We start from the raw sequence: 121,579 nt of genomic DNA on the forward strand, positions 1-121,579 counted from the left end.
CACTCAATGCCCCATAACAACCCTCGTCGCCAACCGCTTTCATGCCAATGAGTCATACCTCAGTGACGTAACCCGAATTTATACAAAAATTGGAATGCGCCATTGCCCCACTACTTAAGTCATAACTGTCGTACATATTTCTGGAGAATATAATTCTAGGTCATAAATATTTAAATAATCTAACAGGAAGTACTGCCATTACTTGAGTATGCCGTCATAAGTCATGTGATTAGTCTATATATTCATTATATATCATTCTTAGTCTATATATATATATATATATATATATCCATCCATCCATCCATTTTCCGAACCGCTTTATCCTTACTAGGGTCGCGGGGGTGCAGGAGCCTATCCCAGCTGTCTTCGGGCAGTAGGCTGGGGACACCCCGAAATGGTTGCCAGCCAATCGCAGGGCACACAGAGACGAACAACCATACACGCCCTCACTCACACCTAGGGACAATTTAGAGTGATCAATCAGCCTGCCATGCATGTTTTTGTAACGTGGGAGGAAACCGGAGTACCCGGAGAAAACCCACGCAGGCCCGGAGCCGGAATTGAACCCGGTACCTCTGCACTGTGAAGTCGACGTGCTAACCACTGGACTACCAGGCCGCCCATATATATACAGTATATATATATACTGTATATATATTATATATATATATATATAGAACTGTATATATATTATATATACAGTATATATATTAGAGCTGTCAAACGATTAAAATATTTAATCTAATTAAAAATGCAACTGTCATAATTAACTCAAATGAACAAAAAAATTAATCGTGAATACTCACGCATTTTTTATCGTTTCTGAATTTCCTTTTATTTTTTTTCTCCTATTTTTCCCCATTTTAATGCTCTCATCAACATGGAATCATGAATCAGTTTTCTATGTGCAAAATGCAAATATTTGCTGAAATAACCATTTCAATTTTCAATGAACATTTTTCATTTGGAGCAGTTATTCACACATAATCGCTCACACAATATTACTGTCCATCAACAACAGTGAAAAAAATATTTTGTCACACAACAGCTGCTTTAACAGCTCTTTTTATGGAATCAAAACAGAGCAATATAACATTATAAAGTGCATATCTAAGGTAAACTAGTACTCAGCCTATAGTGGATTTAAGCCATGGTTGCATACTTCGTTTTTCTCAAATTTGCTTTGAACACAGCAGTCAGGCTATGTTGATTCTGTTGGTCCTTCTTGCGCGGAAGTCTCTCTACGGTTTTGTGTAGACATGATTTCGGATGACTACACTTGGTTCGATGACAACACTGGAGACGTTTTATTTTCGCTAGGTTGGTACCACTGCACCGCTGAACTTTCATTGTCAAGTCACCTCCTCAGCGCACTGTCACTGTCAGACGAACACAGAGAAGCTCCACCCGCTCTATTTATACGGACACGGAACACTGTAACCTTCCACACAAAATACTTCCAAACAAGTAACAATCGCGTCAGTGACATACATCGTATACCTGTATGATACAGGTAACTTTGGTCTTGTCAGTGGAACAATCTGGCAACTTTTTAAAAGTAAACTTTCCATTCATAAACTCTTTAAGTATCCGTTTTTGGTGTCTCGCGCTGCAGTGGCTGGCAAAACAAACGTGCGTGGACCTGTGCAGCGCGCTTGTTGTTTTGTTTCTGGTTTATTTATAGAGCAATGTAACATCCGCTGTGACGTGTGCCGCGTTCATCTCGCGAGAAAAAATTTAATCCCGTTAAAATTTATTTAAATTAATGCCAATAAAAACGCGCTAAACTGACAGCTCTAATGTACTGTATATATATATATACTGTATATATAGTGATGTGAGAATCACTCAATATAATGATCACATATAATTACAATGTCATTCAATAGAACCCAGACCGATGACCAATTTCCTTGTTTATGAGTGGGGAGTACCATTTCGAGTGTTGACGCGGATGCTTCAATGTTTCGATTTCATTCATCCCGCGAGGGAAATTAGATGTTGCCACCAAACAGTGAAAACTACATTCCTATGCCTGCACCCTTTATCCAGTTCCTCACCAAAAATTAGTTTTTTTCTTGACCAATGCACCAACCCACTACATCTAATTTAGTTTTTTTGTTAGTATGTAATGTAGTAATCCAAATCATTCAGTATTCAGTGAATAAAAACGACTCAAGTATTGAGTACTTGATGGGTAAACTTCCAATTCATTTTTTGAAATAGACAAAAATATAAAATCGGAAATGTACACATTCGAATCTCGCCAAACAATATCACTTTAAAACAATATTTTTTTAAGTAAAATGACAAACCAAGGGAAATTGGGACACACTAAACGGTCTTTAATGAACTTTCTGGTTTTACACGTGAAACAGCAAAATAGGCTCACCGGAGACTCCAAAATATATAATTTAATTCTATTGAACTTTGAAACTTTGGATTCACCCATATTTATCGACAACGCTTTGAATTACTTCAAAACAGTCTGTGTTCTACCAACTCATGTTGTTTCTCAAGTTCCATGTGGATTTTTTTTAGTTCCTGAAATGCCATCATTTGGACATGACATAGCTGTAGTTCAATCCATCCATTTCTTCACTAAGGTTGAGGGTGAGTGTGAGCCAATCTGAGAGGCAAATTTTGATTTTGCCATGTTTCATGTAAGTGAGTCTGTCATGTGACCACCTCGCTCAGTTTGAACGGTCAAATAGAGTCAGCATCAGCAGTTGTTACAAGGTATGTTGGAATGGTGAAACATAGTCATGGGAAACAAGTCTCGGACAAACCAAAATAGACGCAATAATAAATACCTGTAGATACAGTATACACACAAACTGTGAGCGGGAAGCGGCGTTTCTTCTTACCAAAAATACTCAAAGAAAAGTAAAACGTGCTTTGCATTAAACTCGTTACTTCCCACCTCTGCTGCTCACTGTACGTGTACTAAGTACTATTTATTCACTGTTTAAAATGATGAATTAATCCAAGATGACATTTTTGAGTACTGTACCTCCTTTTTTTGTTGTTCACTCTATTGGTGTAACAGCAGGCGGGTGGTAAGATGACATCACATGTAATGTCACAAACAAGTGCCGTATGTACATTCATTGTGGTTCTAGTGGTCTCCGACATTTGCTTGAACGGTCATTGCGATGCTATTGGAAACACGCCATCATCTCTCCTTCTCATACACAAACTCACAAGAAACACATTACACTATGTACAGTCTCGGTGTTTTTGTATCGTGTTGATGAGTTGAGCTGAAGTGAACTCGCGTGATTTTAAAGGGAAGGGGGGCTAAAGGCGACCAAGACTCACCCCTTAGTGTATGTTTATTCAGTATACGCTGTCTTGCTAAAACCAGTGGACTGAGACGGTGATCCCCCACAAAGTTGAATTATCTTTTGAGACGTATGTATAGAGGTGCAAATAATCGGTGAATAAATTAGACATCAAATCAATCCATTATTATATTTGACAATCGAGTGATACTTTGTAGACTTTGTAAAAAGTAAAATTCTCAGAATTTCATCCTCTCCAGAGTAAATATTCTCACACTGATTATATTTGTGGTCAGTTAAAACAAAACATTTCCAATAATCTGCTTTTACTTTGAATACAACAAAAAACATGTAAGCCTACTTTCTGACATGTTTATCGACCAAACCAGTAACTGACTCAAAAGGAATTTGTTTGTGTGTTTTCAGCATCGCCAATTTGAAACGATGTCCTGTTTTTGAAAATGAAAAAGGATGGAAATGAAAACGTCTTTTCAATCCGATTCCTCGATTAATCGGCAAACTAATTGACAGATTAATCGATTATTATAAGAATCCTTAGTTGCAGCCCTACTTATGAGACAACTAAACATTCAAAAAAAAAAAAAAAACAGAGGCTTGAGGCGCAATTGCAATGCAACTCACATCCATGACACCCGATTTATTTGTTTTGGTCTCATTTGAACACATGTCCAACCATCCTGAATGTTAAAATTACACAGAAAGATTTCTTGGCGACAGTTTGATTTATGAGAACTTCTACGATGGGAAAAACGGTGTCGAATTCCGAACAGCTGACCGGCGTTTCTGTCTGTAGTTAAACCGGGGACTTCCCATATGTCACACTCATAACTTTGTAAGAGATAATTTGTTCATTTCGACATTTTAAAACTCTAAAATGATTTCCAAAATGCTGAATTTAAAAAAAAAGGATGCAAATTCGACTTTGGGGGGAAAACCTCAAAACTCACTGATCATGGCAAACACCGCTAACATGACGTGCTGAGCTAACGATGACGAGGATAGTGTAAAACACATTTGTATGTGCAGTACATGTGATCTAATCCTACTTTTGTGATATATATATATATATATATATACACACACACACACACACACACACACACACACACACACACACACACACACACACACACACACACACACACACACACACACACACACACACACACACACACAAATACTATATGTGTCTCGTAGAATTGTACATACTTTCCCTCTCAACTTTTGACAGTTGGGACACATGCAAGCCCGGAGCCGCCGTTCATCATCAGGCTTCATGTTTCGCTGGAGGTGAATTAAACCCTTCCCGAAATAGCGCGATGCATTTTAGAAAGGGAGGCTTGCAGTTTTAGCTTTGGTACATTAAAAAAAAAAAACTGCGGTGGTCTGGCTGCTAGTCCCTGAGGGGGATGTACAGTAATTGGACCACTCGAATATTAACTTTCAACTTGAAAGTTGCTCGGAAAGGTACATTTAGAAGGATGCAAAAATCCTGACATGTTTGGCCCCATTCTGGACGCCCCGCTGCCATCCAGCCCTGAACAAAAGGGATCAATAATGGATGAAGCCGCTTCGCTCTCTGAATTAGCTGAATTATACATGGCGTTTTCTTAACGCCGGTTGTTCTTAGCGGGCCTCGTACGGCAACTTCCTGTTGTCGTCTTTGCATCCCTTCCTTTGCAGTTGTTTTCATGTATGGCAGGCGTTTGGCTTGTGTTGGCAGTTGACTGGAGGGATCACTGCAAGTCTTCCAGATCTGGTTAGAGCTGCCTGTACAGTATACTCTGTGTGTGTGTGTGTTTCTTTTTATATCACGATTGTGTTTTTAGTCAACTTTGGATGTGTACACACGCATGTTCTAGTCCTGACTGCGGTTGCGCTTCTTGAAAAAAAAGAAGGGTGTCTTCTGGGGTGGACCCAGCAGCATGGGAACCTGGTTCTTGTGGGTGATCCTGATCTGTAACAAACAAACAACAAGTCAAGAACGTATTGAGGTCACATGTGCTCAAGTCTTTTGTGCTGCAAAAGATAGCTTGGGAACAACACCAAAATACCTTTTTTGGTCAAGGAAAAGCTACAAACGTGTATTTCAACCAAAAGTACTGTACTTTCCGTACGATAAGGCGCACCTAAAATCATTCAATTTTCCCAAAAATTGACAGTGAGCTTTATAATCCAATGCGCCTTATATATGATGTTTCAGTCTCTTTATATTCCCCATGGAGTTGTTTCCCTGCCAGTGTTCCGATGTCATCCAGTGATTATTAACAGGAACCAATTGTAACCTAAAAGGGTTTTGCCCGGCACTAATTGACATGTGCATTCGCCACTCAGACAGACAACAACTTTGTGAGCTCTGCGTAGCCATAGTGAAAAAAAGCATAGTTAACTACTGGCTAAACGAAGGAAGAAGGAGACAAGCAAGACTCGTTAGGACATTTAGCCCCTAGCAGATGTGAGCCCACGAGGAGTGACCAGTTCTGCATGGCTTTGCTCTATATAAATAAAGCTGGATTGTATTGTATTCCCTTTAGCTCCATCCATTGGATGCAACTGCAGCCATTATTGTAGCTTCTATTTGGTGCGCCTTATAATGCAGTGCGCCCTATATATGAAAACAGTTTTGAAATAGGCCATTCAATGACGGTGCGCCTTATAATCTGAAGGACCTTATGTTTTTTAACTGTGTTAATCTCAATTTTAGTCTCTAACTTTATTGTTTTTTTCTGTGTGCTGCCTTTTTCTAATAGCCCTTTTCATTTGTTGGCTTCCTGTGTTCGAGTAGTTGAGGGTGGGGAAACAACTGTCAGTCACAGCCTGAAGCGGACATTGATTGTCTGTCATTATGTTTGGGCTTGTTTAGCATAAGATGATTGGCTCCCATCGGAGTTGGGCGGGCTAAGTAAGCAGCGGTGAGGAGAGGAGAGGTGAAAATGGAGGAGCATGTGAGAGTTCTCGGCACAATGAATGGAAAATGTACTTTTCAAAAACGCCCTGATGGCACTATTGATAAAAGTAGAGTGTTGTGCCTAATTTGTAAGAAGGAGTTTGCTGACCACCAAAGCAGCTCAAGTTTAGCCTCCCACATTAATGCAAAGCACCCAGTCGCGAGTGCATCCACAGCTAACGTTAGCACCGAAAGTGTTAGCAATATAGCGAGATAAAGCAAAACTCTTTGCCAAACTAAACTCGATGAGAACACCCCGTGTACGAGGCATGAAGTCAGCATAGTTGCCTCAGTAGCCTACCAGAAGTGAAATTCCAAGATGCATTTTCTGGTCCTGCCATGTAAATAATGCATCAGAGACTCGAGTTCTTAGGAAGATTGTTCTCACGTACGTTCTTAGGAAGCCATTCTTCTTGGTGGCAACCGTATAAGTTCAAAGCCCTAACGAGTGCCTAAATAGCGATAGACTTCGCTTACCCAGTCAGATTGCAGATCAGATTCAAAACTGAAGTGCAATGCAGTTGTCATCGAACCTCAAGTACATTTTCTGAAGGGAGTTCTCATAAAGCAGTCTCAGAGGGATGGGAGGGATCAAAACTGTACTCCTATTTCTGGTCTTGCGATCAACTGCGTGTTGTTTGAAAAACAAAATCTCAGCACACACAAAATACAACAAAAGGATGTGGCTCTTCCGCCCCCGTGAAGAACCGCTGTGGTAAAATAAAATGCTTGACTGCGTGAGGATTCCAGAAAATAGCTGACGTTCTTCTTTTTTCGTTTAATGCAAACAGCAGTCGGGCTTGCCTGCGATATCAGTCGGCGTGACTGCATTCTATGTGAAAGTCTGGGGATGTGCGGAGAAATGTGCCAACAAGCGCAAGCAAAAGCAAATGAGTCGAGGCTACAATATGCCCAAAAAAAAAAATCAACATAAAATCAAGGATGAGAGATGGCTCAGGATGATTTATGACTTTCGTTATCCATCTGGACAAGCCACGTACACTAAAATAAAATTGTGAGACTGTGTTCAAGGTCTTTGATGATTAAATGAATTCCCGATGCAATTCAATAGAAAAAAAATAACAAAATAAAAATAAAAATATCAATGAGAACATCTGGATTTTATTTGATGATCATCGGAGGCACTTCGAATGGTGGAAGGCGCCAGCTGCCTCACATTGAACAGGAATTTGAATTTGAATGGTTAATTCTGAACACAGCCGCATCCCCGGTTGGGCGTGCAATTTTGTAATGGCGAAGGTTTTGATATCTTTTGTCTCTTTTTTTCTTTTTCGTTTTTGTCCTTCAGAAATCTGCCTCAAGCAAAAGTCCAATTCTGCCTCTTGAGGTGCAACGTAGGGTTAATTATTGCCATCGACACACCGTGTCTGCTCAGAATGTTCCAGTCTGTACTCAACTGCTAACAAAACTTCGTGGAATCGTGGCCCAAGTTCTTTGTACTGTTACCAGAGTCAAAAGGTGAATAATTAGACTCCGAAAGCGACAACCCTGTACATTTTTGTGAACACCATGTTGACTTAGTTCTCATTCAGTACAACTCAGCATGGTTAGTCGTGTACTTGTTCTCTGAGAGTGTCAACTTTGCAGGCCTACGTTTGCTTTTGTCCGGCACAAGCCAGCACTGTTTACCCCATTAGCTGCCATTGCAAATGTTCTACAGGCCGGGAAGTAGCCCAATATCACGTCAAAAGTAGTTGCTCTCACCGTGCATGGTGGCTGCATCCAGGGCTCGCCGTCAATCTGCATGGGCAGCCTACGGGATGTCCTGTACAGATGAAGATAGTGAATTGATTGGGAGGGCGCCCACGCACTGGATAAATTTGAAAACTTTTCCCCAAAACATTATACACACACACACACACACACACACACACATATACCATGCATATCCTAAATTTGAAGACTTTCATGCAATGGCCACTGTGACTGGCTGCTGACCAGTTCAGGGTGTACCCTGGCCAAAGGCAACTGTCATTTGGCTCCATCTCACCCACGAGCGCGACAGAAAACGGACGCATGCATGGATTCAATGTCCCTTCATGCACATCAAAGTATCAGTATTATGATGTATGTGCCGTTAATCCAACACCAAGAACGAACGTCTCACACTGGTTCACTGTGGGGCCGAACAAATGTGACAAGAAAAATCGTAAAGAAGAGGATAAAATGGGTTACAACCAGAAGTGTTCTACGGCAAAAATTTCCCAAAATTCAGTCAGGTTAACATTGAGGACCCGCAGGAACATTTGTCCGCAAGGAACTTTAACCCTTTCATGCACCCCGTAACCTGATAACATGATAAGCTGTCCACTGTCGTAAGTGCTGTCCCTGAAAGGGTTAAGTTGCACATCTGGTTCTTTCGTTACTCTCCTGTCACCAGATGTCTTCACTCTTGATGTTGATAGTTATTATCTAAAACCGTCGAGAGTAATATTCGACAATTTTTGAGCTGGTCTGTTGTGGAGGAACAAGAATACAAGATGAGTTGTCACGGTAATTTCAACATGAGCTATTCAAATAACAGTCATGAGTGTGTTCACAGCCCCGTAGCGAAGATGATCCAAGGCTGCTCTTACGTCTACTCTGGTTGTACTCAGGACGCAACACAATTCCACGGGATTTCTTCAGATAAAATAGATATATGATGTCATTTAAACCCTAACGTTTCCTTACAATAAGATGTTCTATGCATCCCCGTTAGTCTTAACATGCTATTTTGACTAATGTTGCGTTTATGGAACACAAATTCAGCAGTAAAATCCAGCCGTTGTTGTCATCTTGCGAACGTCACATGAACGAACTCAGAAAACAGAGGAGTCGTGATTGCCATGAGCAACTGTGAGGTCATTTTCAGTCGGCAGCAAGGAGCAAAATGGCCGCCCCTCGATGGGACAAAAATGGGTATGCCGTGTTTTGACTAACGGGGGCGCATGGAACAAATTATTGTGAAGAACATTTTGGGGTTGACTTCCCCTTTAACATTTATTTTGGGAGGCTTACTGACAATGCTAAATTTTCCCTGATCGACTTTAATGTCATTATTTGCGCAATCTATCAATGACATCATTGATTGGATCGGTGAAATAACAGATTACAGCAAATGCAACTTTGTTGACTCTGTGGTATAAGGTGCACCTCAATGAATGGCCTATTTTAAAACTGTTTTCATATATATTGGGCACACTACATGAAAGGCGAATAGAATAGAAGCGTGGATGGGGTTGAGTTATGCATCCACGAGATTGAGCTACGCTAAAGGGAATACAATACAATACAGCTTTATTTATAATCACGCTTTCACAACCGCTGCAGCTGTAACAAAATGCTTTACAGACCATTTAAAATACTATGTTCAAGAAATCAGAATCTTGATATATATATATATATATAAGGCGCATCGGATTATAAGGCGCACTGTCGGCTTTTGAGAAAATGGAATGCCTTATAATGCGGAAAATACGGTATGTAAACTTTTGGCCACGCACATTCAGCCAACCACAGATGTGACGAGCAGGCAGGCGTGTTGTTTGAACAAACACGAAAATAGCTCCGTTGTTGACAAGATGCACTAAACATTTGCTAAACACAGCTACGTGATATACTGCAGTCATACTGAACGTGAGTTGAGCTATTTTCACGACACGATTACAAATCAAGTCCATATAGTTTGCGTGGATCGGGCTGAATCTTTACAGCTACACTGGGGACAAACAGCTTGGAGAATGTGCTTTTCTGTCACATACAGGACACATACAGGCCAGGTAAAAAGTGGACAGACAATGTAGGACAAAACAATCAACACAGTCTAAGGGCACAGGGACTCATGCAACAAAGCCAATTCAAGCTAAAAAGGAGCAGGTGTAGGCTACTTGGCAAAGCTGTCCCATTTATGTCAAAGAAGGCAGCGTTGCCAACCTACAAATATAACAGTTTATATTTCATGCTATCGGAGCTTTTTTGATGAATAATTGGGGGTTTCAATACAGATTTTTTTGAATGCATTTTCGCAATGGTGGTGGTCAACTCTAGAGTAAATATGCAAGATGTCGAGATATATCGCTCCATCTTATGATTGAATTGGCGATTGAGTATCTATTTTTTTTTTTCCAAACCCTTTGACTGCTGATCAACGCCAAAATCCCTGATCGGGGTAAGAGGAAGCTAAACTGTATATAAACTTACTTCCAGCTAAAGGCAGGGTACACCATTTATACTCACATTCACAGACAATTTAGTCTTCAATGAACCCATCAATGAACCCAACATGCATGTTAGTGGAAGGCGGGAGGACGCCAGGGTAGCGGGCAAACAAGTAAACGCCACTCAAGGAAGTTCTGAGCCAAGATTCGAACTCAGAACCTTTCGACTGTGAGATAGACATGAAAACTCCTACTCCATCGTAAAGACACTGATCGACTTGTGAAGATTTTTTTTTCCTGCTTCGGTCAATGAGATATTTTTCCAACATGGTGGTTTTCTGGGGGCAGTCATGTAAAGCCAGACGAGTCAAAATGTCTTCAGCAACTCCCTTCGTGGACATTTATAATTTATCATGTGCAGAGGTGCCATCGTTTGGAAACCCTCCAATGTGAAAAAGAATGATCAACATGGTACAGAATTACAATTTTGATGAGGCTCATTCCAGTTGTGGGTTAACGATGGGCACGGGTGGGGCTGGGGAGGAGACATGAGACAGTTGAAGTGGGATGGAGGAGAAATGGGTCAACCCCGATATAGGAAACGAGAGGTAGTTAGCGACCTGATGATGACGTTGGCACACTGAGCAAGGCGGCGCCCGGCGCTCTTCAGCCCCGTGTAGATTTGACCCATCTCGATGGCGCCCTCCAGGCCGACCACCTCCAGCAGCTGGTCGCTAAAGTCTGCACATATGACACATGCTAACACTTAGCTCACTTTCTTTGCACAGATGTAAGGCAAGAACCGGGTTGATTTGGAATCATTAAAACATTATTCACAGGTGTTGTATTCCTTGAAAACATTTTCTTCAAACTTTGATGGTTTTGGTCATATATCAGAGCAATAATCTCGTGTATTTGAAAAGACATCAAACCTGTGATGTTGTTGAGATCAAGATTGGAATGAAAAATACTGAAGTTTGTTCACATTTTTTAAACAACTTTCTTCAAAACTTTGGGTGACATTTTTTCTTTTCGCAGCAAAACCCAGACTCCTTCTGAGTGATAGACAATGCACATTATTTGACATTACTTTTGACTTCAAAGGCTAGAGCCGCTAGACCGATCTTGGGTACTTTGGTTTAGAAGTGATTTTATTCAAACTCTGGGAGACTAGTTCAAAGTAAGAATCCCACTGATTTTGATTGATCTTCACCCAGTGATGTGAGGAAGTGGAGAATGGTACCCCTCCATCCATTTTCTGATCCGCTTTATCCTCACAAGGGTCACGGGGCGTGCTGGAGCCTATCCCAGCTTTTCTTTGGGCAGTAGGCGGGGTACACCCTGAACCGATTGCCAGCCAATCGCAGGGCACACACAGACAGAGAACTATCCACGCTCACATTCACACCTAGGGACAATTCAAAGTGTTCCATTAGCCTGCCAAGCATGTTTTTGGAATGTGGAAGGAAACCGGAGTACCTGCAGAAAACCTACACAGGCACGGGGAGAACATGCAAATTACACATAGGAAGGCCGCAGCTGGAATCTAACCCTGCATCTCTACACTGTGAGGCTGACCCGCGAACCAGTTGAAAACCGGGATGCCAGGAGAATGGTATGCAAAAAAAACATTTTCTTCAGGTGATATTTTTGTCATTTCATTACAATCTTGAAGGGCGTTCAGTGTGGAATTGTCAAGAATATTTTTATTCAAATTTCAATCAAATTTCTATGTTTGTAGGGTCCGATTCTGTCTGGCACCTTCTGGACGCCCGACAGTAATACTGTCTGTGTTTTGGTTTTAAATTTTCATTTTCATCAAACTCTAAATTTGAGTTCAGAGCAAGAACCCCATTGAATTTGATTGATATCCAATGCAAGCCTTGGCAGAACATATAAAGTACAAACTAAATTTGAAGCCTGAAACTCAGAATTGTGAGGCGGTCTTGCGAATCTGTTGGTCTACTATTCAGTGGTCCTGTAGTCTACTACAACTCGGACACACCGTATTTAGGGCCCACAACACAGTTTCAGTTTTTTGCAAATAATTTATGACATGAATTATGAACGATACAACTATTTCATTTGCACAGCCGGTGTGCTAATTTGTGAGCTGCGACAGCACAACCAACTCTCAGTAACAAATTTATGACTTATTTCACTTTCTCACATTAACTGTGCACACATGCAAAAAAGCCTTCTGTGCTTGCTGGGGTGCAGGCCAAAGCGAATAAAAGCCATGTATTTTGTGGTAGGAGCATGGCCTGAGGGTCGGCGCCCAGACACGTCCAGACTGGCAGCCTGCTGTGACTGCAGTGCAAACAACATCAATAATTCCCCAACGTGGTTCGAGCTCACTCATCCTGTTGCTGCCTTTGTGTGTCTAAATGCAAACAGGACACTGTTGCGTGCCTCGTTCAGTGCTGCACTGTAAATATTTATCTTTTTTTAAGTCAATAGTTTACAAATCTATCCCTCAAACTCACTTTTTTATTGTAAATTATTTAACGGAAGGAGGTCAACGGCATGCAATAATACACAGAATAGATTGTTAAATTAATATCTACAGTACTTTATAGTGATTTGTTATTATTATGATTAAAAAGGTGGAATTTGGTGGATGTGGTGTGTGTGTGGTTTTTGCTCATTGCCAAAACGTTTAGTTAATAAGCAGCTAATGTCTAACTTCTTGTTTTTGTGCACTGGAGGTTCTATAAGCTGAGTCAGCACTGCAGGCCAAGAGAAACAATGCATCAAGTTGTGTTTTCATTTCGTCTGACTCATTGTTAACACACTTAAGTGTAAAATAACTAAAATCCAACAAAGAGGCACAAAATTGACCTTTACAATTTAAACGCTCCATAGCAAAGTGAACAGGGAAATGGTGCGCAACAAATCAAGATTGAAACGAACGCAGCGAGCGTTCATTGCTAATGCATCGTTGAAAGATGGAGACAAAGATCCTTTGGAGCAAGACTATATTTACTATCAGAATCGTTGAATAAATAAATAAAACACACACACACACACACACACACACACAAACAATAGGTTGCTACAAAAGCTACAGAGCTAGCCTGGTTAGCTTAGCTCACTAAACGCTCTGTTAGGTTACCTTAATGTTAGGATTTTGCTGAACGAGCAAACAACAATATGCACAAAAAAGAAACAAGAATCCAAGTGCAGCTACACTACAAGTTTAATTTGTTCCGTGACCTAGCTTGTATCTCAACAAATCAAATCAATTGTCCCACTTTAAATGAACTGAAATTCCGTTAATCCATTTCAGCCCCCGAAACCAGCAAAAATCTTTGATGTGTTTTTATGAAAGAACAATAGCGCTATATTGTTTTAAAACATAATAAAATGAAATAAAAAAGAATGGCAGTAAACTGGTTTATTTGCTGTAAATTGGGAAGAGATGAAAGTCACTGCTCACGAGTGTTCACGTTTTATTTGTGTGTTTGTCTATTTGTCCTGTTCAACCGGGGAGCATTAACGATCACCACAAAACAAACTCGGAGGCGTTTGGGAATTGTTTTGATTTTGCAGTGAAGAATGCAAGAATGACGAATGCAAGCAAGGATCGACACCCAAATTGAAACCGTAATTTGAAATCCCAACCCTCCCTTAAAAAATTGTTGAATTTTATATTGTTCCAGAATGATGAGGCTATAGACACTCTTACAAAACTTTTTTCCCCACCTTTGGTATAAGACATTCATTCAACTCAAGTACCGAGCACGATGACTTTTGTCACCTCACCTGAATGTACTGCGTGAGGAATTCTGAAGGAGGAAAGTTGAAGCGGATTACGTGGGACAGGAGATGTGAGCCAATCTCTTTTCGTCAATGGACGCTACAGCTTCGTGTTTGCTTTCAAAACTGAGCTTGTAGCAGACGTGTGCACATTTTCAGCATGACGTCTCTGATCCACTGGTGAAAGGACACTTTGATCCTCTCCTCTTTCATTCATCTATAACTTCTTCAAACAACAAAGTTTTTGCAGGAAAAGTGATCAAGATTGCACGACTGTCTGTCTCATGTGTTGTGTTGTGTTATTTTGTTATTTTGACTTCAAGATGGCGCCGCAAGAGTGGCTGCCTTTCCAGCAGCTCCTATATTTTGTTCTTCTACATCTTCTTTTCATAACTTTGCTGCTGTGAATTGGGAATTTCTCCATTGCGAGACTAATAAAGGGTTTCTTATCTTATTTTATCTTATCTTATTTCAGTGCACAAAATAAAACAACAAACACATGCAAGATTTGGCTGCTGTGTTTGAGATGTTAAACACCATTCATAGATGATATCATTGTTTGTTCATGTAGTGTTTAATATAGTCCCCCCTTGCTTCTTGAGTGCACGCCTACATGCACTTGCACTCCTCCGCTTCCTACCAGCGCCAAACATGGGCACACCGACCTGCCCTTGCCCCGCTGCGTTGAGGCACGATGGCGGAGTAGCCCCACCGTGCTCTGTGTTCTCACATCGGCTGCGCTTTGGAAGCGACCATCAAACGGCATCAGCGAGGTAGGGCTAAGAATAGATGAGAACAGCCTCTTACATAATGCCAGCATGCAGCAATGCATCCTGGGATGGGATGGCATTTGCTTTGCCAAGTCACTGAGAATTGGCGGCTCTTTGTTTTGTCTCATTGCAGCCTGATGCCAGTGAATCATTCTTGACATGAAACATATACTGTAAGACATACAAGTAGATTGTAGATTGCCTGACATTTCTTTACACTTTCCACGGGTTAAACCAGGGGTCAGCAACCCAAAATGTTGAAAGAGCCATATTGGACGAAAAAAACCAAAAAACAAATATGTCTGGAGTCGCAAAAAATTAAAAGCCTTATAATGAAGGAAACACTTGTTGTATGTAGCTATATTAGCCTACAATCAAAATGATTAAGTTGGCTACAAATACACAATGAGCCTTCATGATTAAATGTTTTCCCCCCTGCAGTGCATCCTGTAGACCCCTGCCCAACCTTTTTTGACCAAAGATCTACTTTTCAATCAACCAGTCTCCCGAGATCGACCCGTTATCACATGCGCACCTACGCACCCACTTACACACGCATGCCGAGGCAGGGTACACACTTTTGCAGCGTGTTAACTATTATTGCTCACGTGCACCGTTTAAAAATGCTCCTCTCTGCCCTCCAGATTCCCATTCTCTGCCAGTACCCTCGGTGAATTGTACATGAAACGCCGTTTTTAAAAAAAATAGCAGCCACCTGTCTGGTACCCCACCCTGGTAATAGAAACATGTGTCGCAGGCTGTGACGCAAATCTTCGTTGACAGAAATGTTGAAATTTAATATTTATTCTACATATTTTTACAGCATTGGAAAACATTAAGAATGTTTGTGTCATGTTTGTCCGCCTACAGAAACCATATTAAAATATTTTTTCCTCTCCCATCTTTTTCCATTTTCAAACATTTTTGAAAAAGCTTCAGGGAGCCACTAGGGCGGCGCTAAAGAGCCGCATGCGGCTCCGGAGCCACAGGGTGCCGACCCCCAGGTTAAACCGAAGGAAAAATTAGCATTTTGTTTGAATGTCTGATCTCATGATACTGAAACACAAAAATTCAGTTATTATTGTGAACAATTTTCAAGTAAGGGGAAGGATTTCAAACATGGGTTCAGGTTTTAAATTAGGCTTTCAACCAATGGTTAGTAGTTCAATTTAGAGGTTTAAGCTCAGGTACGGATTGAAAACAAGGGTGAAGGTTTTAAATTAGGGTTTTACACATGGGTTATGGTTTTAAGGTGGAGTTGGGGTTTAAAATCAAACAAGCCTTATAGGTTATAAAAACAAGATAAGATAAGATAAGAAAATCTTTATTTGTCCCACACTGGGGAAATTTGCAATCTACAGCAGCAGAATTGAAGGGGGGGGGGGGTAGAAAAGAAAAAAAAAGTATTGCATGCACAAAATAAGTGTTTCAGGAAAAAAAAAGATTTTAAATGAGGGTTTCAAGACTAACCATTATATCGAGCAATTTAGAGTCAGATTTCAGTTTTGGGGTATGGCTTGTGTTATTGTTAATCATATAATCAAGCAACAGAAAATATTGAAGTAGAAAGTAAAAAAAAAAAAACCACATGGTTTAAAATAAGAAAAGCACATAAATAGTCATCGTTAAACACAGCCTACATGTTCAAGATAAGAGTAGGATGTAGGAAGAAACTTATCTAGTCCTACCCTTGTTCTTTCTATATTGGACTTATTCATAGTAACCCTTTTGGGGACAGCAGTGACTACATTGGACAGCTTATCATGTTATCAGGTTACAGGGCGCATGAAAGGGTTAATGCCATTACATGTGCGTACATATGACGAGCCCTGATGGAACAGTACCCCCCCCCCCCTGCTCCCCCCCGAATATTACCCTTTTCTCCATGACACAGTAAGAAGATTGCTAACTAACAAATGAATGAACAAACTACAATTACACCCCCGTTTTTTTTTTTTACAGGTTACACGTTTAAAATGGTTCTTTTCTCATTAGACTGTCTGGTGGGTGTCCATTTAAGAGACTCTGAGAAATATTTCCAGCTTTTGTCGTAAGTCATCTACATTTTACAGGATATAACAATTTGAGGCAAACATATTTGTGTTTTCTTCCCACTGGCTGAGCCGCCTGTTATTGTCTTGGGGTGGTCCGAGTGGTGGCAGATGGTCAAGAGGAACTACAGTAGATCACCTCTGAGGGAGGTAAAAGTCGGGGGAGAGCACTTGGCTTTGCGACAAAGAACGTCTTGTTACTATGATACCGTCCAAAAATAAAATGAGCCTCATGTCAGCGGATTCTAGAAGATGGAGCGCAAACAGTCTGATGTCTTTGCAGATATTTTCGCACCAGAAAAACAAACAAATAAATAAATAAATCAAGAAAGAAAATTGCATCGGCGGTATCAGTACAAAAGAGGCGTTACCCCCCCCCCCCCCACCCCCAAAAAGTTACATCTATGTCAATGATTTTTGCTTTTTCCAAAAGTTTCAGGTAGCTACAGTGGACAATGTCAAAATGGTTCTCATTGGATCTGGCTTGGAAAAGAAAATTAAAAATCGTGCTGGTTGGATAAACCACGCATGTGCTTAAGATCGGAACACACATACCGATTTTTAATGGTTACACTTGCTGGTGTACTCAGGATGACCAACGTAGTACAACTCGCACATAACCATATCTCCACTGACGATCGTGAGTTTCCTCCTCCGAACCAGATGTCTGTCGTAGTAGCAAGGTCGATGGGAAAGGCAGCATGGTGCCACGGGGAATCCAGAGTGCCGGAAAATGCAACAAAAACGTGATAGGATAATAAATACAAGAGGCTTGGCTCACTGTTGGATTATCAAGCAACTGCAATGCACCTAAAAACTTCTCCTCGTCATTTGTGGACAATAACCTATGAGACACACTCCAGGACAAGTCACCATGACAACACATGTTCCTCCAGATTACCAAGGCCAAAGGGTTTTCCATTGGTGTGAAGAGTAAACAAAGTTGTCTGTCTTTTGTCAGAGAAAACTGGATAAATGACTTGAATGAATAATTTTCTTCCAGTGAGGTGCTACAGTCCACTTCTTTACATTAATGCGTAAAGTGTCAGTAGAAAAGAAGACGCTACGTGAGGCTAACTTCTTGGAAGAGAGAACCAAGGTTTGCCATCGTTTACAATTCAGCGAATAACTTGATTAAAAAATTCACGTGGTGGAAATTCAAACATAGATAGCATGACCATTGAAGGACTGGCTAATTCAAGGGTGCCCATTACGCTTGCACGATCGCAATCGACCGGTAGATTGCGACTGGTCCCAAGTCGATCGCAAGGGGTGTACAAGAGAAAACAAACAAACAACCATTTGTGTGTCTTTGTGCATGTTAGTAATATATTTTTTGTGGTAATGTACACTAATCATCCTATCAGTCTCATTTTCACAAAATGTATTCAAAAAATAAAATAAAATAAAGCAGGTAAATGTTTAACCTACGGTGGCGCGTGACCTGCGTTGTAACACTGGAAATTGTTAGCGCTCGGCAGTCTGCAATTGCAGCTTGTGATCAGAGCTGTTGCGCTATATCTTTTATCGTTATCATTATTCTCATTCAGAGTTTGTTTCGTGTACAATTCATCAAGGGCATGGGCAAAGAATGGGAATCTAGAGGGCCAAGGGAAGCACTTAAAAACGGTATGTGTGAGCTACGATAGTTAACAGGCTGCAAAAGTGTGTCGCATGCCTCCATGTCAGGGTGTTGCTCATCAGGGCGTGCGTGTGTATGTGCGTGCGTGTGTGTGGTAACGGGTCGATCGCGGGAGGTTGGTTGATTGAAAAGTCGATCTTCGGTCCAAAACGTTTGGGCACCCATTGGCTAAAACATTCTGATCATAGCAATAATGAAACGTCTTAACTTTGGTCAAAGTGGATGTAGCCGCAAGGCTAGCATATTAGCATATTACCATGAATTGTAAATAGGTGTAGCCTACCATAAATTGGTTCTTTTGGTGAATGATGATGTTTTACTTAGAAGCTGTAAATGGATGGTGCGCTGTTGTAGATTCATTATTTTATTTTTTTTAATGGGGGGGGGGGGGGGGGGTCTAACCAATTCTAGACCAAGTCTGAAAAGAAGAAAACGTCTTTGGGAGTGAATGAGTTAATCAACGTTTTAGTTCAGGTCAGCGATAGACACTGGCATTCTGCCACGTAGCAGTATCCTGGCGGCTACACAAGTTGCTCATCTATTTTGACCCGGCAACAACACGGGCTTCCTTTCACTTCCTAATTGGATATTGTTCTGTTGCATGTCACAATCAGAGAGTCGGTGGCTCCGATGACCTCGGTGTTGGCCGCGAACAGAAACAGTGGGATTGCAAACACTACAGAGGTTGCAAATTTATGATTGTCGGCCTGATAGTTTTTCAACCAGATTGAGGAGTAAAAAAAAACTTGTTTTAACAATCCCGAGGATAATCTTTGAAAAGACATGCGCAAATCAGGCCTTTACTTACTTTGATCAGAAGGAAGTAGGTGGGGGAAATTTTGAGCAATTTTCCCGCCCTTCTGATTTCAACTCAGTTACCTGCTGAAGAGGCTAAGTAGTCGTCCTGCATTATCGCGTCAGTGGAAGATCAGCCACTTTTCCCACCAGCCACTCAACAGTTCAGTGACTTCCGACAGGAAATATTTCTAGCCTCGCAAATCGGTTGGTGTGGGAGTCGACTGGCAGCAGCATCGGGGTAATTATAGTCTGTTGTTTTTGTTCGGTGAGAACAAAAAACAATTTGTCGTCTCTGGATGCGATAGACCTAAAATAGCCACAGATGTGGCGGCTCCCGGCTTGAGCGTTGTCAGCCACTATAGGTGGGAGCACACCATGACAAATACAAAAATATATTCTCGATACAGTATCGCCAATTGTCTGGAGTTTTTCTTTTCAAGAAAAGGGGGGTGGGGGGTTCAGAAGAAAATGTTCAAAATGTGTGGAGAAACTTTTTTTTTGTTGGAGATAACAAATTTGGGAGAAAATGCATGTTTTTTTTTTAACAGCAGCAAAACAAAAATTCACACGGTCATGTTGTGCTCTGTCTTTGTTTTTATTTTCAGCAGCAGCTGGAGTGAGGGCGTGCCTCTTCAGCAGCGATCCTGTTTCTCGGTAACAATCAAGCCTGGCCGTCGGACCGTCAACTTTCTAAATCTTCGGATTATTGACCTTGCTCGCCGTTAACTCAAGAGGCCACGTTCATGTCGATGGCGACACGTCTTACAAGCCTTTACAAGCACTTACGACTGTTTTGCAAACCCCTGCCACTGTTAGAGGAAGAATGGATGGAACAAAACCTGTTTGCCACAAGCAAAACTGTTTGCGAACAAGTTTTATAACTTGTATGAACCCTGACGAAACCTCACATTTGCTCTGGTCACAACCATTCACCGCTCAGTAAGTTACAAGCTTTAGCAACTAATTCCAAAACGCCACTCGGCATGCTGGGTTCTGTTGTCCACTCCCCAAGGATAAAACCATTCCTCCTGAGCGTCCCTGATCATGTGCTCTACCTAATTTTATCATAGTATTCATTGTTCACTCGTTCTAGTGGGCATACACCCAGTTTGTCCATAAACCGGACCAAATTTGCAAATCACTCATCATTCTCAATCAATGCGGCTTTACAGGGGACAGGAGAAGTCTCCTGGTTTTGCATTGCCAGGGCTTTCTGTTTACACTTTGTCGGCCCTTCGTTTTTCTGTAAGTAAATATTTTTTGAACCGTCATTTGTCTGAGTCGACGTTTGTGGGACGTGCTTACCACCTGGTCCTTTATCGGATCGTGTCACACACCAATTGGAGATGCCTGCTTTTCATTGTATATGACACTCAGGGGAAAAGCATGTCAAAATCCTCTTGTCACTGTCAAATATTTTCCATAAGTGATTTTCTTTAGTTTTTCGAAGAAACCAAACAAAAAAAGAAAAAGACATCAGGGGACCCTATTTTCATTCACAAGTCTAGCACAAGTCGAGCGCAAAGCAAAGTCGAACTGTGCGCATGGCTTGAGTTTTCTTTATTTTTATATTTTGTTAGACTTCGGACAGGTAGAATTTGGAAAGATTTGCACTGTTGTATGCCCTTGTAGAATGGAACGTAACCGAGTCCCAGCCAATCGTGGCACCATCTCACATTTGCATTAAAATCAGGGCGGTTGGAGCGCACGCCATACTCCAACTTGCAATAGTTGTGCTGCACGGTCAGGGCGGTGCTATTCGATGATAATGATTACACTTCCTTCAATGATTTTCTTTTTCTACAGTGATTCAGAGGGATTGTCCCACGTTGTCATATTTACACATGAAATATGTTGACGTCCACCGCAATGCCGAGTCTGTCTGCCTGCGCCTTGATCAAATCGACCACACATTCGATCTGTTTTTAGGTCATCTAAAGTTTGGTCTGCTTTTTGTTACCCGAACGGTCCTCTCCTAATTTGGGGTTTTCTTCCCAAAATTATTCTCAGACATACAGTGAAAATTTGGCACTACATGCTCTTCAGTCAAAGCGACATCATTCGGCAGATTGTCACTTTATAGCTATGACGACGTAATGTCAAGTAGCCATCCACATATTAACAGTGACAATTGTATGAACTAGGGTTCAAGTAATTGTAATGTAATTCCTAAAACCTTCATCAGCCAAAAGCCTCCCTATTTAGAACATTAACTCACACAACACAGCAAATACCAAGTTCTTATGTCAACTAAAAACAGCAGCTTGCTCTCCCACCCTCTTCCTCGTACCCCCTTTTTATGTTCATCAATTGGCTGCAGGAAGTTGAGGAAATTTGATCTGGGCGCAGAGAGGAAGTAAACAAGGGAGGCAGCGATGGACCACTGATAAACGGTGACGAGGGAACGAACCACGCCGGGAAGAATTTGCACGTAAATCCTTTTTCTGTCATCGCCATGTTCCTCTGACTGTCATCTGTCTTCAGCCCAGTGACAAGACTGGTGTGGACGTTTGTGGCCCCTGAACTTTAGCGACAAATTGACTTATGGTGGCCTGTTTTTTTTTAAGTTTGGTAACAAATATATATATATTATATTTATGGTGGCTGGATAGCTCAGTTGGTAAGGCACAGGTATGGCATGTGGGAGACGGGGGTTCGAATCCCGCTTGGGGCAAAAAAATGAGCACATAACACCATCCAGTGTGGGTCCTTGGGCAAGACCCTTCACGCTAATGCCTACCTCATACAATGATGAGAGACAATAAAACGAATGACATGCCGGCTCAGACGTTGCCCGGCCAAACAAGGTCTGCGTCAGGTGCTGGGGAACCAGAGCACCTTGATGAAAAATGGGCTACTGGAGCAAAGCGGAGATGGGCGAGATGCGATAACATGGCTCTGTTGGAATGCTACGACTCAAGCAACCCTAGTCAGAGGGGTTACATGCAGAGAAGGTGGGCTAAATGGTTACTTCGAAACCCACAGTCACGGTTGACCATGTCACGTAGCAAGGTGGTGATGGACCCCAAAAAGCAGGCAGGAGGGGAGGAGCAGGGTGAACTTTACAAATTATATTTAATAAAACAGAGAAAACTGAATCCAAAACAAACAAAGTGTTAACAACCAAAACTAATCCAAAGTAGCAAAACAAAACCATGACAGTGGCAAAAAAACGAACCAGGAACAGAACCATGACAGAAACAAACATGACAGTTGCAAGCAAACAAACAAAACGCAACAAACAAACATGACAGTAGCCAAGAGCAACACTGCAACAATGACCCGACACCGAGTGTTCGGGCAGGAGTCCTTTTATACACTAATTACCTAATGACCAACAGGTGTGCAGCTGCCGGGGGAGCCCTACAGTGCCACCTGTTGGTCCCAAACCGAATCATGACAGTACCCCTCCCTCAAGGGACGGATCCCAGACATCCCAAAGTTGTCCAAAAGGCTTGCCTCGCCGGAGAACAGGAACAAAAGCGACGGCGACCTTCGCCTCGCCGGAGAACAGGAACAAAAGCGACGGTGACCTTCACCTCACCAGGGACCAGGAACAAAAGCGACGGCGACCTTCGCCTCGCCGGAGAACAGGAACAAAAGCGACGGTGACCTTCACCTCGCCAGGGAACAGGAACAAAAGCGACGGCAATCCTTTGGCTGGGCGTGGCCTGACGTGGACGGAGCTCGACGTAATGGGAGACATGGGACAGCCGGACGTGAACAGGGGCTCGGCCTGACGTGGGCGTGGACGTGGCATGGCTCGTCGTCGACGTGAATGTGACTCAGCTCGAACAGACACGTGACGAGCCTCGGCTCAACGTGGATGCGGACGGGGCTCGGCCCACCGTAGACGCGGCTTGACGAGACGAAAACAGGACAGCCGCATCACCAGCGCTGCCTGAAAAGGAAAAGGGTGTCGGCTGCAGACGCGCTCCGCCAGGCACATGGTGGAACAGGCACCAGTCCTTCGTACCTGCGGGGTCCAGGGTGATGGGACCCCAAAAAGCAGGCAGGAGGGAGGAGCAGGGTGTACTTGACAAATTGTATTTAAAACAAAGAAAACTAAATCCAAAACTAAGTCCAAAGTAACAAACAAAAACCATGACTTAAACAAAAACTATCAATAACCAAAACACTACTAGAACAAACATGACAGCAGCAAAGGAACAGCAAACAAACAAACATGACAGTAGCAAGAGCAAACAATGACCCGCCACTGAGTGTTCGGGCTGGGAGTCCTTTTAAAGCCCTAATTACCTATGAGGACCAACAGGTGGCACCTACAGTGCCACCTGTTGGTCCCTAAGCCGAATCATGACAATAACCTGTCTCTCCACAACATGGAAGCTCATGTCAGGCATCATTGCAGCTAAGATAAGTGGACACATGGATCAATACATGAGCGAAGCACAGAAGGGCATTGGTAGAGATACCAGAGGAGCCAAACATCAGCTCCTGGTTGACAGGACAGTCGCACAAGACTGCAGGTCCCGACATACCAACCTGTGCACAGCCTGGATTGATTACAAGAAAGCCTATGACTCGATGCCACATACATGGATCACTGAATGCTTGGAGTTGTATAAGGTGAACAGGACCCTAAGAGCCTTCGTTGCGAACTCGATGAGGATGTGGAAAACCACACTTGAAGCCAATGGCAAGCCACTTACCCAAGTGTCCATTAAATGTGGCATATACCAAGGTGATGCACTCTCCCCACTGCTGTTCTGCATAGGACTGAACCCCCTAAGCCAAGTAATCACCAAGACAGGCTATGGATACCGCCTCAGAAATGGAGCTACGATCAGTCACCTCCTCTACATGGATGACATAAAGCTGTATGCTAAGAGCGAAAGGGACATAGACTCCCTGATCCACACAACCAGGATCTACATCAGCGACATCGGGATGTCATTCGGGCTTGAGAAATGTAGTCGGATGGTGACGAAGAGAGGAAAGGTAGTCCGCACTAAAGGGGTCTCACTCCCTGAAGGAACAATAGCAGACATTGAGGACAGCTACAAGTACCTCGGTATACCACAAGCCAATGGCAACCTCGAACTGGCAACAAGGAAAGCGGTTACGGCCAAATACCTCCAGTGAGTGAAGCAAGTCCTAAGAAGCCAGCTCAATGGCAAGAATAAGACCTGGGCAATAAACAGCTATGCCCTCCCAGTGATCAGATACCCTGCAGGAATAATAAGGTGGCCAAAGGAAGAGATTCAGACCACGGACGTTAAGACCCGAAAGCTCCTAACCATGCATGGAGGGTTCCATCCCAAATCCAGCCCCCTGAGACTGTACGCAAGCCGAAAGGAAGGAGGCCGGGGACTAGTGAGTGTGAGAGCCACTGTCCAGGATGAAACATCCAAGCTCCATGAATACATCAAGGAGAAGGCTCCAGTGGATGACGTACTCAGAGAATGTCTCAGACAATGGGGAACAGAGGATGAGGTGCTGGAAGAGGGAGCATCATGGGAGGACAAGCCCCTACACGGGATGTACCACCGGACCATAACTGAAGTGGCCCATCTCAAGAAGTCCTATCAGTGGCTAGAGAGGGCTGGCCTGAAGGACAGCACAGAGGCACTCATCCTGGCTGCTCAGGAGCAGGCCCTGAGCACCAGAGCCATTGAGGCCCAGATATACCACACCAGACAAGACCCAAGGTGTAGGTTGTGCAAAGAGGCACCTGAGACGATCCAACACATAACTGCAGGGTGTAAGATGCTGGCAGGGAAAGCCTACATGGAACGCCATAAACAGGTGGCTGGCATAGTCTACCGAAACATCTGTGCGGAGTATGGACTGGAAACCCCAAGGTCAAAATTGGAAACACCTCCGAAGGTGGTGGAGAATGACAGAGCGAAGATCCTGTGGGACTTCCAGATCCAGACTGACAAGATGGTTATGGCGAACCAACCAGATATCGTGATCATAGATAAAGGGCAGAGGAAAGCCGTTGTAGTGGATGTAGCCCAAGTGATGGGATCATCAGAAAGAAGGAACACGAGAAACTCGAGAAATACCAAGGGCTCAGAGAGGAGCTGGAGAGAGCCTGGAAGGTAAAGGTGACAGTCGTGCCTGTGGTGGTCGGAGCACTCGGGGCAGTGACCCCCAAACTAGATGAGTGGTTGCAACAGATCCCGGGAACAACATCGGACATCTCAGTCCAGAAAAGTGCAGTGCTGGGAACAGCAAGGATACTGTGCAGAACCCTCAAGCTTCCTGGCCTCTGGTAGAGGACCCGAGCTGAATGGGGGACGGACACCATCCGAGGGGTGAGACGAGGATTTTAAAAATGTTATATACACACATATATTATGTTTTGTGTAGCCCTTGAAAACAAGTCAAGCGTACTTGTTAAATGGATTTTTGGATGGATTAGCAGAAAACCTGCCCCAAATTTTCAAATTGTTTTCCATTTTAATTCCATTTTTAGATATTACAAGCATTTTTTTCACAACATCCCTTCTTAACATCAGTTGAATAATCATGTATTCGCTTAGCAATATTTTTCGTGACGTTGTGTATATATGATTTTAACAATCAAAACTTTTAAGGGAACCTTAACTACAAGGTGGGGCATGAAATGAGTGAGTCTGACAATCGTGTGATACACAATGAATTTCATGCCGACTGATCATTATTCAATGTGGCATTTAGCCCGTTTTACAAAAAAGTGCTTCAAATATCACAATACAAATATTTAAATAAGTAAATATTGATAAATGATGAAATCCAACAGTTCGTTGAACAAGTTCTTCAGGAAGGTCAGTTAAAATTGGTCACGTCGGGGGGGGGGGGTTGGCATAATATTACTAACGACCAAACAAGTGTTAATATTTGACATGGTCGCGCAAAGTCCAACTGGTTAATAGTTGGACAAATGCAAAAAAGTATTTTCTTCATTTGCACACCCAGGTTTTTGAGATTGGAGTGGGTCATTTGCCCGTGCAACCAGTCCAGGGTTCAGTCCGCCTTTTGCTCAAAGTCGGGTGACAGACTTCAGATCTCCGTGACCCTCATGAGGACAAACACTGTCAAAATTGGATGATGTGAAAGTCGCTTGCTCCTTCTTGGTTAATAGAGGATGATTTTTAATCGACCAATTATACCACTTAGAGTCAGGGGTGGCCCATTCCATTCACGCTATCTTTTGAGTTCTTCCTTGCCTGTACCCTGCCCCTTTAATGTAATTTGGTTAAGTTGTTCTGCTAATTAGCTAACAGACAGCAAAGAAAAGCTAATCTCCCTTGAAGGGATGGCGTGACATTCCCTCCAGCAGTGCTAACCCGCCGTTTTAAACGTCAATACACCTCAAATTACCTGAGGCATTTCGGTAAATATGCACAGGAGATTATTCGCTTCGTTTTCGATCAAATGAGAGATTTTTAAGGGACACGAATGACGCCATCATCCAGCGTACCTGAGTCCCATCTCAGCTGTGTGCTGGCATAACATGACAAGATGAAAGTGGTGAAGACACGTACGCGCCGCAGGCTTTTTCGCAAAGCACTGGAAGATTACATTAACTCCAGCAAATGGATTTAAAAGCTTCACTTTACTGCACCAGACAATGCGACTGCCATAAGCAATTAGGTGCGTGATAAAGAGACACACACACACAAGAATGTGCACACAGGCCTGCACATAGAGCCACACTATGAGACCTGTTCCCAAATAGCTTTGACAACAGAAGCTCATAAAATGAATTGCGATTTTAAGATTCTGTCACGTGCTTTACTGTCCATTATAAAACATACAAATATTCAAGCAGTGAGCCATCAGGGCTACAAAGATCTATCTACATGTACAACCTTACTCTGTTTCTTCCATGGGATTGTATTAATTTATTCCCAACACTGTATAGGGAAGAAGGATTTTTTTTTTTGTAGATCAGATTGCAGAACCTGCCCAGGCCCCTCAGAATCAGAAGCAATGTGACTGTTTCTTTCACCAATCAGATTTCAAATTCGCCTCAGACGGCCAGCCAGCTGGCCTACAATAAAGTGCATTTATCCATCCTCTGATTGGGTGGTCAGAACAAGCCAAGTTCAACAAGTACGAACGTCTGTGACGATCTGCACAATAATCGATTTGAGTACATTTGAGTAGGTATGATGTATTTGATTTGAATGTATTTGACCCTCTTTTACCCAGCGCAAGTCTAGCGCAAAACCCCGTCTAACTGTGCGCATGAGTGGAGTTTTCTTCCTGTTGGTATTTTAGTGGAAATGCAGGTAGAAATGGTGGTGTGTGCTGTTCTGGGAATGAACATAGCGGACTTGACTTACGACCAAACGAAGCGGCTCCTCTCACTCCCTTTGAATTCAGTGCTGAGGTGTGCTGTCTACATGAGAGGGTGACACGGGACTGTGTTTTCCCTCCAGTCTCATCCCAATCACACAGAAAAGATCCCGTCCTGTCCCAGTCCCGAATCATGGTAAATTACAAAAAAAATCCTGCCCCGTCCCGCCCCAGTGAAAATGATTCCCACTCCCGGACGGCTCCCATGTTATTAAAATTAAAACACAAACAAACAAACAACTATGGTTTTATTTTACTGATCTATTGAACAGTTTGTGGCCCCTTTCTCCTCATGGACTCTTACTATTTTGCGGAGCATTTTTTTTCTGAATGCAGGGCGCACATATCAGTGGATCACGAAATTTGTCTGTCTGTACCTCAATCAAAATCAGCAAAATCACCACCTGTGCCACAACTCAGACCTGGTTTTGTCTGGTCTTAGGTCGAGTCTACTTTCTGTTACCAAATTATCAGGTGTGCCAGAAGCCTGGAATATAAAATGCCCGAGACCCACTGGAATGCTCATCATACCCCAGCAAGGTCTGCCAAATTTCCAAACACAGTAAACTAGACTGACATTTTATCATGTTTTTAAATAAATGTCAATTCTAAACCTCTCCAGATGATGTGCGTGGCATAGTTGCATGTAGTATCATATTGACGGATTGCATCGTAATAGTGGTGGTATGAAGAGGTGGATTAAGTCAGATGAAGCCCAGATACCAAAAGCCTGGCCTGTCACTCTAATATTCACATACTCAAAGAGGTGGGGTTACATTATACTTTTAAAAAGTATTGGTAATTTGTGGTTACTTTTTCTTTATATATATATTTTTATTTTAAAGAAGAATCAGCCCAGGAAGTTGCGTGAAATAAGCAGACTACATTTAGACTTGAGCGTCACCATCGATGTTGTCACTTGTCAAATTTAGCTGAACTGTTTGTGTTTTGTGGCTGTTCGGTCCCTATACTGCCGATGTCAGAGTTTGGTTCGCATTGCCGGCAATAAGTCGGAATCGTTTCCAGTGAGGGTTGGACTCCGCCAAGGCTGCCCTTTGTCGCCGATTCTGTTCATCACCTTTATGGACAGAATTTCTAGGCGCAGCCGAAGCGTTGAGGGGGTCCGTTTTGGGGGCCTCAGTATTGCATCTCTGCTTTTTGCAGATGATGTGGTACTGTTGGCTCCTTCAAGCAGGACTCTCCAACTCTCACTGGAGCGTTTCGCAGCCGAGTGTGAAGCGGTTGGGATGAGGATCAGCACCTCCAAATCTGAAACCATGGTCCTCAGTCGGAAAAGGGTGGAGTGCCCTCTCCGGGTCGGGGAGGAGATCTTGCCCCAAGTGGAGGAGTTTAAGTATCTTGGGGTCTTGTTCACGAGTGGGGGCAGGAGGGAGCGAGAGATCGACAGGCGCAGCGTCTGCTGTGATGCGGACGTTGTATCAGTCTGTCGTGGTAAAGAAGGAGCTGAGCGAAAGGGCGAAGCTCTTAATTTACCGGTCGATCTACGTCCCAACCCTCATCTATGGTCATGAGCTATGGGTCGTGACCGAAAGAACGAGATCCCGGATACAAGCGCCCGAAATGAGTTTTCTCTGTAGGGTGTCCGGGCTCTCCCTCAGAGATAAGGTGAGAAGCTCGGTCATCCGGGAGAGGCTCAGAGTAGAGCCGCTTCTCCTCCACATCGAGAGGAGCCAGATGAGGTGGCTCGGGCATCTAATTAGGATGCCTCCTGGAGGCCTCCCTGGTGAGGTGTTCCGGGCATGTCCCACTGGCAGGAGACCCCGAGGACGACCCAGGACACGCTGGAGAGACAATGTCACCCAGCTGGCATGGGAACGCCTCGGGATCCGCCAGGAAGAGCTCGAAGAAGTGGCTGGGGAGAGGGAAGTCTGGGCTTCCCTCCTAAAGCTGCTGCCCCCGCGACCCGACCCCGGATAAGCGGTGGAAAATGGATGGATGGATGGATGTTTGTGTTTATGTTTCACCAAAGTTCATTTCTTTTTACACGCCTGACAATTGTTAATGTCAAGATATGAATCACCTTTACACTTTGTCACTCAAGTTTACTTTTTCATTGTTTTTATGTGTATATATTAACAATGGTTACTTTATTTTTTACACTTGTGTGGCAGCTAAGAATGTAGAACTGTTACTTAAAACAGTTAATGAAGATTTTATGATTGCCACAGTTTGCATGTGCAACAGTTTATTTCCTGTGGGGAAATCGAAATCCCTTAACACTTGGAAGTTGACCAGCATTCCAGAAGAGATTGCATTACACCCACGGTTCTGCGATTTGGCATGCATAGTCTTGAAGTATGAATTTGGTTTTTGAAGTTATTGTTTGCTCATCGTAATTTAGTAGGCCAAACCAAAACTCACCAATCCCCCTAAACATTAGCAAACAAAGTACTGTAATGTACACAACAAACCTAAGTAGCATGTCCTAACTCTTCACATTGAAAAACATTTAACTTGTACAACTGTTTGGAGCTATTACCTAAGAAATCAATTCATCTACAGGACACCGCGTGAAAAACGTAAAGTAGAGTATGAGGCTAGTGGAGTTATGTTGGAATTACAGCGTTGTATTTTTGGTCAGCCGGCATGAAGAGATAAGGATACAACTGGGAGTGAGTACAGCGTGTGTTTCTTTAAGAGGATACTTGAAGGACCGAGTGGGAGAATCAGGTCAGCGCTTAAACAGAGGCCAGGAAAGGCTGCAAAGGCTCTCACAGCTACTCACAACATGACGTTTTGTGTGTCTGTGTGTGTGTGTGTGTGTGTGTTTGTGCGTGCATGTGTGTATACACTTCAGTGTAAGTGTACACTCCTGTACACTGGCCTAGTTTCTCTCTCAGGCCAAATTTCATTGGGCATTTTCATAGCATTTAGAAAGGGGCATTTGTGCCGTTGTGGGAGTGAACCCATCCGACTTGCTTCCTGGCCAATGGAAGCGGCTCCTTTCATTCCCTTTAAATTCAGTCCAGTAGAGGCACCCGCTCTACATGACGGAAGGATAAACTTACCCAGTCCATTATATAGAGCTTTCACAACCGCTGCAGTTGTAACAAGGCGCTTTACAGAACATTTGAAATACTATTTCCAAGAAATCTGAATATTGAGCCTTGCGGAAGGCGCATTGGATTATAAAGCGCACATTGTCGGCTTTTAAGGAAATGGAATGCTTTTTGGTGCGCCTTATAGTGCGGAAAACACGGTAGCCTCAAATTAAACCTGAACGTCTTGTTTGTTTTATTTCAAATCCATTGTGGTGGCATTAAGAGTCAAAAAGATAACAATTGAGTGTCCATGTGCCACGGATGAAGAGGTGAAGAAGATCTTTTTCAAATGAGCTGAGCTCATTTACGTATGATTATCATCAGGTTGGTCGTTACAATGTGCATAATACTCCCTCCTCTGTCCTTGTTGCAACTGAATCATGACACATCTTAATCTAAGACAAATTTAAGTTGAGCATTTTATTGAGTGTCATGATTCGATCATTGGCATCCATACAAAGTAGTTGAACATAAAGCTGATATATTTGGAGGGAGGCCATGACTTTCACCGGTTGATTATACCTAATGGCATCCAACTGATGAGCATTTATTTGCTATGCCTGCCGCTATATGACGCTGGCATAGATAGAAAATAAAATAATAGTAATGAATAAAATAGTTATACAATAACAAAAATAAAAAATAAATACGGCGGCCCTGTGGTTCAGTGGTTAGCGCATCGACCTCACAGTGCAAAGGTACAGGGTTCGATTCAGACTCCAGCCTCCCTGTGTGGAGTTTGCATGTTCTCCTTGGGCCTGCGTGGGTTTTCTCCAGGTACTTCGGTTTCCTCCCACATTCCAAAAACATGCATGCCAAGTTAATGGAACACACTAAATTGTCTGTAGGTGTGAGTGTGAGCGTGGATGGTTGTTTGTCTGTGTGTGCCCTGCGATTGGCTGGCAATCGGTTCAGGGTGTACCCCACCTACTGCCCGAAGACAGCTGAGATAGGCTGCAGCATCCGCGACCCTTGTGAGGATAGAGCGGATTGGAAAATGAATGAAAAAATAAATAAGAATAGTATGAACACGTACTTTCACTTTTTACCAAACTATACACATACTTGATTAAAGAGTCAATGCGTGCTTTGTTTTTATATGTAGAAAATAGATTACTACATGCTTCAGATTCAAACTGTATCCATCATAAAACCATGTGATTACGAATTATACCATCTGATGTGCATTGCACTCCAGAGGTCGCACCGTTAATTTTTTTTCCACCCTCGTTTTGTTCATGAACTTTTGAAAGAACTGATTTGAATGTTTCATAATTTTGTGGAACGTGGTGCAACAAAAGCGCCTCTTGCATAAAAAAGACTCATTGGGCCAGGGGAGCAATACATTGTGTTTCCATGTCATACTTTTCACAATAACAGTTGACTTTACTGTACAAATACAGGCGTGCTATGCTAATGGGGCTGAATAAGTGTTCAGTGCTTGAGGCTAATGGCTGCACACAAACAAAAAACGGATTAAAATGAGTCATTGAGGCGTTCTCGTGATGTTCTTTTGAGTGTACCCTCGCTGTCTCCATGGCAACGTGGCAGGGAAAGAGACCGAACGCCGTTGCTGTCCTTCGCTCAGGACAGTAAACTCACCGACTTGCACTCACCTTGCATGCAAAACTTGAGCCCTTTGGGGTCGGTGACGGTATTGCTTGGGATCCTTTCAGGAACCTTCTTGCTCATACGGTTGTAATTCCGCCGCCTCTTGGTCTCACCCCAGAGGTTGGAGCCGCCGTGCATGCTGGGAATGTTGAGCACGGCGATGCCCTCCAAGGAGGTGTTGCTCAGGTCCAATATGATGCCGTCGCACTGCAGCACAGAAAGTTAGCAGAAGTATGACTGAGCAGTCATTTTTAGACAGCATCCATAAAAATAAAGCCTACTACCATGCAAAATGTAGCAGAGGCTTTTTTTCCCTTCATATTACACTCTTTGCGATTTGAAATGCGCATTCTGCTACATTGCAATGTCGATTTGCATTCGATTCATGCTTCAGCCCTACTTACGAGTGGCCCAGAACATTTTTCTTCTCACAATTGAAAACAAAAATTTGGCCCTTATACTGTATTCGATACCCTTAGTAGCCATGTTTTTTGTTTTTTTTTTGTAATCCACCACAATTATCAAACAACAAGCCTTAATGTTGATACACTTTGTATTCACGAAAAACAAAAACCCACCGTTAGTCATTTAATCCACAACCGCAATAATCAATATGATGCTTAATTAATACCTTTCCAATGGCAATATTATCTTTGCAAAGATAGAGTGTTTTTCCACCTCCTATATCGAATCCCATAGTTGTATTTGCTTAAGAGTTCGAGGTTTAGAAGGCTTTCAAAATGGAAGACCTTCTTTTATTCCCATACGCTCAGCACTCTTTCGCAGCGTTGACTCACCTCAACCTCAATGCACTCGTTGAGCTTCTTGCAGGTCGCTGCAATGGTCTCGGTGGTGCCAAACTCAAAGTACCATAGCTTGTTCTTCATTCTGACCAGCAAAACAAAAAACGTGATCGATCAAGGACACATGAAGGAACAATTGGAATCCTGACATCACGTATTTTTGTTGTTGTTGACATAGTGAAGCTGTCCGCTGCCGTGAGTCATGTCAACAGACTTTCATTACAGCTCGGGGTAATGTGACCCGGCAGGCCAAAATGGCCCAAAAGCAACTTAAAGCTACACGAATCCAACTACACTGTTCATTTTTCATCCAAACTGTGCGCATACGATGTCCTCAGTGAGTTCACGGGGATACTGTGCATACAACTTTGCCAAAGGTGGGGTGTGGGCTGACACACTGCCGGTGGACACCGTAAATCGGGGCAAATACCAACCTGTCAGTCAAAGCAACCAAGAGGCCAGTCAAAAGCGCCTAGCGGACAGACATGCCGTGATGGATGCGGTCATTTTTGTCTTCATTCTCTGATGAATTGGAACAGTTTTGGGAACAAAACGTGAACACTCTTGCCTAATGTTGAGAACAAAGAGCTTGCTGCTCTTCCAAAAAAGACAATTTGATCCAAACTTTGACACACTGGGTGCGAAACGATTCACGGGTGATTCATTTTAAAGTGTATAGCTGGATTCACTGGGATTATTAGTCGAGTCACTGTGGTTTGCCTCAGTTCGAGAGGGTATGATGCAATGAGTTTCTTGTCATTTTAAAATATGAATCATCTTGTCAGTACTGTAACTTTGGTGGTTTAAAATATGAATCAACTTGTCAGTACTGTAACTGTGGCCTTTAACCACCACAGCAGCAAATTCTGCTTGGTGGTTGCAAATCAGAACTGACCTCTTTGTCCCCATTGCGGTAGTTCCCTGTCTTCTTCCGATATGATTGTGTGTGTGCGGCATTGTGTTTGAAGGGCTTCAAACAGACGTCAAGGCATATTCCCCAAGGCAAGCTTTCATTCACAACCACAGGCAACAGCAACCTTCCTTGGCATCACTTGCATAAACATACTGTAGCTGGTAAAGTCAGGCCTTCAAAAATAGCAACCCCCAAAAATGTCAAGAAAATTCTGCTCATACCTGGCTTTTTCCTCTTTTACTGGTTCTCCATCAGTTATAAAAGCTGCACATTCAGAAAAAGAAGACAATTTGTATGTGTATTGTATGTGGTATGGATCGCCCAATGCATGGTGCAGCACAGAGGGACTGTCCTCCGAGGCAAGTTTCTCCTACGGGAGACCAAATAAAAGTAAAAAAAAATAATAATCCAAAAAAACAAAAAAATTCTCATCAATTACCAGTAAATTGATGGAATATTTTTTTTTCGTCAGTGCGCTTTTCTGTTGTGGTAAACAGCTTCTCCTCAAGCTAAAAAACAACTATGAGTGACTCATTGTCATGAAGCGCTAAATGTAAGCATGGAGCAGTAAAGTCGACTATTGGACTTAGCTATACAACCTAAAATGCAGTGTGGTACAACCTAAGGTACCAATGCTCAGGGAGAAACCACGAGTTATGTGAACCAACGTAACGTTGACCAGGAGAAGCCAACTTTGTGAAGGCTACCCGACTTATGGTTAGGGGCAAGCAACAGTGTCATTGATTTGTGATTTCCAGTACTACGCTACCAATGGCCAAATAGTAGCCAAGAGCTTTGTGAACTACTCTGCTAAAAATGACATAGAATGAACCCACAGCTGTGTGAACCACTACACCACCAATAGCCAGAAATAATTTCTTTATTGGTTTGTTTTGGAGCGATACTAAAACAAGAACCCATTATAATTCGACAAATCATTGATATTAAAAGATGGAGCTGAACAGGAACAACCATCCATCCATTTTCTGATCCGCTTTATCAGCACAAGGGTCGCAAGGGGGTAGCTGGAGCCTATCCCAGCTGTCTCCAGGCAGTAGGCGGGGGACACCCTGAACCTGTTGCCAGCCAATCGCAGGTCACACAGAGACGAAAAACCATCCACGCTCACACTCACACCTAGGGACAATTTTGAGTGTTCAATCAGCGTGCCATGCATGTTTTTGGAATGTGGGAGCAAACCAGAATACCCGGAGAAAACCCACACAGGCCCGGGGAGAACATGCAAACTCCACACAGGGAGGCCGCAGCTGGAATTGAACCTCTGCACTGTGAGGTCGACGCGCTAACCACTCGACCACCGGGCCGCCTGAACAGGAACATAAACAAGTAAAAGAGAGATCATTTAGGCGGACAATATTTTGACGCCAAGTTGGAAACCTCAAAGATTTTGTTTTTACTCTTGGAGTTTTACACGTTGGTATGATTGACTGGCATCTATGTTGTGTCCTCCCACCCACAGCCAGGTGCGATCGGTACCTAGAGTCCTCCCTGGACAAGTAGTATTGAAAATGGATAGATGATAGGTTCATCCTCACACCTTTATAGGGACGGTAGTTCACCCAAGAATCCAATAATTGAGTGTATGGTTGAGAAGATTGTACCTTTTGGGACACAAATCTCCTCCTTTCAAGCTACCTCTATCATCTTGTCTTCTACCCTATACCACTGATTGAGATTTCTGGCTGATACAGGTCTGACCATAGCTGCATTTCCACCAAACAACTTCCTGGACCGCTCAAAAAGTACAACCCAACTAATATGGTCTTCTTTTGGCCACCGGACTAGTCGCCATGATCCAAACCTGCAATGGTTCTACAAATGTTCTTCGGGGTAAAGTTCCTGTGTCGGAAACGTGGTATATTTCATAAGTGTTTATCATGTGTCTTTGAGTTTCAGAATGTTGGTGTATCTACGTCATTCTGATGATTATGATTTTCCCCGCCTGAGTCTGAAACATCTCACCCTCCATTGGTCGCCAAGTGACATACTGTGCATCTCACCATATATAACACTAATTAGCGCAAAGGCACGCATGACATCATACAGTATCACTGTATTGATGCAACAGCTCAGTGTGAGAAGGGCATGTCAGAGCCTGCCACCATGTTCATCACAGAACTTTATCATTCCAAAAATGACGGTATATTCCTTAGCCCTATTTTATTTTCAATTCCAGCCAATTTGGAGTTTAGTCTGATGTTCTTCTACTGTCTAAAACCACACTGATACCAAATGGTACAATTCAATTGATCTTGCTTCCACACCGTTTGGAATGGCAAATCTTGATTTGGCCTGCATTTTCAGTGTGGGGTGTGCATGTTGTCAGCTACGTAACTAGCGTGAGATAATCTGACGACATCGTGTAAATGAATTCAACAGAGGAAGTTGACAATGTAAATGACAACGGAGGTCTTCTTGAAACAAGCTTTTTGTTTTCTTTTGTTTTTGTTTTTTTTAAATCTAGACCATCCTGTCTACCACAACACAACATGACAAAACAGTGACTCAAAAATATATCCTACTGCACTGTTCTACGCATTCAGATGATTCAACAACATCTGCTGTGACATATTCTACAGTCAGACCAAACACAAGTTGAGCATTTCTCGCAGGACGATTACATATAAAGTTAATTCAGTTCGTGCAGGTATTTGTGAATCAGTGCCAGGCGGCATTGATAAGGTGACGAGAATCAGAGCAACCACCCACAAAGTCAAACTCTCGCCCTTTCACTCACATTTGAAAATAAACGAGTGTAATAATTATATCGATCCGTGGGCGCAACACAGCCAACAACACAGCCACATTCCAATACTGGCAGGAGCCAAGCCAAAGAGGAGGAGACTTGGGCAGCAAGGAAAATAGGCAACAAGGAAGTTGACGTACCTGGTGAGTATATTTAATTACCTGTTTCCAGCTGTTGAAATGTGAACCAAGACAGCATTTAAAATTAGCAGTTACAGCACAACCAGCTGCCAATCGATTGACTACCAATATTCTTTTTTGTTGTTGTTGTTGTTTCTTTTTGTTTTTATGAAAAGGAAAAGGAGGACACTGCATCTTCTCCATGTGGTAGCCCCCCCCCCCCCCCCCCCCCCCACTGTAGTTCCTCCACGAAAAAAGGCACACGAGACATGCAGGTCAAAGTGATGTTTTGCATTCAGTCCGAACGTAGCAATATACTAATATACTATACTTGTCATTTAGCTGTCAGCACAACAGGCTTTCAACAGAATGGCCACCCAAGCCATGAAAATTTCAGGTCGACTTCATCTTTCCCCCCACAACAGGCAGGAAATTCCCAGCCTTAATCAGCAATGTGAAAGGAGCTAAAAGAGCCTCACCTCCCCCAGGAAGCTTAGTCAAAAGGAGTGATTGGGAGCTAACGTGACAACACAATTAGGAACAGTTGCATTGCTCCATGAGGAAAAGTGTCCTAGCTCATTAAACAATGTCCACTGGAGACGGCCTGAAAAGATGTAATTAACTCTCATTCCACAAGCCACTCATTTCTTCATCTCATCACCATTTATCCTCTAGTAGTCTGTGCCAGGTGTTGCTTGCTCCCAGTAACAGCAGTTACTGTAGATGTTTGACTCCCTAACAAAGATTGGGACAGATAACACAAGTAAAGGAAACGGATCTCTTTACATCTACAACCTAAGGAGTTACCTGACCTCAGTGCAGGGACATAATGGTTGGAAGCATGTTGTTGTGAAAACACAAATCAGGGGCTGGAGCAGAGCTATGCCCCCCCACCCCATGACTCCCCTTCTCTCCTGATAAACCTCTCCTTTAATCCTCGACATGAGCAGTGACCCCTTGACCACTCTAATTCTCCCCCTCCTCCATCTACTCAGCACTGAAAATAGTATTAACTGATTGGTTGATATATATATATATATATATATATTTATATATATATATATTTATATATATATATATGTGTGTGTGTGTGTGTGTGTGTGTGTGTGTATGCTATCGTCTTTGCGGCTCTCAGTGTTGTCTTTTCTGTGGAAACCGGGTCGAAATGGCTCTGAGCGTAAAATGTTGCCAACAACAGGTATAGACTGACAGCAAGTGTCTTCTGTTATTACTTATTACAAAAAAAACCCCCTCCTGAGCTACTTCATGCAGTAACAACATTTTGGGACGAAGGTAAAGAAGGTGGTGACGTCTGACCCCTGCTAATCAGCTAATGACTTAATTTTCTTGACAGCACACACGAAACAGACTTAATGATGATCAAGCGGTCAACGGTCAACTAACTTGCAGGTCAGTGTTTTTGGCCATTTGTGGAAGTGAGGTCACTTGTCAAGTCGGACAAAAAATAACAATGAATCAATTTAATAAGACTACACAAAAACAAACATCAGCTTTGAGAGTGAGGGCAAAGTAGGGTCCACCGACCGGCTAAGCTAACACTAGCATGTGTGATAATGGTCATTTCTAGCATGTGTTCTCAAATGTTACAATGACAAGTCTGCTACAATATGAGTGCCATTAAACACTCCGATCGCTACAGTTCTCAATGCATCATTTTTTTAGATACATGGTTAGAAATTACAAACAAATGCAAACACACTTTAGGTTTGCTCATTTCGGTGTCCTAAACGCTGCAGTCGTGACAGGGGGTGTTTTGTGTCAGTGATGGGAGAGTTTTGTGCTTTGCTCTGTGGCATTATGATAGTGCTTATCGTAATTTTTTGGTAATAATATACACTTGTGTATGAAAATCATCCTTCAAAAGTAGATTTTTCTTTGTACTATTATACGCTCCATTGATTTACTGGAATCCACATTCAAAATTTGAAGTATGATCTGCAAAGTAAATTAATAGATTTTGGATTTCTTGTGTGCACACATTTTTGTGTGTGTGTGAAGTGAAGTTCTCTAACCATGCTAACAGTTTCTGCTGTCAAAACTCTAGCCTCTGTCAGAGCAGCCATTATTTCCTTGTGTGGCACTTGAAGCCGTCTTGTGTCATCACATGTCATCTCACAAACCGAAGAATGTCAGAATGTCCCAGATATGCACCAGTGTTTACCCAGTGGCAAGAGTGTTATGAAATGGTGATGAGGCAAAAAAGCCTTGCGTTGGGAAATATTATTTGCCATCTGGCTTACCCACTTTTCAACAAAACCACTACGACATTTTTATTTTTATTTTTGGACGTGTCTTTGTTCCTTGACCCGTTTCAGGATAAACGCACTAGCAAGGCCGTAAGGCTTTTCGGTGAGCAGGTAAAATGATGTTATTAGTCTACATTTGTAATACTGTATTAGAAATTCCAAATCATATTGGAATGAAATGACACCTTTTTTACAACCCCAAATTATGTGAACGGATATACGTGTATGATAGCAGATATTTATGATTGGTTTTAATTGTTTACAACTGGATTTTAGCCATCAGCTCTTCGTTCCCAGAGCCTCATCATTATGGACTGAGCAGGGACCGCTTCCATTCATGTCATGCTGACGTCATTCCCTTCATGTGAATGCTTAATTTGTCAACCTTGTTAGCTTGTGTGAAAAGTCCCCGGCACCTGGGCTTACACCACATACACAGCCTCTGTTCTAACAGGCCCTGGATGGCAAGGTGATGCTGAAGGTTAGGAGCGGTTAGTGTGTGTGTGTGTGTGTGTGTGTGTGTGTGTGTGTGTGTGTGTGTGTGTGTGTGTGTGTGTGTGTGTGTGAGACATCCATGAAAAGACAGAAGTGGGAATGTGTGTGAGTGGGAAAGAGGACAAAAACAGCAGCCAGCTAATAGCACTGTGGGCCTTCTGGCTGGGTCAAAGGCGATCGATCTTCTTGTCACCCACGGAGACAAAAAAAAAGCATATTTTCTAGTCAAACAGCTACGAACGAAAGGGATGCAAAGTGCCAAGTCATCTCCACAATGGAACAGTTGCCGCTGTCAATCAGCTGTCTGTAGCTCTGCGGAGGATCATTCACAGATGAACAATAGCCTTCAGTGTTGGCTTACTGTAAATAGTGTTGATTAGCGTGTCGGTAAAGTGTCACTTTAGTGCTCTCGCTGGGGGCTCAATGTGACGGTGGCCATAAGGATCTCATTTGTCACTCAAATAGTTTATTAACATTATACTGCAAGACTGTCATTTGTCATTGTTTTTCTAGGGTATGGGAAAACTTTTCTACTGGGATTTTGAAAGATTTGCATTAAGTTGTTGCAAGTTATAAACAACTACAATATGCATGTCAAGCCAAAAGTCGCCAATCTCACTAGTAATGAAACACTACGATCAAGCAGACTGACTGCTTGTCCTTATCCAAAAGCAAATTTTGAAATATACTTTGACCGTGCATATAAGTGAATGCACTTTAGACTTCAATAAATGTTTTTGGCTCCCAGAAACGCAGGCTCAGAAAAAAGGCAATCACAAAAAGATTACAGAAAAGCGCATGGACAAAGTACAAACAAAAATCACTGATCACAAAGAGACGGGATAAAACAACGAAGAAACAAACAGCGCTTGCAAAAGTCAGGGTTCAAACAGAATATACAAACGAAATACCAAGAGTCCAATTACACGAAAATGATCAAGAGCAATAATAAAATAACGGAAATACTGACAAACAACTATGCATGGACAAAATCAGAGTGACTGAATAGTATCAAGGGTTCTAGAAAATAACACTTGAAGCACAACATTGAGCGAGGTCAATAAGCAGACAAAATCCGTGGCAACTTGGCAGTCATTAAATACTAAGACAGGCTTGATTGGAATTACGGAACAAATGCACCTGCTACTGGGAAACGTCCTTCACTCCAGCTGGAGCCCAAACACAAACAAGCACACAGAACATGATAGTTCCGGAACAGAATCGGACTCTCTAAACGTAGACTCAGATAAATATCTACAAAAATATTTATTTTTACAGAGGAGTAGCGCGAAGCCAAAGTACAAATAATGACACAGGCAGGCACACCAGGAGAGAAAAGAGAGAAACCAAAAGCACTAGCAAAAGGCCAGGAAAAAAGTACAAATGAAAATAACTTGTTAACAAAAGAACAAGATGATCCAATCGCATAAATATTCTAAACGGCCCTAATAGGAAACTAAAGAAAACTACTCACTGCAAAACAGAGATCAAAAGCAAAGAAGGAGAATACGAAGGAGAATACAGAGCAACATCAAACATGTCGAGAAAACCTCACATGAACAATGAGCAAGAAGAATTATCCAACAGTCACTTGTCACCTGGGCTGTCCTTAAACAGTCCATGATCCCAATAAGTAACAGGTGGGCAGCATGCGCCATCTCACCATCAATCTCGAATTGTCGGTGTGCCTGCGACTCCTGGTCAGCAGGGCCAGGATTTGTCGGAGTCAAGCGTTCACCCAGATTTGGGTGATTTGTGGAGGAAGTAGTGTCTGAATTATAGTTGCCAAAAGGATGTAGAAGGTCTAGATGGGCGTGAAGGACGTATAGGGCAGGAGGCGATACGATGACCTGGTGGCAATCAGGCCCCGGATTGGAATCAACTTCGTCTCTCCTCAAAGTCCAGATGACCTCCTCCCAGCTGCATGGGCTCCTCCTCAGGCACCTCAGGCAGAGGTACATGCACTGGTCGACGCTCGGGCATGGTGGCTTGTACTCCCTCCTGGGTTTCTGGTCCACGTAGCACAAGTGTCGTCATGGACAGCCAGTTCGTCTTTGAGGGAGGAACTCCATCCGCAGCGGAAAATGGTACGTAAAGCACAGTCCTCAAAAACACTTTCTGCCACTATTATACGAAAGTTATCAGCGAGCGACTGATTACCCTGAACACAATCCATTAAACGACATCCGGCCTCCTTCTTACAGACGGGTGGTGGAACACTCGACGGAATTCGGTAATGAAATCCGGGAAGGAGGACCCAAGTTTGGATTGTGCGTTGCTCACTGCCATAGCTCACAAACACATTGAGCCATCTCTGATTTGCTTGGCCAGTCAACAGACTCATAATGAAGGGAATACTAATACTATCAAGTGCAAATATAGATGGCTGCTGGAATTGATTGCAAGCACCCGGTTCGCCACTATAACGAGTCGGGCGAGGTAAGTTAAGCTCACGACTAGCGGGAGGAGTTGCAACAACAGGCGACAGGCAATACTTGGGAACCTAGTTGGTCAATACGAGACCCTAAAGCCTCGAATCGATGTGCAAGCTGGGCAACTGCACCGCGGAGGTCCGCGAGCGCAGAGCCCTGTTGTCCCACCAGTCGTCCTTGGCTGGCCAACGTGTGCAAAACTTTATCTGGGTCGACAGAGAGTCCCTTGTTGGATAATTCTGTAAGGGTCCCAAAAGGTTCCGGACTCTACAAACATACACTCAGATTTGATCCATTTCCAGTATACATGGCAATGATTTAATAAAATGGAACATTTTGCATCTTTGTTCCACTTACGATGATCCCCATTCACACGGAGAGACAAAAATGCCTGAAGACACATACCCCTTTTTAGAAAATATGCATATTTGCATTGCTTAGTCAGACACCATAAATGCACTTTATTTTAAAAAAAAATCCCCCTTTCCATCTCCTCAACATCATTGGATTGCAAAGCTAGAACCACACCATATTTATCCATTTCTAGTTTGAAACGCCGTCCTGGAAGCCTTTCCTTAATGTTTGAGAACAATTCTCCAACGGAGAACTGGGGGATCGTTTTTGTCGCCCACTTCCATCAGACATCGAAGTTGCAAATTCTGTACATGCAGAACATTAGATGGAAGACCTCTGCATCAATTATTCAAATTCAAAGAATAAACACGATGTCTCAATAACACTCTCATACTCGCATTTCCTAGTCGGAGTAGTTGGAGACGGCTGAATTCATGCTGTTATGCAAACAAGCCCGGTTCCCACTGGGATGGCGGAACAAGCTTTTATACTTAACTGCCTTGTCAGCAGGGAGGAGCCAATAGGCGAATGTTTGGAGGTCTGGAAAGAATTTGATGAGCCGACACTGGGACTTCAATCCTATGATTGTAATATTTAATATATTGGCTCTTAAAATTTTCTTCAGAACTACAATATAGAGTTTAGTGTATTTGTTCAAACCAAATCAACAGCCAAAAACAAAATCCACATAAAAAACAAAGGCCAAAATGTGCAGACTGAAGATGAAGCTTATTTTGTCTACACTTTAACATCAACTCCATTCATATATGATACTGTCAATCCATACATATCTATCTATCTATCTATCTATCTATCTATCTACATATAAAAAAAAATCCTCGTCTCACCCCTCGGGTGGTGTCCGTCCCTCATTCAGTTCGGGTCCTCTACCAGAGGCCAGGAAGCTTGAGGATTCTGCGCAGTATCCTTGCTGTTCCCAGCACTGCGCATTTCTGGACTGAGATGTCCGATGTTGTTCCCGGGATCTGTTGCAACCACTCATCTAGTTTGGGGGTCACTGCCCCGAGTGCTCCGACCACCACAGGCACGACTGTCACCTTTACCTTCCAGGCTCTCTCCAGCTCCTCTCTGAGCCCTTGGTATTTCTCGAGTTTCTCGTGTTCCTTCTTTCTGATGTTTCCATCACTTGGGACCGCTACATCCACTACAACGGCTTTCCTCTGCCCTTTATCTATTATCACGATATCTGGTTGGTTCGCCATTACCATCTTGTCAGTCTGGATCTGGAAGTCCCACAGGATCTTCGCTCTGTCATTCTCCACCACCTTCGGAGGTGTTTCCCATTTTGACCTTGGGGTTTCCAGTCCATACTCCTTCGGTTTTAAATGTAAAGAGATCACGCAGCCAGGATGAGTGCCTCTGTGCTGTCCTTCAGGCCAGCCCTCTCTAGCCACTGATAGGACTTCTTGAGATCAGCCACTTCAGTTATGGTCCGGTGGTACATCCCGTGTAGGGGCTTGTCCTCCCATGATAAGATAAGATAAGATAAGAAAACCTTTATTAGTCTCGCAATGGAGAAATTCCCGATACACAGCAGCAAGGTTATGAAAGGAAGAAGTAGAACAACAAAATATAGGAGCTGCTGGAAAGGCAGCCACTCTCGCGGCGCCATTTTGAAGTCAAAATAACAAAAATAACACAACACAACACATAGGACACAGACAGTCGTGCAATCTTCACCACTTTTCTGCATACACTTTGTTGTCTGAAGCAGTTATATATGAAAGAGGAGAGGATCAAAGTGTCCTTTCACCAGTGGATCAGAGACGTCATGCTGAAAATGTGCACACGTCTGCTACAAGCTAAGTTTTGAAAGCAAACACAAAGCTGATGTTGATGATGGTCCCTCTTCCAGCGCCTCATCCTCTGTTCCCCATTGTCTGAGACATTCTCTGAGTACGTCATCCGTTGGAGCCTTCTCCTTGATGTATTCATGGAGCTTGGATGTTTCATCCTGGACAGTGGCTCTCACACTCACTATTCCCCGGCCTCCTTCCTTTTGGCTTGCATACAGTCTCAGGGTGCTGGATTTGGGATGGAACCCTCCATGCATGGTTAGGAGCCTTCGGGTCTTAACGTCTGTGGTCTGAATCTCTTCCTTTGGCCACCTTATTATTCCTGCAGGGTATCTGATCACTGGCAGGGCATAGCTGTTTATTGCCCGGGTCTTATTCTTGCCGTTGAGCTCGCTTCTTAGGACTTGCCTCACTCGCTGGAGGTATTTGGCCGTAGCCGCTTTCCTTGTTGCCAGTTCGAGGTTGCCATTGGCTTGTGGTATACTGAGGTACTTGTAGCTGTCCTCAATGTCTGCTATTGTTCCTTCAGGGAGTGAGACCCCTTCAGTGCGGACTACCTTTCCTCTCTTAGTCACCATCCGACTACATTTCTCAAGCCCGAATGACATCCCGATGTCGGTGCTGTAGATCCTGGTTGTGTGGATCAGGGAGTCTATGTCCCTTTCGCTCTTAGCATACAGCTTTATGTCATCCATGTAGAGGAGGTGACTGAGCGTAGCTCCATTTCAGAGGCGGTATCCATAGCCTGTCTTGGTGATTACTTGGCTTAGGGGGTTCAGTCCTATGCAGAACAGCAGTGGGGAGAGTGCATCACCTTGGTATATACCACATTTGATGGACACTTGGGTAAGTGGCTTGCCATTGGCTTTTCCACATCCTCATCGAGTTCGCAATGAAGGCTCTTAGGGTCCTGTTCACCTTATACAACTCCAAGCATTCAGTGATCCATGTATGTGGCATCGAGTCATAGGCTTTCTTGTAATCAATCCAGGCTGTGCACAGGTTGGTATATACAGTATATATAATAAATTCACTGGCTGGTGCCTTGAGATCTGAGTGCCAGTCTTTCCAGCTCATGCTTGTAACTTTAAACTTTGTACCTCAGATCATTTCTTTCCCTATAAAATGAGTAGAAATGCCCTTTATCCGTTCCAGCTTTCACTATAAAACAACATGTATGTATTTTAATGTGGAAAAATAGCACTTTATAATATTGCACTTTATAAAAACATATAGTAATGACATAATTATATCGGATTAAAACAAATTCTTCAGTTTTTGTCACACCGAATCAACTGAATGGCCATTGCGCTGTTTCTTCAAGTGTGCTCGCCTTGGCCACTTGAGGGTAAATTTTTTTAAAATTTTGTTTAAAATGAATTCATAATGGCTTTGCATTGGGCAACAACAATTTCGTTCAATCTCTGTCAATCTCAGTAAAAAGCAATGAGTACTCTGTCACGGTTGATTTGTTTGGGACCAACAGGTGGCTCTGTCGGGCTCCTCCTACATCGGCACACCTGTTAGTCATCACGTCATGAGTAGGTTTCCTGTTAAAAGGACTCCCAGCCCGACCACTTGGTGTCGGGTCATTGTTGTTGCTGTCACTGCTTCTGTTGGTTTGCGTTTATCACGTCATATTGTTTTGCCTTTGCCAAGAGTTTTGTTGTTACTTTGAATTCTTGTTGTTCTCAGGACTTTGTTTGTTCTGGATTTAGTTTTCTCAGTGTTTTGTTTATACAGTTTGCCAAGTTCACCCTACTCCTCCCTCTTGACTGCTTTTTGGGGTTCTCCGTCACCATGTCTGTGACGTACTCTGTATCTCTACAGAAAATGTTCGATTGCATCTCATTTGATTGTGCACAGTGAGGTGTTTAGTGTGTCAAAAATCAATATACAGATCCAGCTGGGCAGGCAGACATTGATTTATGGTGATTGGCTCACATTTCTAGTTTAAAAGTGCAAGGTCAGCTGCTGCCTATGCAACGTAACGTAATCTACATGATAAAACACCACTGCTAACGACACCCCGAGCGAGAAAGCAGCCATCACAGCCGGTTCTACAACGTCATCTTTGAAATGTTCATCTGCTAACCTGCTGTTGAACTTCTCCGGGTGCTTCTCCCTCATCAGATGGAAGCGATGGGCGATGGAGGCGTCCTGTGAGGGAAAGAACATACAAAGCTTTACCATCAATGATGCCACAAGTCAGTAATGTTTAGTGATCCTCATTGTTGGATAAGGGTCGCTGATGGTGTCGTGGTACACTTGCCTGACTTGTGTGAGGGCAGCATGGGATAAATTCCCACTCAGTGACGGTGTCGAAGTGGGTGTGAATAGTTGTCTCGACTGTATATGCGCCCTGTGAGTGACTGGCGACCAGTTCAGCGTGTAGTCTGCCTTCCGCCCGAAGTCAGCTGGGATAGACTCCAGCAACTCTTTGTGACCCTGTTCGGGATAAGCGGTGTTGAAATTGGATGAATGGATTGTTGGACAAATAACTGACACGAAGGAAATTGTTTCAACAATTTCCTGCAAAAATGTAATGGGATCTTGGTTCCTTCTGTTTATTTACTCGACATCAGAGCTTCTCAGGCATCTATCGAGTGTTCCTTATGCCTTACTGTTGATACCATTTATCTATTCTACCTATTTTCCGATCCACTTATCCTCACAAGGGTCGCGGCAGGTGCTGGAGCCTATCCCAGCCGTCTTCGGGCAGTAGGCTGAACTGGTTACTAGTCAATCGCAGGGCACACAGAGACAAACAACCATCCGCGCTCACACTAACACCTAGGGACAATTTAGAGTGTTCAATCAGGTTGCCATGCATGTTTTTGGAATGTGGGAGGAAACCCTAGTACCTGGAGAAAACCCACGGTTAGAACATGCAAACCCCACACAGGAAGGCCGGAGCCGGGATCTAACCCACGACCTCTGCACTGTTTGTTTGTTTGTTTGTTTATTGAACATAAAACATATATACAGTAATAATTTGACAGAAAATAAGGTAGATAAAAAAAGTAAAAAGAAAGAAATCAATCTTCATTCAACACAGTTATTATGTTCAAGGGAGTAGGAAGAAGTAAAAAATGTATCTAGTCCTACCCCGTTATGTGTTTATATCTAATAAATCATTTTTATATCAATCAGAAAAGAAAAAAGTAAGAAGAAAGAAGTCTCCATTAAGGCTCATACTTTACCCTTAACCGTGATATTTTTACAACTTTTGGTTTGTATCGGGATTATATACTTCCACACCCTGACACTCTTGTGTCAATTTTCTCTTGTATTCATAATGGATATTTATATACCTTTCTCTATTTATCAACTTAGTTCTGATTTATCATTATATTTAATGTTTTGAATTTATCATTTTAACTCTGATTGATGTTGGTTGTTTGTACTATTTTTTTGAATTTGTTTTTGAACTCAGCAAGCGATTTACTCATTTTCAGGTCCGTTTCGAGATTATTCCACAGATTAACACCTTTGATAGATACACTTCTTTGCTTGATGTTTGTTCTTGTTTTGAGTTTTTTGAATAAGTTGGTACCTCTTAAATCATAGCTGCTTTCTCGAATTTCGAAAAACTTCTGAATGTTTTGGCAGAGCAGGTTATTGTGTGCTTTGTACATTAATTGGGCGATTTTAAAGTCAACCAGGTCATAAAATTTCATCGTATTTAATTTGATAAATAGTGGATTTGTGGGTTCCGTATATTTTGATCTATTAATAATTCGAATTGCTTTTTTTTGTAGGTTGAGAATAGGGAGTGTGTTTGTTTTGCAGGCATTTCCCCATATTTCCACACAGTAGGTCATATATGGTAATAATAATGAAGTGTATAATGTGTACAAAGATCTCTTATTTAGCACTTCCTTGGTTTTGTAGAGGATCCCTACGGTTTTGGCTATTTTTCTTTTTACGTTATCGATATGTGGCTTCCAACATAGTTTTGAGTCTATTACTAATCCGAGAAACTTGGTTTCATACGCTCTTTCTATCTCAATTGAGTTTACCATAATTTTAGCTTGGTGTTTGATTGGTCTTGTGCCAAAAACAATTAACTTCGATTTTTTCAGGTTAAGTGACAATTTATTTCTGTCGAACCAGTTTTTTAATTTGTTTAATTCGTTTTCTACGGTTGTCAGGAGCTGTTTCAGATTTATTCCAGAACAGTAGAAAGTTGTATCATCAGCAAATAGGACACATTTAAATTGTTTTGAGACCTTGCAGATATCATTTATATATAAGACGAATAGTTTTGGACCAAGCACTGACCCCTGAGGAACTCCGTTTGTGATTTTCAGTTGATTTGTTTTTTTATTGTTGAGTTGCACGTACTGATATCTGTTTTCTAAATAACTTTTTATCCATTTATAAGCTACACCTCTAATGCCATATCTTTCTATTTTTTTCAATAATATACTGTGATCTATTGTGTCAAAAGCTTTTTTTAGATCTAGGAAAACCCCAACAGTAAATTCTTTGTTGTCTATATTAGTGGCTATTGCTTCCACAAACTCCATAACTGCCATTGAGGTGGTTCGTTTTTCCCTGAAGCCATATTGATTCTCACTTAACAGTGCATGCTTTTGTATAAAGCTATCAAGTCTGCGAGAAAATAGTTTTTCTAATATTTTTGAAAATTGTGGTAGTAGTGATATTGGTCTATAATTTGTAAACCGATGTCTTTCTCCACTTTTATAGATTGGAATAACTTTAGCAATTTTCATTTTTGATAGAAAGATACCAGCTTTGAATGACAGGTTGCATATGTGCGTGAAAGGTCGCACTACATATTCTATAATCTGCTTTATTATTGTCATATCAATATTAAGGCAATCAGTTGACTTTTTATTTTTAAAAGTTTTTATAATATTTGATACTTCTTGTTTTACAGCAGTAAGGAACATTGTGGAGGAGTTTTTTTCTACATATCTATTTCAAACAAGTTTGTTGGATCAGGAATTTGTTTTGCTAGGTTACTGCCGATGTTGACAAAATACTCATTAAATTCAGTTGCTATTTCTGCAGTTTTTTCCAAAATAGTATTTTTGCCTTTGATAAAATACTCTGGATAATCCATTTTTTTAGGACTATTTCTGATTATTTGGTTAACTGTGAGGTCGACGCGCTAACAACTGGATCAGCAGGCCGCCCTGATACCATTCATTACTGTTCAATTGCACAACATAATCAATACACTACAGTTGGCCTCAACATTTGCTGTAGTAATATATTTATTGCATCAACCTTGTAATGACGGACACATTTGCATTTTCAATGCGCCATTGTCAAAATGTTAAATGTTAAAATGATAAGACTTTAAGCCTGTGTCTCACGAAGCGGTTCACGAGTGTTTGCGCACAGTTGCTGGTTTTTCACCAGGGTTCGTTCAAGGTTGCAAAACGTTGCAAAGAGGTTTGCTAAACATTCGCAGTTTTAATGGTCACAGTGGAAAAAACAACGTTCACTACATTCTCCAATACGAGCAGGCCTTCATCTCTCAGCGATTTCATCTCTTTTACCGATTTAGCTTTCAACCGTAGGACTGAAAGCAAGAGATTTATGAGATCTCAAAATTAGCAGCTGGTGGTCTGCATCCTGGCTAGTGTTGTGAGTCCTCCAGCAAACCAACAAGAACGAGTTGCCATTTTTACATTTTGTGCCCATCGGGACTCAAACCGTAGCACTTCAGCTCCAAATGCAGATGAGTTACTGTTGCCCCACAATTTATAATTCTGGTTATCAAATGAATGACCACCTAGGGATCAACCCTGCACAAGGTACAAATTCCACAAAAATGTTGTTGCCAACTCTCTGTTAACATTTTTTGCTCACTCTTGATCTTTATTTGTGATTACTTGTACCTAATGTTAATGAGCTATTATTTAGGAAAACTTCTTTGTGTCACGTTCCGCACGAAGCAGGAAAAGAGAACTCCATCGTACGTCACGGAGAAAACGAGAATAAGTGGATCCCCGAAAGAGCAGACACCGACAAGGACTTCGTCAAAACAAAAATATTTATTACAAACAAAAATCCCGCCTAATAAACAACAGAAAACGCTGGTCAAAGAACGATAGCCAGGAAAGGAAAAACGCGACAACAGAAAACGCTGGTAAAAAAAGAGAACCAGGAAAATAAGAAAACACGACAACAGAAAATGCTTGCAAAAACCGGCAAGGAACGTATGTTAATACAAAAACTAGATCAAGCACGATAATACAATGATTCCCTTGGGACGACGTAAATGTAACTAACCGCGAATGGTATCGAATAATAATTTGTGAAACATGGGCAACAGCAGTGGCACGGCATGTAATACTCCGGCAATGAGTCGACCGCCGGAGCGCCTAGATATAGCAGGTGCAATCACTGCCAAAAAGGCAGCAGGTGTGCAGGCGGCAGAAGTGAACGCGTGCCACCTGCTGCCGAATACGGAACATGACACTTTGGTCAGCTATACAGATGCCATGGACTGGATGTATTTTCTCAAAAGGGACATCTACTGCAACATTAAACAAGGTCACTATTTTGAGGCAATGTTGTAACCTGACATAAAACCTCGGTTTGTCCGAGGAGGAAACTATGGCTCATGATCACTTGACGTTGTGTGTTGTGTATCAAATAAAGTGATCTGCTCATGAGTGTATGCTGTGTATCAATTAAAGTGATCTGCTTTAATTGGACGGCGGACTGATCTTAAGCAGAGGCACCGGGGCCTGGAAAAGAGGCCTGTATATGGGTTTAAAAATAAATAAATAAATAATGGCAGAGACAATATGTCACAAGATCATACGTACAATATTGTCAAATGTATCAAATCTGGGTTATCCAAAGCTTTTGTCCTTGTATGTTTGAACAGAATAATGGCATCATCTGCTGCTGCTCTAAAGTGTCTCACAAGAACATAAGTTAATTTACTTCAAGTGCCTCCTCAAGCACAAAACCACTGCCACGATAAATAGGGTAAAAGCTTTTTGTCTTTCTACTTTGCTGTCGCATGTAGAGTAAAACGAAATATATCCACTCACTGGGCAATGGCCACTTCATTAAGCACACCAATACGATCAAATAAAGAGCTCTGCTATGAGAAAAAAAGTACTGGTAACCTGAACCTAAACCTTAAGAGTTGGATCAGAAACTTCCGTTTGAACAATACGTCAATTGTGGCGGTTGTGGTTTGTAATGGTGTACAACTGTCCTGCAATATCCTAAGACATAAAAACACAACAACAACAAAAATAATTCAAACAAGCAAAACAGGACTTGGTGAATGAGCGATCCGCAGGGCTGAGCTGAGAGCTCCCATTTGATCAACCTTCATATTCTGTTTAAGCATCCATCCATCCATCTATTTTCAACGCTACTTATCCTGAACTGGGTCGCAGGGAGTTGCTGGAGCCGATCCCAGTTGACTTCAGGCAGAAGGCAGACTACACCCTGAACGGGTTGCCAGCCAATCGCAGGGCGCACCTAGACGAACAACCATCCGCGCTCACACTCACACCTAGAGACAATTTAGAGTGTTCAATCAGCCTGCCACGCATGTTTTTGGAATGTGGGAGGAAACCGGAGTACCCGGAGAAAACCCATGCAGGCACAGGGAGAACATGTAAACTCCACCCTGCACCTCTGCACCGTGAGGCCGACCTACTAACCAGTCAACTACCAGGCCGTTGTAAACAACTTCAACGGAAAATAATTACGTTTACAGCGATTCAAGTAAATTTTGCATGTGGATTTTTTTTTGCACTGCTTCCAAACCTGCCCTCATTTTTTGTGTTCCACATCAAGTTTTCATAATAATAATAATAATTTAATAATAATATCATAATACATTTTATGATATTTATGAATTAAGGGTAAGGCTCAGCAACAGGTGGATTTTTTTCGGAAATTATAACGCATGGTAAAATCCGTATTGCCCAAGCTTTTATCAGTCAAACATCAAAACGGAAAATATTTCAAAAGCCTGATGTGCTTAAAAAACATTTTTTAAATCACCAACAAAAGTATATTTAGGAACACATTGAGCCATCTTTGATTCTAATTTGCAGTGTTTTAATAAACAGATTAGAAAAGGAGTAGAGGAAATTTATCCAATTGTTAAAATCTTTGTACAATCTTATAGTATATCCCCAATTAGTATTATGTCAATTTAAAATATATACACAATGAACTTGAGAAATGGTTTAACCACGTGTGTGACGAACAAATGGAAAATGAGCTGAATGAGGACGTCCCATATAGTAGATGGGGTGACATGTGGAGGGTTCAGTTTGCCGCAATTCATTCGCAAGGTTGAAGGGATTTTTTTTGGGGGGGGGGGGGGGGGGCGGACGGAGAAGAACCAAACTCGCTCTGTTATAAAATTATGGGGAAACGCTTTAATAGTGACGCAATGGTGCTGGAGTTTACATGATCGGGTCGACCCCAATCATTTTTCATGTCTTCTGGAATTGTATGAAGATCAGGCCGTTCCGGGCAAACTGTTTGTCAATCAGTTAAAGAGCTTCCAGCATCGCCCAATAAAATTCAATAAAAAGTGAATGATAAAGCTGCGCAATGATGCATTAACTATGTTGGTAACTAAGTCTCTCTTGTTGTGCTCAGAACCTAATATGGATTTTATCGGCTGGGTGCAAGATGCCACCTCAAGCACGGCCTGATAGACACTGATGCGTCGATAGGACGGCATCAGCAAATTTCAAGTCTCAAAATAGAAGCGGCAGCGCCGCTTTAATTGGCAGAGAACTTGAAACCCGCTGAGTGACGGGACATCACAGGCAATCTGATGGACTGAGAGGAACCATGAGGAATGTTAGGCTTTTATTGTCGTGTCTCGCATGTCGTGAGACAAGACAAGGTGACTGCAATGACAACAATGAGGCACAAATGTGGCAGAATTGAAGGGGTACAGGGAGGACAATAAAAAGGCCTCGGGTGCGCATGTGAGCATTTTTTTGTTTGTTTGTTGTTAATTCATTTGGGTTCAGGATTCGACAAATGTTTCCAAAACAAGACTGGCTGTCACATCAGAAAATATTTGCTGTCACTTTCAGTCGCCGCTAGCATCAAAGTTGTTTTGATCCTAAAGTTGTTGATACAGGAAATGGAATGGAAAAGGACAAACCAACATGAGCCCATGGACAGAAACATTTTCAAGCTAGTTAGCAGGCATGAGATGAGCAACAAGTGTGGGTGTGTGATAACAATGACACGTCCCCAAAATTAGTGTTGAGCAGTCAGGGCTAGCTGGGCTGTCTCTGCTGGCCAAAACACGATTAAAAGTACCCACCTCCATTTAAAACCTAAATACCAGGGAGAAATTTACTTGTTATCAGACATACGGAATATATTTTTTCTTTCTGGAGACGCTAGACATTGTGAGGAATCGTTTTTAAGGGTTTGTGTAATTGCGAAATAATGCATAGTGGAGATTAATGCACCGCGTTTACTTTTTACGTTTGCTTCAATACTGTATTTACTCCGTTATATCAATCAATTGCTTCAGTGATCTACACTATTGGTTTTGGTTCATCAGAGAGATTTGTACTTTTGGTTGTTGTCATGTGACTCGATTTTACCAATCCAACATAGCCAGGATCACGACCGCGACAAATTCTCTGCTGTCCCACACAGAAACAAAGTTTTCCAAAGTGTCTCATTTACGTGAAGCATCGCAAAAACAACAGCGTGCGACAGTCTGAAGAGGCCGAATGCACCCGGGCTCATATTCAATCTGTTTACCTTGCAGAAAAGAACATCTTTGCCATGCACTTAGCTCATCTCAGCTTGATGAATTGATTCTGCTGTTTTATGAGTGTAAACAAAGAAAGGTAATATAAGAGCATTTCAGGTGGCTCAATCGTCATTAATTTATGTTATTTTGTGAAGATTAAATCTGCTTTGGATGGAGTGATTTTGTTGGGCAATGTCTAAAGTTCTATATCCTATTTCATAGTTTTTTGTTCTTCATGCTCTGAAAGAAATAGAGAGAAATAACTCACCACTTACTCCGTAGTTGAGTAGTATTTTCACTGAACACTTATTCCGACGCAAGTTATTAATTGGTGGGCTACTTTTGACTTTCACTTCAGTCATTATTTTCACGCAGTAAAATTTTAGGCCACTCTACCCAAGGCCCGGGTATCACATGCCAGATCCCCAAATTGCTAAAGCAGTGTCAAGTATTTTTTTTTAAATCAAAAGTGATTTATTATTACACCGTCTGTCTGTTGATGTTTTTTTAAATTTATTTCATTCTGCCTTGTATTATTTTATTTAACTTATATATAAAATATTGTATGGTGTTTTTGAGTGCCAAGAAAGGCGCCTTTAAAAAAAATTCCATCTTCATCATCATTATTATTGTTATTATTATTATCATTATTGCCATTATTATCATTGTGTAACACAATCAGAATCATTTTGAATGTTGTTGAAACAGGATGCGTTATCAGAAAGGACAAACCAACAAACTGGTGGAGACAGAAATGTGTTCAAGAGTGTTAGCATGCACGAGATTAGCAATGCTAGTGTCACACTGAGCACAAGATTGCAACGGCACATTCCAAAAAACACTCAAATAGAACGAATGCAGCGCAAATGCGTTGACTGAATTGCATTATCATTTGGACACGTTTGGTACTCAGATAAACCCAATGATATTAGACACATGGCAAGGCATGACCCCAAATGCCCGACTCATTTGGGTCATTATTTCGATCAATTTATTAACCCTGCTTTGCTATAACTAATGTAGTTTAGCAGCCAAACACGTGTTGTATAATTCATTAAATAAGTGAGACATGCAGTCAAAGCAGTATGAATCCACAGTGGCAGAAGATTATATCTGATGATATTTGTTGCCTCATTCTCATAAAACTCGTGACTTGCATGATCTTGACAAACAAGATCGCACTACTGTCTGTAACCGTGACAACCAACCTTTGTAGACGAGAACCAAAAGTGTTCTTTTTGGGGGGTTTTCTTCAACAACTTTCACGGTGCAGACACTATTTCCAGAAAGTTTTCAGGTCAGATTTCAGGATGAACCTAAAACTCACTCACGGGGTAAGTTCATTTTAGAGGTAAGATCGGTCCGAAAAAATCGAGCCCGACCCGACCGGGCCCGAGGGTATTTAAGCCCGACCCGGCCCGAGCCCGATCCCTTAACTTGATCTGCAGGCCCGACCCTGAAGAAAACCCGACATTTCATATTTTATTTGTGAGGACTCGGGAGGAGGAGGGGTGATTTCTGATAACAAAGCCTGTCTTTTGTAACAAAATCTAAGTTAAACAAGACTGTATAAACATTTACATCTTTTATATTTCTGTTTCTGAAGAGGTTACATTAACCGACAATTTTCTATCATTGACGGATTTTTTTTAAGAGTGGACGGGGAAAATTTAAGGCCGTCCATCATTTTGACGGGTTGAAAATTGGGCCGTAAACCACAGCAGCTGTACGTCCTTAAGAATCTAGCGCGGCACTTTAAGAGAGAGAAGCAGAGGGGCAAAGACGAACACTGACGGGTGGAACCTCGACAGAGACTGGAAGGAGTTCTTCGAATTGTCATTGCAAGAGTTTAGTACAGTACGTGTTGTGATGAGGCGACTTCTGTTTTTTTGCGAACCACGGTCTCTCGTGGCCAAAACAATTCACGGCCTCGGAAAAAAAAAAGTCAGCGAGAGAGAAGCCCGACCCGACCCGAACCCAAAGCAATGATTGATGATTTTAGGCCCGACCCGAATTTCGGATTCGGGTCGGGCTCGGGCGGTCCGATCTTACCTCTAGTTCATTTCACTTTCTCTAAACTTTTGAATAAGTACATGTCCAATTGTTCAATGTTTCAGTACTTTTTGTACAATTTGCTGTCCTGCAACAAGTAGCTGAAACGGCAAAATTCAAAACAGGTGTTGCCATGAAAATTTTCATCAACACTCACATCTAGGCTTTTCTGTCACTCTTGCAGTCTCTTTGTATTTCTTGTAACCTGTTGATGACATTTTTACCCTTTCATGCACCAACAATGATAACCTGTAACCTGATAACATGAAAAGCTGTCCACTGTAGTGACCGCTGTCTCTGAAAGGGTTAAGCTCAGTGGCCACTTCCCCTGGGAACATCCTGCATTAAGCTTTGCAATGGAGAGATACCAATGACCAATTTGTTGAGCGCTGTCTTGGTTTCATGATGTTATAATGTAAACAGCATGATGAAGACGACTGTTTAAATAGCAACTTTAAATGAACCAAGAAATGCATTGGTCAATTTATGGATTAAAAACCTGCTGTGAACTTTGCCATTCAGCACATTGTTAGCAAATAGCAAGTTATGCGAAATGTACCGAAACGTTCACAGTTGGAGATATACATTCAAAAGTCTAAGAGGAGGTCAAATTGAGTGCACATGTACAGGTTATAGTGCATTTTAGGTTAATCCAGAAATTTTAAAATGAAACCAAAATCCCTCACCAAAATCTAACAACACGGATGCTCTGATCAGAAAGGGGCAGAAAACTGAGGTCTTTTGGAGTTCAGGGGTCACTCCTTAAGACCTTCTATGACTCTGTGGTGGCCTCAGCCATTCATTACGGCATAGTCTGCTGGTCAGGCAGCATCTCAGCCCGGGACAGAGAGAGACTGGACCGACTGGTCAGGAGGGCCAGCTCTGTCCTGGGCTGCTCCCTGGACACTCTGTAGGAGATGGGCAACAGGGATGCTAGCTGAGCTAAGAGCTATGATGGACAGACCCTCCCACCCTCTCCATGCCACCCTGACAGCACTAGGCAGCTCCTTCAGCCAGAGACTGATGCATCCGTGCTGTAAGAAGGAGAGGTACCACCGCTCGTTCCTGCCAACTGCTGTCAGGCTATTGAATAGAGTCTATTCAACAGACGGTCCTGAAAACCTGGATTCGCCCATTTTTAATATGCTTATATTCATATTTTACATTTGATATTTATATTTATTTATATACTTTTTGTCTTCTACTTTCTCCCTTTCATAATTTTGCTGCTGTAATGAACGTTTCCTTATCTTATTGTCAAATGTGCCCTATGTGCAACATACAGCACAGATGAAATTTCTTTCCTCTCAACCACAGGAGAGAGAGGAGCCGCTGCGGGTGCCCGCACCGCCATCAACAGAACAGTTTACAAAAATGACTAAATAATACAACACAACATATAAGACACAGACAGTCGTGCAATCTTAACCACTTTTTCTGCATACACTTTGTTGTTTGAAGCAGTTATAGATGAAAGAAGAGTATCATGGGAAACTGGAGGGTGCCGGGTGGAATATAGTGTGTGGCTCTCTACGACTGCACGGTACATTTCTAGTTTTGGGTAAGCAACCACCACTGACCAATGAGTTACCGTACTGTACTTTACCGTTACGTGTAAAACTTTCCACGAGTATCTTTGCTGAGAGAGCATGCAGACATATCCGCAAAAAATAAAAAAATAAAAGTGTGTGTGTGTGTGTGTGTGTGTGTGTGTGTGTGTGTGTGTGTGTGTGTGTGTGTGTGTGTGTGTGTGTGTGTGTGTGTGTGTATGTGCAGGCACGCGCATTGGAGTATTGCTGGCATTCGGTGAAGGTCAGGGGAAGTATCAGTGACAGGAAGTCAGCAGCTGCCAGGTCCACGCCAGGTTATGAATAATGGACGGTAATGAATAACCATGCTGAGAGACACCTGCCGACTCTTCAAGACCAGAGGAACTCTGCTCAAGAGCACTAAGGTCACACGTGTGGCCCTGCAACAACAAGCGTACACACTTTTGTTCATTCGCACCGGTATTTTGTTGTTGTTGAGATGAGGAGGGTCTCAGGGGACTACAAAAGCAACAGATAGCGCTGGCTGGATAGTATTTTAGCCATTCAGAAGCATGAAGTAAGTAGTTTCCGGAATAAGAGTAACAACAACACAGGGGATCATTCTCATATCTTTTTCTGAGCCACTTTTTACATTATCAGGTTTTAAAATGACATTGTTGTAAAGATTTTTGTCGAAAATAACACTCTGTTTTCTATTTCATTTAGGTGCTATCTAGACAGCGAGTTACTAGAGCAGGGATGGGCAACTTAAATGGTGAAGGGGGCCACCATTTTGCACCAGTGCTGGAGAGGGACGTAGTAGCACACTTCCAAACCAGAAATTTGACAAATACGTCCAAAATATGTGCACATGTGAAAAATACCTGCTCCTAATATATTTCATTTTTGATCATACGGTTTTTATAGAAAAATTCCACTATCCTGACCCAACAATAAAGGGTGTGACGCATACTGTAGTTTTTTTTCCCAGTGTGTTTTTTTTTCTTCAATTTCCCCCATTTTTCATGGAAAAGCGAACAGGGACTTGAGTTTGTGGATAACTGGCCCTCTTTTTGGGGTCGGTCCAACATGCTGTCACCCTAACCGGGAAGGCACCATCACTCTTTCTAGAAACATAGATTACTATTTGAGCTTTCCATGACAATCCACATTAGAGCAGGCCGGGTTACAGGTCATTATTACTTGGCACTCTCTTGTTCAGCATTTACATACTCAGTGACATCATACGTAAATATTAGTTTTCACTTTTATGCTGATGATACCCGACTATTCTCATCATAATTTTGCTGCTGTAATTTCTCCATTTTGAAACTAATAAAGGTTTTCTTATCTTATCTTATATATGCCATTAGAAATAACTAACCCATGCGGTTGCTGTAATCTCAAGGCATGCCGTACTGCGATTAAACAATGGATGACTCTTGATTTTTTGCTTCTGAACCGTGATAAATCCGAGATTATGATTATTGGCCATGCTCGGCATCGACACCTAACCAAGGACTACTCCTCTCAGCCTCGACAAATGTACTATTACCCAAAGTGGTTTAGTAAAAAAAAAATCTCAGTGTTATATTTGATTCAATGCTCTCTTTTCAAATGCACATTAAGAATACAAGTAAAACTGCGTTTTTTTTTCACCTTCGCAAAATCGCTAAAAGATGTCCCATTTTATCTCCTGGTGACGCAGAAATCGCAATTCATGTTTGTTCCGTCTCACCTCGATTAAGACATTTTTTTGTCTCACAATGTAGAAATTCCCATTATTGCAATATATTGCTCTCTGGTCTTCCCATGTCCAGTGTTAAAAGCATGCACTTAGTACAAAATGCTGCAGCGAGACTCCTGACGAGGACGAGGAAGTTCGATCACATTACCCCCGATACTAGCCAACTTCCAATGGCTTCCGGTCCATTTGAGATGCGATTTCAAAGTTTTGTTACTTACTTATAAAATAGCACACGGCTTAGGACCCTCCTATCTCGTTGACTTGGTGCCACCAAATGTTCCGCCCCAAACTCTTTGTTCACAACATGCTGGTCTTTTAGTAATTCAGAGAGCCAAAAAGAAGTCCACAGGTTTTCTATACGGGCTTCAGTGTTCTGGAATGCCATACCCACGCATATTAGAGCAGCTACCTTAGTTGTTTAAAACCCAACTTAAGACTCATTTGTATACTCTTGCATTTTGTTGAACGATATATTGCCTGTTTGTACTGCCGTTTTCTCTGTTCGTCCTTCCTCCTCTTCCCTGATCTGGAGAGGGGGCTCATGGATGATGACCCCATTGGATGTCATTGGCAGGATTCTGCTCCAATCATGATGGACATGATTTGCACCGACTGAGCCGGACAAGAGCTGGGTCAACCATACATAAATAAATGTGCCTTGACTTGACTTATTTGGTTGTCGCCTTCATGTGCTGCCCTTCAACCACTCTGAATGAACACTCAGGATGTCTTTACATGCAGCACTTATGTTACGTGCTTATATGCATATATAATAAAAGCTCCAGCACAGCCGACGCCATCTTGGCAAGCGATCAAGCAGTGTTGAGGTAAACATTTGGAAATGGTCAGGAGCCCCCCCACCCCCACCCCAAGCCCCCAACAGGAGAATCAACTTGCAGCACATGTTGTCCCGCACTCGAGCGTGAGCACATGACTGCACACGCACACGCACACGCACACACACTCACACACACATGTAGCACAGCACTCTAAGTCATGCATGTTGCTGAAGGATCAATTTGAAGTTCTTTTGACACAGGAATTTGGATGGAGAAAATATTTGCTTTTTCACCAGTAGTATGCCCACTTCTTCAACACCAGAACATAACACAACTGATTATTAAATTAGCCTTTTTTTTTTACTGAATTTGATTCTTTAAGTCCTTTTTTACCTCCAATTCAACATATAAACAATGTTGTATTGAAAAAACCCCCAGAAAGCTTCAGGGTTCTGCGCAGTATCCTTGCTGTTCCCAGCACTGCACATTTCTGGACTGAGATGTCCGATGTTGTTCCCGGGATCTGTTGCAACCACTCATCTAGTTTGGGGGTCACTGCCCCGAGTGCTCCGACCACCACAGGCACGACTGTCACCTTTACCTTCCAGGCTCTCTCCAGCTCCTCTCTGAGCCCTTGGTATTTCTCGAGTTTCTCGTGTTCCTTCTTTCTGATGTTTCCATCACTTGGGACCGCTACATCCACTACAACGGCTTTCCTCTGCCCTTTATCTATGATCACGATATCTGGTTGGTTCGCCATTACCATCTTGTCAGTCTGAATCCGGAAGTCCCACAGGATCTTCGCTCTGTCATTCTCCACCACCTTCTGAGGTGTTTCCCATTTTGACCTTGGGGTTTCCAGTCCATACTCCGCACAGATGTTTCGGTAGACTATGCCAGCCACCTGGTTATGGCGTTCCATGTAGGCTTTCCCTGCCAGCATCTTACACCCTGCAGTTATGTGTTGGATCGTCTCAGGTGCCTCTTTGCACAACCTACACCTTGGGTCTTGTCTGGTGTGGTATATCTGGGCCTCAATGGCTCTGGTGCTCAGGGCCTGCTCCTGAGCAGCCAGGATGAGTGCCTCTGTGCTGTCCTTCAGGCCAGCCCTCTCTAGCCACTGATAGGACTTCTTGAGATCAGCCACTTCAGTTATGGTCCGGTGGTACATCCCGTGTAGGGGCTTGTCCTCCCATGATGGTCCCTCTTCCAGCGCCTCATCCTCTGTTCCCCATTGTCTGAGACATTCTCTGAGTACGTCATCCGTTGGAGCCTTCTCCTTGATGTATTCATGGAGCTTGGATGTTTCATCCTGGACAGTGGCTCTCACACTCACTAGTCCCCGGCCTCCTTCCTTTCGGCTTGCATATAGTCTCAGGGTGCTGGATTTGGGATGGAACCCTCCATGCATGGTTAGGAGCTTTCGGGTCTTAACGTCCGTGGTCTGAATCTCTTCCTTTGGCCACCTTATTATTCCTGCAGGGTATCTGATCACTGGCAGGGCATAGCTGTTTATTGCCCGGGTCTTATTCTTGCCATTGAGCTGGCTTCTTAGGACTTGCCTCACTCGCTGGAGGTATTTGGCCATAGCCGCTTTCCTTGTTGCCAGTTCGAGGTTGCCATTGGCTTGTGGTATACCGAGGTACTTGTAGCTGTCCTCATTGTCTGCTATTGTTCCTTCAGGGAGTGAGACCCCTTCAGTGCGGACTACCTTTCCTCTCTTAGTCACCATCCGACTACATTTCTCAAGCCCGAATGACATCCCGATGTCGCTGCTGTAGATCCTGGTTGTGTGGATCAGGGAGTCTATGTCCCTTTCGCTCTTAGCATACAGCTTTATGTCATCCATGTAGAGGAGGTGACTGATCGTAGCTCCATTTCTGAGGCGGTATCCATAGCCTGTCTTGGTGATTACTTGGCTTAGGGGGTTCAGTCCTATGCAGAACAGCAGTGGGGAGAGTGCATCACCTTGGTATATGCCACATTTGATGGACACTTGGGTAAGTGGCTTGCCATTGGCTTCAAGTGTGGTTTTCCACATCCTCATCGAGTTTGCAACGAAGGCTCTTAGGGTCCTGTTCACCTTATACAACTCCAAGCATTCAATGATCCATGTATGTGGCATCGAGTCATAGGCTTTCTTGTAATCAATCCAGGCTGTGCACAGGTTGGTATGTCGGGACCTGCAGTCTTGTGCGACTGTTCTGTCAACCAGGAGCTGATGTTTGGCTCCTCTGGTATCTCTACCAATGCCCTTCTGTGCTTCGCTCATGTATTGATCCATGTGTCCACTTATCTTAGCCGCAATGATGCCTGACATGAGCTTCCATGTTGTGGAGAGACAGGTTATTGGCCGATAGTTGGATGGGATTGAGAGATCCTTCATGATCAGGATCGTTCGCCCTTCGGTTAGATGAGTAAACATAGCAGACTATTTAGCTGAACCAATCAGAGTATGGAAAAATGTAATGAGCCTTTCTAAAGGCACTGAGCGATGAATGTAAAATCCAACTGTTAAAATAAAAAAACAGCCATTTCAATTTTGTGTGTACATGTACGTGTGTGTGTGTGTGTGTGTGTGTGTGTGTGTGTGTGTGTGTGTGTGTGTGTGTGTGTGTGTGTATGTGTTTGTGTTTGATGCCAGCACTGTAGATTCTGAAGGCCTTTGACAGATTACATTTACATGGCAATACAGAAATCTGATTGGACAAAAAAAAAAGTTAAGTCATAAACAACTGGAAGCTGCGCATTCGAGAAATGAATGAAAAATGTTGGAAAGAAAATACTACCATTTCAAGTATCGTCAAACCTCGGTTTTCAAACGTCTCGGTTCTCGACCAATTCAGTTTTCGACCAAAAATTTCGAGTTTTTTATGCCTTGGATGACGAACAAATTTCTGTTCTCAAACAAACTGAGCGCACTTGAATGCGTCACTTCACTCCTCTCGGCTTCGCTTCCTCGTGTAGCGTCCATTGAGACCAGACGTTTTTGTATTGTATTGTTGATCGCGAAATATGAGTCAGGTGTGCGTGTGTCTGTGTTGGCTAAGGAGTTCGGGATGCCGAAATCCACCATCAGCAGCATCCTAAAAATGAAAGACCATCTGCCCGATGACAGCTGGGATAGGCGTACACCCCACGACAGAAAGAGAGAGAGAGAGAGAGAGAGAGAGAGAGAGAGAGAGAGATGTTCCTTCAATTTTTATGTTACAATGTTAATATTAAAATTGGTGAAAATAAAACATATTACAGTTTGTTTGTACAGTATTTTACATATTACCTGCTCTCTTATTACATGTGTACAGTTTATGGTGTAAAATTGTAAAAAACAAACAAACAATGGTTTAAAAAAGTTGTTTTCTTGACTTGGAACGGATTAAATGTTTCGACATTGATTCCAATGGGAAACATGGTTTCGGTTTTCGAACAGCCTTCTGGAACGGATTATGGACGGAAACCGAGGTTTGACTGTAAATGTATTTTGGGCTCTGACTGCGGGCCACTGCCATGTAGAGCACTGTATCGTGCATCGGGAGTGATTCCTAACACAGTCCAACTTGTGACACATTCAGTTGTAGCTGATATCTAGCTAGCTGGCTAATTATTGAGCATATTAGGTGAATGCACTGCTATAAAACTACATTTAGTACTTGTGATTCAAATGTATTGTATCATCTTGGAAATGAAACGGATTCTCAGAGGGAACACAGTTTGCATTCACATTTGCTAAAATAACAGAAGCTAGCACAAGTCGTCATCGCCTTGGAAAAGGCACACTACATGCTCCACACCATGGAGCCAAGTTAGTGTCATGTACTGTAACTGTGCAAGTGCTCAGATTGAGCCTGATGTCACCATGGCACCCAAACCTTGATGCACAAGATTAGCCAAGGCAGATTGGAAGGCCTCTTGGTGACGTGGTAGACTGAGTCACAGCGGCTGGTTTGCTCAGGTGTCCAGATAGGCGGCCATCTGTCGCCACTTACCCCGCTTGGCTCAGTGATCTCTCACCCTGGGTTTCACATAGCTCAATCAAGCAATCAATCGAACTTTAGATTGCACTTTTCATCCAGAAAAATGCAACTCAAAGTGCTCTGCAATTAAAACATCCAAAATATAATGTAAAAAGAGGGCCCTCCCACTCCCCCAGACAGATACATATCCCCACAAGCATGCCTGTGCTCATGCGTGCGCGCACACACACACACACACACACACACACACACACACACACACACACACACACACACACACACACACACACACACACACACACACACACACACACACACACACACTGAAAAACGACTTTAAAAGAGACATGGCAGGGTACAGAGACACTATTTGAGGAAAAGAGCTCCCAGCGTGGAGGCCCCCCCCATGAAGAAAAAAATGGATCTTAAAAAAAAAAAAACTTCAATTGAAGGAATTCAAATAAGTTTAGAAATAAGTTATTCCAAAGCCAACCTAAAAAGATGTGCTTTAAATATCTTATGAACTCATTCAATGCCAGACATTTTTATCAAATTGGGAGAGCTGGTACCAGCCATTTTTTTTACCATTTTGACAGATTTTTGAGAGCGTCGAGAAAATGTTCTCTAGCTTTATAAGTATGGAATCTACCATAATAAAGCTTTCATCCTCTTCTTTCATCAGGAAAAAAAAGACATGTCTGCCTTTTATAGCATTCCTTAGTTCAAGGGAGTTGAACATTGGTTTCTTGAAAATACTCTTTTCCAAGAGAAATTCTGAGAAAAAAATTATTTTTATGAAAGGACACATCCTTTGATAAAAATCTTTTTTTTCAAACTGAACTTTCACTTTGATCGATTTTGTTTTTTTTGCATTTGTGATACCTCAAATATCTGAATCATGCTTTCCTACTAAATAGCAACATCACACAAAAAAAGGTCACTTTGATTGCAAAATAACAATTCATTGCAAGATAAATGCTGCACTGATGCATGACCTATGCATTAAGTGTGTGTGTGTGTGTGTGTGTGTGTGTGTGTGTGTGTGTGTGTGTGTGTGTGTGTGTGTGTGTGTGTGTGTGTGTGTGTGTGTTGTGTGCACGCATGTTCGTCAAGGATGAGTATGGGACTTCGTTATCTATTTTTAATTTGAAAAAGCTCCATTGTAGAGTTAGCTGCCGGCATTTGTCCATATTCTCACTAGTGGCGTCGCTTCAACACGCCACCTCGCGCCGTAGGATCGCCGTACCACACCCCACACACCCTTGCACTGTGTGCAACCAATATCTGATCGAAACCACTCCTGCCATCTAGTAGTAATTTATCATACTGAAATCATTCTCATAGCCTCGATACTGAGTGAAGAGGTGCACAAAGCCCTTTATGAATATTTTTAAAGAAAAAACACCCAAAATGTATTGCAGACACTCAATGACACTAGATGATTCCGTTTTGCAAACGGATATATACGTTTTGGCATTAAATTAGTGAAAAACATCAACAGTCTCTGCGGACCTGCTCTCCTCTGGCAGGCTATTCCATAGCTAGTGACCAAAATGGCTGAATGCAGGCTCACCATGTGTTTTGGTCCTCACCCTGGGAATAATTAGAAGGCCAGTGGCAGAGGACCTCAGGGTCCGTGAGGGTTGATATGATAAAAGCAGGTCAGATAAATAAGAAGGCCCAAGACCGTGAAGATATTTAAAAACTAATAAAGGCACCTTGAAATTGATCCTGAAACACACGGGGAGCCAATGCAACGATTTAAAAACTGGGGCCATGTGTTCCCACCCACTGGTCCTTGTCAGGAGTAGTTGTAAACTTGAAAGGGCATTACAATAATCTAAGTGACAGGAAATAAAAGCTTGCGTCAGCACTTCTGTGTTAGACTGAAAGAGAAACGGGTGGACTCTGACTATATTCTTGAGATGATAAAAAAAAACAAAAAAAACAATCTGGGTTATATTTTTAAAATGAGGCATACATCTAAACTCTGTGTTATACATTTGTTCCAAGTGTCTATTTATCCATATTATCTGTCAATGTTAATTTATTGATGTAGTCTTTTGAACCTTTCTCGTGATCTAGTTTTAAAGTGACTAGCTACAAATTAACAAATTGATCAAGTTAACAAGCCAGTTAGTATGTAGGGAGTTAGCAAATTAAATAGTTAGTTCATAGCAAGGTAATTCGCTAGCGAGTTAGGTGGCTAGGAAGCTAGTTAGGTGATTAGTGAACTGGCTGCTGTCAAAATAGCTAGGTAATAGTTACTTAAAGAGCTAGCCATTGAGTTAGTTAGATAGCTAAGAAAATAGGTATCTGACAGCCAGGTAATTATCGAGACAAAAGAAAAATCATGAATTGTATGACATTAAAAGCATTTGATTACAGAAGTTCCACTGGAATCAACCCCCACAATTGTGAGGGGATATGGACAGCCTGATGCAGAAAATGAAAATCTGTGAGTACTGAACACCCCTAATATGGTTTGTAATTTCCTGTAGACGCCTCAAGATGCTGGGACATGAGTACTTTAGTCCCACCTCCGACAGAGCTTTTCCCATGTTCCGGGGGAGACGGGGGACATTGAGTCCGAGTGGACCATGTTCCGTGCCTCTATTGTTGAGGCGGCCAATCTGAGTTGTGGCCGTAAGGTGGTTGGTGCCTGTCGTGGCGGCAACCCCCGTACTCGCTGGTGGACACCAGCAGTAAGGGATGCCGTCAAGCTGAAGAAGGAGTCCTATCGAGCCTTTATGGCCTGTGGGACCCCAGAGGCAGCTGACGGGTATCGACTGGCCAAGCGGAACGCAGCCTCGGTGGTCGCCGAGGCAAAAACCAGAGCGTGGGAAGAGTTCGGTGAGGCCATGGAAGCCGACTTCCGGACGGCTTCGAGGAAATTCTGGTCCACCATCCGACGTCTCAGGAGGGGGAAGCAGTGCACCACTAACACTGTGTACAGTGGGGATGGGGCGCTGCGGACTTCGACTCGGGACGTTGTGAACCGGTGGGCAGAGTACTTCCAAGACCTCCTCAACTCCACCAACACGCCTTCCTTGGAGGAAGCAGAGCCTGGGGACTCTGAGGTGGGCTCTCCTATCTCTGTGGTTGAAGTCACCAATGTAGTTAAAAAGCTCCTCGGTGGCAAGGCCCCAGGGGTGGATGAGATCCGCCCGGAGTTCCTCAAGGCTCTGGATGTTGTGGGGCTGTCCTGGTTGACACGCCTCTGCAACATCGCGTGGTCAACAGGGAGAGTGCCTCTGGATTGGCAGACCGGGGTGGTAGTCCCTCTTTTTAAAAAGGTGCACCGGAGGGAGGGTGTGTTCCAACTACAGAGGGATCACACTCCTCAGCCTCCCTGGTAAGGTCTATTCAGGGGTGCTGGAGAGGAGGGTCCGTCAGGAAGTCGAGCCTCAGATTGAGGAGGAGCAGTGTGGTTTTCGTCCCAGCCGTGGAACAGTGGACCAGCTCTACACCCTTAGCAGGGTCCTCGAGGGTATGTGGGAATTCACCCAACCAGTCTACATGTGTTTTGTGGACTTGGAGAAGGCGTTTGACCGTGTCCCTCGGGGAGTTCTGTGGGGGGTGCTTCGTGGGTATGGGGTACCGAACCCCCTGATACGGGCTGTTCGGTCACTATACCACCGATGTCAGAGTTTGGTTCGCATTGCCGGCAGTAAGTCGGAATCGTTTCCAGTGGGGGTAGGACTCCGCCAAGGCTGCCCTTTGTCACCGGTTTTGTTCATAACTTTTATGGACAGAATTTCTAGGCGCAGCCGAAGCGTTGAGGGGGTCCGTTTTAGTGGCCTCAGTATTGCATCTCTGCTTTTTGCAGATGATGTGGTACTGTTGGCTCCTTCAAGCTGGGCTCTCCAACTCTCACTGGAGCGTTTCGCAGCCGAGTGTGAAGCGGTTGGGATGAAAATCAGCACCTCCAAATCTGAAACCATGGTCCTCAGTCGGAAAAGGGTGGAGTGCCCCCTCCGGGTCGGGGAGGAGATCTTGCCCCAAGTGGAGGAGTTTAAGTATCTTGGGGTCTTGTTCACGAGTGGGGGCAGGAGGGAGCGGGAGATCGACAGGAGGATCGGTGCAGCATCTGCTGTGATGCGGACGTTGTATCAGTCTGTCGTGGTGAAGAAGGAGCTGAGCCAAAGGGCGAAGCTCTCAATTTACCGGTCGATCTACGTTCCAACCCTCATCTATGGTCACGAGCTATGGGTCGTGACCGAAAAAACGAGATCCCGGATACAAGCGGCCGAAATGAGTTTTCTCCGCAGGGTGTCCGGGCTCTTCCTTAGAGATAAGGTGAGAAGCTCGGTCATTCGGGAGGGGCTCAGAGTCGAGCCGCTTCTCCTCCACATCGAGAGAAGCCAGATGAGGTGGCTTGGGCATCTGATTCGGATGCCTCCTGAGCGCCTCCCTGGTGAGGTGTTCCGGGCATGTCCCACCGGGAGGAGACCCAGAGGAAGACCCAGGACACGCTGGAGAGACTATGTCACCCAGCTGGCCTGGGAACGCCTTGGGATCCCCCGGGGAGAGCTGGAAGAAGTAGCTAGGGAGAGGGAAGTCTGGGCTTCCCTGCTAAAGTTGTTGCCCCCGCGACCCGGCCCCGGATAAGCGGTAGATGATGGATGGATGGATGGAGTACTTTAGTCTGAATGAAGCTCCTTAACTCACTTCAAATTGTTTCCTCGGCACCAAGATGCCTTCAGATGGCACCAGATACTGTTATAGCATAAATACAGCAAATATGTGAGCTTTTCAGCGGATCATGCAGGATCAGTTACCCCCCCCCCCCCACCCCCCATACACAATTTGCAATTAGATAAATAAATTCTGAACTTCAAATATACTGGGCTTCAATGTATCAATGTACCGTAAAATAATGAAATAAAAATGAAGTAACCGAAATTTTATTTGTTATTTTTTTTCATGCAAAGATTTACACTATTACTAACGAAACTATGATGAAATTCTAAACAGCAATATAACTAAATTAAAAAAAGGGGTCTATGATTGTTAATAGATTTAAGGGGGAACAGAAAGTGACACGATACTGTATAGAGCGCTGAAACCGAAAGACACAGTTCACACTTAGATAAATGTGTTGTGTGTTCAGTCTGGCAAGCAAGCAAGCATCAGCGGGAGTGCAGTTGTGTAACATCGCCACGGTGCAGCCTCTTCTACCAGTGCACATGATGTCTTCTCTTGGCATTTATATATTATTTTTCTTCAATGATGAACCTCACATGTGATGACGAAGAGTTATTTTTATTTGTCCAGTTAGGTTATGACACTGGAGACACACAGAAAGTAATCTCACACCCCCGCCCAAAAAAGAAAGAAGGAAAGAAAGAAGGAATGAAAGAAAGGAAAGAAACAAAGAAAGAAAAGAGAAAAATACAAAGACGGGAAGAAATAAAGAAAGAAAGAAGGAAACAGCAACAGATAGCCAGCTCTTGAAACATATTGCACGTCTTTTTGATACGCATTTAGCACGTACCATTACCGCAGTGTTGATTATTTTGTGAAATAAAACAGCCTCAAGTCTCTTGTACTTTGTGCCATCTAACCGAAGAGCTTTTCATTGTTCCATCTGTCACTATACATGGCCGGCATAGACAGATAAAGAAAGATATGTTTGTCATTCATGTATACCGGTATTAAGTTTGGGAAGAAATCAACAAATTGGATTATTTCACGCAGCACCTTTGATGATCTCTCATGTGCTAGTGTACCATTGCACTGTGGCAGAATGTCCAGGGATGGGCAAATTCAATGCTGGAGGGGGAGCCACACTTTTTCATCAGTGCTACATCATACCATCCATTTCCTAACCAGATGTATGTAAAATGCTATTTTAGATATGGTCAAAATATGTGCATATGTGCCAAGTACGTGCTATTAATGTATTTAAATTTTTCATGTGACATTTTTCAATGAGAAAGAAAATATCCACTTTCCTAAATCAACAATAGAGAGTTTGAAACAAACAAAATAACCACATACAGTATTTTTCTCCAGTGCATAAAAAAACACACAATTCAAGGATGTCACAAAACTGCTTAACAGCAAACCAAGATTAAGTACAATAATTCATTTTATGCATTTTTTCAGAACAATAAACTCAGTCAAAATTTTTAAAAAATCGAGGTCATATGTTTGACATGCATATAATTCCATATCCGCAAAAAATAATTCAGGTTGTAATACAGAGCTGTATAAAATCTGGATTAAGTGCACCTAAACCATGTCTGCCATCTAGTGGTGAATGATTAGCTAATAACTGATATCTAATATTACAACTTAAAACTACAATCAATGCATATTCACAATTCAGCACCTACAAATTCGTATATTAGTGGACTTTTTAGTTGATTTTTTTCACGATTCTGTTTTTATCTGGGATTTTGGCCCACATTTACCACCAGTTTTTCGAACAAATAAATGAATAAATAAAGCTAAATTAGCTCTTTGCTATTTATCATCAATGTCTCGTGAGGTAGTTCGCTAGTTATAAAGTTTGTTTCACACATTTACGCCCCCACCCCCCAAAAAAATAACTATCCATAAGTTAGTCAACCGGTTAGTTAGCTACCCTGTTGGTTAGCTGGTTAATTAATTTCTCTCAAACATTTGGTAACTGAGTGAGGTTGTCATCACTTACCTAAATAGCCAGCTTGTTGCTTAATCAGATGGGTGGCTAATAACTGATGTCTAATCATTTATCTTACCAATGAGTGTGTTGCCCAGTTAGTTACTCTTCTAGTTAGTTTAGATACCTATTTCACTAGTTAGATACCTATCATGTGCATTTTTCAGCTTGTTAGCAAAATAATGTATGTACTGTATGTATGTACAGTATGTACTGTATGTAGAGTATTTTCCACACTAAAAGGCACACTGGATTATGAGGTACACCATCAATGAATGGCCTATTTTGTAATTTTTTTTCATATATTGGATATTATACGACACAATCTACAATGCATCCACTAGATGGAGGTACACTCAAGGAAATGCCAACAGAACACTACACTACACCCTGATTTATATCGCTACGATCAGATGTTCGTAAAACTTATTTAATAAAGCAGCAACACAGTTCACTTAACCAACAGCAAATTATAACATTGACTCGTTAACACTGAACTCTCTTGCTGCTGCTCTATTTCCGTGTTCAACTGCGTAACCGATCACCTTAAGTTTGAAGTCTGCGTTGTAAGCATTTCTCTAGCAAGGAGCCATTTTGGGGTTGACATATTACAGTACCGTCATGACCATACACAAGGCGCATCGGATTTTAAGGCGCGCTGTGAGCTTTTAAGAAAATGGAAGGCTTTTAGGTGCACCGTTTAGTGCGGAAAATACGGTATGTATGTATGTGTGTGTATAGTTAGTTAGTTAGTCAGTTTATAAATACCTGTATCTAGCTAGCCAGTTAAAAGGCCTGGCTGATCAGTTAACCAGCCGTAAAATAGTATATTTATTTCATGAGTGCAATGGCTCTTTTTACGAGTGCAACACTGAGACTTCATTCACGTGAGTGTTAACTGAACAGCTGCTGCATTTCCCTATCTATGCATTTGACTACAGTGTGTGTGTGTGTGCGTGCGTGTGTCAACTCCGTAAAAAACACATATAAGTCTTTTGCCCATTAGCTCCGATGGAACATGAGCGGTTAAGTAAATGGGTTCCTTGGTAACAGTAACTTGGCAACAAACTGAATCCATCAATGAAGAAAGTTGTCCAAGAAGGAGCAACACATCGATGCATCGACTCTTCGTTTATGGTCAAAGGGACTTGATTTAAATGAATTGACTGTAACATACTGATATCATCTTATTAGGAGTAGACCATTATTTTACATTTTAGACATACTGTACAATGACACAATGTTACCTGTATACTGTATTACAGTATAGGTCAGGGGTGCCCATTAGGTTGATCCTGATCTACCGGTAGATCTAAGACAGGTCCCAAGTAGATCCAAGGAGTGTCGAGGACAAAAACAAACAAACAACCATTTGTGTGTCGTTGTACATGATATAAATATTTTTTTTGTGTTAATGTACGCTGCACCCTAATCATTCTATCAGTCTCATTTTCACAAAGTCTCATTTCCACAAAAAAATGAGCAGGTAAATCTTGAATTTACGGTGGCACGTGATTACGTCACCGGAAGTTGTTAACGCTCAGCAGTCTGCAATTGGCAGCTTGTGATCAGAGCTGTTGCGCTCTATCTTTTATCGTCATTATTCTCATTCAGAGTTTGCTTCGTGTACAACTCACAGAGGGCACAGGCAAAGAATAGGAATCTAGGAGGGCCCAGGGAAGCACTTTAAAACAGTTCGTGTGAGCTACGATAGTTAACAGGCTGCAAAAGTGCATCGCATGCCTCAGTTTCAGGCTGTTTCTCATCATGGCGTGCCTGTGTGTGTGTGTGTGTGTGTGTGTGCGTGTGTGTGTGTGTGTGTGTGTGTGTGCGTGCGTGCGTGTGTGTGTGCGTGCGTGCGTGTACGTGTGTGTGTGCGTGCGTGCGTGTGTGTGTGTGTGTATGTGTGTGTGTGTGTGTGTGTGTGTGTGTGTGTGTGTGTGTGTGTGTGTGTGTGTGCGTGCGTGTACGTGTGCGTGTGCGTGCGCGTGCCGGTAAGGGTAGATCCCGGGAGGTTAGTTGATCGAAAAGTAGATCTTCGGTCCAAAAAGTTTGGGCACCCCTGGTATAGGTAGATAAAAATGACAATTTAATTTAAAATGAAAAACAGTTAATTCCATCTATTTTCAATACCGCTTATGCTGGTCGTTGGAAACCTATTCCAGTTGACTTAGAACAAAAGGCAGACTAAAACCCTAACTGGTCGACAGTCAGTCGCAGGGCACATAAAGAGATGAACAACCATTCACACCATCATCCACACCTTCACTGAGTGGGAACCGATCCCACACTGCCCGCACACAAGTTGTAGTTCCACTACACCATCTGCGATTCGTAAATCCAAATGCATTATTTTACTATTTTATTGTAATTTATTTATTGTAATCCATCATCATCCGTTTTCATACCAACTGTCCTCATTAGACTCACGGGTGAGCTGGAGTCTATCCTAGCTAATTTTGGGTGAGAGGCAGGGTATGACCTAGACTGGTCGTTCGCCAATAGCAGCAATGCATGATATGTAACAGGTAAATGTTCTTACCACACCGATAGAAAAGTAGTTGTTGACAATGTTGTAGGGTACCGGGTCACCCTTCTCCTCCTTGTCATCAGGCACAATATCGATGTTCCAGCGGTCCAACACCACCTCGATGCTATGCTCAATGTCGCGCAGGAACTTTAGCAAGTTGCCCCCCTCGTATCCTGACAACACACATTTAGTAGGATTTAAACCACAATTTTGGGGTGCAGTAGGAGGTTCAGCATGTAGCCATTGGTGGCAAATTTTAGGATGTAATAAAATGAAAATACTTTTGTTATTGTGTGCTTTCATATGTATCTAGCTAGCTAGCAGCTAGCTATGCTATTTCCCTCAGTAATATAAAAACAACAGACACACCTTGATGAGCTGGAGCATTGAGGTTTTCTTTATCTCCCAAAACCAACAAAAATGTTTCGCATAATCATAAATTTTGGAAATATTTATGGAAAATTTTCATAAAATGGCTAACCTAATTCAATGATAAATACCATATTTTTACTTCTCATATTAAAGCTGTGTTGACACTTAAATCACATCTTATTAGTTATTTAGTTCATTTATTGTGGCATATGTAGGCAAACATTTAGATGCCAATGTCAAATACTCCAGGCCTCTAAATACTGTAATTGTCTTTCTGTTCGTAAGTGCCTTTAACTTCTATGAATATGATTCTATTACAGTGTGATCATGAAGCATTTAGTCACACAGGTACTCCTGTCAATTTATCTTCAAAGCTAAAAATATCGAGCAGGTGTTGATATTTTCGATCTGGGTGACTCACAGTTGAACATTGTCTCAACTGTGTAGCTTGTTACATAAAATGGTACATCAACTAAATGAATGTGTTGCAACGACTCTCAGGCCCCATCTTCAAGTGAGAACTCGTGAGCCAGGCTCTAACTACTTTCCACTTAATAGCTTTTTTTTTTAAACTATGATGATGTTACATAATGCGCAATATTATCTTCATAGCTGTGTAATTCCATCATGCGGTTGCATTTCATATTTTCCGTGTATAGTTTTGTCAACAAAAATTGCTTGCAGGACTAACAAAAACAAACACGCCCCAGAGTAAGTTCCAATAGAAACGTTTCACTTAAAGTAATGACTTTGCCTGTGTAATATAGCATGTAGGGGTCTCACCTCCCCCCCAGCGGAGGCAGCGTGCCAGGTCGTTGCCTGTCCCCAGTGGCAGGATGGCTACAGGGGGGTGCCGGGCGAAGTTGGCCTTGTCTGCAGAGACATATTTCTATTGTCACATTTGCTCACCAGTGACTGAGCAGACAACATGAAAGGACAGTTTTGTTTTGGTTTTTTTCGACATTGATTTTGGTCATGATGACCTCACATTTCTTCTTTTTCAAAACATTTTTGTGACAGAAGTGTGCATAATGCCTTTGAAGGTTACATCTGACCAAACTACATATCAAGAAAATCAGGGGGAAAAATTACGTTGGAAGCGAATGCTGACAATGGAGAACACATCCACTATCATGAAGAAAAATTACACAAGGACCACGTGAACAAAGTTGTACAAGTACCTATACAGTCCAGGATCCAACCGACGGTGCCATCCCCGCCGCATGCAAGCACTCGGAAATCAGGGACGTCGTGAAAAAAGTTGAGCCTGAGAGGAGAGATGTGACAACGTGTGGTTCGTTAGCGTCAGTAGCGTCAAACATTGCTTTTTATGAATTCTCATTAGCTCAATTCTAAGCAGTGATGTTCGTGTGACACTAATGCTACATAGAGGAACTGATGTCGCTATGTTAGTGAGGAGGGGTGGGACAGAACAGTACTGAATACTGTGCCCTCAAAAAGTATTGGAACGGCAAGGTCAATTCCTTTGTTTTTGTTTTGCCTTCAACACATTTCACTTTTGGATTTTTCGCTTTGTGCTGTGGATCCAAATATGAAGTCTGCGCAAAGCTTTGGACAGATCATCACTAGAATGGAATGTAAAAGAAAAATATAGCAATTAGTTCGACTGTAAATTATTTATTTACTCTTATGCATAGGTGTCAGTTTATGATTAAAAAACATGTTGATATTATTATATTATATAAAATTACCCTTAGTTCCTCGTTACCTCCCAGAATTTCCAATGATTCCCAGGCAAAGTATCTAATTTGGAATTCCGCAAATTACAATATTTCCCTGCTTTCCATTGAAATGTACTGGAAATTTTCCAGAAATTTACTGGAGATGTTCGACCGCTTTGCTAACCCTAGGAATGAGATCAAGAGAGACTGTCCATCCATATGTGCTCACTCCACCTTCACCATCTTCTCCTGAGCTCACACGACCTTCAAAGGGACCTTTCATGTGAGTCGGGACAAAGGTGTCGATGGAGGCTTTCATCTCGAGCAGCTGCACCCGGCCAAAGATGCCATTCACTCAAGCCAGCCACCTGGCGCTCAGTGGACCATTAATGCCCACATTTAGTCCACAAGTATGCAGAATTCATATTATGTACGCGAAGAATGAAACTCTTTGATATATGGTGGCCATATTGACAGTCTGCAGTACCGTCAAGCATATTTCTTCAATGTTTTCAGATTTGATTTACTTGTAAAATTGGGAAAGGAGAAAAAAACATACGTTTGTCTCATCCTTCCTAACTTCATGAATTCATGATGTTGCAACTCTTTATTTTTAATAGGTAGAAAATGAAAAGAAATGAGTTGTTCTTCATTTGTAAAGATAAAAACAAAGTAATGCAAACATGATGTGAAGATGTCGATGAACTCCTCTTAATTTTTTTTCATGTGTTTTATTTCTTTCTGTGATGTTCTTTTTCCCCAAAAGAAATACTTCTCGCTTGTATGTATTTCTAAATGTTGATTTTTAATGGGTAAAATGTGGAAAATAGTACCGGTAAATGTATTTCTGAATTTTTCGTGGGTAAAAAAATTAAGGAATTCTGTCTCGGGTGAGATTAATTAAATGTAAATACCGATTTCAAACAGGTAAAAAAGGGGAAAAAATATGTCAAATGTTATTTGATTCTAAATATATATCGTTTTTTATCAGTAATTTCTAATTACATAGCAGCTGGACAAAAAGAAAAACAAATGAGTCAGACACTTCGATTAAAAAAAAACCAACAAAAGAAACCCTTTGTTCAGCTATTATTTAATTTGTTTCAAAGGGGGGATCGGTAAAAAATGATTGCAATATTTCAATACAGTATCATTAAAAGTGAGGAAATTTTGCAATTTTTATATTTTAGCAAGAAACTCAAAGTCAGCGCACATGATTTGTTTTCACAGGCCACAGGAAATTATGTGGCGGATCAAATTTGGCCCGCTGGCCTTAAGTTTGATAGCTGTAAATTTAACTCCATTTAACATAGTCTTATGCCTCTATCTCTGTCAAATCTCATCAAAGTGTTTTTTTTTTTTAGTGCGTTTATGTTGGATCTTAATGCCCCCTTGGATTCAGAATAAATTCAGATCTGCGGCATTGCTGGGAATCGTGCAATAGCACAAGGGTTGGTGGTTGGAGTTTGTGTACACATGAGTCACTCCCATTGTCTATGCCACTGTGAAACATTCATTAATCCACTTAATCCCAATTGTCTGTTCTGCACTGGGATTTTTATGAGCGACAGTCTAAAACAAGCACGTGCTAATGGGCTAAAACCAATCTCCCTCTCACCTCACTGCCAGCTGAGCCTGTTGCTATGGCGCCATGGCGACACTCTGACTCTTTTGAGAGATAAGTTAACCCTGTCGGCAACCTACATCCATTCAATTGTGTACTTAACACCGTGGCTGGTGAGTGCCATTTAAATCCTACTCATTATCTAAAATCAATTGGTTATGGAACTCTTCAAGGAGGTTGAAGGTGTATTTAAATCAACTTAATGGATCGCATTTACCTGAGTGCTGGGCCACCTTGGTCCAAACTATGCACCTGCCGTGGGTTAAGAAGGTACCGGAACTTCCTGAGAACCCTGACGGAAATAGAAACAATCCGTTTTTAATGCCTGAAAAGGAAAATTTAAAACCCTGTCAAATGCTAACTAATTCTACTTAGATTTAAATGTTCATTTTAAAATGGGTCATAAAACAACAACAAGGCGGCAAAAGTACTCACACTCTGTACTTATACAGAAGTACAGATACTTGTGAAAAAAAGATTCTGCTAAAAGGGATAGACATGAGTGAGAAATTAGTTTTAAAAAAACGGTCACTTTTATACAATTTAAAAATACACAGTATATATAAATATGGTACACTCAATGATCCACATACATCCAATGGAATTGCATAAAGTAAAGGAATAACATTTCAACAGACTTCTCACTGTACTGGTATGGATGCAAATGTTTGGCCATTTTAAATAAAATCTAATAAAAAGTCAAATCAAATCAAATAAGACCTTACAGTTTCATTATGCAGTTCATAAGGCATTTCATTATGATATTAACCCCTGCATGGCGCCTTGACATTACAAAAAAAAAAATAACAAGCCTATTTTGACAAAGGACTAGAAAGTACAGATATCGGTTGTCAAATGTGAAAACATCCTCGGAAATACATCACAAACTGAAAAACATCCATCTTATTCATTTTCAGCAACACAGAACACATCTCAATTTCTTCACTTTTAACTTCCTGTAGGTGGAATGACGAGGCATCGCGATACTTTTTCCCATACATTGATCTTTGCGCTCTCAAACTGTCCGTATGCTAATGAGCTCAGTCATGTCTGCACACCAGTTCCCTGTGACCTTTGGAGAGTTACACAACTGACGGACAACTAATAACCGAAGTGCTGTGATTGACACACGTACATTCTGTAATGCGTGTCCCATATGTCCTATTGAACACATGCTGGTGATGTAACACGGTTTCATACAGAAACCAATTGCGTAAACTCTTGGCTCGTCAGCGTCCCTCTGCGTAAAGTCGATTAGCTTAGCACATTTGAAACTAAGGGCGGCAAGCAATGTTGAAAATGGAAGGACAGATGTAGAGGGCCATCATGTGTCTCAATACACATCTTTCATGAATACAGTATATGATTTAAGAAACGACAATGCAAAAAAACAAAAACGATCTCACCGTTCCCCCTGTCTTCCGCCGCTTTTGGGATTGACCAGCACCAGCAGAGGATGAGTGGCTGGTAAGGGCGAGATCTGTAGACAGAATGTTGAATCAGCAACGTCAGTTCATTAGTCTGCAGAGTGAGTTTTGTTTTTTTGTTGGAGACGTGGCCTGAATAGCGAATTACCTGAAGTGCTTGTCCATCTCCTGGGGAGAATTTGAACATGTGGTTGATGTCGTCCGGGCTGGTGCAGGGAGGCGATTCGCCCTCGCCGCGTTTCACCGACTGGCGGTCCTGCAGACAGGTTTGGCGAATGGAATCATGTGAAACCTTCGATCTTAAAAGAAAAAAAAAAAACTGCAGCCATCTTCTATATCGCTTATCCTCATTAGGGTCACGGGTGTGCTGGAATCTATACCAGCTGACTTTAGACAAGGCTTATAAAAGCAACTCAATGTGCTAGAAACATTCAATCGCAAACAAAACAGCTGAGGACATTCAAAAGGAAAGCAGACAAAAACAAAAGTAGCTGACCAAAATTACAAGAACAAAGAGTGACAACATTCAAACAGCTTACCACAAGCTTTACCGACATTTAAAATAAATGCAAAGAAATACAAAGTACTATTCTAAAATGACTGAAAGACCATACAGTGAAATTGATTTTAAAATGCTGGAAAAACCTTCAGCATTTGCACTCGGATCTGACTTCACTTCTGTTGGCAGTTTATTTCATTTACATGCAGCATAAAAGCCAAATGCCACTTCACCATGTTTACTTTGAACTCTAGGCTCCACTAACTGACCCCGAGTCTACAAACCTTCTAGCCCTTTTGGGTTTATATTCATTATTTATATTGATATTCAACCAGCATTGCTTTAGGGAACAGCCTGAAATGGTCGCCAGCCAAGTGCTGAACACATGAGACAAGAACCATTCACACTCACATTCATACCAACAGACATTTTAGAATCAGCGGGTGTGCATTATTCTGTGTCGTGACTTGTGATTGGTAGTTTTTTCTCCTGAGCTGCGCTTTCCTGAATATCAAATTGGAGGCGCAAAATTGCAGCCAATGATGGCAATTTTTTTCCACAGGTCATATTTCTCATAATGTATTGCTCTCATGTTATAATAATTATTTTTAACAAATATGACAAAAAGTGTTTCTTTTTGGGAAAATTGCTTTTCCCAAAAAGAAACACTTTTTTCCCCCTACTGTTCAGTCCAACACAGACCAAATCTTAGTTTACATTCAAGCCTCTTGTGAGGCTTAATCGAAAGTCATTGGCCCCAAAACAGACTCAATTTCAAAGTCTGAAACGGAGGCAGGTGCTTGCCAAACTCTAATTCAGACAAAGAGCCACAGCGTGACAGGACATGACGTGCACCTGCTGTTTATACCTGAAAGTGACATGGTTTGTTTTTGAATAGCAAATGAGTAATGTGAGCCTATTGGTTGTCCTTTCATATCAGCAGTGGAAATAAAGAAAAGGTATTTATGGTATGTAGATTTATTAGTTATCTGTACTTTATTTGAGTATCTATCTCATTTGTTGACTTTTACTCTCTACATGTTAGAACCCCTGTACAGTGGTACCTCAACAGAAATTTCTGAACTATAAAATTTGTAAGTAGAGACGCAGTTTCCATGTAAATGCCCTAATTCGTTCGAAGCCCCCCAAAATTCAGACATAAATGTTTCCTAAAGCATAAAAATGCATCAAAATATGTCAGGAATACATGTTACAATTAGGTTATTGCACAATAAATGAGAGTTGTGCATAATCTAAAAGGCAAAGAATCAATAATTAATATGATGGTCATTTTACTTTTAACATCTTCATCGTTTTTTGCCCTCTTTAGTTCATGTTCTTTATCAGAAGTGGGTTTTGCCTGGCGTTTTGTAAAGAACGGATCCAAGGAAGTTTGCTTTTGTCGGCTTTTAAAAATCCTTCGAAAATGTTCAAGGCTAACATCAGCATAGTGAGCGATCTTCCGACTTGCGAACACTTGTCACTTTTCACATTCACGTGAAATTACCGGAACGCCTCATGGCCCGAGGGGCGAATGACCATGACGCTGCATCGACACGTCTTTATAAAAATATTATAAACAATTCTTTATTAAAATCTGTCGCATCGACACATATCTATCTATCTAGCTGTCTCCATGCATAGCCACATTGGAGAGGTCCCTCTGAGCCAATGGGATGCCAGGATGATGCTCGGCAATAGCCAATGGCTGAGCAGCTATAAGTATGTTGCGTTGAGGAAACTCGGAGCTGCGACGAACAGCCCATTCTATATTTTACCTTTCGACGAAAGGTCAAGATACGAAAGGCTTTCGTATCTTGACATTTATTTCGTAACAAGAGGCAATATTTTCCTGTTGAGGCGTTTCGTAACTTGAAAATGTGTTCAAATAAGAGACGTTCGCAAGTCGAGGTACCACTGCATATCAAAGTACTGTTGTCTCCACTGTAATGTGGTACAATAAAAAGTGTCGTCTGTGACTCACCAGGACGACGGGACAAATGTAGGAGGGTAGCAGAGTATGGTCCCTCAAGGCTCCGCCGTCACACTCTGGCTTCACATGGGATGCACATTTATTGTGAAGCTGTGGAGGACAGCAAGTCACGCAAACAAACGTGATAATACAGTACATCTATTTACCCGTTTTCTATCTATCCCCTCATGAGGGTTGCGTGTTCACATTTACACTTATGGAGAATTTAGGGGCTTTCCCTAACCTGAAGATGCATATTGGGGAGAATGATGGAGGAGGCCGCAGTGTTTGGGAAAACGCAAGCGTAGAGTACTAAGGAAAATAAATAATACGTTCCTCATATTTTTGAACAGTCTTGAGAAAAAGACAGTGATGGCTTTGGCCGTCAGTTCTGGAAAGCAACCATATGATGTAAAAGCAAATCAGCGAGGTCATCTAGTGGATATAAGTAGTATTGCATCTAAACGTAGCACAAACAGTAAGGAAATGTGTGTTTCGTAGATATTTTTCTTTATTGTAAAAAATGCTTCCTTCCGATAAATTTTATACAATTTAGAGCCTGTTTACATCTCTTAAAAATTGTACCATGCTTGCAAGGAACCTGCATTTGTGGAATCTGCAAGAGTGCTTACCATGTGGCTTGCGCCCATGAAACATAGGACTACTTTTGCCAACTACTGTGAACTGCTGAGGCAGGTCAAGAAAGACATAAAGAACAAACGCAAGGGTCATTAGTTAGAAGGAGTCATCTTGCATCATGACAACGCAAGGCCTCACACAGCAGCCCAAATGGTGCAGACCAGGGGTCGGCAACCCAAAATGTTGAAAGTGCCATATAGGACAAAAAACAAAACAAAAAACAAATATGTCTGGAGCCGCAAAAAAATAAAAGCCTTCTGTAAAACTTACAATGAAGGAAACACATGCTGTATGTATGTAGGAGAATGGACTGTCTCAGAATTGTTTGTTATTCATTCCTTTGTTGTGTGTTCACAAACGCCCCCATAGAATTTATTTTGTGATTTCCTCGCTTTATTTTTGTTGTTGTTTTGGTGCATTATTTTCGCTTTTCTCAGTGTGAGTGAAGTGATCATTAATTTCCGTTTTTCGGAGGCTGTCTTTGAACGCCTCTCGAGTCTAACGAGAAGAGAGAAGGCACGGAGTCGGACGCAGACGTGTCTGCATTTGTTGAGACTGTTAAAAGCTTAATTAAGTGTACGTTTTTAAAAACCAACACCACAGCTCTCCTTTTTCGGAGCTGCAACATATATCTATATCTATTTGAGCTATATTAGCCTACTATCAAAATCATTTTCCATTTTCAAACATTTTCTATAAAGCTCCCGGGAGCCACTAGATGTCGCTAAAGAGCCGCATGCGGCTCTGGAGCCGCGTGTTGCCGACCCCCGGTGCAGACCATCAATGAGCTGGGCTGGAAACTGCTCCATCATCCCCCTTACAGCTAAGACCTTACTCATTCAGACTTTCACCTTTTTGGTACTTTAAAAGCATTCATTAGAGGCACCAAGTTTGAAAGTGACAATGAAGTCAAAAGTGTTGTGAACGACTGGCTGAGACATCAGTCCAAAGATTTTTACACTAAGGGAATATGGAAACCAGTGCACAGATGGGAAAAGTGTTTGACAGTACTGGGAGACTTTGTTGGAAAAAAAAGCAAGCTTCTATCTGTATTAGAATTCCTTATACCGAAAAATTCCCCTTATTCATTGAATGACCCCCATATATAAACATTTTTAGGGGCCATTAATTATTCACAGATTTTCACTATTTGAATGGTGGGGGCAGACTGTACTGTCAAATCCAAGCATCCATCCATCATTACTCACAGTGATCTGGCACCACACACAGTGGAGGCCGGTCAGGCCCTGGTAACATTTGATGCTCCGGTGGCATCGGTCACATTTGGTAGGGGAGTTTCCCTCCATCCATACGTGCTGCATAGCCTGGAGACACACACAAAAACACACGCACGCACACACACACACACACACACACACGCGCACACACACACACACACACACACACACACACACACACACACACACACACAAGCACAAGCAGGTTCCTTAAAAGTATAGTTACTACTTCTTGACGTCTTCCCTGTACAAACATTAACAAAAAAACGCTTACTTTTTCCTCACCAAAAGGTGTCACTGGACAAATTTTGGAATTTTGCTGTAAGATTCAGAAAACCTTTTGGAGTATAGCAGGAGGTGGACCCCTTAACAAGTTTTTGTCATTGTTTTAGTTGTCGATTACTTTTCTACCGCCCGAAGTACTCTGGCACCTTTATAAACATTATGAAAAGGTCTCTGATGAATTACATTGACTTGTTTGTGCGTGCACTTACGTTGGTGTGCCTGCGAGACTTGGCGTAGGTGCTGATGCAGGCGGCGATGTCTTTGGACACACAGCGCTCGTGCACCGTGTACTTGCATACTGTCCAAAAAAAAAACAACACACTTTTTAGTGGTAACATATATGTAACATATGTGTACGTTAGCATAGTTGTGGACACCCACTTACAGGAGCAGCAGAGGCCCTGCTTGCGCACACCCAGTAGCATGGTGTGACAAAAGTTACAGTAGGCCGGTTTGTTGAAGTGCTTTAGGCGCCACACGTGCTGGCCGTCCTCCTGAACATTCTAGTGGGAGGCATGAAAATGACAAAATGAAGACAATTGATATGTTTGGCCTGTGAACCAGAGAACTGCAGACACACCGTGTCCATGCCGAGCAGAACCAGTAAGGGGATGGTGGTCAGGCCTCCTCGGATCCACTCTTCCAGGGTGACAGTGCCATCTCGATCGTAGTCGATCTCCTCCATCATTTCCTTCAGAATCTACGGCGGCAGAGGCAGAAGAACTGAGGCACACTTTCTACCTCGCATTAGGCTTGGTAGAGATTTATATGTCAATATATAGTGCAATTTGCAAAATAGCTAACGACTAGCATTAAAATGACCAAATGATTGGCAGTGGACACGTGGATGTGTTGTTGTTTTAAAAAAAATAATCTTTAATGTCCTTTAATTGAGTTTAGAAAACAGTTTGAGTTGGAGAAGGCCTCATTGCCATCTTTCCAAGAGGACAAACCACCTAAATGACTAGCTTAATACACGTCAGAGACTCATTTGACCCATGCTATGGATAAAACAGTACAACATTTGGATTTTGATCGCACAGATGGCAAATTTAGTGTTAAAATTTGTTTGACACGCATGACAGAGTGGAATGTTAAAATTAAAACATTGCTCGTAAAGTTGCTAAATGTTTCATGACTATTTCTATATGCAAAATGGAATTGGAAGTCACTCGGTATCACAGGATTGTGAGAAATGTGCTCCGGTTGGAGAGTTCCACTTTACGAGCCACCCACAGGGCACCTCATTAAGTACACCAGCATAATCAACCCCCCTGTGTAGTTATTTAAAGTGGCAATAAATTTGTGTGCTCTGCTGCTCACCGGCTGTAGCTCTGTCGAGTCCCACTCCAGATACTCGGCAACGTGTACCATCTGATTGATGATGCGGTCCAGCTCCTACCAAAGATCCCAAATAGGACAAAACAAAGCATTGTAGCACATGGATCACAACCTCTCACAAACATGATGTAAAGATGCTACGATTTCCATACTAGCAGCAATGTTCTGTTTATGCCTCGGAACCTGGCTAGCATTAAAATGGACTGACCATTACAAACGATCTTAATATCAACATGGCGCCTGCCGACCAGCATCTATTCTTAGCTCAATGGGTAAGAATGGAAAGAAAAACTCACCGAACTGTCCAAGACGCCGTTGCCGTCCGTGTCGTATAGCCGGAACATGACTGGAAGGAAAACGTAGAGAGAGATATTTTTTCCTGAGTGACCAGGAATGTCAATCACTAGAAATATCTCCACTGAATGGAAATGAATCTCTTCAACTTGCACCCAAGTTCAGTGGGGCATTAACATGGGCATCACGCTATTGTGAGCCAGCTAGCTGGCCCTCTGAGGGGGATTTGAAACCTGATTTGTTCAAGGAACTGTCCAGTAATTCGTTACACTGGTCAGAACAACTGTACTCATCCTTAAGTTGAAATGGCAGCAGAAAAGGGATCCTCCCTGGCACTAGTTTCCTCCTCACATCCAGGTCCCCCCCTGCCTGTCACTCACACTCCAGCTTGTCCTCCGGCGTGCCGCGCTCCAGCAGGGAAAGGTAGCAGACGATATCCTTCAGGAAGACCACCTGCGGCACTGACTGGGGGTATCCTTTGTGTGGCGACGGACTGCTCCGCAGCAACAATTGCTTCTCCGAGTGGCTTTTCTCTGTCAATGCACAATTTTTTTTTTGATCAATCCACATATCAAACAGCAAGCCAGATGCAGCACAGTTGTGCAATCACATTACTATTATTGTGCATTTTTCATGTAGCTCTTGTACTGGATCTCATTATATGTGTATAAGAAGATTATTTGAAAGACCTTCCCCTAGTTTAAATTTGATTCATGAGACACCATTACCATATATTAGAGACACACTATATCGTCCAAATAAAAGATATCTTATCTTATCTTAAAATAATGACCGGAGTCAAATTTTGACAAATGTATCATTTTGCCTTCAACATCTCTTCAGGATGCCCGCTACCTCTGTTAAAGCATCCTTAGTTCAACAGATCATTCAATTCTAGGCCTGAAATGAAGTTATTACTCCATCAAATATAATCAGGATGTGGTTCAGTTTTTCGTGTTTTCTGAAAAAAATGATACAGTATAGGCAATTATTTTACGAGGGTGACAATATTCTCAATGACATCATTATCAATATCATGTGTGCGCTTCTTCTCTGTGTAATGTGCAACGAAATTTGTAACCCAGTGTCTAAATTGAATTTGACCATGAGGATTAAAATGAGTAGAATTGGAACATATAGACTGAAGATAAAATGGAAAAGAAAAGTGTAAAAAAATACACAGTTTGTTCATCATGATTAATTTATGGTGGCTCCTTAAAAAGCAGTTTTACAACTACAGTGAAGCTGCTGTGAAATTATTCATTTTTTGGGGCGAGAATAAAGAATACATGCCTGTGAGCATTGTCTGTCTACATGGTTTGCTGCACTGTTTGTGTTAGTCAAAGAATCACTTAAATACTTTATAACACCGCCATATGGATGCTATTCATTGGATATAGAGTCTTGCTTTCTTTGTTAGCATTAATGAGGCTATGTGCCTGGTTTAAATACGCAAACTTTAACTGTCTTTGTTTGTCACGTGTGACTTTAGACTTCATCTGGGAATAGCGGTAAACAGCTTTAGCCAATGTATCTTGAAAAATGTGTCTCAAGGAAGTTTGTCATACATTCCAATGCACAAGTGGATTAAATAACAAATATTAATGGAGGCACAATTTTAAACAATAACAGTGGCAGGTGCTCTAAAAATTGGCGAAGAGTCTGAAGATAAATTGCCTGGCTAACCTTGTGAGCGTTTCAGGGGTGATACTGGCAACTGAGCAGGGCCGGCATTGGGGGTCAGGGCATTATTGCTGCTCTGGAAGGGCTTGACCTGCATGCATGGAGAGCGGTGGGGCCCCCCGGGCGTGTGGGCCCCGGTTCTGGACCGCTGCGAGGAGGAGCCAGATGAACAAGGAGAGGTGGTGGGCCCAGTGCCGCAGGCAAGCTCTGGCGTGTGTCGACCCATCGCCGACAGGATGCTTTTACCATTCATGCCTTGGACACAAAAGGAAGGGGTCCTTTAAGACGTAAAAAAGTGGAACCCCTCAAGCCGAACACAAGCCCTTAGTTGAGCTACAATAATGTTTTCCATTGGAAAATGATCATTCATTGGGTCAAACTGTCACCGTTATTCATTTGGTTTTGTAACGAGTAATGTTTTTAAATTTACAAATGCATGGTGAATACTGTTTGAGGGTTTTAGACGGGCATAATTCAGGATTACCTCACAAACACACCACTGAAATGCTCTAATTGCTCACTACTGAAATGCTCTTACGTTCATACAATACACACACACACACACACACACACGTGCGCGCACACCACACACACACTGCAGATTTTTTTTCCCGCTCACACACAAAACAACACCCACATACATTAATGAAATACTCTCACCACCACTGATTCTTTTTTCTGCTCACATACATCACTAAAACACTCTCATACGTAGTACCGAAAGACTCTCATACACGTGCAGCATGTCGTATAATAAATTACTCCGTTGTTTCTTGTGTGTGTGTGTGCGTGTGCGTGTGCGTGTGTGTGTGTGTGTGTGTGTGATTCACTTGTGTGAAAAGGAGCATTCAAGTAGTGTTTGTGTGAGTGAGCGGCAATCCTGAATTATGTCCCTGACAGCCCCTAGTGTAAGGCAAAGGTAAAGGCGAATACCCCTTGGACTGGTTGCCAGCCAATCACAGGGAAATTCTGAATCACTTTGTAAAATGAAGTTAACTACAAGAAACAAATAAAGAGAAATTGTTAAACACTAGCACATTAACTCTGATATCAAGTATATATACTGTATACCTATATGAAATGATAATCCATTGATGCTCATTGAACACATTTGGGGTGTTTGACTCTAAAGGTTCCTTTGACACAAAAAACAAGGGACATAACACAATGAAGCGAAAGAACATAACACAATGAAATTGCAAAGAGAAGAAACTCATCGGGGAGGCAGGCGGAGTTACAAAACTTGACTAAACAAATGGATTCCACAATGTTAAACAAACAAAACAAACAAAAATAAATCACCCATCAACACAACAAGCAGTATTGTTGGGTGGGGGAAGAGAAGCAGCTACAGCCAACCCGTCAAGGCAGGTCCGCTAGTACCTGTGATGGGGGCACAGGCCACCTCTGTGTGAATAGAGATACCAGCATCAATGGAGCAGGACTCTTTGAGAAGGAAACACATTGAGCAGCAATAAGACAACATTGATGCAGGATTATCCATACCTGTCAACGTTTCGGAGCGCCAACCTGTATAAACTACCGAAAAAATCCTTATAAAGAGCAAAAAATCCTTATAACATACCAAAGCATTTCATATGTTAAAATAACGGCAGAAAAAAACCCATGAAATTTTCAATGATATTTATTGTAGATCTCCATAATACAATGTCTGGTTAATGTCTAATCATCATTCTACTTAGTGGCATTACTGTGTTCAGAGTTGTATTCCTGCGTTACTTTTTTCACCAACTCCAAATCATTTGGAGTTGGTGAAAAAAACCCCGGAAATGTTCAGAATCCGTATGATTTGTGCGATACGGCCATATATGTAAGATTCACCACAAAATCCGTATGAACTATGGCTAAACCGTATGAGTTGACAGGTATGATTATCCGTCCTATTTCCAGTGCTTGACGTTTTCCTCCACCTTAATTCCATCAACAGCGCAGAAAATTTACATAAAACGTTGCTTTTAATGAACGTTTGTTGTATCTTTAATGGCCTTTCTTCTTTACCTGACGACACCGAAAGGCGGACTACACCCTGAACTGGTCGGCAGTCAGTCACAGGGCACATATGGAGACGTACGACCAATCACACCCATACTGTCACTGAGTGGGAACCGACCCTAAGCTGTCCGCTCACAGCTCATGCGTGTGTACCAGTGCACCATGAGCGACTTCGTGGGTTATTTATAATTCACCAAACACCAGGTGGCAGTGCAGGCCAAAGCAACTGTCCATCCGCTCCATTGAGGACTTGTCCTCATTAGGGTCACTGGTAAACTGGAGCCTATCCCAGCTGACTTTAAGAAAGACACCCTACCTAATCGCAGAGCACATATAGACGAACATTCACACCTTGGGACAATTTAGTCTTCAGTTAACCCCGCATGCATATATTTAGACATACAATCTCCAGACAGCTGATTGGACGCTCTAAATTGTCCCTAGGTGTGAGTGTGGGCGTGGATGGTTGTTCGTCTCTGTGTGCCCTGCGATTGGCTGGCGACTGATTCAGGGTGTCCCCCGCCTACTGCCCGGAGATGGCTGGGTTGGGCTCCAGCACCCCCCGCGACCCTAGTGAGGATCAAGCGGTTCGGAAAATGGATGGATGGAATCTCCAGACAAGCAGACAGGAGCTGGGATTCAAAATCAGAATTCTGAGCCGGGCGTGCCGACCTTGAGGGTACTGTGCTGCCCCCTGAAACAATTGTCACCAATCTCCTCTACTGAAGCTATTTATAATTTTACATATTATTCACTTTAGTCCACATAAAACTAACAAAAATCTACACAGGAAGTAGACTCAATTACAAAAAATGTATTTGTAATTGTTTATGAGTATGTTTGATATTCTATTAAGTTATAAAATAATCAATGTCATATAATCGATATAATAAAAATATCAAATGAAATTGAACATCCATCCATCCATCCATCTTCTACCGCTTATCCGGGGCCGGGTCGCGGGGGCAACAGCTTTAGCAGGGAAGCCCAGACTTCCCTCTCCCTAGCTACTTCTTCCAGCTCTCCCCGGGGGATCCCGAGGCGTTCCCAGGCCAGCTGGGTGACATAGTCACTCCAGCGTGTCCTGGGTCTTCCTCGGGGTCTCCTCCCGGTGGGACATGCCCGGAACACCTCACCAGGGAGGCGTTCAGGAGGCATCCGAATCAGATGCCCAAGCCACCTCATCTGGCTCCTCTCGATGTGGAGGAGAAGCGGCTCGACTCTGAGCCCCTCCCGGATGACCGAGCTTCTCACCTTATCTATAAGGGAGAGCCCGGACACCCTGCGGAGAAAACTCATTTCGGCCACTTGTATCCGGGATCTCGTTCTTTCGGTCACGACCCATAGCTCGTGACCATAGATGAGGGTTGGAACGTAGATCGACCGGTAAATTGAGAGCTTCGCCCTTTGGCTCAGCTCCTTCTTCACCACGACAGACCGATACAACGTCCGCATCACAGCAGACGCTGCACCGATCCGCCTGTCGACCGCCGAAATTGAACAAAAATTAAAAATTCATAGCCTCCGCAAAAATTAACATACTGCTACTCATACAATATTGATTACGTACACTTCGTACTGGTCAAAACGCTGACTAATATTTGCAAATAATCGTGCAAATGTAATAATTAATGCAAACTTTTTAAAAAACAATGATACATCAAAGTAATTAAAATATTGAAAATAACAAATATATCATCTAGCAAAAGCAGTGGGGGAGAGAGAAGTCTGGGCTTCGCTGCTAAGGCTGTTGCCCCCGCACTAGAGAATGAATGGATGGTGCCATCTAGTAATCATGCAAATCCTGTAAATCTCATATAGAAGTAATATAACTGAATCCCTTTAACAGTGACTGAAATTAAAAACCGAATTGTTCCCTATTTTTTGCTGTTATTCTTGCACTATTATTTCAATACATCCATGCATCCATCCTTTTTTTTTTAATCTGCTTTTCCTCACAAGGGTCGCTGGAGTGGGTGTGCTGGAGCCTATCTCAGCTGTCTTGGACACCCTGAACTGGGAACACATACAAACTCCACACAGGAAGACCGGATCTGAGATTTGAACCTACAACTTCAAAGCTGTGCAGAAGACGTGCTAACCACTAACTCACTGTGGTTGTGAATCATTCAGTTAAAAGTTAATATTGGTTTTGTTCACTATTATCATTATTTTGTTTCATTATTATGTTTCTTTTACTTAACTAGGAGTGCCGATCATTTGGAAGCCCCATTTAAGTTGATAAATGTTGTCCCAGGCCATGTTGACGGTTACGCGTTCAAGTGTCGCGTTGTATACTGTATGAAGAATTTATAAAATAAATGTGAGAAGAGCTCACCCAGTAAATTTCCTGCTGCTCGACAACGATCAGGCGAGGCAGCTCCCGTCTTGCTCTTGAAAGAGGTGAAGAGGTGCTGACACAGCTCTTCTGGGATGTCATTCTCCAGGTAGGTGGCCATGAAGAGACGGAAGCCCTCGTAGTCGATTGGCTGCACGAAAAGGAATATATTTTTCTTCAATCATGGCAAACTTAATTTTGTTGAATAGAAAAAATATAAATAAAAACATAGTTTGGTCTCAGCCTGTGTGGAATAAAGTCAATTGAACGAATGAAACAACTGCAAGACAATGAGCAATTGTTGCCAGATGGAGCTTCTGGAAATGTATTATACCAAACACACCGTTAAATGTACCTATTAATAAGTACACTGAATGGACGGACCCAAGCATTGGGATGCACCTCTTAAATAACAATCACAGGTTGGATTTGGTCCCTTGTTAATTCATTGTCTTTGGAAAAGGGTCTTCTCTTTTCCAAGTGCAAAAAGGATTGATACATGAGTATGGTGTGGAACAAGAACCCATAAGACAAACAAATGGCCATTATACAGTATGGTGATAAATTGGGTTCTTCGGGAAAATGGTTTAAGTCAATGTATTCCATGAATATACTTTCTGCAAATTTCATTTCCTGTCGGTGGAGTGACTCCCTGTACTTGTATCTACAAAGCTTGTGGCTTTAGTTCCTCAGGGAAATGTTTTAAGTCCACTCACTTACTCCATAACTGGTTGCACTTACTTTTTGTATAAGTGGATTGTGTCCCAATATGTATTTTCATAGACTGTATGAGTGCAATCCTTGAGGACCATTAATTTTTTTGCACTTTTCATTTCCTGTCGGTGAAGTCTGTCCCAATGCTTTTGTCAAGTTAGTGTACATTGTTGGAGTTTCTATGTCACTGTAGTCTTACGATGCAGGAAAGCATGACATTGTGTGGCAAACAGTAAAACAACAATGACCTAGGAGCGCAACAAAAAGTGGAGAGTGAGTATAAATGGTAGCCCTCATGCACGATGAATACCTTAAACAAATAGAATACGTGTCACAAACAGCTGAAGAATTGTTCCCATGGTGGTGCATAATATTAACACCAATTAATAATGCACTGTCAATCGTTGCATGTATTGGGCCAGTAAAGCCTCCCCCCTGCTGCCACTCACTGATGTCAGGTTACGCTGAGCAGAACGTTGTGAATGTTGACAGCCAATGTACATGCAACCCACTGACAGAGAGACCAAATCCACACAGCATGCACCCCGAGCACCACCTGGGCCAAGCCTTACTTTGTCGAGAACATCGCGCTGCTGTTTTATGTGTGCATAAGATAGCAAGCAAGGGAAAGAAGGACAAAATGATTCAAGATGATGTCATTACTCTCCATAAATGTTTCAACCAGCTTGTCCAGTCAAAAGATATAATTAAAAAATGCCCCAAAAAAGTCAAAATCTAAGCAGAGATGTTCACAGACAATATTGTAAAATAATCAGACCAATCCAGAAGAATGCACAAAGAGCTGTAGTTTCAATTAATTTCAATGGGGATAGTAAATATAGGTGCAATCTTGTGATTGAAACAAATTAAACTCATAAGTAAAAGCCCAGCAGTGTTTCATAAACTCTAAGAGAAGGAAATCACATGGGTGCCTTGTATTTTAATTAAATATTATTCCATGAGTTCTATGATAATATCCATCAAAACATCAAAGGATCCATCCGCTGCACACCAAACAAGGTAAAGTGGATCAGGTTGTGCACTTTTGGATTTGGAATGGAAACAAGTGGTTGTGCGATGGGTTCAGACCCCCGTCATTCACGAAACATCTTCCCCTCAACTTGCCGCTGTTGGTTTAACCCCGCCAGCTCCCAAAGAGACCACCACCGCCACTCTTCTTTCCTTTTTTGGTAATACCCAACAGCAGATTTTAATTTGCCGTGCATCGTGCGATAAGTCCACACCACACAGGAATACACAACTGCAGCAGTAGAAACGGAAGAAGCTGTGTCGATTTTATTTTTTTCCCCCCCATAAATGGATCGCTAGAAAATCAACATCAAGTTGTGGAAATTGTCTCTATTTCACTATTTTTTGCACGTGTGTTGTTTACATTTTCAAGATAAATTGAAGTTGAAAAGCAGTCTTTTTTCCACTGGTCTCTGGGTTGTGAAATCTGTGGACAGCTAACTTTGGTTGCTTTACCGCAATGCAAGGTGATGATGTCATGTTAGCGAACAGGATTTGCATTCTGCTCGCTCAACTGGTCTCTATGGGCCAGGTTTATTCATGCTCATGTTCATGTCAACTTTATTGTCAAATGCGCTACATGTACAACATACAGCACAGATGAAATTTCTTTCCTCAGGAGAGAGAGGAGCCGCTGCGGGTGCCCGCATCGCCATCAAAATAATTTTATACCGTATACTAATGTTTATTTGTTGTTATTGATTCGGGGGTTTTTTTTGCAAGACACTATTTCTGTATCACGTTTTTCACTTTTTGCGGTTTACTTCATGTTATGTGGAGGGGATCTGCAACTGTATTACAATGTAATTTTGTAATTTTTATTTTTCCCTTTTCTGCAACATGTTTTCAACTTCCTCCCAAATATTCTGAATGAGTTCGAGTGCGAGAACAGAATGTGAACTTTCGGCGAGGAAAAAGTATGAGTAACAGCACCAAAAAAAACTTGGACTTAGCATGTCAGCGTAGCTGGCCGTTAAGTGTGGCTGTGCTGAAACACATCGCTTCATGCAAGTGTTGCCCCGCTGCAGTGCACGTCCAAAAAGTCCCGCCCCACCCCCAAAGTCCGGCCCCCCTGCCGCTAGCGTCCCACCATGATGGTTCATGGACACGGGTGGACAACAGCATGTATATCAGTGATTCGCAGCTAACATAATTGTGGAGCCCCATTAAAAATGAAGAGGGTTCTTCATGACATGGGCAGTCACCAAGATCGCCTGAATTTGACACTGACTTGTCCTCGGCACTCTCAGTCGCAGTGTCAGATATATGGTGTTCTTGTTAAGAAAAACATCATTTACAAATCCCGAAAAAAGATTCCTCATCTGGTATTTTTAATTTCTTTTCTTTGCTTTGAAATGCCTTAAAATCTTTTGAGTTACAAATGTGCTTAAATATCGTCACTATACATTCTTTTAGACATTTTAACCCTTTCATGCACGCTGTAACCTGATAACATGACAAACATGTCCACTGTAGTAACCGCTGTCCCTGAAAGGGTTAATAATCTACTTTTGCTCTCTCCGAGCTGCAAATGTCTTTGCCGTTCTCTTTGTTAATGCTTTTAGATGTGCTTATGGTTGTGTGAAGCACATTGAGTTGTTCTGTGTATGAAATGGGCTCGATAAATAAAGTTGTCTTGCTTCACCCCAACCGATGATGATCTTTCATGGTCTATTCACACCCCCTCTTGGTGGAAAGTTGACACTACAATCAGTGAAATTTTCTACGTCGGTTTGCACGTTTTCAGTGCCCAAGTAATTGATGGAATAGTCGATAGTATAATCGATTCCAAAAGAGTCCTACTTCTCACAAAACAATGAACAGCCGGACACATGCATTTAAAAGTTTCGACAAGGTCAAATTGAGTTTACCCGTAAAGGTGAGAGTGTATTTTACCTTCAACCAGAGATTTCAAAATCAAATACCCCTAACTTATGCAAGTAGTGTATGTGCTGCTTTGGCCTCAACCGGCTTATGTCAATGTATATTAATCAAAATGAACAGTGCTCTTTTTTAGAGTGTACTTCAGCTAAATGTCTTGAAAGTGAATATGACATTCAGGAGTTAAATATCACCAAAAAAATCTAAATAAATATAGTACAAGAGATATGTAATAAAAATGTCAGAAACCCAATAAAATATGAACACCCACTCTATGTGTTTGCGTGCTTCAGTCCTGCATGTCTTTGTAGTGATAGTACTCAAATAATACCACACTTCCTGTCTGCAGCACCTTGCTTCTACGTGACCGACATTGCTGCCAAGCACGGACGGCCATGACACGTTTGCATTTGGAGAGCGCACAATCCAATTGAGCTAGTCTGGGACATCCAAACTGATGGGAAAAGGGGCCATTGCTGGTCTAAACGACATGTAACTATAATCATCTTGCATCCATGGCAGAGGAAAAAAAAGCCTCCGTGTGATTTATCAAATCTCTTTCCAAGTCAATAGGGTTCACGTGAAGAAAAAAAGACTCTTAATAGTTTATCGGTCTCTTTATGTCACACTTTATACGCAAGGCAGAAATTGGGAATCAGAAGCCCAACAACCAGGGCTTTCCCCCAATTCGGTGATGAATCGAATCGTGATTCGAATGGGCTTGGAGAAAACAATCAGCGAATCACAATTGTCGGACTTGGATAAGAGCGACTCTTAGAATATCATATTACTTTTTTGAAGTCATTGTCATTCTGACAAGACTGCGACTGTGGCCACCCTGTATTTACTTTAAAACAATTCAAAATCATTCAGGATTTTTAGCTTGTGTTTATGGCCGATGCCATTTTAATTTTCTGTGCATAGCTTCGGTGCAAGTTTTATTCAGCGAAAGGACGTGCTCGTTGAAAGAGCTCTCCAGCTAACTGCTAAATTGTACTAGCCAGTGACTATTTACAACCTAGGGTTCAACGTGGCAGCCACTACACGTCAGTGTGTAGTGGTTCAATCGATAGCTCTGAAATCTAAGGCTTCGAAAAGCACTTTGGGAACCGTGTGGTGGAGCTCAAGCACTAATTTGTGCCCTTCATTCATCGTTAACTATTTTGATCTAATGGGATTTTTGGATGATGACATATCTTTATTTCGTAAAGATACAAAGAGTAACCATTTGATTCCATTCAGAAGTCATTCATTACTGTCAACACAAATAGCAAATCGGGAATTTGCGGGTGAGTCCCACTTCGACCAAGAATAAGAACTGGAATGTTCGCCAGGAAATTACTCTAAAAACACTTCCGATAGTGATTATCATGGGACAAGTGGATTTAACACATTCCACAAATGAAATGGTATCTTGAATAACGAGTTGAAATGTTCCCCGATGAAACTCGTAACTCAATTTACATGTATAGCAAATCAATATTCTCCATTGAAATTAAATGAAATTCCATGAATCTGTCAAAACCCCATCGCATTATATGACATCAAACCATAACATACCGGATTAAAAGAGAGAGTAGAGAAATAAACAGATATTCTAAAGCGTAATTAAAGCTAGAAATCACAACAACTGTGTGCCCTCAGCACAGTGCCTTTAAAAGGGGCATGACTTAGTCAATCAACTGATGTGTCACGTCAGGAGTAAGGCTTGCTATTTACTGTGTGAGCAATGTGAATTTTGGCCAACGAAAAGTGCTTGCGAGTCCTTTCATTTTGTGTTTCTGTGTTTTCGTACTGAATTTAAAGGGAATGAGAGGTGCTGCCTCCATTGCCAGTTGTCAGCTGTGTTCATGCCCACAACGGCACAGACGCCCGTTTGTCAGTTCGCTCGTCGGCAAGAATACAAAAAGAAAGACAACTCCACACTTTGCACTCAACTTGTTTGTTTGTTTGTTTGTTTGTTTATTGAACATAAAACATATATACAGTAATAATTTGACAGAAAATAAGGTAGATAAAAAAAGTAAAAAGAAAGAAATCAATCTTCATTCAACACAGTTATTATGTTCAAGGGAGTAGGAAGAAGTAAAAAACGTATCTAGTCCTACCCCGTTATGTGATTGTATCTAATAAATCATTTTTATATCAATCAGAAAAGAAAAAAGTAAGAAGAAAGAAGTCTCCATTAAGGCTCATACTTTACCCTTAACCGTGATATTTTTACAACTTTTGGTTTGTATCGGGATTATATACTTCCACACCCTGACACTCTTGTGTCAATTTTCTCTTGTATTCATAATGGATATTTATATACCTTTCTCTATTTATCAACTTAGTTCTGATTTATCATTATATTTAATGTTTTGAATTTATCATTTTAACTCTGATTGATGTAGGTTGTTTGTACTATTTTTTTGAATTTGTTTTTGAACTCAGCAAGCGATTTACTCATTTTCAGGTCCGTTTCGAGATTATTCCACAGATTAACACCCTTGATAGATACACTTCTTTGCTTGATGTTTGTTCTTGTTTTGAGTTTTTTGAATAAGTTGGTACCTCTTAAATCATAGCTGCTTTCTCGAATTTCGAAAAACATCTGAATGTTTTGGCAGAGCAGGTTATTGTGTGCTTTGTACATTAATTGGGCGATTTTAAAGTCAACCAGGTCATAAAATTTCATCGTATTTAATTTGATAAATAGTGGATTTGTGGGTTCCGTATATTTTGATCTATTAATAATTCGAATTGCTTTTTTTTGTAGGTTGAGAATAGGGAGTGTGTTTGTTTTGCAGGCATTTCCCCATATTTCCACACAGTAGGTCATATATGGTAATAATAATGAAGTGTATAATGTGTACAAAGATCTCTTATTTAGCACTTCCTTGGTTTTGTAGAGGATCCCTACGGTTTTGGCTATTTTTCTTTTTACGTTATCGATATGTGGCTTCCAACATAGTTTTGAGTCTATTACTAATCCGAGAAACTTGGTTTCATACGCTCTTTCTATCTCAATTGAGTTTACCATAATTTTAGCTTGGTGTTTGATTGGTCTTGTGCCAAAAACAATTAACTTCGATTTTTTCAGGTTAAGTGACAATTTATTTCTGTCGAACCAGTTTTTTAATTTGTTTAATATTACTGAAAGTGCATTTTCCAATTTTATATTAGTGTTGAATTGTTCATCCAGGTAATAGTCAGAGTTTGTTACCCTTTGTTTGTTCTGGAAGAAGTTGTTGTCTGGGTCCAAATTGTTCTCGGGATCGAATGGCTTATAGTCAATATCTTCAAAGGGTTGGAAGTCCATGTTTTTGGGATGTGAATTTCCCGCTCCCACGCGGTCGTCGTTGGTTCCCTCGCTGTCGTCGCTCGCTCTCTCGCCGTCATCACTGGCTCCCTCGCGGTTGCTGGCTGGACGTCTCCTGGGTCCCTCGTGGTCGCTGGCTCCCTTGCGGTCGTCGCCGACTCCCTCACGCTCGCTGGCTGGCTGCCTCCCGGCTCTCTCACACGCGCTGGCTGGTTGTCTCCCGGCTCCCTCAGGCTCGCTGTCTCCCGGCTCCCTCGCGGTCACTGGCTCCCCTGCAGTCGTCGCTGGTTTCCTCTCGGTCGTCTCTGGCTCCCTTGCGGTCGTCGCTGGCTCCCTCGCGGTGGTTGCTGGCTGGTTGTCTCCCGGCTTCCTCGCGGTCGCTGGCTTCCCTGCAGTCGTCGCTGGCTTCCTCGCGGTCATCACTGGCTCCCTCACGGTCGGTCGTCGCTGGCTCCCTCGCGGTCGGTCGGTCTTGAAAAAGTTATTGTCCGGGTCCAAGTTGTTCTCAGGGTCAAATGTCTTGTGGTCAGTAGGGTTGGAAGTCATCAAAGCGTTGGAAGGGTCATCAAAGGGTTCGAAGTCCATGTTTTTGGTATGTGAATTTCCTGCTTCAGTCGGGTCAGAGTTTTTATCTTCGGGTGGTGAATAATTCTCAGTATGCTGCTTGATGGTGTTGAACTCGAGCCTGTTTTGTTGGAGTACTGGTGCGGGGGTGGACGATAAGTTTGTCATGTCTTAAGTAGGCAGTTTCCCCTCTGTCACGTGCAGCTTTTAATTTTGGGAGGAGCTCTTTTCTTTTTTGTCGTACGGCATCTGTAAAGTCTTTGTTGATGTAGATGTTGGAGCCTTTTAAGTATTTTGCTTTTTGTAGGATCCTTGATCTGTCCTTGTATTTGAGAAATTTCACCACAACTGGCCTCGGACGAGGTCTTCCAGGTTCTTGTCTTCCTGTGCGGTGAGCTCTCTCCACCTCAATTTGCCCCTGTATCAGCAGCTTCTCCTTGAGGATTTTTTGAACTTTTTCCTCTGTTTCAGTCCACGTTTCTCCCGGTTTTTCCTCAATTCCATCAATTACCAAGTTGTTTCTTCTTGACTGTCCTTCCAAGTAGTCCAGCTTGTCTGTTAATACAAGCATGCCGTCACATATTTTGTAGAATTCTGTTTGCATGTCTTTGGAATGGCCAGTTTGACAGATTAGATTTTTTTTAATGTCGTCTACCTCTTTTTGGGTAAAGTTGATGCTGGTTTTTATTTCTTGGACTTCCCTGGTAAAAGTGTCAAGTCGTGAGTTTGTTGAGTCTATTATCATCTTGACAAATCCTTTGAAATTTTCCTGTTGTTGTTGCAAGAGCGCCGTAAAAAGCTCTTTTTGTTGCTGGAGTAATTCGTTTACTTGAGTGAGGGTCAGGAAATCCTCATCCTGCTTTGTGTCTTGCTTCTGTTTGGGTGGCATTTTGTCGCACTGGGCACAAAAATAGGGCCCTTGGTGACACTTATCCAATGAAGTGCAGGGGGAAGATCTGACGAAGCAGGCCCCGGGCAGTAAAATATTTACTTTACTTCACTGGGTAGACAGGCACTCCAGAGCATACGAGCATATAAAAAGTTGATTTTCCATAAGACTTTCCCTTAACACCAATGGCGTGCTGGCTGACTAATTGGAGCACGGCATCAATTAGAGGGGCAGCCAGTATTTGATGAATTACAGTGGCATATGTTGGAAGCTTAACCACCAGAATAGATTCCTTGAGTGAAGATGGGAGCCGAGGGTCATATGTTGTTTTACTGTATCATAAATGTCACTGCTACAATATGACCGGTAGTGAGCTTGCTTTGCCGCTATAGTTGTAACTTCAGCAGCAGGCTGTATGGTTGATCAATTGTAATGGTGCAAAGAAATAATGTGGGTGTGTGGACACGTCTCATTTACCCTCTCATCAGTCTCAAAGAGTGATCCACCAGGCAAAAAAAATCCATTGTTTGTTGCCGCTCCTTTTTGGAACGAGACAGGAGACGCCTTCTTTGTCGCCGTTTCACTTGAAGGCAACCACTGTGCCTGCTTGCACCGCGCGATGACTCATGCAGGCACGTATTCGCAAATTGATGGACAACAGAGAGCAAGGTCAGAATTAGCAATTGTGGCGCCAGGTGAGCCCACATGGACGTTAAGTCTGTCTGACCCACACAGAGCCAAGGAGAGCGCTCAAGTCATTCATCAAGCCAACGCAAAAGCGGAATATAAGAAAAGATCGGACAGCAAGATCAAGCAGAGGTAATCGTGACAACAACACAAAAGTTGTTTTGGAACTCGAGTGCTCTAAGTGGAAGAAAAGTGTCGTACTCCCCGTATTTCACTGTTGTCGTTGAGTTAATTAATGAATCAATACAGAGATCATAAATAAATAAGTACCGGTACATAAATAAATGAATATTGGTGAATCAGAAGTGCTAACGTTACTGCTTGCTGGCTGCTCTTCACCTCCAAGATTAACGTATCATCATGTGTCATCATCACCCACTTCATCAGCAGTCCGGGTTTCCTTTGGGGCCTTTTGGAGCCACGCCGTCATTTATGGGCGCAACTGTCTTCAACCTTTTTCGGCTACACAATTCGTGAGATTGCCCCGCAAAGCACAGGCATGTGGTGTGTAGCAGTTAGCAATGCAACGGATCCAAAAACTCAAGTTTGAGATCATGGATTTGAGCCACGTATCGGATAATTTTTCAAATCAAACAACAGCAAAAAAAAAAAAAGATAAATAAAGATACATTTTGCCCGTTGCATTAAAATTAGAAAAAAAAAAGAAAAACACGAAATGTCATATTGGATTTTAAATATTAAGGACACAACTTTAAGTGCAATCCAAGGCAGGATACCTTGTTATTTTACACATGGACCGTGAATGAAAAAGTCCTGCAATTTTCTTGTGCCACATTATTTCGATAAATCTCTTCCACTGTTTACAATTTCAAATGACAATCACAATGCCCTATTACCGGTGAGCTATTTTTAGATTAGGCCCTCAGACTACTGATGTGGTCCTTGGGGGCACCACGTTGGTGAGCTCTGCTCTAGAACCCTCCCTGCTATTGGCGCTCATATATTTAAGCGACCTCATATAGCCACATTAAAAAGCATTAAAATGGCGACAACCACCATTATAAAGAGGTCAAAGAAATCCACAGCTCCTAATTGCTAAAAGCTGGGAACTCACACCGATGTCACCTGTTACCACAAATCACTTACACGATTTAATGACTCACTTATGAGACAAACAAGAGAGTTAAGGTGACGTTTGTGTGCACGCACCTGTTCAGGGTTGTATTTGGAGAGCACTCCTTCGCCATGGAATTCCTCCAGAACATCCTTTAACTTTTTTGTGGAGTCTGGAGAGAAAAAAGGACGAAAATAACCTTGCAACTCTATCAGACAACATACTGGTATATTTATTCGTAATGTGCCAGATAGCTATTATAGAACAGAGAACCATATATTGGAACTTAAACGAGACAAAACGACAAGGGCTCCCATATTTAGGGCAATTTTTTTTATCAAAATACCCTAAGGATCAAGAATTATGCTATTACAGTTTTTGAACACAGCATATTTCTTGCCATGTTGTAAATGATTCATGTATGGGGCTGATCTGTCTCATCCAGTGTGCCAGGCCTCATCCTGCCCCATATTCTTCAACTGCTTCGTTAGAATGACAACCAGTTGGCTGGATTCTGCCAGTGAGTTCCTGCCAGCATTTGGCTCTCTCCTCTTCAGCTTTGCTTGGGGGCCTGCTACTTGCTTCTACTAGCAAAACCAGAGCCCAGAGTGTTGAAAACAAGTAGATGCCTTTAAATTAAGAAAGGCTTCATTAATTTTACATGTGTGGCTTGATTTGTAGTAATTAGTTTATCTTGTAAAACGCCATAACAGCTGAAAAATACATCTCTGTATTAATATATATTTCCCTTCTGTGGCAACATTTTTAACACAGCTGGGTCTAATGAGATTTGATGAGTATATACTCACTGCCGGACAACAGAAACACATTTGACAAAAAAGAGAAACAATGCCGTAGCATAAAAAATATTTGTAAGGGGGCAACCAGAAACCACAAACAAGCACCTGGCACCACACTGGCATCTCATTTGCCAATTTTTACAAAGAGTGTACTTGCGCACGTTTTGTTGAGCCCCCGGTGTGCACAAGGACAAGCAAGTGTGCAGTGAACCTTTCATGGACGACGGACTCATTAAAAGCAGCTGTAGCTCAATCCAAACTGTGTCAAGGCTTTCGGGACCTGGATTTACCATCTCTCACGAGAAGTTGTTCACAGTTTGAGATGAGACACACCACACAGGTGGACATTGAAAAACAATGCTGTGCTGAGTATTTTTAACAAGCCAGAGGTCGGAAATTAGCTAACCTGCCCAAGGGAGGATCTGTCCTACCTTTCAAACCTTCAACAGTTAGTTATTATATTTTATTAAATCCCTTTGTAAAATTAACACAAGAAAAATCAAGTATTCTAATCGTATACAATATAATTTAAAAAGGACACATTTATTTATCACGTTGAATAAATGGGCCACTTGTGAGATCCTAAACACTAATGTTATAAAATCCATAAGATATCAAAAATCTGTGTGACAATTTGTCAGGAGCGAGCTACTGCCACACTTTGTGGCACCTTATGGGATTGCTAATTTATCACTCTTTTGTGCCTTATTTAATGTCTTCTGTGAAATAAAGATATCATTCAAAAAAAATTCGAGCCCATTTCTTCACAGTATAAATAGCCCTGTTGTAAAAGGAGCACAGCGTGATATGATTCGACTACAGAGTGAGATGTATTACACTAGAAAACATCCATTGACGCTTAGTTACACTTTCTCTTAGCTTGTCTCTTTTGTGTGACCTTGCTGTATGCATTTCCTTTTCAGAAGTCTAATTTATTGATGCTTTAAAGTCCCATTATAGCATAAAGAATAAGCACGGTGGATGACTGGTTGTCACATCCGCCTCACGGTTCATGGGTCGTGTGTCCATGTGAATTTTGAACAGTGGTGGCCCGTCAGACTCAGAAAAGACCTTGCTGAAACATTATCAGGAACACTGACTGAGCTGTATGACAGAAATCTGAATATTTGTTCCATAAAATTGTATTAATTTACTCCTAACAGATGCACTGCTTCCAGTCCATAGATGTGAATGTTAGATTTTTTTATTTATTTTTTTTGTCTAATGCCTATGGCAGCGGTGCCCAACCAGTCGACTGCGGTTGATCTTTAGTCTGCGGACTGGTCCCAAGTCGACTGCGAGGGATGTAGGGGAAAATGGGGGGGCTGTATGCCTTTGTGTGTGCTCTTAATATGATATGTTTTTGTGTTTGTGTAGACTGCACCAGAAGCATTCTACCTGAATAAGTTTGACCTTCACAAAAAAAAAAAAGAGAGTACGGCATCATCAAAAAAAGGAAGCTGGAGCACCAGGAGAAGCATTTTAAAAAGGTACACGCGAGTGATGATAGTGATATTTCTGCATTTAACATGCTGTAAAAGCGCGTCGCTGCCTCCGTGTCAGGTCACCCACTAAGGTAGGCAGTGATTTCCTTTTCACAAACTCAGTCTTATTTTGTATCTAGTTTATGATGACTCTGCGATTGTAGGCCTCATTACAGAGGGAGACGATCGGGAGTACAAGGGACTGACGAAGGACTGTAGGAAACAGTCCTCACCTGCACTGATGAACATCCAGGGTATGGACATAGAGAGGGTGACCTCCTACAAGTACCTAGGTACCCCCTCCAGCCCGCCCTGACAGCACTAGGCAGCTCCTTCAGCCAGAGACTGTTACACCCGCGCTGCAAGAAGGAGAGATACCGCCGCTCGTTCCTACCGACTGCTGTCAGGCTGCTGAATAAAAAATAAAATGATGTGAAAAACAATTGTAAATAGCACAGCCACCTTATCTATATCTGTGAATGCAAACACTTTGTTTTTCGTCTTTCTTATTTCTACCCACAATCTTGCTGCTGAAGACTGTAAATTTCCCCAGTGTGGGACAAATAAATGAACAAATCTTATCTTATCTTATTTTTCGGTTACGATCATGTTAGGGTCTGATACGGCTGTTGTTCATAATGGCGTGCATGTGCGTTAATGGTTCAGTAATGGGTTGGTTGCTTGAAAAATCGATCTTTAGTCAGAAAAGGTTGGGGACCCCTGGCCTAAGGTTCTGAATGCAATTAACAATGCAACTGATTCTTTAGCCAATCAGTTTTCAAATTCGGGTCAGCTAACTGGCCCACAATTACATCAGCATTTTTGGGTCCACTGATTGGTTGGTCAGAGTAAATCCAGTTCGAGTAGTAAAACATACGCAGTGAGTTACACTTACAGTATTAATACCGGTACATTAGACAATCATAATTCCAAATGAGTGTGATTCATCCTCACGTCCTTTAATGATGTTTTGTCACGTTAATAGATAAATATTCCTGATGGTTAGGTGGATTAAGTTGGGGAATTCATCACCCAGGTGATAAATATACCATCTGTCGCTGATGCAGACAGAGCAATCTTTTGTAAGATGACTGCAGTGTCTCACTAATCAGACATCTATGCTCACTCAGTAAGCTTAGACAGTGGCTCTCTCAGGAAATGATGAATGGATATTGATAACAGGTAATAAACCTCCATGTTTTCCGGACAAGGACAAGAAGAGGAGTGCAGGCACATTCTCGTTTGACTAACAAATAGGCCACAAGGCCAGCAGGTGAAAGTACACTGTCCAATTTAGTGCATGTGTATGTTTATGTAAATCTGTTTTGTTTTGTTTTTTGACCTGCCTATCCTCTTAAGAATCGTGGGCGTGCTGGAGCCTATCCCAGCTGGCTTCGGGCAGTAGGCGGGGGACACCCTGAACTGATTGCCAACCAATCACAGGGGCACATATAACGTGTTACTTAGACCTAATGATGCTGTTTGCTCGCACATATTGTTTCAGAACCTCTGACACCATCACACGGCAGGTGCATTCATACTGAGACTAGCTTAAGTGGACTCTTATCATTATCATCATCATTGATTTAGGTCAACATTGGATCATTCCGAAATCATCAGGGAACGCCTGGAGTGTCGGTTGCACCGACAGTACAGGAGCCGACTAATACTGCACGCCTCACTTTTCAGTTTTTATTTTCGAAAGAAAAATAAAGTTGAAAATATCGTATGAATGTCATTCAATTTCATGTTTGTGTCTCATTTGGTTTTGATTCTTGACTAAAAAAATCCATATTGATGTCTTTATGTTTGAAGCCTGAGATACGGAAAAAAGTCAAGAAGTTGAAAGGGGTTCAAATACTTTTGCAAGCCACTGTAAAGTGTCACTGTGCGTGTGTACTTACATTCACTGTACTGTTGGAGCTGTTTGAACTCAGCTGGGCTCAGACACACCCAGCTCCCGTCACCCATAATGCCTAAATATGATAAGGATGGGGGACGACTGGCAAGGTGCAGTTCCACCAGAAACAGGCAGGTAGTTAATCTCAGGTCAGATGGAGGTTGAAGACTGAGGCTCAGAGGTTTGTCATCTCGTCCAGGAGGAGAATTATTATCCCTGAATCTTCTGACAAGCTTTTATAATCCAAAATATGAAGTATAAAATGTCCACCAGGAGATGGGATCAGGGGGGGGGGGGGGGGGGGGGGGAGTGTCAGGATGATGTCAGGCCGGATGTAACCTGTTTTATTGTCATTTTCGCACGTGATGTCGTCCTCGTGACTCAGCAGAAAAGGCCTCCATGTTCACACCTGCATACAAACACACTAAATTATACACTTTTATTAACACAGCAACCGTTTTGACAAATATAGTGAATTAAAAACAGCTCTCTGATGCAGTGCAATTGTGCATCAACCACCACAGTAAAACTATTGTTGAACAGTGCTCATAAAAATAGATTAGATAGATAGTTCACGCTCCCTGTTCGCCACCTCGCCAATGAAGACGTGAAATGGTGAGTGACGTTGTAAATATTTCCCACGCTAGGCGCATTGGCAAGCGGCCAATTTGTCCACCTAAATTGCACTGTTACCAAGCATGAATGTCCATATGCAAAAAAAAAAAAGTCAATAAACAAATTGCATACAGCAAGGAGTTAGTGAGTTAGCATTTATGTTACGATCCTAAAATGTGAAAATTTTGTGTGGTTTTTGGATCAAAAACAACCTATATTCCACAATGCACATCGAATGTCTTTTCGGGTAGTATGTGTGTGTGTGTGTGTGTGTGTGTGTGTGTGTGTGTGTCTGTGTGTGTGTGTGTGCGTGCGTGTGTGTGTCTGTGTGTGTGTGTGGTATACTGCAGTTAATTGTAGTACAGTAATTTTTTAAAATTACAGTAACAAGCCTTTTCTGCTTGGCTATCGACGAAGGCGGACGCTTCTGCACTGCTCCCCCTGCCCTCCCACCTTTTTTTCCCTGCTCGCCACTTAGTCTTGTGCAGTCTTTGTCTTTTTTTTCCCTAGCCTCCTACCGTGTTTTCATCCGAAGAACTAACCATGGAATTAGTTGGCTGGTCTCTCGATGTAATTGACAAAAAAATTTCGACGGAAAGAGCGGGCAGTGGGGAGCCTGCTTGCCCTCCGGGGACACTTGCTGCCGGATACACCCTGGATCCATGGAGAAAGTGGAGACCGGTGTGCCTGACAGTACTGTCCGTGGAGGACGTGGAAGACATCTACATTATTGGCCTTTTGATAACAGGTATGCTGCTGTTTGGTGTTGACAGCTTGCTGTTCTATCGCAAAATTCAACCGACGGGAGCGGCTCTATTGGAAGTGAGGAAGCTGCCGGTCACTCTGGATGGCTTGGCGCGAATGTCCAACACTCAGACTCAAGCGGTGACTGAGCTCAACCGCAATATTGTTGCGGTTTGGAGCGAGTCCGCGCGATCGATAATACCATGGAGACGTTGGAATTTTCGCTTCGAAAAGGAATTGAGGATTGGCTGATCGACGCCAGTGAGAGATACAGACCAAGGACTCAAGGCTGTCTGGAATTGTTGGCGGCCGTCTCTCCAAAACAAACAACGCTATCTGGCCTTTCCCCTGGATGGAAATACGCATGGAGTCTAGGGCCCCCATCACCATCCCCCCTCCTTCTCGGCCATGGACTGATAAGCCGGGACTGTCTTCATGATGAGCAGACCTCGACGAAGCAGCTATGACCTGTACACGCATACACATACACAACTGGACAACCACACGCGCATACACATCCTTGTTATCGCCGTCTTCATCGCTCCGATTCTTTTTCCCCCGTGACGTGGTTCGATGATGCGGAGCGCAACGGTGACCGTGCGGCTGGTCATTGTCGGCCGCGTCGCGGTTACCCTACCCCCCCCCCCCCTTCCCATTCATCCCCCCCCTTATACATGTTATGTCTTGTGACTTGTTGTAACTGTCTGATGCTTATTCATGTGCTAGGGTCTTTTTTATCCTGGACTTAAATTATCCTCGGAAGAGGATAGTTCGAGCGTGGTTTTTTTTCCCTCTCCCTACCCAGCGTTTTTCCTTTCTGAATTCTGATTGTAATTTCCCCATTGCGGGACAAATAAAGGATATCTTATCTTATCTTAATGCAATAACCATGATATAACGTCACTATTATAATATGTGTTGTAATAAAATTGCAAGTGGCAAATATAGATAATATATAATAAATGTTACATACAGTACATATACTGTATTACATCGTGTTATCATAATCTGTCGTAGCATAAATATAAATATAATAATTATCTATCATTCAACTTGGCAGTTGAAAAATATTTACAGCAAGTACCACCTAAAAAAGTCATTTTACAGGTAGCACCATTGAATCAATATCATAATACAGTATAATAACATCGCAGACCTATGTGTTCTCAAAACAATGTGATGTGTCTTACACGTGAATTTATTATTGCAAGCCACTGTAACTTTAAGCACAGTGCTTGAAAGTAGGAAAATAAAATGTACTAAAGTAATAATTACAGTTGAATGTACTAAAAATATTGAATGAAAATCATACTCCAATAAATGTTTTTTTTTAAATCTAAACATTAAATACCCTGTAAAGTAATTTGTGTACATTTTTAAATACACTCAATATGTTTGAGGATAAGTGTTGAAAACATCATCAAAGACTGAGATAAATATAGTACTGAATTGCTGATATATACGGTAGCACAAAACTCATCCTCTCAGCTGTCTTCATTTTTTGGGCGGGGCTAGATGGGGATGAGCCGATGCAACCAAGGAACAGAATGAGTCACCCCTCCCCGCTACGAAAGTGTCCTCATTTTATTTGTGGCAATTCCGCTTCCTGATTGATAATAACTCGGCCTACTCTACTACTACAACATGCAGTTAGCCATCAAAGCTATGCCCACAACCCGAAAAAATACATCTTCCCTAACTGTGATGTATTTTGTGCTATTTGGGCTACAATGTGTCAGCAGTGTGCAGGCATTCGTGGCGCATATAGTGAGATAGTGACGAAACAGGCGGCACAGAGTGAATTACACTAAAATGTGGCTATGAGATTTTTACACTTTTTAGCCACATTGGCCAAAAAGTTGAATGACTCAGCACCAACTGTGATAAAGGTGTGTGTGTGTATACATATACATACATCATACATACATACATATACTATATATATATTGTGGTGAGGTGAGGTGTGTGCGTTTTGAGGGGGGGGGGGGTGAAGAAATTTTACACTAATATATATTTGTTGTGTTTATTGATGTTTTTACAACTATACAGTATCTTAGTCATATTGAATAATAATACTTTATATTTTGTTATCATGGAAATGTGTAATATTTCTTTCATATGACTTGACATGCAGGTAATTCAGTCAGTGATGTGGGAGTGTGAATGTGAATGCTATCTCTTTCTTCCCCTTTACTGACTGGTGACCTCTCAGTTTTGCCTGAAGTTAGCGAAGATGCTGCTCCCCGTGTCTCTGAACTGGATAAATAGTATAACAAACCAGACATTTATTTTTGTTGTATTTTAGAGATCACTGCATTTTTTTAAATAAAGATTGGGATTGATTTGATGTGAGGCGATCAGGAGGTGTTGCCTCACTCTCCAACCAGGATTATTATTATATTTTTTTTTAATAGAAACTTTCAACCATTTGGATTGATTTTTCCCCAAACACATCACACAGATTTCATCATGTCAACATGTCGACAGAAACAACCCCCCCCCCCCCCCCAAAACCACAATCATTTCGGTATGGAGTTGAAAAGAAAGCAATATGCTACGTGATCCTCAAAGTGAGGCATGCGCGTTCATGGAAATGCATGTGTTGTTGTGTAAAGGGACAAAAGGAGGATCACTGTGTGTTATTTTGTGGTGAGTGCATGTGTGCATGCATGTGTGTGTGCGTGTGTGTGTGTGTTTGTGAGTGTAAAGGGGGCCTCCCCCCTCTGGTGCAGAGAGGGATTCTGTTTTGCTGAGCGGGTTGCCCGGCAACCATGACGTCACTGCGGCGCAAAGAGAAACACTATGACGGAAACAGACGAATGCATGAAGGACACTTGACTTACTATCAGAGATTGCTATCTGCTTCTGCTTTAATACACGGTATTCCTGCTATTAGCAGTCTCAACATTAGGCGCATCTGCAGATTTGATGACATCCAACACAAGATCCCTTCTTAATATCAAAGCCCACTTCTGACAGGCACTGTCAGAGAGGTATGAATTTAACAATACATCATATGTAGCTGTAGCTTGCTGCGCCGCTGTCTATTGTGCATTGCCGGTAAAATTAACATTAAGGTCAACCCAACCCTAACAGAGTGGTTTCCAAGTCTGAATTTAGAGTTGCACACTTTCAGTGCAGTTATACTGTGCTCCTCTGGATGTACAGTAAATGTAAGAGAAGAAGCACAGAAGGCACCAGCAGAGAAAATATATTGAATACCTGGATATACTGCTGTTTGTATTCATGTCTTGCTGTATAGATGTTTTTTTTCTCTTAGCAGTAGTTTGAAAGTTTATAGTAACCATCCATGTCTTTGGAATGGAACACAGGCACATGCAAACTCCACACACAGGAAGGCCGCAGCCCGGATTGAAATCCACAACCTCAGAACTGCAAGGTGGATGTGCTAAGTTCTCCACCGTGCCGCCGCTGACTAATCAGAGGACAGAAAAATGCTGACGTTGTTGGGAAACAGCTCGCTGGTGGCGTGAGCATGAATTTGAAAACGGATTGAGTTCAAGAGATAGGCTCACTGTTAATATAAAGTCTAACATACACATACATTTTCTGCAGGGGTTGACAATCTTAAATAGACTGTATGGCATTTAAACCTTCTCCCAGAGACGTCCCATCATCATTTTATTGCATGTGGAGCATGTAGTCAACTGTAATAATAATTTTAAAAAACAACTATTTCATTTAGCAATGTGAAGTATATTTTGCTAAATCAAGAAAATGTAAATTTTGGAATGATTTTTGCTCCTGATTCTCCACGTACAGCGTTACCGCATCAGGGCTGTGTAGACGTCACCTTCGTCTTCACACATGATTGTAAGCTGTCAACTGTGAGGCACGAAAGAACTTTGTTTTTAATATAGTTCATTTAGCATGGAGCATTATTGCTTTGTTTTCATCATAAACTTTTCTTTTTCATAAATTTATCCACGGATCGAATAGCTCCATAAATCTTGCCATGTGTCGCACGTAGCTGCAACGTATATTTTGAGTGACAAAAAAATCCGGATATTTTCATGTTGCAAGATTAAATGAGCTAACTAAAATATACTGTAGCGATAAATAAACATGAAATAATTGAAATTCTCATTATTTGTTTTCCAAAGTCACCCAGCAGACCACAGCAGAGGAATGAGAGAGTCTCGACGGCTGCCAGTTGCTGAACTCTGATGTACGCAAATCAATTCAGACAAGCGTGACGCGACAAAATGAAGAGGGAGAAGAGACTCCTTGGAATAAATTTTCATGGAACAAATATTGGAATTTAGGCTGCAAATGTCGGCCAGTGCTTCTGTTGGTGTTTAGGCCAGCCAAGGAAGGAATTGCTGGCCTCTACTGTGTACTACTGTGGCTTCAACTACAATCATTTCCTCAATAACCTAACACTTTTTTTTTTTGTTGATGTGACATCATGAATGTACCAATGTAATGAACCACATTTAAGTGTCTTCAGAAACATCAGAGAGCACATTTACATGCCATCAATATTTAGGTTAAGGTCGAAATTCCGCTTTCTGAAACATTCGGGATAACCTGTTAACATGTGAGCGGACAGAATCACTCTTGTTTAAATTGCAATTGGAATATCCTAATTTAAAGAGCCACGCAAGGACATCGTGACGCAAATGGACGTGATTTCCGCTTCTTACTCGCTCATTATAGTCATGTCACTCATCATACTATTAATAAAGCAGCCAGTTCCCCACTTGCTCCAAAAGTGTAATCCTGTGATGCATCTGAATTTCACCATGTTTGTGTATCTCTGCTCGTATATTTCCGACGGGTTGCGCGCCAGACGCGGCGCATACAAATACTTCCTGTCCTCAAAAGAACAAGATTCCTTGCAGATAAATGATGCGCAGAACACAAACCAATGTTCTATTCAAAGGAGGTAACCCGATCGCGTTCATATGACCCAACTATTCGGATTAGAGATGGAGTATTTAAAAACCTGAATATGAAAATATCTGGATTTTATTTTATTGATAACTTTATTTGACATGTATTTTGTAAACCATCCATTCATTATCTGAGCCGCTTATCGTCACGAGGGTCGCGGGCGTACTGGAGCCTATCCTAGCTGTTATCGAACAGTGAAAAGAATTTACACACTCCATTGAACTCAAATTACTTTTTTTGGGGTAAATTTCAACCATAATATTGTCCTCAGGTCTAACAATAACGTGTGTGACTTGGTAATCATCCTATCAGTCTCATTTTCACAAAAAGTATTTAAAAAAAATAAAAGGAAATAAAGCAGGTAAATCTTTAACCTACGGTGGCGCGTGACCTGCATCACCGGCAGTTGTTAGCGCTCAGCAGTCTGCAATTGCAGCTTGTGATCATGCGCTATATCTTTTATTGTTCTCATTATTCTCATTCACAGTTTGCTTCGTGTACAATTCACAGAGGGCACGGGCAAAGAATGGCCTTCTGGAGGGCCGAGAGAAGCATTTTAAAAGGGTACGCGTGAGCTATGATAGTTAACAGGTTGCAAAAGTGCGTCGCATGCCTCCGCGTCAGGCTGTAGCTCTTCATGGCATGCGTGTGTATGTGCATGCGCGTGCGCGGTAATGGTTTGATCGCGGGAGGTTGGTTGATCAAAAAGTCGATCTTAGGTCACAAAAGTTTAGGCACCCCTTGATTTAGAATCTACGATGACAGGAAATTACATTTAGTGATCCTAAACTGTTGTCACCCTGGGACCCGCATCTTCCTATTATTGCAAATTTGTGACACATTTTTTAGGTGTTAAAAACAGCTTTTTGGGGAGTTTAAAAATAGCCTCTGAAAATAATTGAACAGAACTAATTTTAAACTGTGTTTAATAATGAACCCTACATTTTTAACCACAATTTCCAATGAGTTTGACATACTGCCAAAAGCATACAGCTAGCTATAACGTCCACTAGCCAAAGGCTGAGCTGCATTGTATTGGTTTACTAACTCCAGTGAGTAACATTTCCTGATATTTAGCCAACAGTGATTTTTTTTTTTTATGTGGGAACTTGGTACGCCTCACTATAGTTCTGTAAAGATCTAAATACAAATCCATAATTTTTTACCAGCTGTCCACGACCCATCTGAAATGCGTCTCCGACCCACTTTTTGGTCCTGACCTACCAGTTGAGAATCACGGGTTGGAGCAATTTCAAAAGACATGTTCCGATTTCGGTTTTTTCCCCCACTTTTTGCTATGAAATAAAAGAACTGCACAAACATTTACTTCAGTTTTTCTCGGCGTGCTTTTTTTAGTGGTTTCGATCAGCACAGTTGCCATGGCGCTCGCATGTGACTTTGTTAAGCTTACTCGTGCCTGCGTCTGCACTTCACGTCGTTTCCCCACACAGGCCGCCTTTGTCACATCAAATGTCAATTGACTCGCTGCAAGGCAAATAGAGCAGCTGCGAATTCAAGAGATGTTTGCAACGATAATGGTGAGCTGGAGGGATGCTCGCTGACATACGCTCACCCAGGAAGTTGGACAATCATGTGTTTTTTTTTGTATTTGTTTTGTTTTGTTTTGTTTTTAGGGGTTGCACAGGATGTGCCTGACACCACCATTCGAGCGAGTCCGGGGTCGAAGATCTTGACAGGAAGTGGGGCAGACCCGATAGAGGCGGTCGTCTCGCCGCTGTCATTGTGGACATGCCCATGAAAGGAAGCTGTACATCTATTGTGAAAATGTGATTACTACGCGGATGCTTTTTTTTTTCCTTCTTTTTCTCAGAGTGAAACACATGTCACTCACAGCAAAGATGTTTCATCGTATTTGCTAAATTGGGACCTTATGCAAGCGGGTCACGAGCAGGCTCTATTTATTCACTTCAAATAATGTGTCTTTGTTCACTTTCAATCCACTTTTTGTAACATTTTCGTTTGGTAGAATGCCACGAGATTTTTAGTCAGTGTGGACCTTGGCTCAATAAAAAATTGGGAAACACTGGTGTGAACCAGCCACGGAATGACATTCAATCCACTGTGTGGCTTCTCATTTTTACACTTAAAATGACGGAATGTAAAAAAAAAATAAAATAAAAATAGCCTCTGATTTCAGCAACCCATGGACCACTTCTTTCATTTGAAGATGTAAAGGACACATTTAAACTACATCTTAACAAGTATTATATATATATATATACTGTATATATATATATATATATGCAATATGTGTGTAAAAAGAGAGAGAGAGAGAGAAAGAAATTCGGTTTCGATCTAAAAGATGTGAGTACGTTTTACAAATGATTCAGTCTCAACATAGCTTGAAGCAATCAAAAACAATGAAAAAGTTATAAATCAGGATTCATTTGTTTGATTCTCCTGATGATTTGTTCCTTTGAAATTAATCACCTTTAAGGTTTTGGAGAGCCTTCAAATGTCCATGTCAATAAACATGACAAAAGATACAAACACATTTCTTCTCTAGCCTTCGATTCATCTTTGTGAAGGAAATGCCACATTTTCACGACTGATATGTTAATTAAAGTTGTAAAATGACAGAAACATCCTCAATCCCACTGAATCGAACTGGATCAAATGAGTTCACTTGAAAATGCACAATCTTTGATCTTCAAATTGCTTGTGATTCAATTTTTGCTTCGCAACACAGCAAAAAATAAAAATAAATCAATAAATAAATTGAGCAACAATTTGTGATAACGAAAAACTCAAATGGATTTACCATTACAAAATATATTGTTGTTGAAAATTTTATTTACTCGCTCAAGAAATTCAAAGGGTCCAGTCATCACTTCCTTGCACCTAAGGACTTCACACTACAATTGTAATTTTTTTTCAAATTTTACTCCAGTAAAAACGTTTTTAGTCCATCCATCCATTTTCCGATCCACTTCATCCTCACGAGGGTCGTGGGAGTGCTGGAGCCTATCCCAGCTGTCTTCAGGCAGTAGGTAGAGTACACCCTGAACTGGTTGCCAGCCAATTGCAGGGCACACATAGACGAACGACCAAAACTCACACCGAGGGACAATTCAGAGTGTTCCAGTCACCTGCCCTGCATGTTTTTGGAACGTGGGAGGAAACCGGAGTAGCTGTAGAAAACCCACACTGGCACGGGTAGAACATGCAAAGTCTACACAGAAAGGCCGGAGCCGGAATTGAACCCTGCACCTTTGCACTATACGGCCGACGTGCTAACCACCATGCCGCCCACGGCTGAATACTGCAAACCAAAAAATGCTGCAAAAAAAAAGAAAAAAAGAGAGAAACACACATGCAAACTGAAAAACACGCAAAACAAAAACGCTCCAATTATGAAATGCTACAAACAGCCAAACGCTGCAAACACAGGAATGATGCAAATGGAAAACTTAAACACGTCAATGGAGACAAAAACACAAATGCAAGAAAGAAATGCTGCAATCACAGCAGCAACGAGGAAGAAATAAAAATAAAATGGCTGGCGAGCACTTTGGGGTGTACCCTGGCTCTCGCCCAAAACCAAGCACGCCCGCAACCCTCGTGAGGACAGGCGTTTCGGAAGATGAATGAATGAATGTGCATGACTGATATTTGCCTTGCATTTTTTAAAATGATGTTTTGCAACAACTTCCTGTGATATGGACGTGCCTTTTAGTTCACTCAGCTGTCCATTTTTATGCGTGTGGTTATGCTCATGTAAGCTTATGTTAAAATGTGAGTTGAGGGGTTCGTAGGTTTATTAAACGGAATATAACCTAGCTAACTGTAACACAAAAGAATATAATGCTCAAATATAAAATGAAAATAATTCATAATTTAACATAAGCTTACATTCTTCCCCCTCCCACCAGAGAAATGTCCTCATTTCTACTTTGATCACTTAATGTAGAATCCCGGTTACAACAAATTAACATTGCACAGGAAGGAAAATAAATAAATAAATAAAATGAAAAGAATTCATAATTTAACATAAGCTTACACTCACATCATATTTTAACGTGAGCATATAGGTTACAAATATGACATTTATAAAGCAGTCATAGTTTCCATTTTGCTTGATTATAATTGCAATGCTAACATTCTTTTGCAGCTTTTGAAAGAGATCAAAGAAAAGCTTTTATTGACCGTGATGTCTGCAATGGTAGAACGCCGCCACACCATCAAAAAAAAAAAAAAAAAAACACCCTTGTGAATGCGAATCAATAAACATCTCACCCTGCTGCACAAGATGTCGTCATGTTGTCGGCTGCCTCGTGCTGGAGTGTCACTCAAGGAGACACACTCAGGAATACATCAGTAATGATGATGAGAAATTTGAAGAGCAGGTATTTTAAATGAGTTCGGCATTTGTGTGGGTTTAAAAAGGGAATGGAAATATGCCAAATGTACACCGCCTGAGTGCATCATAAAGTACTTGAAAGCGCTCCTCCCAAGGGAACTCAGTCTTCCGCTGGGTCTGATCCATCCCGTATCATATCACGATTGCACTTTGTTGTTCAATATGATCCATCGTCTTGCATGCCACTCATCCCATGCGAGCTTGCTCTAAACCGGAGCCTATCCCAGTTGACTTCCGACAAAAGGCAGACTACAGCACACACCTCAAGACGATCACATTCACACCGAGTGGGAGCCAGACCAACGCTGCCTGCATCAAATTGAGGGAAATGTACCACGACACTATTATTGTTGTTTAACCCTGCACCCTGTGTGACCTGATAACATGATGTCCACTGTAGTAACCGCTGTCCATGAAAGGGTTCAATTGGCCAAGAGGGAGGGGCCATCCTGGACTGGTCGTACCTATGGCCATCATTTAGACTTTTTGAACTCCCATGAATGTTTTTGGATTATGGTAAGAAACCAGAGGACCTGGAAAAAAATGCACAAAAGCACGGAAAGAACATGCAAACTCCACAGATGAGCTCGGCGTCAAACCTACAACCACTCAACTTGGGGAGAGGTCATCTACGACGCTGCGAATAATCATAATAATAGTTTGCCCGAATGTAAAATATATTTTGGCCTTTGTACTGTATAACAGTTCCTCTATTATTTCTTTGTTTTCAGGTGTGCATGTCAATGAATAAAATACAACCGACCGTATGACCTGCATGTCAGAAGCTGAACACACCTTACAGCGCAACAGCAGAAGCGCAAAGTGGACTCGGAGGCAGCAAGATGTCGACGGGAAGACAAGACAGCAGGAATGGCAGCCCAAAGTCCTTCCTACCTGATTTCTTCCTCTGCTGTTTGCAGGAAGAAGACCCGCTCAACATCCCAGATCAGCACCACCCCAAGCGTGGATGAGGCCGGTCCTGTACTTCCAAGCCTGCAGAGTTGTGTCCACGCGGCAGCAGAAGCAGCAGGAGAGTAGCAACATCCCTCACCTCATCCTCCTCCACTCTGAATGCGAGAAGACTTTTTTTCACCCGCTCTTGCTGAAGCCCTGCCCCTCTCTCTCACTCTCTCTCGCTCTCTCTCTTTCTCTCAGTTATGTGCTTTTCACTCTCTTTCTGCTTCCTCACGTTGAGCACCTGAATTGCTTGTTTGCTTGTGAGCAACTTCTTTTTTTATTCCCCAAATTTCTTGAGCAAAAATAAACAAATTGGTGACCCCCCCCCCAAAAAAACAATCATTAAAAAATATATTTTCTGTTATATATACATATCTGTTATAATGGCCTCCATCATCAGATTTGAACAAAATGTGTCTGCAACGTGACCTGATGTAAGTCAATCAGGTTAATTTGATGTGTTTACGTGAGAAGGTAAATGGTATCATGAAAAAAAGTACGATAAAATTAAAAATGACACTCAATAAAAATGCCAATAAAATAAAACTATAATGTCAATGGGGGATAGGAGGGTGGGGGGGGGGGGGTCATGCATGGATGCATAGTCGTGGGTGCAAGACGGCGTCCAATTGACAACGTCACATGCGCAGCCAACTACGGCATTTGCAAGGGGAGATCATGCAGTTTAACTGCCAATGTCATGCAAAGGACCCCAGTGAGTCTATTTCTGTTTCCGTAATGTCAAGCCTACGTGTGCTCCAACTGCCCTTATTTTAATGCAAATAAGGCATACCCATACTTTTGGCCGGGAATATGCTACATTCCATCCCACAAAGGCGCACAATGGCTCCAACCCCCCCCCCATTACACCCAATGCTACCTGTGCAAGGTCTAGAAAATTCCCAAAAGAAAGAAAATGGCACTCATGGGTACGGTTAGATTACGCTTTAAACTAAACTTTTGCTGGAAAAAAAACATCGGGTGTGTTATAGTAATGGATTGGGGTTATGTTTTGGGGTTTAGGGTAGGAGTTGGATTGACTTCTTTACAGCTGTTGAACTGTCAACCAAGATAGTGTGTAGCAGCCAACAAGACCACCGGTGGCCAGATTGATGACCGATGTCCAAAATGTATTTATTTATTTGTTTAGTGGGAGGAGCCTTTCCTTTTCTCTGTTCAAAGCAACCCCACTATATTCACCCCCGCGAACAAACAACCCGGTTAAGGATGATTCCGGTGAGAGATTAAAACCCACTTACATCGATGCTTCATAAATCAATTTCCCATCATTTGTCACTTGCCAGTAAAACGGCATCTGTCAGTGACGGTTTGACGGACCTTCTGTCTGACGGAAAGCCCACCTCTGCTAATGATAAACCATACTATTGGCTCTTGACGGCTCTGAGCTGTTGAGTTGGTTTGGGGGTGGGAGAGTTTAAGTTATTTTAAATATGTAACCTTTGTGTTGTCAAGCACACACACACACACAGACACACACACACACACACACACCAAATGCTCAGTGTGTCAGCCGCCAGGAAAGGTGTCACTGCAACGCGTCGGCCTGTTGTTACCCTGCTGGTTATTTCTGTCGTGACATCATTGCTGCATGAAGCCAGACCTGCCCGCTTTCCCATTTCTCGCATTCATTCAACGCGCACGCACACAGATGCTCACACACTAATGTAGTGCTAATGCACCAGAGCCTATCTTTCTGGAAGCTTTTTGTCTCCTTTTCCAGAATTCAGCCTCATTTCCCACTTATTGCTGTTGCAATGCAAAACAAGCCATATCCCCAGAGGACAGAGCAAAGCTTGAATTATTGTCTTTTTATCACTCCTCATTATCAGCAGCATCCTGTCCTTTTTCTTTTTTTTAGTCCACACTCGATTTAGGTCTGGAGAACGAAACCCCTAAAAAATTGTCTTGATTTTCAAGCAGCGGGTAGAGTTAGAGGTGAGGGTAAACCCTGATTTAAAATCCCAACCCCTTTCAGGGGCAGCGGTTACTACACTGGACAGCTTATCATGTTATTAGGTTACAGGTTATCATTATTGGTGCATGAAAGGGTTGAAACTCTACCCTATCCTAAAATAGTAAATTGAAACTCTAATCCTTGTTTGAAATAAACTGCTTTAAACCCCATCAAGGATGTAAATCTTTAGTCGAAACTCAAGACCTGACTTCATACTCTACCCCTGTTATATATTGTTGCCGACGTTTCGCTATTACGAGAATGTATTATGATTGCAGACAGATTTGAATTGTACAACTTCACTTCATCTCCATGACTTCACGGCCCACGCAGAAAATGTGCGACGCCTGCACACTTACTATACAAAAATCATGATGACAAAACAGGAAGTGTAAGGCAATAATAAGGACACGTGCGGTTTGACAGTTGAACAAAGGTTTCTTTGAACTAAGAATAACTAGCAAACATTAAAAAAAAAACAACAACAAAATGTTTATCATTGCAGGTTAAGCTCATATTGTACACATGGTTCTGCTTTTCAGTTTTTCAATACGTTCATTAGCAGCAACACTTCATACACGCGTACCTTGCTTATCTTTTTGTCTTATCATCAGTCAGTGAGGATTTCACCGTGTGAAAATAACGTTTCTCTTCGAACATCAGTGTTAATCTCGCCATCAACGTTGCTCAGTAATGCAGAAAATTCTTTCGTTTTCTGATTATTTCGTTGTTTTGGGGAAAAGAGAGGAGCACTTGACAACGATCGCGGTGTCAGACTACCAGATAAAAAAACAATTGCTCTGTCTTCATCACACTAAAAGTCCGTCACTGACTTGAATGTCGGCTCAAAATCGGGCTACATTTGTATAGTATAAATGTAAGTTTATGTTATATTGTTATCATTTTCTGTTTGAGCATCATACTGTTTCATGTTAAGATTACCTAAATTGCATTCTGTTGTTTAATAATTGCGTCGACATGTTTTTATGTTGATAGATTTTGATTGGCTGTTGAAGTAAGGGAAAGCAGGAAGTGATTTTAGTTGCGAACAGTGTGTTTATTTGAATGAGTTTATTTGTTTTGCTCTCCCTCTGAAATGTCATAATCTATGTGTGAAGGGCACTCTGTATATTTCGATACAAACGACAGGCTGCTGCCTCCATGCAATAATAAACTGCATGTTTCTGGCGCGGTAACTTATCTCACGTGTACTGATAGTGTGCATGCAAATATCTTCCCTGTTGAGGTGCCTTTTCCTCAAAAAATACTCTTGCCTATGATATTGGAATTCTGTCTCCGTAAATGAAAACAGAGTACCGGTAGATGACACACCGAGTGCTAAATCAACCTAAGGCCCCGGCTGTTCAATATTCCAAAAAATAATCCCTCTATGTCATTCATTTTCTCTGGCTGTTTCTCATCAATAACATTTTCAGCTTGTTGTTTATAAAGACTTTTGCTAGTTTGCTGCTTGGCCCCAGGCCTGCATTTTTATTGTAAAAGGTAAAATACGTGAACATTGCACCACACACAGTGGTGGTTCTAATCATGTGAAGCAATTTGAGGTGCATCGTCGCGGATGAAAGACGCTCTTTAAAATAAAAGTTTGATTGATCGCCACTCTGAGCTGTGTAATCTCTGTGACCTTAACGTGATGGAGGTGTTTGCGTGTCCCTATGCAGGGTTGGGAGGGGGTACTTTTAACACAAGGCAAGGCTCATTTTCAAACTGGAGCACTGGAAAAATTATGTACTCCCACAGGAAGACCATCGGAATTGTGCTTGAGCCCGAAGCATATGTAGTCAGAAAAAAAGTTGTCACATAACGAAGACAATTGCTACTGTCATGAGTTATTCATGATTGCCACCTGAACACAGAAGCTGTAAATAATCCACTGAGTAAAGATTTTAATTCATGGCATACTCGGTCAGGCATGTGGGCGTGCAATGTGCGTGTTTATTATTAGTGCAATGGCTTCCTCTCACCTGTTATTAATGATACCCATACCTTGCACAACAGAAATAAACTACCTACCTTGGAATAATCGATAGAGTCAAAATGAACATCTACAGCATGCTTAGCCGTCAAATTCGGGCACATGAACACGTGCAATGTACTTGACATATGGTGAATTGTCTTATTCGTGATAACAGCCACCTCATAAAGTAGAATAAACACAACAACTTGAAATTACAAGAGAATGCAATTGGCTGAATGGCTGAATTAAATATTGTGGAATAATTTGGAATTGATGTTGACTGACATGAAATGATATAAAATGACCTGTAATGAGGTGAATATGTTGAAGTTGGAAGGATTGGAATCAGTCCAAAAAAAAAGTAGAAATTCATGGAGAAAACCAAAACAACAAAATCTTCATTTTGGGCTTTTGTTTTCTATCAACAGAATCCAAATAAAAGTCAATGGCAAACTCAGTGAAGCAAGTCAAATCCATGTGTTATGTTTGTATGAGATTAATAATGCAATCAGTGCTCTTGGCATTATTCATGATCACCGCCACTTTGTACAATTGAAAGGGGTGTCAAACTCATTTTTGTCCCGGGCCACTTTGTAGGTCTGGTATCCCTCAGGGAGCCGCTATGACAGTGAAACCCTAAAAATGTTTAATCGCCTCCTGATATTCTTATTGTACTTGTACACAAGAAATTGATTGATATCTCTAATATTCACTTTCTGAGCTCTTCCGCCCCTACGCACCTGCTCGGTGCCTCAGATCTGCAGAGCAGACTCGATTACTGACAGGGTCTGTACAAAGAAATGCATTTTAACCCTTTCAGGGCCAGCGGTTACTACAGTGGACAGCTTATCATGTTATCAGGTTTCAGGGTGCATGAAA

The 121,579-nt window shown here is 42.0% G+C and overlaps 1 protein-coding gene across 2 annotated transcripts; it reads right to left on the bottom strand.

Annotated features, from left to right (window-relative positions):
• Positions 1 to 2,324: 2,324 nt before the first annotated feature.
• On the bottom strand, positions 2,325 to 105,375 carry dgkg (diacylglycerol kinase, gamma). Of its 2 annotated transcripts, XM_086123877.1 has the most exons (25): positions 105,138 to 105,375; positions 101,045 to 101,121; positions 90,807 to 90,957; positions 87,839 to 87,901; positions 86,459 to 86,710; positions 85,153 to 85,305; positions 84,775 to 84,824; positions 84,461 to 84,535; positions 83,718 to 83,837; positions 83,523 to 83,640; positions 83,347 to 83,435; positions 82,823 to 82,939; positions 80,988 to 81,086; positions 78,653 to 78,760; positions 78,484 to 78,557; positions 77,295 to 77,369; positions 74,953 to 75,038; positions 74,555 to 74,644; positions 73,412 to 73,572; positions 46,481 to 46,545; positions 33,216 to 33,306; positions 32,424 to 32,625; positions 11,033 to 11,153; positions 7,978 to 8,038; positions 2,325 to 5,262 (listed from the first exon to the last, which is right to left on the bottom strand). In XM_086123877.1, the coding sequence occupies exons 1-25, from the start codon at positions 105,202 to 105,204 to the stop codon at positions 5,164 to 5,166; spliced, it is 2,664 nt and encodes an 887-aa protein (XP_085980003.1). In that variant the 5' UTR covers positions 105,205 to 105,375; the 3' UTR covers positions 2,325 to 5,163. The 2 variants fall into 2 exon arrangements, with proteins under 2 accessions (XP_085980003.1, XP_085980004.1); XM_086123878.1 differs by lacking the exon at positions 87,839 to 87,901.
• Positions 105,376 to 121,579: the final 16,204 nt, after the last annotated feature.

This window comes from Hippocampus guttulatus, chromosome 11, assembly GCF_054856545.1.
Source record: "Hippocampus guttulatus isolate MCC_2025c chromosome 11, RoL_Hgut_1.0, whole genome shotgun sequence".
In the NCBI taxonomy this organism is placed as follows: Eukaryota; Metazoa; Chordata; class Actinopteri; order Syngnathiformes; family Syngnathidae; genus Hippocampus; species Hippocampus guttulatus.

Excerpts from the sequence above, each read along its gene's own strand:
- dgkg (XM_086123877.1), bottom strand. The coding sequence starts at position 105,204 with ATGGGTGACGGGAGCTGGGTGTGTCTGAGCCCAGCTGAGTTCAAACAG. Across the intron at positions 46,546-73,411 it reads ACTACTTTTCTATCGGTGTG|GACGCCTCCATCGCCCATCG; the intron begins GTAAGAACATTT and ends TTTCCCTCACAG. Across the intron at positions 32,626-33,215 it reads ACGAGTGCATTGAGGTTGAG|TGCGACGGCATCATATTGGA; the intron begins GTGAGTCAACGC and ends TCTGTGCTGCAG.